This window comes from Vombatus ursinus, unplaced genomic scaffold (genome assembly GCF_900497805.2).
Source record: "Vombatus ursinus unplaced genomic scaffold, bare-nosed wombat genome assembly UNPS02014781.1, whole genome shotgun sequence".
NCBI classification, from domain to species: Eukaryota; Metazoa; Chordata; class Mammalia; order Diprotodontia; family Vombatidae; genus Vombatus; species Vombatus ursinus.
The window spans coordinates 17,736,142-17,863,835 of NW_020954559.1; the positions used below are offsets into that span (position 1 = coordinate 17,736,142).

General features: G+C 36.4%; 2 protein-coding genes across 6 annotated transcripts; both read right to left on the reverse strand.

The window, feature by feature from the left end:
• Positions 1-28,841: 28,841 nt before the first annotated feature.
• LOC114046352 (GRIP and coiled-coil domain-containing protein 2-like) lies at positions 28,842-77,458 on the reverse strand. The gene is made up of 23 exons (XM_027866662.1): positions 77,405-77,458; positions 76,840-76,893; positions 75,788-75,872; positions 74,736-74,803; positions 73,606-73,710; positions 69,331-71,790; positions 68,521-68,590; positions 62,979-63,079; positions 62,780-62,878; positions 57,068-57,187; positions 52,685-52,849; positions 50,591-50,695; positions 49,865-50,027; positions 48,053-48,153; positions 47,886-47,963; positions 45,969-46,106; positions 43,500-43,621; positions 38,708-38,884; positions 37,373-37,590; positions 35,798-35,992; positions 32,143-32,282; positions 30,906-31,107; positions 28,842-28,984 (listed from the first exon to the last, which is right to left on the reverse strand). The coding sequence occupies exons 1-23, from the start codon at positions 77,408-77,410 to the stop codon at positions 28,914-28,916; spliced, it is 5,043 nt and encodes a 1,680-aa protein (XP_027722463.1). The 5' UTR covers positions 77,411-77,458; the 3' UTR covers positions 28,842-28,913.
• A 27,704-nt stretch (positions 77,459-105,162) lies between these two features.
• LOC114046353 (sulfotransferase 1C4-like) lies at positions 105,163-126,359 on the reverse strand. 5 transcript variants are annotated; one of them, XM_027866664.1, is made up of 8 exons: positions 126,336-126,359; positions 125,913-126,128; positions 121,610-121,735; positions 111,541-111,638; positions 110,577-110,703; positions 110,294-110,388; positions 106,867-107,047; positions 105,163-105,817 (listed from the first exon to the last, which is right to left on the reverse strand). In XM_027866664.1, the coding sequence occupies exons 2-8, from the start codon at positions 126,079-126,081 to the stop codon at positions 105,705-105,707; spliced, it is 909 nt and encodes a 302-aa protein (XP_027722465.1). In that variant the 5' UTR covers positions 126,082-126,128; positions 126,336-126,359; the 3' UTR covers positions 105,163-105,704. The 5 variants fall into 5 exon arrangements, with proteins under 5 accessions (XP_027722465.1, XP_027722468.1, XP_027722467.1 ...); XM_027866667.1 differs by having other exon boundaries at positions 125,913-126,100; positions 126,336-126,350; XM_027866666.1 differs by lacking the exon at positions 126,336-126,359 and adding an exon at positions 126,259-126,295 and having other exon boundaries at positions 125,913-126,100.
• Between the last annotated feature and the right edge of the window lie 1,335 nt (positions 126,360-127,694).

Genomic DNA, 127,694 nt, shown 5'->3' on the forward strand with positions numbered 1-127,694 from the left:
TTTTCTTCATTGAGATTTTGTATCTCTTTTTACATTTGGCCAATTCTGCTTTTCAAGGAATTAAGTTCTCCAGTATTTTTTGTACCTCTTTTACCAAGGTGTTAGTTGTCTTTTCATAATGTTCTTGCATTGCTCTTATTTCTTTTCCCGATTTTTCCTCTATCACTCTTATTTGATTTTAAAGCTCATTTTTTTCCACTCTTTTAAAATCTTTTTTTTCTTTTTAGCTCTACTAGGAATTCTTGTTGGTCTTCTGTCTTGTTGGGTTTGTGTCCAATCTCAGGAAGGATCCTTGCTAACCTTGTGACTGCCGGCACTCCTCTCTGTCAACCTGTAACTGCAAACCTGAACTGGCTAATGGATGATGGAGTGGCCAAATGGTGCCTGGTCAAGGCTCCCCTGGGATCTCTTTCTGAACACTTCTTCAATTCCTTTACCATCTCCGGGTGTTAAGAGCTCCTGGTCCTACTGTGGCTAAACCTGCTGCTGTCATCACTACTGCCTCCGAAAGCCCACAGCTGGTGTCACTACCATACTGCACTCCATGTCTCATTTAGAGGGGAATGTTGAGAGAGTTTTGCTAGAATGTTCCCTTTACTCCACCATCTTGAATGTGGTTTGGGCAGCACTTGGAAATTTTGCTAGCCAGTGGCCAGTGGGCCATGAGTTTGGCATCTCTGATCTAAGCAACTTCTTGATTACATTTGTATTCCATAAGGCATGTTTTTCTTCCACAATGGCTCACTTCTAGTATGTTACATTTTGAGTAGTTCTGTCAACCTCAGGCTAAGAAATGTTAATCATTTTTGGTCTGTATGTTGTTATCTCATTATTTCCTATTGGAAGTTTTATATGCTAGGGCATTATACTTAGTCTAGTTGTCTATTTGTTGATCTGTCCTGTTTGGATGATATTGCTCTGATAATTGACATATCTATTATGTTAGCATATTTGAACCGTCCTAGTCTTCTGTCTGAATGCTACTTCAATTTAATATGGCTTTACTTTACACAAAATGAAAATTTCCTTAGGTAAAAACAAAAACAGTCTCTAATGAGGTCGTAACTCCAGCTCCAATTGTGCCTACTCTATTTCCAGAAAAGTGGAACTTGATGTTAGTAATTTTTAAGAAACGTTATTAATAATAGGTATTGTACTTCTGGGCAAGAATATGGAAACACTTTAATGGAAAATGTTTTTAAAGGTTATATGAATAATAGAAAAGATATTGAAGATCATTGCTGTACTGTAACTTTTTAGCTCTTTCAGCCAGGGGTTTCTAAAGTGAATGTTGAAGGTGAATTTGAAAAAGAGACAGTGAAAGAAATTCAGAGTACCTTAGAGCCTCCTCATTCAAAGCCCTATTTTATTTTATTGAGTAGCTACAAGAAAGTCAAAGTAGGCAAGTGTATGTAAAGCCTTGAACTTTGAATCAGAACACATGATAATGGCATTTCTTTCCTTTTATACCTGGCTCAGTCCCATGTGGTAGCTATACCTATCATGTCTCAACTCACCAGAACTTCTGGTATTATAGGAAAAATCAAAGCTAATAATTTTCTTAGCAATTTTTGTCAAATAGTGAGTGAGCCTCGGTAGTCAGGATCTTTGAATTTATAAAAAAACTAATTTACTGTGTTTGCTTCTGTATGTTGTATATTTAATATGTTCCATTGTTCAACTTCTGTTTTGTTTTGTTTTGTTTTCGTTGCTGTTGTTCAGTCATTTTAGCCATGCCTGACTCTACATGACCCCATTTGGGTTTTTCTTGGAAAAGATACTGACGTGGCTTCCAGCTCATTTTACTGATGAGGAAACTGAAGCAAACAGGGTTAAGTGACTTGCCCAAGGTCACACAGCAAGTGTCTAAGACTGGATTTGAACTCAGGTGTTGCTGTCTCCAGGAAGTGCTCTATCCACTAAGTCACCTAGCTGTCTTTTCTGTTTTTTAACCGTTACCAAATCATTTTTATGATTACTGTTTTGTAGTATACTTTGGAACTAGGCCCCTTTTCTTCCTACTTTAAAAAAAAATATTTCCTTTCAGATTTTGTTCCTCTAGATGAATTTTTTCCCCTAGCTCTTTAAGGCAATCCTTTGGTTGTCTGGTTGGAATGGTACTGAATAAGTAAATTGATTTAAATGGTATTGTCACTTCTATTATATTGGCTCAGTTCACCCGTGAGTAATTCATATTTCTTCAATTATTTATGTCCATCTTTATTTCCATTGAGAGTGTTTGTATTTAAATATTTGCATAGTTCCTGTGTATGTCTTGGTGGGTAAGCATCCAAATACTTTGTACATTCTGTAGTTTTTTAAAATGGAATTTCTCTTTTTATCTTCCTTTGCTGAGTTTTGTTGGCAATATGTACAAATGCAGTGATTTATGTGGATTTTTTTTATTCTGTAATCTTGCTTAAGTTTTTAATTATTTAAATAATTTTAGTTGATTTTCTAGAATTAAGTAAATCATCATATAATCTACAAAAGTGATAATGTTAAATCAAAGTTATTCTTTTGTATTGTCGTCAGTTATAGGTGTGTACATATGCATGTATAGGGGAGGTGATTAGCATAACTCTCCTTTCCCCCAAGTAGGCCTTTACAGTAGAATTATTCCAGAATCTCTACCACTTTGTTTTCCTTCCTAATTTACCTGTGCCCTTCAGAGATCCAGAAATGCAGAAACAATGAAGCAAAATTTCTCAGGGTTGTGCTTATGTAATTATTATTACTATGAGTCCAATATTATGCTAAGTATATGGAGAATACAAGAGAAGTATATGACTTTGGTTACTACCCCTTAAGAAACTTTACATATATTGGGGGAACTTAAGGGAAGTAGGGGAGAAAAGGAAGATATAATGCATTCTCTATCACTTTCAGTTCACTGCCTACTTGTGGAGATGTTGTCTGCTGTATAAAATTATTTATGAAACCCTGCCTGTCCTCATCTTATATTTTCATCAAGGACATTTTCCCTACATGCAGAGACTATTTATTCACACACTTTTTTTTTTTGAGCAGTCTAGCCATCACAGGGGCCGGCATCCATAATCAAACCCTGTCCTTTACTTGCTCTGGTAGTCTGCCCTGGATTCATTGCTCTGGGGTTCCCTGTTTCCCTCCCTGGGAGCAGAGGAGGAGATAAAAAAGTATCTAGAGTACAAACATGAAAGGGAATAGAATAGGCAGTTTTATTCCCACACAGAAAGAATAGTGATGAGTGATACAGAATGACAGATTAATTACAATCAATGGAGAGGCTAGTATTGAAATATAAGGCTGGGATTGAAATTACTCCCATTGGTTCTGGTGCCTTGGCTAGGTGAGAACAATTTTTTTTATTGAATCAGCCCATCAGAATTGAGTGTGGGGGCAGCTAGGTGGTGCAGTGGATAAAGCACCGGTCCTAAAGTCAGGAGGACCTGAGTTCAAATTTGGCCTCAGACCAAACACTCGACACTTACTAGCTATGTGACCCTGGGCAAGTCACTTAACCCCAATTGCCTAAAAAAAAAATTGAGTGTGAAATGGGCCTGTGCACAGTCCTTGAACCCTCAAAGCTATTGTGTGAGAGACTAGGTCAAAGCAATTTGTATAAAAGAGAAAGGCTATCTCAGAATTTGAGGGAAAAAAGATCCTGTAGGTCTGGAGTTAAGAGGCTGGAGCAAAGGGAGGATTGAGCTTTGTCAGAGAAGGGAGACATCGAGGGAGAGTCATTGGCTCTCAGGCATCTCAGAAAGGAGGATCCAAGCTGAGGGAAGTTTTAAGTTTCTGCACCTCCCCAACTTCCGTTGCAATACTTGACTATCCACTGACACAATAATATAATCTGCTGTTTTGTTTCCGAAATGTTTCCAGTAAATTGAATTTTACCTCAAACAAAAAAGAGGCAAGCTAAGTGGTACAGTGGATAGAGGCCAGGTCCAGACTCAGGAAGACCTGAATTCAAATCCAGCCTCAGATACTTATTAGCTGTGTAACATGGGCAAGTCACTTAACCGTCTTCCCCACAGTTTGCAAAATAGGGATAATAACAGTACCCCACCTCCCAGGATTATTGTGAAGATCAAATGATTTAAGAATTGTAAAGCACTTAGCACAGTGCCTAGCACATAGTAAATGCTATATAAATGGTAGCTATTATTACCTATTAATATTAGAGGCCAGAGATTAACTATAGATAGATTAATATAAGGTTCGGTAGAGAGCTCATCCTTTGCCTAGATATTAGGAATTTTCTTACTTGGGGGCTGAGAGGGATTATATTATGCCAAAATTAAAAACTTTTTCATCTAAAACCAAAGAAAAAATCAAATGACTTAGGGGGCCATTATACTCTTCCCTGGGTTTAAAACAAACTAATCATTGTAATAGGGTATTACACAAACCTCATGGGGACCTTTACTATAGAGATGCCGACTAATTATTTTACATTTTACTTCCTCTGAGTACAACCTGATGAATGATGGGTGGGCTCTTTTCTTTCTGGTGGTTTCCCTTTATGGGGGCTGCTCTGTCTTTTTTTTTGGCTGGTCTGTCATAGCCACTGTCATTACCACTGTTTCCACCGCTTTGATGCCCAAGAAAGGAAGAAGATGAAATTTTGGAAGGTTGTTCTCCAAAGAAAAGAACATAGATATACATAAAGATCTTAGCCACAGGCTTGCCTAGAAGGCAGTATACTTATTGTCTAGTCCCAGAGGAGAGAAAGTCATCCCTCTGGGAGAATTGAGAGAGTCATCCTTAAACCCAGTGGAATACAAGCTCAAGAGCCAATGAAGCATCATCATGATCAATGGGAAACAGAAGATATCAATGCATATGCTGAAGTAGGGGAAAGGCTCTTACATCATGCATCCTGCCTCAGCAGGAATGTAGGAATGTGGTTTAGTAATTCCCATCATCTTCTCAATCACCTTTTGGTAATGAATACCATCTGTGATCTTTCCCATTCTTTTGGAATATTCTTCTTGAGATGTCTTGAAAATTGATTGTGACTACCTTGAAAACTTGTCAGCTCCAGTATATTTGAAATAAAGTCTCCTGTACATATTTGATAAGGTACAGCCACCCTTTTGGACTTCATCTTTTTAAGAGTCGTTTCTATATGCTCATATCAAAATTTGCCTTCCAAATTAAAGTCATCTATAAGTCATATGAAAAAATGCTCTAAATCACTATTGATTAGAGAAATGCAAATCAAAACAACTCTGAGGTGCCACATCATACCTGTCAGATTGGCCAACATGACAAAACAGGAAAATAATAAATATTGGAGAGGATGTGGGAAAATTGGAACACTGATGCATTGTTGGTGGAGTTGTGAAGTGATCCAAACATTGTGGAGAGCAATTTGGAACTATGTCCAAAGGGCTATAAAAATATGCATACCCTTTGACCCAGCAATAGTACTTCTAGGGCTGTATCCCAAAGAGGTCATAAAAATGGGAAAAGGACCTACATGTACAAAAATATTTATAGCAACTCTTTTTGTGGTGACAAAGAATTGGAAATTGAAAGGATGCCCATCGATTGGGGAATAGCTGAACAAGCTGTGGTATATGAATGTAATGGAATACTATTGTGCTATAAGAAATGATGAGCAAGCAGACTTCAGAAAAACCTGGAAAGGCTTGTATGGACTGATGCTAAGTGAAGTGAGCAGAACCAGGAGAACGTTGTACACAGTAACAGCCACATAGTGCGATGACTAATTTTGATAAACTTAGCCCTTCTCAGCAATGCAAGGATCTAAGACATCTCCAAAAAATCTCATGATGGAAAATGCTAACCACATCCAAAGAAAGAACTGTGGAGTTTGAATGCAGATCGAAGCATACTATTTGCTCTTTTTTTTTTTTCTTGTTTTGTCATGTTTCCCCTTTCTTGTGGCTCCTCCTATTGGTTCTAATTCTTTCTTACAACATGACTAATGTGAAAATATGTTTAACAGGAATGTATATGTAGAGCCTATATCAGATTGCCCACCATCTTGGGGAGGGAGGTGGAGAGGGAGGGGAAGAAAAATTTAAAACTCAACAGTTTATGGAAGTGATTGTTGATAATTCAAAATAAATTAATAAAAAAATTTTTAAATTTCCTTCCTTTGGGCAGAACACCCTCAGTTCTAAGGGGAGAGGAGAGGAGAGGAAGAGAAGAGGAGATTAGAAGAGAGGGGAGGGGAGGGATGGGCGTTGCCTCACTCAAAGTGAGAACCTGAAAAGACCTCAGCTTAAAAGGGTCAGGGTCTTCCATCGCATCCTGAGCCTTCTCTGGTCATCCTGATGAATATCTGGCCACTGGACACAGATGGCTCTGGAGGAGAAAGTGAAGCTGGTGACCTTGCACAACCCTCCCTCACTCAAATCAAAGTCAATTGCAAGTCATGTCATCATCTCCCTGATGTCATGGTCCTCTTCAAGAATGAAGGACAAACACACAACAGCAACACAATATGCTCATATTGAGTGCTAAGGTGTTAGTACTAAATGTGGTGGTTCTACTGTCATCACCGATGAGAAGAGATTGCTTTAGAAATGCTGACCAATCTGTTTCACGTCAAACATGTTTGTTGGATATGCCCAATGCAGGGATTTATTTTTTGTTTGACTATGCATATTTCTTTGAAGGAATTTTTTTTATTTTTCCTTTTTCCCTAATGGAGGGGAGGTAGAAGGGAAAGAAAACAGATTTTTGTTAAATGAAAAAAATTAAATTTTAAAAAAGAGAAATGAAGGTAAAAAGATATCAATAAAAAGATGTTTTCAAAAAATCCGTTTGAACCAGAACATTGTACGTAGTAACAGCAACATTGTGCAATGATCAACTATGAATCAACTTCTCAGCAATATGATGATCCAAGACAGTTCCAAAGGACTCATGATGGAAAATGCTGTCTACCTCCAGAGAAAGAATGCAGATCAAAGCATACTATTTTCATTTTCTTTATTTTTTCATGGTTTTTTCTCTTTTGCTCTGTTTTTTCTTTCACAACATGACTGATCTGGAAATATGTTTTACCTGACTGAACACCTATATCAAATTGTTTGCTATCTTAGGGAGGAAGGAGGGGAGGGAAAGAGGGAGAAAATTTGGAACTCATTTTTTTTAAATGAATGTTAAAATCGTCTTTACATGTAATTGGAAAAAATAAAATACTATTAAAAAAATCTGCTTTGGTTGTCACCCTTCTCATCTATAAAAGCTTTCAGGATGTTCTGGCTTAATTGGGCTCATGCCAAACTTTCCACAGAACAGTTTCCTCTCCTCTGCTTTTCACTGTTTGTAAGGTAATGCTGTTTCTAATCTCCCACAATCATTCTCCATAATGTTTTGCAAATGAGCTTGTATTCTAAACCAGTGTTGCCCTTGGCTGCCATATCTGTCTTTTTGGCAAGAAATCAAATTTTTGTTGACTGAAGTGGTTTCTGGGTTCTTTCCGCCCTCTTTTAGTGGTGACAAAAATAATTTATTGATATCTTTTGCTTTTATGTCACCTTCATTCTAAATATATTTCTCTTCTGCCCCCTACCCAGGGAGCCATCCATTTGAACAAAGAATAAAAGAGAGAGAGAGAGAGAGAGAGAGAGAGAGAGAGAGAGAGAGAGAAGCAGCTTAGCAAAAATAACCAACACACCAGCCAAGGCTGACAGTATGTTCAATGTTTCACAAGTGATTACCTTTTTACGTAGGTTATATTTCTTTAAGCAGAGTCAATGTCTTTACTTTTAAACGTTTTCAGTTTTTAAGAGTCAGCTTCTTTGATACTTTGATGGCTCTGTGATTATATTGACATAGTTACTATCTTCAACAGAACACATCAAAACCCATCTAAACCTTCACACTCTATATGACTCTTAGCCATGTCCTCCTTAAATCCATCCCATCACAAAACATCTCTTCATGAGTCAGCACAGGCTTCCATTGTTCCCCTGGGAGCAGGGAGCTGTTAGGACCATTAAAAACATTGCACAATTTCTCCAATGTAATCCACTACATCTATTCGACCTATGGGCTCAGCTCCATTTCAGTGCCTGTCTGAGATATAGGTACCGATGTGCCAACTCTCTGGGTTGCCTATTTAGATGCACATCAATCTATGCAAGAGGTATTCTTCATCCACCTGTTTTCCCAGTGTGGATAGTTAGAATGAACTCTTTGGAGTCATTCTGGATCTCATTTAAGGAGTTTCTAAAGGTCCTAGGGTGTGATTCAATCAGTACAATGTCTTCTACAAAAGGAATATCTGGGATAACTCCTTAAGGATTATGGAGTAGTGAAAAAAATCCTGTCTCCAGAATCAGGTGGGTTCAAATCCCACCTCTGACACATGTGACTTGTGTGACCTTGAGCAAGTGATTTAAGCATCTCATCCTCAATTTCCTCACCTATAAAGTGAGGGGGTTGGGCTTAATGGCCTTCTGAGATTCCTTTTTTGCTAAGGATCTCTGAACCTGTGAGTTAAAGGAGATCCTTGTTCCATTTAGACACTGTGTAGGACATCAGCCAAGGTGGAAGTAAACGTGAAGGTGTTTATAATCTTCTGTTTTATGCCTTACTTCACACTGATGATTAGCCATTATTTTTTAAAAATTGTGTTATTAAATGTCAATTCGAATTTTATTTGACACCTACAGTGAGGCTTCATAGTCTGCTCCCTGGAAGCTTGTAAGCTTCTTAAAGATAGGTTTTGTTTTTTGATTCATATGCCTAGCATCTTGCACATAATAGATGTTTAATAAATGTTCTTTTGAATTGAAATTAATTATCTATCATCTGTCAAATATCTTTCATCTAGCTATGCATCATCTATCTGTCATCAATCATCTATTATCTACCTTTCTTATTCATTCATCTGTCTATAAATCATCTATTATTTATTCACTCATTCATTCATCTATTATCTATCACTTATTCATTCTACTTATCAATCATCTGTCCATACATCCATCTACCTATTCATCTATCTATCTATCCATCCATCCATCCATCTATCTATCTATCTATCCATCTATCTATCTATCTATCTGTCTGTCTGTCTGTCTGTCTGTCTATCTATCTATCTATCTATCTATCTATCTATCTATCTATCTATCTATCTATCTATCTTATGTATATGTATATATGTTTGGTCCAGACTTGTAGTTTCACTAGTATAAGGAAATTCCAGGAGAGGAAACCTCTACCAATGCAAATTAGCAACTGTACTGCATCAGATAGCCTTAGGGAATTGTCTGGGGCCATGAGAGTACATTTTACCAGGTCATACAACCTGTGTGTATTCAAGGCAGGACTCAGTCCTAAGTATTCCTGACTCTGAAATAGGATTTTTATCAACTGTGCCATCTCACATTTCTAAAGCACTTCATTGCTTACAAATGTTTTTTTGTCTTATTATTGTGAGGTAGAACACACAAGTGTTATTATCCCTCTTTTACAGCCCCAAACATTTATGGTCACACACTGTTAATAATTCTCAAAGCTGGCACCCAGGTCACCTGATTCTAAGGCTACTTACTATACCACAGCTGCTGCCTACAATATAGTCTACTGAAATACTCTCATCTGCATCCAACTTTAAAAGATTAGAGGAAATATGGCTAATCACATTTTTTTTGTCAATTCTGGTTTTAGATTATATGTTAAGTACCCTTGTAAATGTCATTTTAAAAAAAATATCCACCACAGTGCAAACTATTCATTTGCCATTTAATTCCCATTTTTTACTTTAGTAATTTTCCCAAGGGTGTGACTGCTCCATGGAATGCTGTCATGCCTAGCTAGCAACTAAGTTAAAATTAACTTTAGGGATAAGTTTACAAGTTTAGCAAAACCCAGTGACTTCACCTTGCATGTTTGTTTTGCTTAAGATCTATGAAACTTTAAGTGGCTTTGAAGCCTGACCCAGGACATCTATACTTAGAATACACAAGATTCAACATTAGTCTGTAATCCAGGAAGTCAGTTCACATTATATTCACTTCATGTCATTCAAAAACTGTATTCTTGTTCTCAAAAGACTTCCTCTCTGACCTCATATCGACATTTTGAGGCTTGCTCTATGCACAGCCTCCTCTTTTCTTCCCTTTTTCCATTTCATTCTTGCTCGATGCTTCTCTGTCGGAAGCACATCCCCTCCCTACACTCAAGGCCCTTCCTTTTGAAATATAATTTTTAAATGCCTCTTTTATTTGTGTTGCCTATTTTTATGCATTTTGTTCAGGGGTGATAAAGACTCAGACCAGATGAATTCTACAATGGAAACAGAATTCAGAGAATCACAGAATATTAAGGCTGAAAGAGAACTTAGAAGACCTCTTCTCCAACCCTTTTATCAACTTGTAGGAGATTTTAGAGGTGGAAAGCTGGATCAGTGCTTCTTAAACCCCATATGGGGTCTCTACCTACAGTTTAAAAAGTGCTAAAGGGGTAGAGAACAGAAAAAGTTTAAGAAGCCCTGATATTACTAGACCACTTCCATTATTTTAACTATTCATTATTATCAATCACTGAAGAAATGAAGGCCTAGAGAAGTTAAGTGATTTGCTCAATGTCACATACTAATAAGTGGCAAAGCCAGGACTCAAATCCAGGTTATCTGACTCCATGTCCAATGCCCTTTCTACTATAACACACTAATTGTGTTAGTTTCTACTCTGACACATTGTGTTTGCTAGTATGCAAAATCAAGATTACAAAGCTGGCAATTAAAAGTGATTATCAATAAAAATAAAAAGGTTATCAATTGAAAGTGATAATACTTTTTTAAAAAATTTTTTTTCCAATTTGCTAGGCTAGGGTTAATTGACTTGCCCAGGATCACACAGGTAGTTGTGTCAAGTGTCTCCGGCTGGATTTGAACTCAGGTCCTCCTGAATCCAGGGCCATTGCTCTATCCACTGCACCACCTACCTGCCCCCAAAAGTGGTAATATCTAATATAAGAGGTTAATTGGAGGAGTTCCCAGATTAAATTGATGCACTTATAAAGATAATAATAGTAATAACAATAGCCTTTGTTTGAGACTTTGATTTAATCTGCCTAAAAAGAAGTGTCCTTGCCCTTACTCAACTCAGTGAGGAGCTGTTGGGATTAGATTGGTTATCTTGAGTTGTTGCTTGAGAATCTACCTCTTTGTACTGGCCTCTAAAAGGGAACCTTCACCCTGATTTGTTTTTTTGTTTGTTTGTTTGTTTGTTTGTTTTTTGCCTATTTGTTCTTTTTTTCCTTATTCCTTTTCAGAGGACAGACCCTTAGCACAGAGCTTGGCACACAGAAGGTGCTTCATAAATGTTGATTGTTCAATAATTTTCTGTGAGTCTAAGTTGTTTTTTTTGTAGTTTCTCTGTAGTGAAATAAAGGCTGCTTGGTATTCAACTACCTTGAGTGTTTGTAGGGGAATTGGGATTCCTTTAAGCCAGAGATATCAAACAGGCTGCCTATGGGCCTTCAGAGTGCAGCTGAACCCAATTAAAATATAATTGGGAAACATTTAACAAAATACGCATAAAAATGCAATAAAATATAGATAACATTATATTTTAAAATGAAGTCAATATGCATTCCAGGGATCCTTGTGTACTCTAATGGCCCTTTTTTTCATCTGAGTTTGACAACACTGCTTTAAACCACATCTATAGAGAGCTAGAGTGGGGATAACATGAGCCACATTTTTATAATTTTGGAGGACCATCCCTAAGATCAGAATCAATCTGTGTAAGTTCAGAGTTTGGAGTGCTAGACACATCACTTGCATTTTGTTTTTTTTTTCTAAGGAACATGAGTAGCCTTAAATCAGACAATCACTAAAATAACACTAAAAAGTCATCCTCAAAAGTGTATTAAGTAGCTGTAAGTTCATAGCATTGTATTAGGAGCACCAAAGAGTTAAATGAGTCAAGAAAACAAGCTTTTATTATATGCTAAGCAGGTGCTAAGCACTGGGAGATACAAATATAAGTAGGAAAATAGTCCCTGTCCTCAAGGAGTTTACATTCTAATATTATTTATTTTAGTTACTCATTTGGGATTAAGTAAGTGACTTTCTAGTAAGTGTTATGTGTCCTAGGTCACATTTGAACTCAGGTCCTCCTGACTCCAAGGGCCCTGCTCTATTCACTGCGCCACCTAATTGCCCCTAGGCATTTACATTCTAATGGAGAAAGGAAAAACAGAAAAAGGAGCTGATGCAGGAGGAAGAAAGTGCCCTCAGAGGTGAATGGAGGCTACCTCACAAGGTAACTCACAGGGAGTTAGAACTGATACTGGGAAAGGAATGGAGGATTGGCTGGTCTAGGCAATTTCTTTAAAATGCAGATTCTGGGAGGAATCAACCAATCAGAGGAAGGGGCTCTGAGGGGGAGCAGACTTGCTTCATGAGAAGGGTAGGGGGGCAGGGTACTTTCAGGGTGAGAAAACTACTTTGGCATGGTGGATAAAGTCTGGAGAGTCAGGCTTCGACCCTGGAGAGGAGTTCCACAACTGACCTTTAGGGGCTCACAGTGGCTAAGGAAGGTTTTATCTCCTGGCGTACTAGTGACAAAATAAAGTACTATTCTGTGGCTGTGTATCCATATTCCTCCATGCAGTCCTCACCTAAGCCTTTCTTTTCCTCCAGTGTGCCACACTCCATTATTCTAATCTGCTTTCCCTCCACTCCATCAAACTTCCAATTATCATAATGCTGGTGAATCTCAGCTACGTGTCAGAAGAAAAGCAATCTGATTATTTCGATTAAAGTAATTCTTAGCAGGTTGTGAATGACAGGCAGGCTTCATCTTCCCAGGACAATTTGTTTATTAGCAGAGGCATTTACTAATCCAAATAAAACTAGTTGCTAGAGTGTGTGGGAGAAATTTTTTGAGAGGGAGAGGATGCTTCCTTGCCTCTTGCCGGCTCTCGGGCCACTGCCCCTTCCATTCCCAGAAGTACAGGGTAACTGTCAGTAACTTAGTATCACCCTTCTAAAAAATTTCTGAAGCCCATACTGAGATAACAAAAATAAAACCTCTATTGGTCCTACAAATTAGCAGAGTAGCTTTCTGGACCCCTTCTGTTTAACAGGACAAATGAGCTTCCTCTAAATTTTGTTTTCAAGCAGTCCTTTTCTGTGATTCGAAGGCTGATTTGGATGATTTATCCTGTTGCATTGAAGAGGAAACACCAGCAACGTTCAGTCATGTAATTAAGTTATCTGCATATTTTATGGGCCCCAAGATATATGCACATGATCAAGGAGAATGATCTCAGCAAGAAAGTCAGGATGAATCAAATGAAATGAAACATTAGACAGTGTCCAGCTGAGCAGCATAAGCTTATGGGTTACCATAAGAACACACTTCAGCACAAAACATTAAGCCTTCTGGTTGGTCTCCCTGCCTCAAGACTCTCTTCCCACTCCTGTCCATCCTCCACAGGGCTGTCAAATTAATCTTCCTTATGTGCAGTTCTGACCATAACACCTCCCTATTCAATAAATTCTAGTGATTTCCTGCCACTTCCAGGATCAAATATAAAATCCTCTGGTATTCAAAGGCTTTCTTAATATGGCTCCCTCCTACTTTTCCATTCTTATACCTGATTCCCTTACACATGCTCTGAGACAAAGGGACATAGGCCTCTCATACACACTACTTCATCTCCTGAGTGCTTTCACTAACTGACCCTCATGCTTGGAATTCTCTCCCTCCTTATCTCCACCCATTGGTGGAAGTCACAGCTAGTGCATCTTCTACAAGAAATCTTTCCCAATTCTCCTCTTGGCTTTTTTCCCCCTGTTCCTTAACCCCAGTATATTTTATCTGCATCTTATTTGTACAGAGCTTGTTGCTTATTGTTTTCCCATTAGACCATTAGCACCTTGATAGTAGGGACTGTGTTTTGCCTTTCTTTGTATCCCCAGTGCTTAGCACAGTTCTTGCTGACAGACTTTTGGGATTATACTTCCTACCCCATAAGAGTCAAGTATCCTCAGTGCTAGGTGGAATATTGGCAAATGGATAATTATTCAGAGACTACCTTTAGTGAAAAATGTTGTTATTCTTGTGAGATTATATATCCTACAATTATCTTTAACTGATACTTTAAAAAAAGGGAAAGAAATATATGATAAAGCTCAAGTTTCAAAGTACCTTAAACCTAGCCAGTAATTTGGTTCTATAGGGATAGGGCCTGGACCTGTGCTTTCATTTGTATAAGGAACTCCCAAGTGAGGAAACTCCCTCCACTAACGCAAATCATCTCCTTCTCTTGGACTTACGCAGTAGTCTTAGAGAGTTGCCTACAGCACGGAGAAGTTAAGTGATTTGCTGGGGGTCAAAAGCAGGATTGAACTCAGATCTTGGCTTTGAGGTCAACTCTGTTCACTACATCACACCATCTCTCAATTTAGTTGCAATAAGAAAAAAAAAGCCAGGTTTGTTTTCAGGAGCTCTTCAGATAAAGGTGGAAAAGGAAAAAGAACTGAACAGGTTGTTTGGCTCCTAGAGTCTACTCTTTGAAGACTCCAAGCCAACCAATTCATTTTGGGCAAATCTTCTTTCAGTGAAACCCATCCTCCTGGAGGTTCCAGGGGGCATCTGTACTATCCATAAGTAGATGGAACTAAATATTCTATATGTAGGTTCATTTCCCAGTAAAGTCATTAAATTGTTTAGGAAGCACTTTGATCAGTCCCTTCCATTGATTTCATAGAATTATAGACTGTTAGAGCTGGGACAAGAACAATTTTATTTTATAGGTGGAGAAATTGAAGGCCAAAGAAGCCAACAGACTTGTCCAAGCTAACACAACTTAGCAACTTTAAAAAAACCTTTTATATGTTTGCAAGTCTTCTTTAATTGCATAATCACTTATAATTCAGAGAGAAGATGAAAGATTTCTGAGCCTAAAACGTTTAACCTCTGACTTCCACTGGGGCTTCTCATGTTGCTTTGTAATGAATAGGGTATGTCTGCGATAGGAAGAGTATTCTTTTTAGGTGATAGATAACTGCATCCTTTAGATAATGTTTATCCCTCTTCCCTTCTTCAAAAGAAGGTGAGGAGGGCAGGCACTTAAGTGAGTTAATGATTAATAATGTAGTATAGTTCATGAGCGTGGCATCTGATCCCCTTCTCCCTTCTCTTTCTTGGGGGACACACTCATTCAATCTGCACTCACAATATTAGGTCCTAGGGGTAACCCTAGTACATTGATTGTAATTCTACTCCTTACAACTAATTTCTTGCACCCCTGCAAGTGTGCCCCCCATTTAACAAATCAACCAAGAAGATATCATTACTCTGAATCAGAAATATTTCCTAACAGAAGACAGAGCAAGAATAATTAAAAACAACACTCTATCCATAAACCTGGGACACATTCTCCCAACAATGCATAGAGTATCTTTCAGGGAGAGTTGGCAGAAACTTAAAAAGTTATAGTATTGAAGTACTTGAGTAGGGGACATATGTGCCTGGGATAACTCCTGATTCTGGACTCTGGGCCTTAATATTTTTGATATCTCTCAGGGATAATCTGTGGATCTTTTCTGGGCTTCTATGTTCTGATGAACTTTTCTGTTGGCTGCTACGCTCAAACTACTCCTCTATTGGTCTTACAGTGTAGAGGCAAGTTCTTTTAGCAAATCAGAGACCCTAAGCCTGGGATCCATGGAACTTTTCCAAGTTTGCTCTCTTGGCCGAGCTGTGATGCAGTAATATGTGTATTTTAACAAAAACAGCAGCCCTAAGCCTTGGACTTGCAGAGCTTTTCCAAGTCAAGCAAAGCATTTCCAAGTTTTGTTTGGCTTTAAGGCACTATTATACTCTTTTGGTAAAAATAGTTCCCCTAAAACTGGGATCTATGTAGCTTTTCTAGATCTATTCCCTTGACTGGGCTCTGAGGGTACTTCTAAGGCAGTAAATGCCAGTTCAGGGAAGGGTTAAGGTAGAACCTTTCTCTACAGTCAACTCTTCTAAGCAGCAGAACTCTTCCACTAAACTTTTCTAAATGTCAGGTGGCAGTGGAGACTGAGGTCTTTCTATGATCCAGCTCTGAGGACCCTTCTCAGATCTACTTAGAAGTGTGATCTTGTCCCTTAGAGATCTGGTCACAACCAAAATCTACTGCTCCAAAGAAGGGTGTCTTGTGAAATGACTCACTTCTACCTTATAGGGAGAAACCAAAATCTATATTTCTGTGAGTCAGTCTAACTTGAGAATGATGAAGCAGAAGGCCAGAGACAAAGTACTAGTAATCAGGTATCGGTTTAATTAATTAGTTTCATTATGAGGAACAGATTTGCATATCAGAAATTTTCCTGATCAGAATTCCACCTTGCTGAAGTAAAGACAGAGGGATTATATACATAAATCGCAAGTGGGAAGTGAGGGGGAAAGGTGGATTACAAATAATGTTTTCCTTGGGGTTGAAATCCACAAATGGAAGAAAATACAACAATTCTGGAGACCTGCGGGAGCAATATTGCTTCATACCACAAACAGACAATATAGAGTTGTCAATGTTCAATCCAACTCTTTGCTTTCCATCAGCAAAGCTTTACTTTATGGAAGGCAGAGATTTGAACTTTCTGGGTAACTCTCCAGTTTCCATTAGCAATTCTGCTTAGTTTGGACTCCACAGAACATCATGCCCTTGCACTGGTTACCCTGGTGAACCTTTTTCAGCTGCCTTTTGTGTGTTGTTTTCCCCCACTAGACTGTAAACTCCTTGAAGGCAGGGACTTTTTCTTATTTGTATCCCCAGCACTTAGCACAGTGCCTGATAAAGCAGACAATAAATGTATATTTGTCAAATATTTATAGCAGCTCTTTTTGTGGTGGCTAGGAATTGAACATTGAGGAGATGGCCATCAGTTGGGGAATGTCTCAACAAGTTGTGATATATAATTGGAATGGATTATTGTGCTATAAGAAATGATGAGCAGGTGGATTTCAGAAAAACTTGGAAAGACTTACTTGAATTGATGCAAAGTAAAGTGAGCAAAACTAGGAGAGCATTATACACAGTAAAGCAATATGTGATGAAAAATGGTGAATGACTTAGCTATTGTCAACAATACAATGATCCAAGACAATCCCAAAGGACTCATGATGAAAAATGCTATATCTCTAGAGAAAGAACTGATAGGATCTGAATACAGACTGAATCACACAATTTGTTCATTTTCTTCCTTTCATTTTTTTTTGGTTTGAGTTTTCTTCCATAAAATTACTAACAGGGAAATATGTTTTACATAATTGCATATGTATAACCTGTATCAGATTGCTTACTATCTTAAGAGAGGGAAGGGGAGGGGAGGGAAAGATAGAGTTTGGAACTCAAAACTTTAAAAAATGTTAAAACTGTTTTTATATGTAATTGGGGAAAACTATAATGTTATTAAAAATATTTATTTGTCTTGTCTTGTTCCAAAGTTGAGGATTTCCGAGCTTTCAATCTTACAGTGTTGATATGTCGTATGTAAAATATATGCTATGAAACAGGACATTTCAGCCATCTTTACTCTGAGTGTGTTTAGATAAAGGCTGCTTACTTAACATTTCTCACAATTTTTTTCTGCCCCTTTCAGTCAACAAAAATTTCAAATGGAAAGAAGCACTGTCTTACAGTATGTCCTTGGCTAGAATGTGTGGGCAACAGGACAAAAGTTCTCTAGAAAATTTTAAGGTTTTCTGTTTGGATGAGGTTTGGTGGGAATTTTGCAACTGACAAACTGACTCTGTTCAGGGCGCCAGGATGAGTGGATTGATGTGGGGGTAGGGTGACATGATGAAGGATAGGGAAAAAAGAAAGAAGGAAGAGATTCTTTGGAGAAAGGTGACTATTCTGGATCTAGGTGCTTATTGTGATTCTGGGACCTTGATAATTATGGCAAAATCATTGAGTAAGGATCTAAGCATTTGTCCTAATTGGGTTTATAGAGCCACCCAGTTTGACCTAGGTAGGTTCTTTTTTATACACTTTTAATTACCTTGGCATACTCCTAGAAACACCTAGAAAGAGCAAAATCTGGTGTCAAAAATGTGTGTAACAGGGAAAAAGAAAAGAAAGTATAGGTGGATCCTCAGTGACAAGCAGCTGTGTTTGGGAAGGTGATTTAGGTTTCAGGGCTGGGGATCAATGTAAGGGATAAACCCTCTTAATTCTAGCTTGTTCAATGGTTAAGTGAACAGAGGGTACAATGGTGCTGAGCTCAGGATTTCACTTATTTATAGATTATAGGAAGGAAAACAGTGTCTAGACTAAGTTTTCTCTGACTCAAGCAGGAGACAATCTACAAATGAGTTGGTTCCCAAAACTGATGTTATGCTTACACTAGCCTATGATTCTTCATAACCACATAGGCCACTCCACATGGTATTTATATTTATGTTGAGGAAGGAATAATCTAAAACTTCCCTTCCTTTTTCCTTTTACTCAAAATTGGTACAGGTTTTGTGAGAGCAAAACAGATTTTCCTAACAAGTTGTATTTCTTTGAGAGTTTAATAAAAATAAAGACTGACATTGAATTTGGAGTCTTACTTTTTGCTTTTTAAGAATCACAAGACTTTAATCACAAGACTTCATTAGGAAAATGTGGCAACTATAATGTGAAATATAAAGTGCAGTGTAGACTGAAAATGAGTGGAGGTTTAAAAGGGGGGCTAGAGAATTCCAGCTTTCTAAACAGGCAAGCATATCAACCATCAGCTAGAGCAACAACACATCAGGAGCAGTGAGAATTGGGTCTTTTAGGAGAGGAAAAAAAAAGATTTCTTTGCCTTTGACTTCAAGAAAGCACTCAACCAGAAATGCCAAAAATTCCAAATATAATGAATTCTTAATTACTTATGTTAAAGGAGAGAGGGTAGCAATCTCCCAAAGTCATTGTTGGTAAAGTCATGGAATCATATAATTGAGTACAATGTTAGAACTGAAAGAGACCTCAGATATGATCTAGTCTAACCCCTACTCCCTTTTTAAACAAATGTCACTTATACTTGGTTTTACATATATATATATATATGTATATGCAAATATGCTGAAAACATATTTAACATATTTGCCACTCTAATCATATTTTGCTTTTGTTAATATTAAAATTAGTCTTGTGTCTGAGTATGTGTTGGTGGTGGTAATGATAATTATTGACATCATGCAAGATGAGAAACAGACAGGATGAAGGGAAAAGTGGCCTATAATTAAACTTTTGCTTTAGGTAGTTCATAAATCAGCTTGGTTAGCCATTCCCCAGTTGTTGGGTATCTACATTAAAAGTAAATTTTATAAAAGCAAAGAATAGAAACAGCTGTAAAACCTCATTATTACAAATAGTTTAACACAGGACTGAACCAGGACCAAAGAAATGTGATTTAATGTCCAAAAAGTCACAATTATTAGAGGCAGCTGGGTGATGCAGTGGATACAGCCTTAGGCCTCAGAAAAATCTGAGTTCAAATTCCCCTTTAGACATTAGCTGTGTGACCCTGACCAAATTACTTAATTGCTCTTTGCCTCAGTTTCCTCAACTGCAAAATGAGAATAATAGCACCTACCTCCCAAGGTTGTTGTGAGCATCAAATGAGATAATTATAAAGTGCTTAGCACAGTGCCTGGCACAGAGTAAGTGCATTATGTTGTTATTGTTACTAATAGTAGTATTAGTAGCAGTAGTAGTAGGTCTATAGCATTTTTGTAGTATTCAACAAAAATATATTCTGTGCAATAATTTCTCCAACCTACAAATATTGTTTGGGAAAAAACAACTTAGCCCACAAAACCAAGTCTGATCATTCTTAATATTAGTAAACAATAATATCATTAGATGGGGGCATATCACAAAGGGCTAGCATGTTTCTAAGTTAAATTGGCTAATATCTTTAAAACGCATGAAGTGTATAAGGTGACCTTTAAGGTCCTCTTCATTTCTAATATTCTGTTTCTACTGTGTTTATATGGAAGTCTGGCTTTCTATGGAGGTCATTGCTCTTTCTTGTATGTACATAGTTGTTTGCATGTTGTCCCTCCCATTAGAATGTAAGCCCTGTGAGGTCAATGTCTCTTTTTGCCCTTCTTTGTATTTCCAGTGCTTAGCATAATACCCAGCACACAATAAGTCCTTCAAAAAAATTTGTTAATTGATTAACTCTGCCTACTGGGCTTTATTACTGGGGAATGAGAATCAGGAGGCTTGGATTCCAGTCCTTCCTCTACAACTAACTAGCTGAGTGATCCTGGGCAAGCCGCTATCCAGACTTCAGTTTTCTCACCTAGTAAAGGCCTAGGATTAGTCAATATGGAAGGTCTTTTATAATTATAAAGTTCTGAGAGTATCACATCTAGGATACAAAATATAATCAACAAATATATTTTTCTAAAAATTTAACTCAGTCATGGAAATTTTTTGGTAGGGATAGCTGTAAGACCTAAAAAGATGACAAAAGACATTAATAAAAAGTGTAAACAAAAGAAAACCTTGCATAGCATTTTTAAGAGTACTGGAAACCTGGTTCTCTTCCCAGCTGTAATCATTAACAGTATGTGTGATCTTAGAAAAATTCCCCAATGCCTTTATGTCTTGGCTTCTGCATCTATAAAGATGAGATAATATTTGCTCTATTTACTTCACAATGTTGGTGGGATGAAGTGAGATAATACAAATTAAAAATATACATATATACATACATATATATACATGTAGGATATGCTTATGATTCAGGCTTCTATCATCAAGCATGTGTCATGACCACCATTTTTCAAGATCTAGGGAAAATGTGGCAGTCTGATGAAAAAAAAATATTGCAGGCTGACAAGATTTCCTGAATGTCTTTCATTGATGACATATAATGAACATTCATGATTATTCTTCACAACACCCTGGGGATATATACATAAACATCCTGAAGAGGAAGAAATGTAAGATGTCTATACCATTTGTCTAAACTAGAACTGCCATGCTTGTAATTCAGAACTAAACTTGGTTTGCTGGTTCCTACAATCTTTCCAATGAAAAATAGATAACAAGAAAGAAAGGGAAGAAGGATGGAAGGGAGGGAGGGAGAGAGGGAAGAAGGAAGGAAGAAAGAGGGAAGAAAGGAGGAAGGAAGAAGAGGAGAAAGGAAAGAAGAAAGAGAGAAGAAGGAAGAGAAGGGGAAGGAAAGAGGAAGGATGGAAGAAAGGAAGAAAGAAAAAGGAGGGAGGAAGGAAGGAAAAGTGAAGAAAGGAAGACGGAGGAAGGATGAAAGGATGAGAGGGAGGAAGGAAGGAGGAAGAAAGGAAAAAAGAGAAAGGAAGAATAAAGGAAGAAAAAACATCAATACAGCATTAACAAAAAGAAGAAAAAAATTTAAAGAAATTCAGGAAACACAAGTGACAATTTTGTTACTACTGCATTACATTTAACATACACTTAAAAATCAAAGTTTGTAAGAGATGTCCAGTTTCATAGGTGATCCTTTTTTGTTCTCTCTGTATATTGAAATGTTTTTGTTTGTTGATGTTTAACTTAATGATAATTATGAAAATTAAAAAGAAAAATGGGTAACTCTTTGAAGGTACTTACTTATAAGACTTTCAGGCCAGAAAGTTTTCTCTCCTGGTTTGTTTTATGAGTATGTACAGTACACAAAATATTTTGACTTGCTTTGTAATACAGCTACAGCGGCTCCATTTTACTAATCCCTGTGGAGAAAGCTCAGCTGAAAGACATTAGTTGTGTGGAATTAAGTTCCGCTTCCTTGGTGTGAATTAAAAATTGATGCTGCAGCTGATTTTCAGTGGCTGATTTGTACTGGAATAGCCTTGGACCAAGCTTAGAGCACTGAGCATAATTTAGAAATGCTATGTCATCACAGTATCTGTGCCCTGCTGAGTTTTTATTTTAAAGAAATGTGTTTGGATCTCAAAAGTTAAACCGTATGTATTTTTTAAAAAGATACTTTCTTCTCCAACAATTAGCACATTCTCTTAGCATCTCTTAGTAGTAAGAGACTGTGAGCTTTTTAAAAACAAAACAAAACTCCATTTTCTCTGTTGTTTTTGCCAGCAAGCTCATAATAAAAAAGATGTCATCTTTATCCTAATCCAAGTATTTGGATCATTAGAAAAATCCTGTTTGAATAATAAAAGCACCCCCAAACAACACCCTGTCTCCCTCCCTCCACCTAGGCATGCTAAAAATATGTTTAAATTAAGACTGTTTGGATTTTTTTTTGTTTAAAATCCCATATTTATATATTCTTTCAAGGCTGAGCAGAGATGAAAAAAAAGAATTTGGGGCCTCTTTTCTTCTCATGTATAATTCATAAGCTTAAAAAAATTTAAACAGACTCAACTCTTTAGCAATCCAGTTAGAGAGAAGAGAGGGAAAAAGTAAGTCAAAAGTAGCTAGGATTATTGCTAAAGCTACAGCTATAATTTTAAATCATTTCCTCTAATGTTAACCAAGTGGCAGGCAAACTTTTACTTGACTTTCTTTACTCTCTTCTCTTGCTGTAGCACTCAGCTCTAGCAGCAAAGTAGGCTTTTTTTTTTTTTAAAGGTAGAGAAGAGGGAAAGGGAGGCACTCTTTCTTTTGTATATTGAGAGTCGCACTTAATTTGATCTTCATCAATTTGTAGTTTGTGTGTTAAAAAGGGCCCTTAAAACCATAAACCATACACTAATTTCTGATCTCACTCCTGGGAAAATTTTACAATCTTCGAACTTGTAACACTAACCAGTGAAGAAACCAAATGAAATGTTTGGCAGGTGCTATGTTGTATGACTTCTTAGTCAATTGTGTTGAAATCAACTTTTTCCTTCTTTCTTTTTTTTTTTTTTGTTAAGGCAATTGGGGTTAAGTGACTTGCCCAGGGTCACACAGCTAGTAAGTGTCTGAGGTCAGATTTGAACTCAGGTCCTCCTGAATCCAGGGCTGGTGCTCTATCCACTGCACCATCTAGCTGCCCCCTGGAATCAACATTTTCAATCAACATTTGAAAACTTGCTTTCGGGCAGTTAGGTGGCGCAGTAGATAGAGCACCGGCCCTGAAGTCAGGACGACCTGAGTTCAAATCCGGCCTCAGACCAAACACTTGACACATTCTAGCTGTGTGACCCTGGGCAAGTCACTTAACCCTAATTGCCTTAACAAAAATTAAAAAAACTTGCTTCTTCAAAGTACTAGGTGCCACCTATTTTGTGGGTTACAGCTTCCTCAACACCCAAGTGCTGAAAGCATGTCTAATCAATTTTGGCTCCAGTGTTATTTAGACCTGCATGTTAGATTACTGAAGCTTTAGGCATGTTGTCTTCTCATGGTGGTCTTGGCCAGGTGTTTGTACACAGAGGGTTGGTTTGCTGACAATGCTTTAGCTCCTCAACCAGCTGTCCCAATTAGAAACATCTCCGTATATAGCTGGAGTGAAGGAACCTTGGTGGAATCTTGTTTCTGGAATCCTTGACAATGTACACTAATCCATCAGAATATCAAAGTCTCATTTCTTTTTTTTTTAAATTAAAAAATTTTTTTTATCAGTCTCATTTCTAACTTTCAGAAGAAAAACCAAGAAGCAGTCTCCAAATGTTTATGGTTCAACATGTGACATCAGAGAATTTCTAGTTAAAACTTGTCAGCTTTTTTTTAAACTTTCAATTTTTTAACATTTTTATTTAAAGTTTTAGCTTCAAATCCTATCCCTCTCTCCCTTTCCCCCTCCCTGAAATGGTCAGCAATCAGATATGGGTTATATATGTGCAATCATGTAAAACATTTCCATATTAGTAATTTTGTACAAGAAGACTCAAATAAAAGAAAAAATGAAAGAAAGTGAAAAATAGCATATTTCAGTCTGTATTCAGTAGCAATATCAGTTCTTTCTCTGGAGGTGGATAGTATGCTTCATCGTCAGTCCTTTGGGATTGTCTTGGACCATTGCATTGCTGAGAATAGTTAAGTCATCCACAGCTCTTCATCAAACTGTTGTTACTATGTACAATATTCTCCTGGTTCTATTCACTTCACTATGCATCAGTTCATGTAAGTCTTTCCAGGTTTTTCTGAAATCATCCTGTTTGTCATTTCTTATAGCAGGCACAAAAACTCACTGAACAGAACTCCTTAAAAAGTAAAATGGGCCAAATGGAAGAGAAAACTTGGCATCTTATACTCCTTCCAGTGAGTATTACTGTAGAACAGGCTGCTTGTGGCCCGCCAAAAGATGCAGAGGATGCAAATGATGCAACAAGTACTTTGTCTGTGCCCACTTAACCCACAGTAGTCACTATTGTGCCCATCATATAACTTTGTGGGTGGGTTGCCACTGTGATGGCTCTCCTGTTTGTCACGTGACCTGTGGCAACCAACCATAGTCAGTCTGTCTCTAGTCTGAGAGGAGTGATTTCATAAGTAAAAATCTTAATAAGTGTAATTAATTGATATTAATTGAAATTTCCCTTTTTAAAAAAAATTGGTTTGTTTGCAAGATAGTTTAATCATTAATTATACCTTCGCTAGGAAAGTGAGCCACTAAAACCTATCTGCATCCTGAAGAAGTTTTGCCTATTTTATTTTTGGCCTCTAATTACCGCCAAGTTGTGCCAGTCTGCTGTAGAATAACTGCATAACAGCCTTTAAGGATCACTAGTATAGGAAGTGGGACTTATTGTTCCTTTTAGGTAAAATATTAATAGTAAGATTGGTTGAAAGCATGAGAAAAAAATTCTAAAAGCTTGTGTAAAGATTTTATTTCCACTATATTCATTAACAAAATCAGCTCACGTTAATTTCATTTCTAATAAAGGGGATAGAAAAAGCCTAAGCCATTTAAAAATAAATGCATTCTCCATCTGAAACCACATTTTATTGACCTACCACAAGTGTGTTGTGTTCCCAAAGATCTAACCTTGTTCCATGGAGACATATTTCATCACCTGTTGAATTTCTGCTTGACTTTTAAAGCTGAACTCAGAGGAACATCCTTCATGAAGCCTTCCCTGATCTCTTCCTTGACAACCTTCCCCTCCTCAAATTCACGTAACACTTTGCACCTCTTTATGCATTTTTCATGCAATTATGGAATATTGTAGGTTTCTGTGTATTTGTTTTATTCCCATTTGAGACTGTTAAGATCCACAGTGGGGGCCATATCTTATTTAAAAAGTTCCTATCTCTCCCAATGCCTAAAGAGTGCTCTTTACACAGGAACCACTTCATGTTTCTTAAATTAAATTGAATTCACCATCCCAGTTTATTCAGAGGAGCAGAAGGCATTGGTCAGAAAAGCCCATAATTATTTTTCTTGGTAAAAAAGTAGGTAGCTAACTCAGCTTGGAAAAAAAAAAGCTAACATTTATATAGCACATACAATGTGTTGGGCACTGTGCTAAGTGCTTTACAATTATTATCTTAGTTGATCCTCACAACAACCTTAGGAGGTAGGTGGTATTATTATCCCCATTTTACAGATGAGGAAACAGGTCAAAGTGAAGTGATTTGTCCAAAGTCAAACAGGGATTTGAACTCAGGTCTTCGAACTCAGGTCTTCCTGACCACAGGCCTAGTGGTCTACCCCACTGTGCCAACTCACCACCAAAAATGAAACAAAAACACAAAGCAAAATCATGGCCAACTAGCCATCTGGGTCACCACCCTCTTTAGCAACCTTTGGTAGAAAACATCTAGTTCCAAACTCAGGAACAGGTTTTCAGTATTGATGGTTTGGATGAAAATATATATCATGGAACCATAGTGGATAGACTCCCATGCTATTACACAAAAGCATATTTAAACCATGAGGTACTTGAAGAATATTATTAAGGAATCTAACCAAAATGTAATAACAGTGTTTCTCTGAAACTTAAAAACTTGGGATGCCAGAAACACCTTTATCATCAGAAACAAACCTTTCCCTAACACCCTCTAACAGCTGAGTCTGTCATTAGTAGAGAAGCCCATGGCATGAGGTAGAAGTGCCAGCAGAGGAAGGGGGATGGGCAGTGGGAGAGGACGGGGTTGTCCAGTGTAAATCTACAGGGATGCTGTGTGGTTAATTTACAGCGGGTTAGTTGGTTATTCCATTTTTCTGAGGGCTGTAGCTTGCTTCCTTCCTTTCCTTCACCAATACTCATTCCTTAGACCAGCATTTCTTTTCTTCTCCTGCCTACTGAAGAACAAAAGGCCAGAACCACATTGGGGCAAATTCTTTGAAGTCTTATTTTTTTAATGTTTTATTTTTCTTCATTCTTATATGTCTAGCATCTAGCTCAGTGCCTTGAACAGAATGTGCACTTAATATTTACTAAATTAAACTGCTCTATTTGGGGGACACCCAGGTTGGTGTTCTCTCTGCCTTATCATTATTTCTGAGGTCCCTTTAAGTACAAAATTCCTGTAAAGTCACAGCAGAACAGAATAATTTTACAAATTCTCTCCTGTCCCTGAAAGAGGCAATAGTTTTGAGATTTTTTCTCTTTAACATAAAGGGTTTTTTTTTCAACTGCTGGTAAAAAGGAGGGGAAAAGAGAAGGCATATTCTTCCCTATCCTGGTCTATTTTTTTTTTCCCCACTTAGACTGATTATAGAAAAGATGCAGGTTTATCATGCAACAATAATGGGAAATCTTTGGGCAAATCATAACTTCTCCCGGCCTCAATTTCTTCATTGTAAAATGGAGCTCATACTTGCACCATCTACCACACAGTGTTGTGGGGATTAAAGTACTTTATGTAATATAATTTATACCCATAAAGTATAATACAAATGCTAATATTTCTCCTAATTTCTAGTTTATATACCCTTTTTAGGTCTGCAAAACGTAATACATTATCTCAGTTCTCAACAATTCCATTAAGTAGGTGCCATTATTATTCTTGTTTTACAGATGAAGAAACTGAGTCTTGGAGCACAGTGCCCAACATGTAGTAGGCACCTAATAAATGTTTACTGATTTCAGTATTTTGAGTGTATATATATATATATATATATTCTAACACACTAGAGACATCACCTTGTATAATCCAATGCTATCAAAGGAACAATCATTGCTCTTTCCCAATATTCTAATATTGGAATTCCAATATACCTAAAATTCCAGCTCTTATTCAGTAAGGGCAGTAGTAGATGTAACCCATGAGTTGATTCAAAACTCCCAAAGAGATGATGTTAATAAAAGATTTATCCATAAAACTGTATTACACAGTGAAATGTTTAATAAGTGATTATTAAAATAATCATAAATTATGTTTTCATTACTGAAAGTCTCAAAGAACATTTCCCCCTGTAATTAAAAGTAACCATTTTGTATCATGCAAAAGTATTTTTATTACATTCATGAATACAGACTCAATATTTCAATACAAGTATGTATACGATTCACAAATCTGAGGGTCTGTGAGAAATTAAAATTTCTTTAAATACTATCAAAGTTTTACATCGTATGCTATTGGCATACTTATATTCACAGTTTTGGAAGTACGAAAAACAAATGTTTAATTTAACTTCAGTTCTAAGACAAATGCATATAATGTGACACATTCACTAGTTTTGGTCTGTTCTTCTAAAACATGACAAAAGTCACTTAGAGGAGAAATTTCTTAAAAGAACAAACTCAACAAGTCAGCAGCATATTTTCACTTAAACTTGTTTGGAAGTTAATGTTCTAGTAAACAAAGTGCAAAGTCAATTCTTCAGCTGAGATTTTTAAAGTTTAAAGTACAAATCAACAGGTTTAAAGATCTTCATCAAAATGGTTGTATGTTGACATCACTAAATAGTAAATGATTTTTAATCAGATTGCTCTCAAATTTTAAGATTTAATAACACAATGTTGATTTTACTAGCCAACTGTACGTACTCAAAAGTCAGAAGACAGTAACCCCTCTCTATACCACTCAGTTAGTCACAGAGATTGTGGATTATCCTCAGAATGGACAGACAGCCTCCAATAAGACACCCCTCCAAAACCAGTGTCTTTTTAATTCCTTGTTACTGGAAAGCCTTTGGGGCTACACACTCTGCATGAATACAGGAAGTTCCCTAGTGCTGATTCATTTAAATATAATGCTGAATTCTATGGCTCTGAGGATCCACATTCTCACTAACCTGGGGTGAGGTAGGGGTGTAAGTGGGAGAGGGAAGGGAAATGGAAAAGAGCTACAGAGAACAAGTTTGTAATAATTTAGCCAAACTTTGAACACACAATGAAAGCTTACAAATAGCTTAACAGAATGGAAAAGGTTATCATGCAATAAAAATAGTCTGTTTTGATTCAGTGTTCTATCATCTAACAGTATTCTTATTCCTGTAGCCATACAAAAAAGACTGAAAGCATGTCTATATTCTGAACACATTTTAAAACATTTGTGTGGAATTCGGTAACCTAGCCTCATAATTCATTTGTAGCATTTTTATCCAGTCACTTAAGTTCATGGACACCTTGCCAATTGTAAATTTTCCAATTGTACATTTTCTTTTTATCTTTAGATTCAAGTCCTATCAATTTTGCTGCCAATTAATTTCTAGCAACAACACTTCTGGCAAATCATATCTTGGTAAAATATAATTAACATTAAATGTTCTAAATTACAGTTCTGTTATGGGGCCAAAAGTTGGGTTCATGACTTAGAGTATTCCTAAGCAAGAAGAGGATTCAGAGGCACTAAAGAGTGAGAAGACAGGGACCCCATCCCATCCTCACTGGCAGCATAATGAAAAGCCCACAAAGAAGATGGTCTTGGCAGCATTCGATTTCTGAAGGACTGACATCTGACATCAACCCTTCAAGCTGCTGTTGATGTACTCTTTGCCTACATAAATCCTGTTTGTACACACACACACACAAATTCACAAAAGAAACAAAAGGATTTCATGTGTCTGGCTTATTTTTGTCACAAATATTCTATTTGGTTACAAGCTCAAGAAACATTCTCTTATCACCATGTTATCGAAGGCCTGACCAACTGTGTAGATAGGATGCCCATCCAGAGGGTCGAGATGTACTTTCTTCCTCACCTTTGTAGGGAAAAAAAAAATCTATTTAAACTCTTTAGTATCAAAGATATGCCCATATGAAATAAAAACCAAGCAACTGTAGTTTATATTCCACTCCAAGTCCATTAGCAAACAATGCTGTGGTGTCAAAATAAATATGACAATTTAAAAGGCCTAATCTAAAAATGTAGTTGTAGAAATTAAGAAGTCAAGTGCAGTCCAGAGGACCTGAGTTCAAGCTACTTACTAGCTGTGTGACCCTGGGCAAGTCACTTAAGCCTGATTATCTCCAAAAAAAAAAAAAAAAAAAATTGAGAACTGAGCCTTCTTTAAATATACATGGTAAATAGTACATGACTACAAGAACTATTATTCAGAAGAACAATTCTCTCGTATTATATATTTCTGTTTTCCCATAATCAACATATATTAACTTTGCCCTTGTGAAGATACAAAAAAAATGCATGAAGTGCTCAGTACATTTATGTCTAAAGTGAAAAGATTTTTTTTTTTTTGCTTTTTAGTGAGGCAATCGGGGTTAAGTGACTTGCTCAGGGTCACACAGCTAGTAAGTGTCAAGTGTCTGAGGCCAGACTTGAACTCAGTTCCTCTTACTTCAAGGCTCTATCCACTGTGTCACCTGGCTGCCCCAAAAAGAGATTTTTAAAAAACATTGTTATTTAAAGTTTTGAAATCCAAATCTTATTGCTCCCTCTCCTCCTCTCCCCATTCCCTCAGACAATAAGCAATCAGATACAGGCTATACATTTACAATTAAGTAAAACATTTTCATATTAGTCATTTCGTATAAGACGACCTGAATAAAATAAAAAAATGAAAAAAAAATAGCATGCTCAAGTGAATATCAGTTCTTTCTCTGGAGGTGGATAGCATACTTTATTCCGTTGGGATTGTCTTGGATCACTATATTGCTGAGAGTAGCTAAGTCATTCACAGTTCATTGAACAATATTGCTGCTGCTGTGTACAAAGTTCTCCTGGTTCTGTTCACTTCACTATGTCTCAGTTCATGGAAGTCCTTCTAGGTTTTTCTGAAATCATCTTGCTTGTCATTTCTTATAGCACAGTAATATTCCATTACAATCACATACCACAACTTATTTAGCCATTCCCCAATTGATGGGCATCTTTTTGATTTCCAGTTCTTAGCCACCACAAAAAGAACTGCAATAAATACTTTTGTACAAATAGGTCCTTTTCCCTTTTTTTGGATGTGTTTGTGATAGAGACCTAGCAGTGGTATTGCTAGGTCAAAGGGTATGCTGAGTTTTACAGCCCTTTGGCCATAGTTCCAAATTGCTCTGCAGAGATTTAAAAAAAAAATTCAAAACTGAAACACCTGCACTAATCTTTCTTCAAGAACAAAATTTTAGAAAGGATAATTCTATCCTTTAATTGAAAAACACAACTCTTTAGTTCTTCTGCACTGGGGAGTAACATTCATGCTTTAAGTAGTATAGTAAGTGCCCAAGAAACTGCTGAGGACTGTCTTCCTAATTTTTATGGGTATATGCTTAATTTTATAAAAAGTATAGGTTATTCAATTAAATTATATTTTTTGGTGGAATTTGGGATTAGGATCATCAACACAATTAGCTTTCAAGGAGCTGAAATATTAAATTTGGATTTTATTATGAACATATGGTGATTATATTGAAATATATAAAACTATTTTTGGTGTCCTAAAAACTAAGTTTGTCACTGAATAACACAAAATTTTTTTCATATCTACAACAGACTAAAAAATTTGAAAAGATAAATAACTTGAGTTTATACCTTGAAGAAATTTATGGAGATATATACAGAAATATGTGATATAAAGTATACGTGTGTATATTTGACATATGTCTACATACACACATGTATAATAAACAAATCACACTCTAAGTCTGACAATTAGGGAAAAATTTAATTTCACCAACCTTGAGCAATTGCAACAAGTTTTCCTTTCTCTTCAGGACTGAGCTGCAACATTGTGTCTATGACAGGAAGAAGCCTCTCTCTTTCACTCCCTGCTTTTAGAAATATAAACTGTAGCAGAACATTCTTCAAGTATTCTAGGTTAGCTACTGACTTCTCCCGCTCCTGGTTCCTTTCCAATCTTCTTACTTCACTTTTGAGAAGCTATAAAGAAAAACATTTGAAAACATGTATAAAGGCACCAATCTGGTCTTTTTTTCAGAGGTCTCAAATGGTCATTAGCGCAATTCCATAAATTTTAGCCACAACTGGCTCCACCATTTTGGGATTTGAGTTATGAAGAATAGAGGTGAAAATAGTTCCATACTTGCACAGTGCAAAAGTGTGCCTCATCCACAATTGCTCCTAAAGGTTTCAAGACTCACTGTGTGCAGGAGTACTGTTTTGTGCTGCTCCACCCCCCCCCCCCCCAACCCAACCTCTGGCAGTAAAGCCGCAATCTAAATGATTTCTTTTAGACTTAAACCTACTCAAGCCGTGTCATTCTGCTTAAAATCTTTCCATGCCTTTCTACTGGGTAAAGTTCAAACGCTCCCACCTGGCATTCAATGCTTTCCACAATTGGAGAGCATGCTCTCTTTCAGTTTTAACTGACCAGATATCTAACCAGGTTCACTACTCTCTGAAGTCACCGTGTTTCCTCTGTCCTTCCATCTCTTGGGTCATGATGTCACCTATGCCTAGAACCACCTCCCGTTTTTCTTCTTCTGTGTGAAAACTTTTACCCATGCTTTAAAACTTGACCCCAGTGCCATCTCATCCTTAAGCTTTCTCTGATCTGTGTGTGGATAAAAATACCCCACCTTGGATTTTACACAAGGGTACTTGGTTTTGGAGTTCTCTAATGAACATATCATATAATGTCATTATACCTATCCATGCTTTTGTCCCCCTTTTAGACTATAAGCATGATGGGGAAAGGGTTACATTTTATAGATTTCCTAAGGGTCTAGAAGAGTGTTCTGCACATTGCAGATGCCCAATCATTGCCTGATGAATGTTTCTTGAATTTCAAGTAGTTCATGCTTTATAGCTCTTTTATCCATAAAAACTACATACATACAGTATACATACAGTATAACTTTTTGTTGAAGATATGTTTAATGGGCATGTCATATAGAAAGAATGCTTACAAATATTGACACAGTTTCAATGGTGACTGGGTTTGGTTAGACTCACCTTAATTTGCTCCATGAGAATCGCATTGGTTGCTTCAGTCTCCCTAAGGAGGCCATTCAAGTGGTCGGCACTCTTTGTGGTGGAATTCAGCTTCTGAACCAATTCTTCTTTGCTGAGTTCTTCGTGCCACAAAGGAGGTTCTGAAATTTTATTTTCTGAAGATTATTTCCAAATGAAAAGACCCAGAGTCAGGAAACGGAGCATCTTATGTAAGGAACAGTAAGGAGGCCAGTGTCATTGGATCACAGATAGTGGGCAAGGGGGGAGGAAGGGAAGGTAAGAACATTGGAAAGGTAGATGAGGGTCAGGTTGTGAAGAGCTTTGAATGCCAAATGAGATTTTATATTTGATCTTGGGGGTGATAGGGGAACAGAGTTTAGGAAACAGAGGAGTGATATGGTCACATCTGCACCGAGCACTTGGTTAGCATCTGAAGTTTAGGGAAAAGACTCAAGCTGACTTAGTTGACAGCAAAAGACTAAAAGTTTTAGTAGCCATTCCAGACAAATCCCAGCCAATTAACATTTCTGAAGACCAGTTGTGCACAAAGTACCAAAGAGGGGTTACAAAATAAACACAGTGTCTTCAAGGAAATAAGAACATCAGACAACTGAAAGTGAAATAAATTTTCTAGTCCAATACTCTTACCATGGAAAAGGAAACTGAGGCCTAGAAAAGTGAAGCAACAGAGCCTCTCTGTGGCAGAACCTAGATCATGGGATTTAGAGCTAGACAGGTCCTTTGGGATCATCTTAAATATCAACGTCCTTATTTTGCAGATGAGTAAACTGAAGACCAGAGAGTTTCATTTTTCCAAGTTCAAAGAGCTAATGTGTTACAACGCCAGGATTTGATCCTCGATACTCTGACTCCAGTTTTCTTCCTATTATACTAAGTCTGGAATAGAACGCAGGTTCCCTTACTCAAAATCCTGGGGTAGGATCTCTAGGCTATCCGATATTCTCATAGGGTCTTCTAGGGCTACTCAGAAGGTTTCTCATACTATTTACCTAGCAGTTCCTCATTCAGGTCAAAGGAATTCTGGAAAAGGACAGGTTACATAAAAAGAAAGGATTGTTTTTAGAAAAGGGTACAGAGAAGAGGGGAAAATTCAGTTCCACCTCTGCTACAGAAATATGCCCAGGACCAATTTTAATGACCTTATGCAGTAAGGTCATCATGAAGGATGTGGATTGGATGCATTTCATTCTCTATGTAGTCCAAGCTCTAAGGAGTATGAAATGAGGAAAAGGATGGTGAAAAGTCAGAGGATAGAGGGTGGGTAAGGGCCTCCTAAGTACAGACAAGGGAGTAGGCTAGCCAATGGTCTTACACCATAATTTGAGAGCAAATTTATCAAATTAATTTTCTTGCCCTGGCTCCTTGGAGGATCTGAAAATTATCTCACCAGCAATCTAAAGTCTTATTTTAGGCAACAAGTTTTCCTTGACTCTTGGAGCAGTCCAAAATTGCCAAATGGTTTGACGGAATATTTCTATTTTTTTCTGGTTGTGCATTTCAATAAAAAGTGAAATGACTGGCTAAAGAAATGGGGAAGATTAGGGTAAAGGGGAATTAGGAGGAGGTAAAGAGTAAAGAAACCTAGAAAAAGCCCATGGGCTAGATGTACAAGTAAATTAACTAAACTAAGTTCACAGGAGGAAGGGACAACAGTTTGTACTTAAAATTCTTTTGTACTCCATAGCATTGTCCACTCAAGCCCATACTATCACATGAGTGATTTGTAATCTTACCAATTTGGGAGTTCCTTCTGATGACAAAGAAGCTCATCCTGTATGACTCTTGGTTATGTTCTCCCATATGTTCAACAGAGGGGGCTCATTCAACATGCTGGAGGCCTACTCTGCTGATGCTATAAGGGTACCAGGAAGGCACTCTGAATGTCTATCAACTTGTCATCACTTGCTTTGCTATGTGGCGGGCCATCTTTTCTTCCTATCATTTATCTCCTGGAGGACATCTGCTTTTTTTTTTTCTCCCCAGAAGTTCTTCCTTGCTTATATGCTGCAGGCTATTTCCATCCACTATATTATTTTCTTTTGCCTTGTGTATGAGATTTTTAATTCTAATAAATGTTTCTCTTGCCCCACTCTCTTTGATTTTTTTGGAGTCCATAAGTAACAATGGATTCAAAACACATTCTATGAGAGACTTGTACTCATGCTAAGTTCTTATTGATTAAAGAAAGATTAATTTCCAAAACAAAACTTTCCATTTGTCTTTGCTAAGTCACTTTACTTCTCTGGATATCATCTGTAAAATGTGGGTATATCTGAGGTCCCTTTAACTTTTTAAATGCTCACTTTAAATACAAGATTTTCTAATTGGGTTCACAAATCGAAGAACTGCTTTAGGAATTTCTAAATTTCTAAACTCCTCAATCCTATTCTTTTTTGTTCTTATTTCAAATATTCATGCATTAATTATGTACTAATTATGTACTTTCTCCTCTTTGCACCTTTAAACTAATGAATGTTCACAGTTTCATTATTAAAGAATCAAATGGTGGTTTAGGTCTACCATCCAATTATTCAAGGGGTCTTTAATTGAAAGATTACCCTGCACTGAAAAAAAAAATCAATGTAAGATAGGTTTCTGCCTTCAAGAAACTTAAGAGGCTTCCAGGTAATTATGGGTTGTATTAGTCTCTGATCTGTCATTTGGTAAACTTTCACCTTTACAACTATTTATCAAAACTGTCATTGATCTTCCGGTCATTTATCTGTCTTCCTGAGAACTGAAAGTATCATGTTATTTATAATCTACTAAGGGAGATTCAACAGGGCAACTGCATGGCCAGCAGCTATTGCCCACACCCTCCCAGTGGACCTTTTGACAAACCATCTTTGACTTCCTGCTTAATGAAAGCCCTGCGAAAACACCCCCAGTCTGTGTGATCCTGAGACCAGGAAGAAACCAAAACTGTACGCTCCTTTGGAAATATTTATGTAGTCTACTACAGAGCCAACATGGATTCAATTGTGAAGGCAAATATTTATTAAAATTTTTAAGGACAAAAGTTTACTGTTAAATAAAGGAAGTTAAGTCACTGATTCTGAATCCAGTAGGCAATTATGGAATCATATGAAAACAATAAAACTTTCAGTTTATAAACAGGGACAATGAAAAATTAATATTACTTTTTAATTTTTTTTGGACTAGAACTGTGATTTCAATGGTAGAGGGAATTCTAAGTGAGGAAAACTCCCTTAATCAATGCAGAGAAGACCCTGCCCAGGGCTCTAAGAGATTGTGACTTGACAGGGGTCACCCAGCCAGTGTCAGATAAGGGTTTATATGCAAATCTTAATAACCCCAAAGTCAGCTCTCTATCCAATAGGCCCTGCTGCCTTTTTAACACTTTTTTTAAAAAAAAATTGCCACTTTTTACTTTTTAATATTGCTACTGAATTCTGATGCATCCACCTGACTCAGATTTAGGAAAGAAGCTTATTTAAACAAAATCTCAAACCACACTCTAGGTAAGGCTTATCACTTGCAATTCAGGAAGGAGTACAATGGCATTCAAAAAAAATATCATCATGACTTAACAGGAGACCCTCATAATTTATAGTAGTAGTAATTCTACAGAATACCTAAATAAGGAAAATTATGTTTTAAAAAACGAACATACCAAGTTTAGTTTCAGGAGAATTAAGAAGCTGTTCCAGAGACGGTGTATGGATACTGGTAGAAGACACAGACTCAGTGTCAGCAGTTTCCATTCCCTCTCCCTCCTCCCTCGTTACAGCGTGCATTTCAAGGAGGGGCAGGTCTGTGTTTCTCCTATCACGAAGATTCTTCAGGGGTTGATGTGAAGAAGCTGAACCTAATTAGAAAAAATAAAACAAGAATGGTATGTCTTTGAATCCATAAATGGAAAAAAAAAAGATTAAAGATGAAAGCAATTCCAAATAAGCTGTACATGCCTAAGTCAAAGACCAACAATGAAAATGAACGGATAACTGGGACAAATTCAAAGGTGGGAAAATTATTTAACTTAAAGGGCCAAGTGGTACAAAGAAGGAATTCCTAGCTTACTTTTAAAAACCAGAAATGAATACATTTCCTAATAATATGGAATCTTTTATCATTTAATCCATTTCTACAGGGACTGAAAGTTACTGCTTTCTCAACAGCTGGATGAGGTAAAACGACCTTCACAAAATTCTTAGAATGGGCAGCTTCTAACACTCGCAAACTTTTTGGTAACTCAAGGTGGTTGGTAACTCAAGATATTACACCACTAAATACAAGCCGGGGTCTTAATTTCTCTACTCCTCTCTTCCTACCCCCAGGCAACACCTGTAAAAAGCAGTAGAGAAGAGGGTATGTGTGAAGGGATGGGAGAAGAACAAGGTGATAACTAAATTTCATATGATTGGTGTTGAAGGAAAATAAAACATTTTTAACAGTATGCTTTCTGCAGGGCAAACCGAGCCCCTAAGCGTGCTGCTTGCCTGCTTCCAAGATGCTGCAATAGTTTTTACTTGATTCAGAAGCTTTGTTAGAGTCCAGTCATCCCTTTTGGGCAGCAGGATCTAAATCTAACTAGTCATCTTGGTAGAGCTGAAGTCATATCAACCTTTTCTAGCCTATAGGGCTACGTTGAAACTAGTAGTAGCATTAAAAGCAAACCTGAAAACGTCTTTTAAAACTATCCTGAAGATGTCACTTCTATAATAGTTTAGGCTTTAACTTTCTATTAACCAAAGGAAAGTATCTGTGAAGCTAATGCTTTGGGAAATGAGGTGTTTTGTCTTTCTTCTGAACATAAAATATTTATATCAGTCTGTTTAATGAATAGCAATAAAGAATGCTGTATAGTCCCACAAAACACTAGGACGAAGCATCATTCTGTGGAGACTGATGGAGCAAGTTTAATGTCAAAGAAAAGGAAATATTACCTGACACAACACATAGTACATAAATGAGGATTTACTGCTCTAAAAGGTTATGATGGCTGAAAATATGAACTTAAAGATTTAGATATAGTAATGGATAATTTAGGATAAGTTAAAGATAATCATGGTATATTCTTAAAATTTCTGAGATTGATTTAATGAAGGGCAACCACTGCAAACATTTATGAATAGGAAGATTTCAGAGTGGCATTTCTTATGGTCAAATGGAAAGTGTTGTGAAAGTCTGAAAGTTTAAAAAAAATGACATCATCAGAAAGTTACTCCTTTCATGAATGCATACATACTTCTCGTAGTGGGGTCACTCTTAAGCTGGAAATACTGAGCTTCCACTTTGGAAAGCTGCTGCTGCAATGTCTCCATGGTCTTCCTGTGCTCTTCCTGCAAACGCCTCACCTGATCCCGGAAGTTACTGTGGAGGGTTTCATTCTGGGACGTTAGCTGACTCACAGTCTGTGCGTGCTCTGACTTCATCATCATGTTTTCTGACTGTACGGAACAGAGCCTGAAGGATGAATAAAATTTATTTTCTAAAACCGTTTAACTTTACTTCTTTAGGGACTAGGAGAGAGAACAAAAAATCTGTTCCTCTCTGGAAATTAGGTATATCCTCAGTGTGACAAAAGCCTTTCTACAATCTCAATTCTACATTTCTTTGAAATGTCATTGCCTCATGTTGCTGCTCCCAGTATGAAATGCTAGACACCTGCTTCTCTAAATCTTAAAATGTTTAAAAATATAGAAGATGTTTTAGTACCATTTTATTTCTTCTTTCTAGGGCATGGCTATATTACCAATCACTTTCCAATCTCACTTAAAAGAAAACTAAATTTCCAAACAAAGCATAACTCAAAAATACTGAGGGCAAGCTTTTTCATAGTTTTATAATCACATCAATAATTATGTAAGAGCATCAATGATATTTCCCCCCTCATTATTCATGTATTTTGCATTAACATTTCTAAAGGGAACTCTAAAGGTGACAATGCATAGAGCACTGAACTCAGAGTCGGGAAAACCTGAGTTCGAAACCTGTCTCAGATACTTTCAGCTGTATGACTTTAGGTGAATCACTTAACCTCTGTCTCAGTTCCCCATCTCTGAAATGGGGATGAAAATAGTACTTCCCTCACAGGGTTGTTGTGAAAATCAAATGAAATGACACATGTAAAGCTCTTTGATATATAACTTTCAAATTTATAAAAACGAAATACTAATGAGCTTCATTTATAGTGTCATGACAATTTCCAATACTAAATTATAATGGCAAAATTACCCCAAACTTGTTATAGTTCTTATTTCATATAATTTTCTTAGCTCTTTATTTGGACAGCTATGTGGTAAAGTAGGTAAAGCACTGGGCCTGGAGTCAGGAAGACTTATCTTTCCGAGTTCAAATCTGGCCTCAGACACTTAGTAGGTGTGTATCCCTGGGCAAGTCACTTAATCCTGTTGGCCTCAGTTTCCTCATCTATAAAACGAGCTGGAGAAGGAAATGGCAAACCACTCTGGCATCTTTGCCAAGAACACCCCAAATGGGGTTACGAAGAGTTGGACAAGACTGAAAATGACTGTATGACACATAAAGTCAAAACAACACATTAGTACTCCAAAAAATATACTTCTCTCGGAGTTCTGCCTCTTTTGTGACTGTCTCCTGCAGCATCTTATTGTGCCTTTCCAGTAGCGTATCGTGTTCAGACTGCAATACTTGAAGTTCAGATGCATTGGTCTGTAAATTATTCTGGGTGTCTTGCAATTTCATTTTCAGTTGGTCTATCATCATTTCTAGATGTTGTCTGGAGGGAAAAGGAAAGGAGAAAATCTGACTTTGAAAAATATATTTTAATTTCCATAATTCAACTCCTAATAGGTAAGCTGTTCAGTTCTATCATCAGGAGTCACAGAGAGATGTCACAATGGAGAAGTTATAACATTTTTAACATTTACTGACACTTCAATCTCCACATACTAGGCAATCTGAGACATAATAAATATCCCTGCACGTTAGAATGGAATGCAATAATTTAATAGCACCAAAGAACTTATTTGAAGCAACATGATTGTGTCATGAGCAAAATACGACATAGCTCTAAAGTTTTCGGAGGACAACCTGAGTTACTGTCCAACAGAAGAAAGAACGGTATGTTAAGATACAGTAAAAGTGAAAGAATAAGCAAAAACAGTTTCTGCTTTGTTGAATTCTACTTTCAGATAAGGCTAATGTATGAAAAAAAGAAACATAAATAAGAAAATGGGTCAGAAAGCAAGAAAAAAATTCAACACAACTATGGCTTATTATCTGACCTCAGAATTCAGAGATATTTAGGAATGAGACAAACAAAAAAACCCAAACCAAGCATTTTTAGAGCCAGGTGAAAACTCAATTAATTAAATTCTTAAAGTTATATTCCACAATTTTTACAAGTGACAGGTTAGTTGCCATCATTTATCAGCCTGCATTCTGTCAACAGATTTCAAAATAAGAAGCTTCAGATATACAAAAACATTCCAGGATATTTGATCTTTCTTAGAATAGTGAGATCCTGACGAGAAAATTCTTTTGAATGCTGAGTCTCTAGTTATAAAAACAAAAACATATGCATGAAAAGAACTTCTGAATCATCTTCTGCTCTAATTTTTTTTTATAATCCACAAAAAGTGATCTGGAAATATTTAAACCAAATATTATTTCAATATGGTCATTGAGATACACATAAAGAGTAATAGTTATATATGAAAACATTTCTTGACCAAAATTCAGTTTTCAGTTTTAAATGATTTCAAATATTTACAGAAACTAAACAATCATTTCTCAATCTGTATAAAAAATAATGTTTTTAAACATTCAAAATTTGAAAGTTTGAAAGATACCAGTCCCTGAGAAACTTCAATGTTAGTATTGTTAATAAAAACAGATGCAACAAGTTCAACATAAACTGCAGGCCTGCACAACTTGCACTTGCAGCAGGTCAAAGGATTTCCTCTACATTTATTGCAGGCTGCCTGGAATACTTTGATGCGCTGCAAGCAGCCCAAGCACAGCCTGCAGGCTGCAAGTTGTGCAGGCCTGACACAGCCATTTAACAAAGAATAGAGTATATCATATATTTACCAGAAAGACCTAAATGTTCACGCAGCCATCTTTTTTCTTTCTTCCCTGCCTGAAGTTTGATATAGTGACTTAACTGATCAAGTTTCTGCTATTGTCCTTGATAGGCAGTGAAACCAAAGCTACATTTTCTTACAGGTCTGGCCACGGGTTCCACTCTTCCCCCAAAGTTAGATTATGTGAAATTTGAGTATGGCCTAGACTTAGTGTTTACTTACATAAGATTTGTTAGTATTCCTTCAAAGAAATTTCATTTTAGGGATACAGCCTATATTTGGAGATATCCTAATACTTTATGTGTTTGATTTTTAAAAAGAAAAATAGTTATTATGAACTTAAAACACTAAAAAAAGGAACAAAAAGAGAATATACTCTACAAAGTATAACTCCTCATTTTGTATCCCTTTAAAACAAACACATACATATATTTAAAAAAAAATCTAGACATTAACTGCCAACACCCCTCCAATTAAAAACTGAGAGAAAAGACCCATACACGTAGTTAAGCTCCAAATGGTCATGAACTAGATATAAAAGGTCACATCATAAACAAATTAGCAGCAAGGAAGAAATAATCTTTCCGATGTATGAAAAGGGGAAGATTCATCACCAAAATAAGTGATAAAAAGGACTGCACAGGATAAAGTGAACAATTTTGGTTACATAAAATTTAAAACCTTTTGCACAAACATATCTAATGTAGTAAAAATTAGAGGAGAAACAAGTTAACTGAAAAAAAATTGCAACAAGGTCCTTTAATAAAGGTCTCATATTCAAGTTCTATGAAGAACTGGTTCAAATTTATAAGACAGCCATTCTCCAATAGATAATAGTCAAAGGATATAAGCAGGCAGTGTTCAGAGGAAGACATCCATGTTATTAGTGATCATTGTGAAAAAATACTCTAAATCATTAAAAATTAGAAAAATAAAAATTTGGATAACTTTGAGGTTCCACCCCATACCTATCAAAGATGATGATAAAATGAGGAACCTTATAAATGTTGGGGGTGCTGTGGGAAAACAGATAAATTAGTGCTCTGTTAGTGGAGCTAATAAATTGGTTCAGCCATTTTGGAAAGGAATTTGGAACTATGCCAAGAAAATTACCAAACTTTTGACCCAGTTACATCACAATTAGTAGGTCAGTGCCCCAAAGAAATAAAGAGGCAAAGTATCTCTACATACAAAAATATTTATAACAATTCTGTGCGTGGTAGCCACAAATTGGAAACAAAAGGGATCTCCTCTTACTAGGGAATGGCTCACCAAAAACAGTGTGCCAGAGGAAATGATGAAATGGACAATTTCAGAAAAAAAACTGGAAAGACCTTTATGAACACATGCAAAGTGAAGCGAACAGAACTTGGAAAAAAAAAATACACTGATAACCTTATAGAGAAAAACAAACTACGAAATATGAAAGACTTTAGAACTCTGATCAACACAATGATAAACCATGATTCTGAAGGAATGAATGTAGATCATTCCATTCACCTCGACACTGAGGTGATGAACTTAAAATGGAGAAAGAGAAGTGCATTTTTGGACATGGCTAATGTGGGAATTTGTTTTACCAGACTATGTAGACCTATGTTTAGAGGGATGTGTTGTTCTGGTTTTGTTTCTTTTTTAAAGTTTACTCAATGGGTGTAAAAGGGGAGGGGGGTAAGTAGGAGGGACAGATTAATTTTTAAAAACTTATAATTTGAAAATAAAAATAAAAACAATAAATGATTATTTTAAAAAGAAACTAGTTCACTGCGTGTGTGTGTGGGTGGCAACTGGGGAGAGGTGACTTGCCCAGAGTCACACAGCTAGTAAGTGTTATATGTCTGAAGCCAAATTTGAATTCAGGAGCTCCTGACTTCAGGGTCAGTGTTCTATCCTCTGTGCCACCTAGCTCCCCCAAGAAACTAGCTTCTTACTGGATTTTTGATCATTATTAAGTCCGGTGTGAACTTTAGGATTTTGCTGTAGTAGGTGTGTGTGAGTTGGGCACTCTGTTTCCCTTTCAGATAGCTATCTTGTAACACCACTCTCAAATACTCAAATATACCTGTGATCTCTTTGATTTCCTCCAAGGATGGAAACTGAAAACTATCCATGCCTATCTTGCTCTTATCTGTTTCTCCTAATAGGCAAGCCTGGGGGTGAGTGGGGGATGGAATCCATCCAACACACTGTAAGTTTTCTTGCTTTCTCCTGACACTGTGAACACACTAGTGGGCCACCATGGATGTCAATCTGTCAACTCTCGCTCTTGCTACTTCACCAGACTATCTTCTCTTTTTTTCTTGTCATACAATCCCCTGATGACATTCTTTACTTTTATTCTCCTTCAAAGTTTTTCACTGGTTCTATGCAGCAGCCTGCTCACACCCACCACACGCCTCTCTATTGCCCTCTGTGTGAAACTCATCTTTGGAGGTAGTGGTATTTCATGTCTCCTTGGCATACAGAAACATTAATAAAATATTATGGAGTCAGCAAAAATTCTTTGTAATTTCGGTAGACTCTGCAAAGTTTTGGGCTTTGAAGAAAATCATTACAATGTCATCTCTAACAAAGAACATCAATAAAACTTCATCATCCACAGGGAATCCCTCCTCAACCTGGACTTTGCTATGGATCTCTTCTATTGCAGTGGTGAATACCTCTGGTGAGCATACTGTTTTATACCTTGCCTGATGTTAATGATCAGAGGGTCACTGAAGAGGGTAATTTTTGTTTACATCATCCAACAACTTCTGAATGATCTCAATGTATGGACAGGAGGACATCTTATTGTAAGGATGCATTATGTCCTACCAATGACTCAATTTTTTTTCATTATCACAAAACAATGAACACAAAGGATTCTTATGTTTTCTATATTTTTCATTTAATTGTGAGCTGGTAAAAATGTGATTTTTTTTTAAAAAAAAAAAGTAAAAAAAAAAGTGATGAGGACCACTTGTGAACACCAGTTTGTTGCTTAGAAATACTCATTGAGGATGTATATATGTAAAACTTCAAAATGAAAATAAATGAATATATATTCAAAATGAAAATAAATGAATATACAAGAATCTTGTTCTTCTGAACATTTTAAAATAAAAATTTGAATATTTTAAATATTTAAAATTTTGAATATTTTAAAATAAAAGAATCCTTTTATTTTAGAATTTGACTTGCATACTTGGAAAGTAAGAGGAAATGGATTTTTTGTTAACTGTTCATTCATTTGGTCATACTTTCCTTATTTTGTTTGTCTTTGTTGATAGTAATTACTTTCATAGCAAAAATGAAAAAAAAAATTACCTTTCTTGTTTTGCTCCTTCTGTTTCACTCTGAGACAAAGATTTATTTTTTTGTTGTTTTAAAACATTATGAACTCGGACTTTGTAGCTTTCGAATTCAGAGGTAATGGTAGCTTGCTCTGCCTATAACATTTAAAATGAAAACAAAAGAAAAGAAACACATTTTAGTCTCAAATACAATATTTCAGCTCCTTTTGTATTGAAGGAATTTATGTACAGAGAGCAAAAACTTATATAAGGTAGGGGGTGTACGCAGGGAAAGAAATACTCATTCTCTGAATCAATTTTTAAGTTCTTTTGCAAGATTTATGTTGGGCTTTAGTTTTCTTCAGCTCATAAAAGACAAACGTCCTCTGAAAGAGGGGTTTGTATCTTATGATGCCCTTGACTCTGATGATCACTTCACCTCTTTGGGCTTCAGCTTCACCATCTACAAAATAAAGGGGTTGGGGAAGGTGATTTCTAAGGTTCCTTCCAGTGCCAACACTCTATGCTTCACATACTGGTAACTTAATTTAATATTTATAGGCTTAATACATTATTTTTTCAGTCTTCAGGATACATTCAAGTACATTGGACATGAAAAGAAAGGAAAAATTTCCTCAAGGATCTCACAATCTAATGAAGGAGACAACATGCAAAGGACTACATACAAATGAGATATAGAAATGTAAAATGGAGAAAATCTCAGAGAGAATGATGCACTAGTGTTAAAGACGACAGAGAAAGACTTCTTGCAGAAATTAGGAGATCAAGTATCTTGTGTAAGGGGGAGCATGGAGGCCAAAGTCACTGGACTGCAGAATACATGGAGGGGAATAAAGTGTAAGAAACTGAAAAGGTAGCAAAGGACCTAGTAATGAAGGAAGTTAAGAACCAAACAGAAGACTTTGTATTTGATCCTGGAAATAAGAGGTAACTATTGGAGTTTACTGTATGTTAGGGAGAGGTGATATAGTCAAATCTGTGCTTTAGGAAGATGACTCTGATAGCTGAGTGGAAGAATGGAATGGAAGGGTAGAGACTTGAGGAAAGGAATTAAGTCAGGAGGCTACTGCAACAGTGCCAGTTTAAGGTGATGAGGGCCTGCACCAGGGTGGCAGCAGTGTTAGAAGAGAGAAGACATGAAGGTAAATGAGAGATCTTATGAAGGTAGAATCGACAGGACCTGGCAATAGATATTAGTGGGGAATGAAGAGAGTGGATCCAAGGATCCAAGGAGAATCCTAGGTTGAAAGCCCAAGTGATTGGGAGGATGGTGGTACCTCTGACAGTAACAGGGAAATTAGGTAAAGGGGAGATTTTAAAGGAAAGATAATGAATTCAGTTTTGGATATGCTGAATTTAAGATGTCTCGGTGACATTCAGTTTGAGACGTTGGAATAGGCAGTTGAAGATGTGAGACTGGAGATCAGAAGAGAGGTTAGGGCTGGAAAAATAGGTCTGAGAATCATCTGCATAGAGATGATAAACTGAATACATGAGAGCTGATGACATTATCAAGTGAAATACTATAAAGGGAGAAAAGAAGAAGGCCCAGAACAGAGGCTTGGTAACAATATCCAATCAGTGGGTGTTATTTAGATGAGGGTGTTATTTAGATGAAGATCTAGCAAGAAATATGGAGGAGTAATCAGATAGATGGAAGAAGAATGAGGAGAAAGCAGGGACATGATAACCTGGGAGAATAAGAGTATCAAAGAAAAGAGGGTAATCAACAGTCAATGGTGCACATAGGTCAAAAATGAGAAAATGCCACCTGTCAATTTGTTAATTAAAAGATCACTAGTAACTTTGGAGAAAACAATTTCAGTTAAATGATGAGATCAGAAACAGACTGTGGTTAGAAAGTAAGAGGAAAGAAGTGTAGAGATGGACTGTAAATGGCCTTTAGTCACGAAAAGGAGGTGATATATAGGATAATAGCTACTGGGGATGGATAGATTAAGCGAGGCTTTTTTGAAGATGAGGGAGATATGACTGTGTTTGTTTGCATCAGGAAACCAGCCATTAGAGAGAGAATGAAGATAAGTGAGAGTGTGAATAATAGAGAGAGTGATTTGCTAAACAAAATGGAATGGATATAGAGGGGTTTGTCTTCGTAAGGAAAAGGACTATTTTTTTCATATGAGACAATAGTGAAGGAGAGTTAATCATCAAGTTACATCTTTGCAAGTTACTGAGTTACATCAAGGATACAATGAAGGATTCTCCTTTCATACATTTTTTGCTACAGAATGTTAACTGGTGTAACATTTAGAATAATAACTGTGATTATTAATAATAATAATAGAAAATAAGTTTTGAAGGACAAAAATTCATGTGTTTATAGGTTCCATTTAGGGTTATTCTAAAGTTTCTTTAGGCAACTTGGTTCCACACTAAAAGGTAAGGAAATTCATGTCAGTAATTATGAAACAATATACAACAAATATTGTGTAGTAAGTCAAATCTATTTTGTATAAAGTACCTTAGTTGTGTTGCATTCTTCTTGCAGAATTGTGATTTTTTGGTGGCAAGAACTCAGAGCACGCTGGTGTTGCTCTATAGAAGTCCTCAGATGTTCCTGGATTTTGTGTTTCTCTGATGTTATTTCAGCTAACTGAATCTGAAAAAAAATATTCTTGTTTCAAAATACTGGTGGTAAATAAATTTCTCATTGATTAAACTGATTCAATCACCAACACATTTGGAAAACTTTTTTTTAAAACAAGCTATAGTTACAAAAAAAGATACATCTTAAACTAGGTGACAACATTTAAATACTTCATTTAAAGAGTGAATAAAATGTATTTTTAAAATTAGCCATTCATTATTAATAAGGAACCTAGGTCAAGAAGAAATAAACTTCCCAGGAGAATAAGTACTAGTTATATAGAAAAAACTAGCTGCCTAGGCATGGATGTTACATTTTAATGCTTACCTCAAATGCTAAGAAACTGTCAGTTTGCTGTTTAAAACTTACGATTCTAAATTAAATTTTAGTCTATGGGGGCTCAGTCTCCAAGACTCCAGCAGCAAGCTGGAGGACTGGGTTCTATGGCGCCCTCTTGTGGTTTGTTACTGCTACCACCTCCCTCTTCTCTGAGCTGTAGTTCCTTCACATTCAAGTCTTAACTGTAATAAAGAATTTGATTTTCCTTTTCACTCCTGCTCTGCTACTGAAAACTATATACATCCCTTGCTTTAGGCATTTTAAAGGATTTTGTTACTAAGCACTAAAATAATGAATAAATGTTAAAGCTACACAGTTGCAGGTTTCCTAAATGCTAATCTTAGTCCTATCTATAAGCTCTGAAGGGATTAAAGCCTTGTTCATTCTTAGTTGCTCCCTCTCGCCTAGCAGAATTTTTTTTTGGAATAAGCTGACCCAATCCTGTTTATTGTTGATATATCAATATTTCTAAGCTGACACAGATCAGACTTGGCAATAATGACACATGTCACAGCTTTTTAAGAATCTTCTCCATATAGTGTCAGGTGTAGGAATTCCATGCCTATGGCAGAGATGCTCCCCTTCTATGCTCCCTTCTCCTTGAAAAGAGAACCCTTTTTTCTTGGGTTTCAGCCTTGTAAGGAACTAATGACTGTCTCCTCTCATCTTAGATCGTTTTGGCTACAGACCAACTTAAAGCCTGCCTATCCTTGGGCTCCCCAGACAATAAAAACCCCTTCAAGGTTTTATCTTAAAATTTGACCTTACTGCGATCTTTGGCAGTTCCCAACTATACCCTTGAGGAGATTTCAAAAGTCCTGACTAGACATGTACTCTAGCCTCTGACCCATCTTTCTCTCCTGGCTGATCTGTCTTACATAAACTTGCTAGCTACTTTTAATAGCTGTTTCTACTCTTATTGGTGAAATTTGTTTCTTCACCCATATTGCTCTAGATATGGATCTAGGAAACCTCTTCTCTGGAGATCAGTCATTGGGTCTAGGACCATGCAATTTAAGCCATCATCCATGTTACTCTCTATGGTTTCAAAACCTAATATTTTGTAAGGCTTCACAACGGGGGGTGGAGTTAGGGGAGAAGTTTGGTACATACAACTAATGAGAAAAAGATTCCCTCCATCAACAAAAGTCAGGTCGTATTATCATATAACCACAGAAAAAATATTAGTTTGGAAACATGTTTATTTAGTTTTATATAGGATATCATTGTAGCTTTTTAAATGTTTTCTTCAATGGAGATATCTCAATTCTCTGTAAGGTATATATCTACAACCTAACTGTATGCTAAGCAATTATTCACTAATACTATTTCAAGATATTTAAAAGAGTTTACAGATTGAAGACTCTTGCTTAATGAAATATGGCTATTTAGGAACATGCATAAGTCACCCTACTTTCCAATGAAAAAATTTATTATTTAAATGAACCTTACCTTATAGACTTCAACTTGCTGCTGGCTTGCTTCTAGTTCACCTTTTAAAGATGACTGCAGTATTAGTTGGTTGGTTTCCTAAAGAATAAATATTTTGGTTAATTAGCAAAGAGTTAACAAATGGGTTACGAAGACTATTAATATATAAAGTCAAGAAATTAACATACTGCTTGTTTTGAATCTGCTAGTTCTTTTTTGGTTTTTACTAGTAGTTGCTTTATTCTGGTGTTTTTATCCTCAGCTTGTTGCACTGAAGACTGAAGTGAAGCTGGTGTAAGAAAAACAAGTTTCAGAAATCAAAAATACAGAGCATTTTGTGTTACTTTAAGTTAAACAAATTTAGTTTAAAATTAAAGGGATAATTCACTACAAAATCAATTTTTCAAAGACAAATTTTTTTTTTATATTCCAAAATGCTAATAAGAACCATAGAAATTAAACTGTGACTAATGAGTTAAGCAGAGGTTACAACACTTAATTGATGTCTTTTTTTTGTAGCTTTTACATTTTATTGCTGTAATACTCTGTGAAAATATCTTTTGATATAATTAACTTTATGAAGACATGTTTACATGGTTAGAACAATATGTGAAAGGTATACAATGGCACTATATCTAATAAACATGAATTTATAAGTGTATATTCATTCCTCTGCTACATTCAGATTCTAGGTTATGTGTATGTAACTTAAGCTTTACTGTTACTGTTTCTAATCTTGCATCTTTCATCTCCTTTCTTTTCCAACTTCTACCACTTTAAGTATAGGACTTCATCATCTCACTTCTGATTTAGTGTAATCTAAATTTCTTTTCTGTCCTCACTACCTCTCTTTGCTTACTATCTGCCATCAGATAAATATTCCTAAAAGTAATTTTATTTCTGGACTAGATGATTTCTAAGGTCTCATTTCTCTCCAACTCTAGTACTAATTATGCCATTTTTTTTTGTGCTCAAAAGCTTCAAAGACTTGAAAAATCCCAATTACCTATGAAATGAAAACCAAATTCCTCATGCTGGCATTCAAGGCCCTCGACAGTCTGTCCTAACTAAACACACTTTTCCACTCTTTATTTCCCATATTTTTCTCATCTCATTTCCTGCTACTACTTCTTAGCAGGAACTCTATATATAGATTCCAGCCAAATCAGTCTTCTTCACAACGTCTTTCAAACACACTGTGTTCACTTCTTCCTCCAAATTTTTACTTACACCATACTCTTTTTACTTTCAAGATCCACCTTCTGTGCATGAAGGTCTCAAAGACCCTACTACATTCTGATCTCTCCAATTCTTTGGGCTCCTACATCACATATTTTCAGTATTCCTCAGTTTAGCTTTGATCACATTCTACTCTGCACTGCAACTGACTTTTTCACTAATGCCAGTCTCATGTCTCGAGCTGTACTGTAAGTTCCTTAAATTCACATGTATCATTTTTTGCATCTTTCATGGTATGTGTTATGCACATAGTAGGCAAACATTGATATATGAATACTCTTAATCTCCCATCCTTTAAACAAGCTGAAATTCTGAAAACTGAATGAATCAATTACTAATATCATAGAATTGCAGAGTTAAAAAGGAACTGAAGTAATTTATTTCAACTATTACCTTAAGAATGAATCTAATTTATAAAATCCTGATAGGCAGTCATCTAACCTCCACCTGATTCTAATGATGGGGGATCCCAAGGCAGCCCAATGCATTCTGGGGCAGGTCTAAGTATTAGGAAGCTTTGCCTTACAAAAGATAAAACTGATTTTATTTCTACCCACTGGCTACCAAGGACAAAACCTGGATCAACAGTTTAATACTTCTCCCACTTGACAGCCTTCAAGTATTTGAAGATAGCAGCCAAGTTCTCCTCAGGTCTTCTCCAGGTTTAACATGTCTTTCCAACTTCACCTGTTCCCTTCACCCAATTCCTGCATAATATTCTTTCAAATTATAAGAGAAAAGTGAGTTTACATTTTACTCACTCATTTCCTCCTGTAGGGTTTCTTGTTTTTGTTTATAAATTTTAATTTCTTGTTCTAAATCTTCAATTCTGCTGTTTTTATCAGTAATTTTCTGATTCAGTTCTTTCACTAAACGTTCATAATCAGCTATTTCCATGTCCATCAATGTAGTTTGCTGAGCATCCTGCATATTTTGTATACAAAAGATCCACACAAAATTCCAAATCAGTTCAAAATTGTTTTAATTATTAAAAAAAATTATCCATAGAGAATATAAAACCCCCTTAATAAAAGAGGAATTATTTTATATATTGATGTCTAAATCAAAGGCTAATTCTTATTCATCTAGTTTTAATTTACAATGCTTTTCTTAGATTTATTCTAGTTTTATATTACCTCTTTTGTTCTTTTACATGCACAAAATAATTCTCCCCTAAATATTTTTATTATTATTAAATTCTGTGACTCTTATTGGTTTTTCCATTGTCATTCACATTTTTTCATAGGTAAGTTAAATGTTTACATTCTGAAAACTGGTAAGTAATAAAAGTTTTTTTTTCACTATAACTGTTCACAAAAGAAAAAAAATTAATAAGATTTCTATGCATTCTAACAAATGTGTAAAGTTAAATAAGATCTCAAAATAGGCAAAATAGGGCTTCTAAAATGTTTCTTCTCAAACTATCGGAAGCAATTTGGTACTATGAGTATCTGGCTTACAAAATTTAACTAAATGGGCTTATTTACCTTCCTAACCATCTCTAACTCTTGCATGGTTTTCTGAAGATGTTTCTTCTCCTTCTGAAGTTGTACCTGAAGCTCTTCAAGTTCCTTTAAAGTATTAGTATGCTCCTAAAAATTACAACAAAATTATTAAAAAAGCATTTGCAACAAGGTTACCCAAATGAAGTTACCTCATGGTAGATAGGACCTGTGATTTCAGTGGTATAAAGGACTCCCAGATGAGGAAACTCCCTCTACCAACACAAGCTGGCACTTTTTCTGTAACTTACAGCCTTGGAGAGTTACTTAGGACACTAAGAGCTTAAGTGACTTGGACAAGAGCCACACAGCCAGTATGTCCTGGTTCCAAGGCTAGCTCTCTCTCCACTATACCACATGCTGCCTCTTTACCTTGTGACACTTGATACAAATCTTCTGATTTATATTTAAACTAATCTGGATTTGGTGAATATTATAGCCAGCTCCTTAATTTCTTATCTTCAATTATATAAAATCATATCCCTTATATGAAAATCAACAATTGGCAAATACTCAAGATTTAATGAGTGTCATTTTATATCTGCTGACCATTTTCTCAGAGAGCTTTTCTTTCACTTAAATAATACCATGAATAAACATTTAGCTCACAACACAGAATCAGAGAATCTTAAAACTAGAAGAGAACAAGCTCAGAAGTCATCTAGTTTAAAGCTTAATCTACACCTTATTCTCTTCAACAATATTACTGACAAATGGTCATTTGCCTCCATTTGAATGACTAATAATAGGGACCATAATATTTTAGGAAGCCCATTCCATTTTTGAATATCTCTAATCATTACCAAGTTCCTCCTTACAGTAAGCTGAAATCCGCAGCCCATTAACTTCTATATAGTTCTCTCATTCTGGAGCTTTAAAGAATGTAGACTGTCTCTTGGGGACATGACAGATCTTCAAATATTTAAAGAGACAACTATCAGGTCTAATCTCCCTTCTCCTGGACTCTATAATTTTATAGATCATATGAGATTTTATGGCTGACATTTTTACTACTGACTCAAATCTGTCTTGCAATTCACACTTTGTTTTTTGGTTTTTTTTGTTCATGAACTGTTATATTTCCAAATTTCCCCCAATCTTGTACTAGTGAAGCTAAGTTTTTGAACCTGAGTGGACTTTACATTTATTACTAATACTTCTTATTATTTGGTATAGTCAATTGTTCCAACTTGTCAAGACATTTGTTGGATTCCAGTTTTGTCATGTAAAAGGGCTTTTCTTCCACATTTCTGTGTCACTGTAACATTTTTTTGAAGATATATGCCAATTAAGGCCATCATTTAAAATCACTGCTAAAAAAAATGAACAAAAAGGGTCCAGGACAGGACCCTGTAGCATGCCACTACAGATTTCCAGGATAATATATGGTGATCCAAAATCACTATTACATGGGTAAGGTTGTTCAACCAATTATTAATCCAGTTAATAGTACGTCCCATATTTCTTCAACTTGTCCACAAGGATACAGTACATTACTTTATCTTTCTAGGCTTATTATACATTATTCTTCTTCATGAACAATAAGGCTAATCAACTAGCCTTATTGCTATTCCATTTCCCATCTCTGTGTTTTTGCACAGGCTGTCCCCTAGGTCTGGAATTCAATAATTCCCAGTTTCCTTCAAAGCTCAGATTAAGCATCACCTTCTACATGTGGACTTTCTTGAATCTACCCAGCTGCCAAAGCCTTCCATGGTCCCAAGATAACTTAGATCTATTCTCACATATACTTATATATATATATTTATCTTCCTCAATAAAAAATAAGCTCTTTGAGAGCTTATATTATATAAGTTCTCTGAGAGTAAGATGCATTTAATTATTGTCTTTGTATACTCAGTACTTGGCATATAGTAGGCATTTAATAAATGCTTGTTGATTAATTGCGCATCATAATTGTTAAGTGTTTGTTGAATTGAAAGGGATATAATAAGTCAAATATCTTACTGAAATACAAGGATACAGTGTCTACAGAATTCCCTTAATCTACCAATTAAGTAATGTAAAATGAGAATAACAAAATATAAATGCATAAATGGGACTTTACATCACAGTTACCTTTATCTTTTGCTCTTTGTGAAGTTTTTCAGTTTCTAATTCTTTGTCCACTATGACCTTGGCTCTCTGAACTTCCAAAATCTGGGCTTCTAACAACTTGGCATTAGACTGTAGAGTTTCAATACGAGCTAGGAGATCTTCATTATCAGAGCTCAGCCTGTCACACTAAAATGACAAATTATTTAGTACTGTGAATCAAGAAATCAGTATTTCTTTACAATGTGAAACTGCTTAAGAAAAGACAAAGTGGCCCAAGTTGGACATGGAGCAGGTCAAACCTTCTTTGCTGAAGAGCAGCAGGAACAGGTTCATGAATGACTGCTACACTTCAAGCTTGGGCAAGCTAGGGAGATGTAGTCCCCACCTCCACCCCCCTCCACCCAAAAAGTGACACCGAAAATAGGAGGAGGGAAATGATTAGATGTCAAATGATTAGAGGCTTGAAAAGTGAAACCACTACACTTGCTTTAAGGTCAAAATTTCATAATCAATTCTAAAGTATAAAATATAATAAAGTATAATTATAAAAATATCACTGCTAATATTGATATACTCTTTTTTTTTTACCTTATATCAGGAAGAGAGGGCAAAGGCTGCTACAAATCCTATAAGTGACCAAATATGCTAGAAGAGTTAGCATGGTACAGGGAAAAGAGAACTGGATCTGGAGTTAGAGGAACTAGGATCAAATCTGACCTTTGTCACTACCTGCCTGACTTTGGGAAAGTAAGTCACTTAACCTCTCTGGGCCTCAAGTTTCCTCATCTGCAAAATGAAGGGGAGGATTAGATGATTTTTTACATTTCCTTCCAGGCTTAATCTATGATCCTATGAAAATACAAAAAATGACAAAAAGAAAAAAGAAGGAAATAAGCATTACTTAGCACCTAATATGTGCTAGGCATTGTGCTAAGTGCTTTATAAATATTACTTCATTTGATCCTCACAGCAACCCTGAGAGGGAGGGAGGTGCCATATTATCCCCATTTTCCAGCAGAGGAAACTGAAGCAGGCAGAGGGTAAGTGACTTGCCCAGGGTCACACAGCTATTAAATGTTTCAGATCACATCCAAACTCAGGTCTTTCTGAATCCAGGCTCAGTGCTCTATCCACTGTGCCAATTTGGTGCCTCCTAAAAGGAAGAAAGAAGGGAATGAAGAAATTTAGAGTAAGAATAATGGTTCCTATAGAATTATTTTAGCTCTGTCTCCTGGCAATAAAAAAAAATCTCATTTTTAATTGAACCCTAGTCCTGCAATCTACTGTCTTGTTCATGCTGCTTCCTTCTGAGTCTGTTTCTTCATCTGTAATATGTACTTATCCTACTTCACAGGGTTGTCATGAGGAAAACAGAGGTAAAAGTACTCTGTAAACTGTAGTAAAGGATTAAATGATTAATTTAGAAAAATGACTCATTTATATAGTGCTTTAAAGTTTATAAAGAACTTTTTTCACAACAATCCCTTAGAGTTGAGTAGTGTAGTATCATTTCCCTCTCCTCTTTTTTAAACAGAGAAACAGACCCTGAAGTTTTGGCAAATTAAATGACTTGTCTAGAATCACACACAGCTGCCTTGAGCCCAGGTGGCTGTATTCCGAACCCTAGGTTCTTTCCATGCCACCAATATTCTGATGCACCTGTGATTTCAGGCATCTTTTCAACAGTGAACCCACTTTTGCTTTTTCATCCTACATGACTCCTATTCCTACCATAAATCATCCAAGAGGATGCCCACCCAACATTCTGGAAACTTCTGATCTCATCCCGGTGGAGCCAAAGGGGCTGCCCAATAGCTTGATTCTGGTATGTGACCAGCCCTCTTCCATTTCCAGTCATACATCTCTTTGATGACATTCCTTAGGCAGTTTCTCTTGTGTATCTGTTAGCTAAGTGTTGTCACCTACTTATGCCCACCATGCACTTATATGCCCTCTTGGTAATCAAAACCTTTAATTCTTCAGAGACTACATTATTCTGACTTGTAGCCACATAACATCACTGGAAAAAATATCGATGAAAAAAATCTGGGCCTTTGTTTTGAGATTACTTAAAGCACGTTATAATTTTCCAAACAAATTCAGCCTAGTCTTCCTCCTGTTCAATTCTGGGACCAAGTCATGGAATAGCTGACGTGTCTTTCTTAGCCACTTGTAGTGGTGGACCCGGTTGGGTTGTCTACTCAACAGGACAATAGTCTGAAAAGTAGGTACTCTTTATCTACCTAACTAAGGGTGAACTCTTGAGTATGTATCTTCTAGGAGACATTTGGACTTGATACAATCAACACAATATTATTTACAAACACTGTCAAGTGGAAGACCTCTTTTAGTGTCTGTGCTGGATAGGAAAATCTTACAAGAATATTGGCAAACACCTTTGGTAAGCCGAAGTCTTCCTCTTTTATGCCTCGTTTGATATAAATAATCAGAGGATCAAATAAAATTTTCTATTATTCATTTCAAGGAATCTTGTGTGATTTTGACACATGCACAGAAGAGATTTTGTTGAGAGTTTCTACGGAGGAAGTGTGTTCTAATTCAAGGCTTTTTATAGTCAACAAATAAGCACAGTGGGACCTTGTATTTTCTATGCCTTTTATCTAAGTTAAGTTTTTTGAAATGTAAAAATGCAGAATATTATTTGTGAAAGCTCACCTGTTTTCTTGTCACAGTTAAATCAAAGATACCTTTGATGTATGTGTAAAATCTTAATTTTCGTAGTAGAGATGGAAAAATGGCATTTAGGTTAATAGTTGATATTTTTTCTGGGTCACCTTCTTCAGGGCTCTAATTTTTTTCCCAAGTACTTGGTATATCTCCTCTCTTTGAGACTGAGAATTAATCTCTCAACAATTGTGTTTCCTCCAACATGGACCTCCTCTTCATGTCTGGTTTACTATAGCTGCTATTCTCATCTTTAGTGCCATTTGTACTTCATTATGTAGAACATAGAGGGCTGTGTTATCAGAATCTAAATGTGGCAGCTGCACTGTCATTGATAAGACTGTTACAAATATCTTTATAATCTTTTCTGTTGTCATCTTTCCAGAAATGCTTTTGGGATGACCCAACTCATTTGGTTATTTTGCCAAGAATCTTTTATTATTTTCTTCTACTAAATTTTACAAATAAGTTTATATTCTTCCTAACCATTGTTGCCCTTGGGCTGGCATCTCTCCTTGCTTGGAAAAAAGACAAAATGTTTACAATGACTGAGGTGGTTTCTGTGGTCTTTGGTTTTCCCCCTTGTGGCTACTGAATTACACTGTTAAACTTAGGAAACTATCATGGCTGTTTCAATGTCTATTCTTTAATCCATTTCCCATTTTTCAGCATCAACAGTTTTAAAAATAGGTCAAAATAGAGTTGCCTTAATTGTATTTCCTATCTTCTTATCTTTACTCTTTATTCTAATTTAGTAATGATGAAGTCACAGTTATATGTCCAAGTTTTACTTTTCAACTAGATTATAAACTCCTTAAAGGCATGGATTCTGTCTTATACTTCTTTGTATTCCACCTACCACCCTCATTTTCTTATTAGCACAGTGCCTGCACACAGCAGGAAATTAAAAAAAAGATTATTAACTAAAAATTTTATATTCTACTAGCATTTAATCTAATCTATATCTGATGAAAGAAGTTTTCTTGAAGAAAGAACTGAATACATTCTGCAGGATTAAGTACTGATAACTCAGAGCATTCAACACAGTGAAGGGACAAATAACTTGTATCTGTAATAGTATATATACTGAATGAAATTCAACATGACTGGTGGCCAACCTAGTGGACAATAATTAATAGGTTTTACAAAAGAAATCTTATTCAATGAACTATAATAATGTTTATTCAATTCCCTAAAGTGAACTTATCGCTCACCTATGCAGCTATTCACATTTGGGAGGCTTTGTTTAAAAATATTTACCAACTGTTGCTATGTTTCATACTCATTCCCCTCAATTAGAAAAAAAAATTACTAAAAAGAAATGATCTAATCCTTAATCTGTAACAAACAGAACAAACATAAACTAAAGACGCACAAAATCCATGATTATACATTCATTTCTTTTGGTTACTTGTCAATCAAAATGAAAGCATAGTGCTTTTCCTTATACAGCTGATTTCTGTTGGATGAAAAGGAAAAACAGATGCTCAATTTTACACCATGAATAACTGTTTCCAAGTATGGTATATTAAAAAACAACAACAACAACAACAAACAGACAATGGCAAAGAAATCTATCTTGTAAATAAGAGTTGCTGACATTCGAATAATTTAATAATTTTTTACAAGTTATACATTAATAGTTTTGTTAACATGTTTTCTTTATTAAAATCAATGAGCATGTGTTAGTTTACCCGCAAGCAATCAATTTTCAATTACCTGAGAACCTGAATTCTTTAATTGTCTTATAAGATCTTCTATCTGATGCTCAAAATTATTCGCACGCTCCTTTTCCATGTCTAATTGTTCTGCTTGTTTATCATATTCTAAAAAAAGATTCTTTAAGAAGAGACAAAACAATACCATAAGTAAAGCACATAAGAATATCACATGCTGAACCCTTAGGGCAATATTACTGTATTTAATATTTATAAATAACTACTGGATGTTAATTTTTTTTATCAGGGATAAATTGGAATACTTAATTTGCATGAAAACTAGGCAACGAAAAACACCTTTGCTACAATTAAATAATTTTTGCCATTAATATGGAAGATAGCTAAAATAATTAAAGGAAAAGAAATTTTTTAGTTTTAAAAATTTTCTACAAAGTGATGAAAAGAATTGTTATATATTTCACTCCAAACTGCTACTTTAAGCATAAGAGACTAAAGTTATCACTACTACAAATCCTACTTGGACTTACAATATAAATTTCCACACTAATTTCAAGTTAGTGATTGGCAACCTAGAGCCTATAAATATAAATATTCATTTAATAAGTCAAAACTAGCTCTTAGTTGGACCCTAGTGGTCCATAGGAACAATTATTTTTTCAGGCTACGATCATGTTCTTGATCCTGTGCCTTAACTTTTGGTTCGGTCACGCCCTAAAAGTCAGGGGACATGATAGCCACCATTATTACATACACATTTTTTAAAAGGAAGAATATAAACTATTTATTGACCATTGTTTACCAGTATTTAACATAAAATATAGTTGCATAACATTCCAATGACTATGAAGTTACTGGTTTTGTCTCTTTTGGAGGCAACTGACATGAATATGTATTTCACTGCAGAACCGTCGAAGATTTTGTGTCAAAAAGCGGGTATGACCATTATGTGAAGTTTAAACAACAGTAACAACAACAACAACAACACATTGTGCTGGTATTACTTATTTTTCAGTTTTTGCCAGTCTCTCACCAACTTTTTACTCACTGAAAACTGTCTTTCTGCAGCTGTTTCCATGCTGCTCAGTGAACACAACAACTTTCAACTTGAAGCCCACAGAATAGTTTTTATATTTATCCATAATCAGAAAGAAATGCTTTGCATGTTAATGTATGGCTGGCAGATGAACTGTACAGTCTGGCTAGCGCAAGAGGATGCAAGTCTTACCATATCATGTGACTCACTCACATCAGCTTCACTTGTCTGTCTGCTCCCCTTGTGTCTATGGCTCTTCATTGGGTTGAGTGACAATACTGTTAGAACTATAGCACTCCAAACTAATCGTGCAAATCGGTTTTCAGAAATATACTGACAATGCACGTGCACTGGTGGCTCAATGTGTGAGAGATAAACGCATATCTATATGCCAATGGTGAATACACTGCTGTTCTATTTACCTTTTAAATGACGTGACGAACAGAATTATACCATGTGATGATTATACAATGAAAGGTTATAAACAAATTTTTGGACTGAAGGGGAAAAAAAAAACAAAACACCAGGATGGTATGATTATGCGGTGGCGACGACTATGTGGTGAAATACAGTACTCAAAAGGTTGGTCCCACATGTTGAAGGTATGGGTTGGGATAAAGAAATCCTCTCAATTTTCAAATCTTTGCCACCGCAAAAAGAGCTGCTATAAATATTTTTGTACATATGAATCCTTTTTCTTTTTCTCTGAGATACACATAGTAGTGGTATTACTGGGTCAAAGGTTTTAATACAGTTTTATAGCCCTTTTGGTATAGTTCCAAACTGTTCTTCAGAATGGTTTGACCAGTTCACAGTTCCACCAATAATGCTTTAGTGTAGCTATTTTTTCCATATCCCCTCCTGCATTTCTCATTAACCATTTTCACCCTGTTAGTTAATCTTATGGATGTGGGGATACCTCAGAGTTGTTTTAATGTGAATTTCTCTAACTATTAGTGATTTGCAACATTTTTTCATGTAACTATAGATAGCTTTGATTTCTCATTCTGACAACTTCTTGTTCATATCCTTTGACCACTTATCAATTGGGGAATGGCTCATATTTTTATAAATCTGGCTCAGTTTCCTATATATCTGAAAAATGAGACCTTTATCAGAGAAACTTGCTGTAAATTTTTTCCTCAGTTTCCTGTAGTCTTTTTAATTGGTTGCATTGGTTTTGTTTGTGCAACTCCCTTTTAATTTCAAGTAATCAAAATTATCCATTATACTTCCTTGATCATCTCTATCTCTGGTTTGATCATAAAATTTTTCTTATCTATAGATTCAAAAGGTAATTTTTTCTATGCTCCTCTAATTTGTTTATATCACATCACCCTTTATGTCTAAATCATGTATGCATTTTAACCATATCATGGTATATGGTGTGAAAGTTTGCTCTATCTTAGTTTCTGCCAGACTGCTTTCCAATTTTCCCAACAGAATTTGTTAAACAGCAAGTTCTTGCCCCAATAGCTTGGCTCTTTGGGTTTATCAAATACGAGCCCACTGTGGTCATTTATTTCTGTATATTGTGTACCTAATCTATTCCACTGACCAATTGGCCTGTACCAGCTTGTTTTGATTACCCCTCTGTAGTATAGAGTCTGAGATCTGATACTGCTAGGCTGCTTTCCTTCACTTATTTTTTTTCACTAATTCCCTTGCCATTCTTGACCTTTTTTCCTCCAGATGATTTAGCTCTATAAAATAATTCTTTGATTAACTGTTTTGGCACTCAATAAGTAAATTAATTTAGGCAGTATTGTCATTTTTAATATATTGGCTCGGCCTACTCATAAGTAATTAATATTTCTCCAATTATTTAGATCTGTCTAAATAAGTATCCTGTAATTGTGTTCATATAGTTCCTGGCTGTGTCTTGGCAGGTAAATTCCCAAGTATTTTATGCTGTTTGCAGTTTTAAATGGAATTTCTCTAATACTTCCTGACAGGTTTTGTTGGTAATATGGAGAAATGCAGATAATTTATGTGGGTTTATTCTAAATCTTAGAATTTTGCTAAAGCTGTTAATTGTTTCAACTAGTTTTTTAGTTGATTCTCTAAGTATACCACCATATCATCTGCAAAAAGTGATTTTTCTCCTTATTCTCTATTCTTCATCTCTTAAATTTCTTTATCTTGTCTTACTGCTATAGCTAGCATTTCTAGTACAATATTAAACAATAATGGTGATGATAGATATCCTTGCTGCACCCCTAATTGTACTGGGAAGGCTTCTAGTTTATCCCCATTACAGATAATGCTTGGTCTTAGTTTAGACGTATATTAGTTATCATTTTAATATAAGCTCCACTGATTCCTATGCTTTGTAGTGTTTTTAACAGGGATGTTGTTTTAGAAGGAATTTGATATTTTTAAAAACCGTTTATATAGTAATTAAATTTATTTAAATATTTAATATTTAATTAATAATTAAAATTTAATAATAAATAAATAATTTAATGTTTAAATAAATGTCTTTAAATATTTGGTAGAATTCGCTTATAAATCCATCTGGTCTGTTTTTTTCCCCCCTTAGGGAGCTCATTTATAACTTATTCAGTTTCCTTTTATAAGATGGGCTATTCAAGTATTCTTTTTCCTCTTTTATTAATCTGGGCAATTTTAATTTTGTAAACATTTATCCATTTCATTTAGATCATTAATTTTATTGACATGTAATTGGGCAGAATAGTTCCTAATAATTTCTTTAATTTCATTTTCATTGGTTATGCATTTATCCTTTTAATTTTTGAACTTGTATTTTGCTTTTCTTCTTTCTTTTTAAAAGTCCAATCAACCAATGGTTTATCTACTTTATTTTGCTAGTTCTAAAACTAGCTTGTAGTTTTATTAGTTCAATGGTTTTTTTAACTTTAAGTTCTAATAATCTCTCCTTTGATTTTCAGGATTTCTATTTTGGTGTTTAACTGAGGATTTTTAATTTGTTCTTTTTTTTTTAGTTGCATAGCCAATTCATTCACCTGCTTTTCCTCTTTTACTGATGTTGGCTACATCCTACAAATTATGGTATGTTATCTCATTGTGGTCATTATCTTTAATGAAATTATTCACTGTTTCTATGATTTGTTCTTTTACTTAATTTCCAATTAATTTTTAACTTATGATTCAAAGGCCCTTTATTAAAAATAATTTTTATTGCCTTATGTCCAAAAAGGGTGCCTTTAACATTTCTGCTTCTTTGCATTTGTTTGGGAGGTTTTTATGTCCAAATACATGGTCATTTTTTGTGAAGGTGCCATTTATCATTGAGAAAACACATATACTTCTTTCTATTCCCATTCAATATTCTCCAGAGACCTACCATAGCTAACTTTTCTAAAGTTCTATTCCTCTTAACTCTTTTCTTGATTATTTTATAGTTAGATTTACCTAAGTCTGAGAGGAATAAATTGAGATCCTCACTGGTATAGTTTTACTTTCTCCTTTTGTAACTCACTTAACTTTTCCTTCAAGAATCTGGATTCTATAACAGCTGGTACATATATGTTCAGTATTGATATTACTTCATTCCTCCTTTTACCAAAATGCAGTTTCCCTTATTATCTCTTTTAATTAGGTCTATTTTTGGTTTTCCTTTGTCTGAGTTCATAAATGCTACCCCTGTCTTTTTTTTTTTTTTTTTAAATTTTACTTCAGCTGAAGTATAATAGATTCTGCTCCAGCCTCTTAATTTAGTGTACATCTTTCTGTTACAAGTGTGTCTCTTGTAAACAGCATATTGCTAGATTCCGGTTTCTAATCTATCCATCTCTAAAAACTTACAACAATAAAAAAAAGAAAATGCATATTAATAAATTGGGTATCAAACAAAAAAACTAGAAAAAGAACAAATTAAAACCACATATCTTGCTTGTTTTAGGAGTTATAAGCTCTCATAAAGTAAAAATAAATTTGGTTTACTTGTGTATATAATCTGCACTGCCTATCAAAGTGTCTTGAAAAATTACAGGTACTTAACAAGTTTTAGCTGGATTGGGATAAAAAAATGAAACCTTTGCGGATATTCCTTAGGAGATTTAAACTGAAATTTAAAAAACTGGCACCTTAAATGACAAAAAGAAGGGCCTAAATCCTCTATTAAAATTAAGCCTCCTACTTTTTCTGTTGGATTCCATTTCTCAAAACTTATTAACCAGATTAGCTGAACTGTACCATACTTGACGTTCCTCATGCAACATGTTTTCTCCCACTTCTAGGCTTTTGCATAAGATGTCATTCATAAGTTGAATGCTCTCCCTCCTCATCTCTGCTTTCTAGAATTCCTAGATGTCTTCTGAGACTCTGCTCAGATGCTACTTCCTCTATAAGGTCTTGTATTAGAGCTCTCCCCCCTCATCCCCAAATTATTCTCTAAGCATTTTGAACTTATTTATATGTGTACAATCTGTTATCTTCAATAGAAAATAAGTTCCTTGAAGACAGGAATTTTTTATTTTTTTTTGTCTTTATATCCCACCTAGCACAACGCCTTATATATAGTAGGTGTTTAATAAATGCTTGCTGAATTGAGGATAGGATATATGTAAATATGTATACGGTAAAAAAGATCGGTTTGAAATTTAGAGTATCATCTTAGTATAAGCAAAAATATATTTCTAGAAATAATTATCTTCACTTTGAAGCTATAAGTGAAATTTTAAAAAATTATAAAGAAAAAATAGAAAAAAACATAAAGACAATAATTATTTTTACCTTATAGCCTTCTGCTCCTTGAATAAGGTCTTTCATGGAAGTAGACAAATTATCTCTTTCAGATCGAACCAATTCAAGTTCTTCCCTCAGAGACTGTGCCTATTATACACACATATCAATATTATGAATTTTTTCAGCACAGAAAAATGCAGATTTGCTTAAACTGTGAAACTTGAGAGTCTGTTCAAAGATATCTTACCTCTTTTCTGCTGGAATCAAGTTCTTTCCTTGCTTTCAAGGCAACAACTTTTATCTTACTTAATTTCTCTTCTTTTTCTTTGGATTCTTTTTCTAAATTTACTGAATACAAGGATGAAAAGAATTATGTTTATTGAAATGAATTGAACCCACAAGGAGCTCTTTAGTAAAATGCTCTTAGGATCTGTTCACAGGCATATTCAATTCAATATTTTTATCAATGACCTGAATAAAGGCAGAGAGGGTATGTTCATCAGATCTGTGGAATATCTGAATCTAGGAGAAATAAGTAACATAGAGTATGACAGAAGTAGGATCCAAAAATGAGCAGGTTATTATTATAATCAAAATTTAGCAAGATAAAACAAGTATTTTGGTTCTGGGCAGAGTATTTTAGAGAAAATATTGATGAGGATGGTGATGAGACTAGAAAACCTGCTATATAAAAACTGAGAACAGAGAAAGTTTAATCTGGAGAAGAGAAGACACATTTCTGGGGGTTGTGGTGGTGGTGGTGGAGTGCAGAATAGTTGTGGGATACAGTAGAAAGAGTTCTGGATTTAGAGTCAAAAGTCCTGGGTTCTAACTCTGGCTCTGCTACTTACTGCCTACATATCTTTGGACAAGGCCTTTGAATCTCTCTGGGCTTCAATTTCCTCATCAACAGTGAAAGGGTTGGATTAGAGGTCCCATTCAACACTAAATCTTTTATCCTACAGTCCAAATGTTGTCTCCTGCTTGTGGGCTTTTATATACATTGTCACTCAAGAGTGTAATGCTCCCCCATCTCATCTCTGCCTTCCAATGGCAGAAGGACTAGATTGATTGACTAATTTATCAAAGGACAGAGCTAGGAACAATGAGTTTCAGAGGCAAATTTCAGTTTGATATAACGAAAAACTTCCTAATAATTAGAACAGTCCACAAAAAGGGTTGTCTTTCTAGGTAATGAGTTATCCATTACCTAAGTCTTCAGATGGAGATTCTGGAGAACTATTTGCCCGGGATGTTACAGAGAAGAAAACTATTCAAGTCCACCTTTGACTAGATGACATCTGAAATCCCTTCCAATGTTAAGACACTTGGCATAAACGTAATTAGAAATCATCAAGATGGAACTCAATAAACATATTGTTGGGCTGTTAAAGTGGGAAAGTAACATTAATCTTTTTAATCATTTAAGGTCTAACTGCTCCTGGTTAAGTTAGGTAAACAGAGTGCTTTCATGGCATTAGTATCCTTCAATTTCCCCAAATATCCTATATTTGGGTCCATTTTTGGATTGTCAAAGGTGATGGGGAAGCCATTACAACAGTACAATGGAGTAGGAAGGCAAGGACTATAGGGATTAATTTGTGAGTCAGGATCAGGTCAAACAGAATAAACCACTTGGCACAGTCCATTTCTAAAGGGCCTCAGGCATTCTCATCTTTGCTGGAGATGTATTTCTCATTTTCTAACCTACACCGTGGTGCTTCTGTTCTCGTTCTCTCTCCAACTTACCTATAGTGTTCCTGTTATTATCATGATGATGTCTAAGCCCCTGCATACTGAGTTTCTGATTTCAATTTTTTCATTAATTGGCTCTTGATTATTCCTTTGTTTGGAAGATGGCTCTGACACTGATCCTTGATTAAATTCTAATTAACCAAAAGAGAGAAGCTTAGGAGAAAAAAGCCTGACCTCTTGACAATTTTCTTCTTTTCTTCCTCATTTTAACACTACTACCAATTTAGTTTTTGATATTTGCTTCCTATCTTAAATATTTTTCACTTTCACTAAGAAGTTACATCAAGATGGTGGCTGATAATATTTAACAGATTTCTTATCTGGTATGTAGTTTTCACCTTGATGTTAAAAAAGCCTTCTTAAAAGGACAAAGAGGGAAAAGACTACTATGAGAACACAGATCTATTATTTGAGACATTTCTTGATCATAAATCTTGTATTTATAAATTAAATGTCAACTGAATTGATGTTTTGATTGGGAATCTCTAAAATTTAAATGGTAGGACTGAAGGATAGATTATATATTTTTTTTGCTTCACGTTTAGTAAACATAGTATTAAGTTGGGATTTCTATATATTTTCAAGTGAGAAATTTCCAAATGTTTTCTATTGCAGAAGATGTTTTTAATTAAAGAAACTGCTTCTTTTCATTAATTAACTGGATAGGCCATAGTTATATATAAGCACATTCTTACTGAAGGTATTTTTACATATCAATGCACTTCAGAGAGGAGGAACACAGAAAGGAAAATTGATAAAATTAGCACTAGGGAAAAAAAAAACCCATACCTTAGCCGAGCAGTTATTGAGAAGACCGATTTATATAACAAAATGCTAAATAAAACTTATCATGCTATTCTTTTTAAGCACTATATATTTTGTTATATTATGATTATTTTTTCAATTACAATTTTTTCAAGGCACTAATATAATGTGGTTTTGTTATGATCATTTAAAAAAATTGAGATTTAAGGAGCAACTAATATAAAAGTAAATTTCTCCTAAATTATTTATAAGTAGCCATAAAAGTCAGTAAATATGATCCAGGAGTACTTTAAAATTATCTTGTTTAAATCTGTTTAACCAGATTTTCTTTCCAGATAGCTTTAACTTACTATTCAAAAAGATAATGTTCAGAGAAAGTTGATTTGAAACTACCAAATATAAAATACATATTGTTCAAAATCTAATACTGCATGACGTTTCTGGATCCTCCTTCCCTTACAATCCTTGTAGCAAATCTGACCTCAAACCCTTACTAGCTGTATGACCCTGGGGAAGTTACTTAACTCTGCCTCAGTTTCCTCATCTATAAAACAAGGTGGAGAAAGAAATGGTAAACCGCTCTGGTATCTTTGCCAAGAAAACCCCAAATGGGGTCACAAAGTAGGACATGACTGAAAATGACTGAACACACAACTATACTGCTACCTTTTTGGTATCTGAATCTGTATATCCCAGGAGCCTAACACAGAGCCTCACAAAGAACAAGTATTTAATCAATTTTTGAAGTGAACAATGAAGGAAAACGCAATTAGTACATTCATCCACAAACACTGGTTTAAATTACAGCTAGACTTTTTTCACTAATGGTAAGGCTCACTGCATTTGAAGACCAAGCAAACTGCCAAATGAGCACGTAAAGATGGCAGAAGACAAAGTAAAAGTGGGTTTTTTCTTTTAGGCAGTACTATATGACTGCCTAAATGAGTGGAGAAAAACAATAACTAGTTAAGCACTAGTTAGTTTCCTAATTGGAAATCTAAAGTATCTTTTAGTTACCACTATCTTGGAGCTTGCTGCTGCACGGTTACCAATCTAATCCTTTGAAGTTCCATCTCATCTGGAAATATAAACTTGGTGACTGGACATGACACTGCTTAGTTTTCATGACAACTTTATCTATGCAAAACAATACAGAAGTTTATTTGCTCTTATTACTTTATTAACCCTTTCTACTAATCAGGAAATCACTATCAAGAAACTGGCTAAAGACAGATTCAATAATCAGAATAGGCAGAATGAATGTGTGTGGTTGTTTGCATAAATGTAAAGTACTCCTACTAAGAGTTCATAGGATCACTGACCTCAGAGATTATCTAATATAATCCCCTCATTTTACAAACGAGGACTGAGGCTCAGAAATGATGAGTGTTTTGTCTACAGTCACACAAGCGGCAGATTCAAAATCCAGTTCTCTGACTCTAAACCTAGTATTCTTTCAATTCTAACACATGCTCTGTACTTCCATGTTATGTTACTTCACAGTATTGCTAAATTGACTCTTTGAAATCTGTAGCTTGGATTTTTTTTTTTACTTAAATGATAATGACCTTTAACAACTGGTAGTTCATTAACTTTAAACTCTAAATCTTCCACTTTTTTCTCCTTAAGTAATTCACCTTTCATATTATACCAATTTAAATGTCACTTCTGATAAAATGCAACTATCTTTGAAAAATAAAAACAAACTTTTCAAAACAATTCTGCTATTAGACTAAGATTTCAACCTTTAACAAACTCTACATTGCCTTTCCATTTGCTTAGTCACCGACGCTCAAAACTTTGGTATCACCTGTTACTGTCCCACATCCGAACTGGCTGGCCAATCCTATTGATTGTGTCCCTGGTACACCTCTACTAATTCTGCTCACGACAACGTCTTCTCCTTCACATTCCCACTGCCATCACCCTAGTCCGAGCCTTCATGATTGCTTGGATTAGAGGGGTGGCTTCCTAACCAATCTCCCTGTGTACAGCTCTCCACCCAATAAATCCTCATGACATTGTCAAAGCAACCTTTTTAATTCAAGGTCTGACAATGAAACTTTACTATTCAAAGACCTCTGTGTCTTCTTATTATCTACCAAAAAAAAAAAGTTCAAACTTCAAAGACAAGGACTCAAGGTCCTCTATAGTCTGGCACCAAATTACCTTTTGCAGACTTCTCAATGTAATATTCATGTTCATATAACTGGCACTCAAGCCAAACTGGACTATTCATCATGTCATAAACAGACACCACACTTCCTTGCCTTGATGTCTTTGCTTATTCCATTTTTCTATGCCTGGAATTTCTTCATCTCTCCTCATTTCTACCTGCTGAAATCCTAATCATTCTTTAAGATTTAGCTGAAATGCCATGTCTTCTAAATTTTCCCTGACCTTCCTAGTTAGAAAACAATTTCTTTCTCTTCAGAACTTTCATTAACACTTTGTAACTATTTTATGTTTATATATTCTTCTATTCCTATACATCTTATACCCTTTATTAAAAGGTCCTTAAGAATTGAATATTGTATATTTTAGGTGCTCATTGTTTATTGAACAAATGTATGCAAATGCAGTATGTTTTAATTTAGAAAGTTACGTGCTAAGGCTGTCTTAAGGCTGATTTTATTTTTATCACAATCAATTCCAATTTCTATAGCATTATTCATGCTTTTCAATTAAAGATTAGCATCAATTCAAGTGACTAGTAAGTGACTGAGAAATAATCTTGTGGTAACTGTAATATTTCATGCTAATTATTAGTCGGTAATCTAAAAATGTTTTGGGAGATGATTTGTTAGTGAAGTTATTCAATGTAAAATATATAATTACTTAAATGATGTCACAATACTTAAAAAAACCTACAATAGTCAAATTAAAAATGGTACACAGAAAATACCAGAAAACAATAAATTTATAGAAATAAAGGGTTGAACCTCCTTCTGAACTCAAACCTTTTCAGATGAATTTAATTCTTTAAAATTTCCAAGACTTTATAACTTCCTTTGTATTACATGTTTAACTAAACCAAACTTGACACCCTAAGCCTTTAAATTCCCTTCCTCCCCACCAGATCAAACATCCTTCTCTACAGACAAATACTTGGAAAAAGAAGGCATAACTTAATAAATAGTAAAGGCACTGGGAAAAGAATATTTGCCATAAAAATCTAATAGCTGCATGAATTCTTATTCCATAACAATGTGATATTAAAAAAAAAACAATTATCTTTACAAAAAGATAGATTAAACAAAAATAATTACCAATTTTATCTTCTAGTTCCATTACTGAATGTTGATCACTTTTTACAGAGTGTGAGTTCTCTAAGGAATCCTACATTTTAAACAAAGGCAAAAAAAAAAAATGCAAAATGATGTAATTAGACCATTTTTTTTTGTAATGAGGAGTTAGTAAGAATATCATTGTCTTGAAAAAAGGGAAGCTAAAATCACAAGTGATTTACATAAAGATTTTTTTTTGGGGTAGCTTTTTCTAGACCAACAATGTAACTAATATTGAACTCATAATAGTATTATCAAAATTTATCAAATTATGAAAATAAATCAATAATACAAAGTTTAAATGTAGAAAAGCGTAGCATCCACGAATAAGGTACACAATCTGTAACATGGAGTCCTCATAATTAAATATAGACAAGATCAAATAGTTCTTCCTGCTTACCTACTACTATTAAATAATTTTTAGGTATGAGAATTCCACATTTTAATTAAAGGGAAGTATCCATACAGTTCTATTTTTGTTTTCAAACTGTTGCTTACTGTGTTACAAGTTTGTATGCAAAATTTTCTGGATCTTAGTGACCTGCTAATCTCACTATTCCTTTGCAAGATTAAGATAATTAAAATCTAAAAAATAAAATGTTTAGTGCTTGTAACCTTCAATATTTTTGAGAAAGCTTACCATTTAGAAATAAAATTAAAAAATGCTTAATTCTCTTCTGAATTTATCTAAGTTTATTCTTCCAAAGTCTTATGATTAAAAGCTAGTGTTTTGAACAGGCATACTCTATAATCAAGGATTAATTTTATTAATAAAATAAAATAATTTGCAACCTTTAAAGATGTCAGTTCTGCTTTCACATCACGTAGTTCTGCCTCTCTTTGTTTAAGCAACAGTCTTACATTTTCTTGTTCTTCTACAGAAGACTTTCCTTGATCCTGAATTTCATTTTTGTTACATAAAAGATTCTCAGAAAGTTCTGTTATCTGAGCTAAAAGATTTTGGTTTTCAAGCCTAGTCTTTTCATTTGCATTATTCATCTCTTGAAGGTCGAGTTGCAATGCTGCTTTTTCTGACAGACATCCTTCCAATTCTTCCTTTAGAAGAACTCTCTCTTTTTCATAGTCTTCAAGTAAAGATTTAAGTTCTTCACAATGAACCAAATTCTCTTCTTTGATATGTTCATTTTCTTTCTGCAACTGTAGCACTGTTTCATTATTCTGAAAAACCAAAGTCTGTTTTTCCTCCTTCATTCTACCTAAAGAGTCTCTTACAGCTTGTAGGATAATCATGATATCTTCTTCCTCCTTTATTTCTGAAACTCTGGATCCCATCTCTTTCAGAAAATCATACAGCTGAGACCTAACAACTGAGTTTTGTGTTTGTTCCTTTACAAATAACTTATCTAAATTATCTTTTTCTTCAATTGCCAATTGAAGTTTATTTTCCAATTCTGTAGCTTGCTCTTTAAAGCTAATGTCTCCTTTTTTTTCAGATATAAAAGTGTCCAAATCTTTACTCACTTGGTCTTTTTCCTTATTTAGTCTTTCATTTTCTTCCTGAAGGTTCTTAATTTGAGATGATAACTTTTCCTGTTCTTCAGACAGAACTTTAACTTGAATCTCAAGTTTTTCCATGTTTTGGTTGTTGTCCTTTTTTTCTTTTAAAGTTTCTTCCCATGCTTCTGTTAATGCTTTCACCTTTTGTTCCAGTTCATTGCTGTACTGAGTAATTTGATCTATTTTTTCCTTAAGTTCTACAATCTCTTCTTCTTTCCTTTTACATTCTTCACGGATGTTATCCAACTCTTCCTCGGCATTTTGTATTTTACTTAAGAAATCATCTTTTTCATCACTAAGAATACATATTTTTGCCTGTAGCTCTTGTATCGTTATATCTTTCTGATTAAGACTAATCATTATTTCTTCATTTTTCTCTTGAAGGCTCTTGATTACATTTTCATGTTCCTGTGCCTCATCCTGCTTAGATAACAGTATTTCTTTTTCTCCTTTGAGACGATTCACAGTTTCAATAAGACTATCTTTTTCATTAAAAGCAATTCTGAGTTTTTGCTGCAATTCATGAACATCAGAAGCTTGCTGTTGTTTCATGGATTCAAATTCCTGGCTGATCTTTCCAGCTGACTCACCCAATTCTCTCTGTAGAATTTCCATGGTTTCTCGCAAACCCTCATAATTTAAAACTGCTTCTTGCTTTTCTTGCTGTAAATTTTCATATTGTTCCCTAAGATCCTGCATTTCAAACATTATGGTTAATTTTTCTTTTTCTGAATTTGATAATAAAATTTGCTTTAGTTCTGATATTTCTTTTTGGTACTCTTCTTTAAGACTCTGTACTTCCATGTTATGTTGTTTCACAGTATTACTAAATTGATTTCTTGAAACTTCTAGCTCTGACTTTAATTTTTCAATTATACAACAATGATCTTCTTTAACAAGTAGTAGTTCATTAACTTTAAACTCTAAATCTTCCCGTTCATGAAAAAACTCATCCTTTATATTCTGGGCATCCATCTCCAGTTTTAACTTGAGATTATTCATATAGGTTACTTCATCTTTTAACATACTATGCTGTGACTCCAGTTCTTTCAAGGAATCTTCTAAGTGTTTAACTTTTTCATTAACTATTTGTTTTACAGCTGTATCCTCTTGGATCTCCCTGTCATATACTGGATTTTCTTTAACTGGATTCAGTGCTTCTTTAAGGTTTTCAAATTCATGCTTAGAGTTCTCTTGAACGTTTTCATCATTTGCCGTACTCTCCATTAGGTGTATAAATTTGTTTCTTTCTTCTTCATGTTCTTTACCAGAAGCTTCAAGCTGATGCATCAATGTTGCCATTTCTTCTTTGTGTGTAGTCTTTAGCTGAAAAAGCTCCTCTTGCAAGCTACTGATTTCACTTTGGTAATGTTGAGAATTAGCCTTGATAACGTTTTGGAGATCACTAATTTCTTGGTTCTTTTCCTCAGTAATGGCTTCCAATTGCTTTTTCAGATATAAAATTTGTTCTTCATAAGCTGGTTTAATTCTCTGAATCTCTTCCTGCAACTTTTTGACATCATCTTGGGATTCACTACTAAATTTAAGCTCTTCTGAAAGTCCTATTTGTTTTTTCACTGCTTCCTCCAACTCCTTCTCTAAGGCAGCTCTATCTTTACTGTACTTTGACTGTAACTGAGTCAATTCAGTTTTCCAATTTTCAATTTCCTTCAAGTAACTTCTATTTGAGTGTTCAAACTCCTTCTGTAGGTCTTCCATCTTAGTTATGGAATGCTGGTTTAAAAAAAAAATACATTAATCATTTGAAAAGATACGATTAATCTTAACTTCCAGTTTTCTTTGCATCTTTTTAATTGCAGTCTAACCAGATAGAAGAGGAACCAAGCAGAAGTGGTAGAGAATAATTATCCTAAGAAGGCTCAAAAATTTAGCTTAATTCCTGTCCCATCACAATAGGAAGAAGGACCACGAAAAAAGCTTTTTTTTTTTAATCTCTCCCATAAGGCTCAGCCTGAATGAAAAAGCAACATGTTTTAAACAATAGACCAAAAGTAACATTTAATGAACACTATTGTAAAAGATGCCATAAATACTACAGCCAATGGTTGGACAAAAAGCAGATAAAATCTATGAATCTGACTTTCCTTTAAAAAGCTCCTAAAAATTATTTTTTACTTTAAAAAGTAAACTTTCTCTTAATCAAATATGGTAAAGTATAATTGGACTTTGTTTAAAAGAAAAAGGAATTTCATAGCCAGAATTGTGACAGAAATGGATGACAGGATTAGCACTGTACTTTTTAAGAGCAGGGATACTTAGGATCATCAGATGTATTACAACTCCTATAATGGTAAATGAGGGAAGATTATTATAGTTTATGCTACTTATATATAGAAAAAAACATGAAGAAAACCAATTTATCACTATGGAATGAACTTGATGAGGGTACTTCTAGCTCAAAAATCTATGCTCCTATTAACTGTATTTAAATAGTTAATCATAACATTGAAATAATGTTATTCCAAGTCTTTATATAATAAACATTACTTATGTCTCTCTCATCTCATCCTGCACCTACATCTTCACTTTGGGTATTTAGGTTTTATTAAAGATGTCTATATTTCATATACTTGTAGCTGACCCAAGGAGAAAAAAATAGATCATTTAAACTCCCAGACATAGTTCCTGTCAACCTTGGAGAAGATGCATTTATAAGTAATTTTTGACCACTGTCCAATTGTTATTATTTGATGAGAGTTGAAAATAAAAATTGCTTGTCTGTGGTAAACATGGGAAGAAAACTTTCTATAGTGGCTTTAGCCTCCATTTTCTGTTTGTTTTTCCCCTCAATGGTATTCCTTTTTCTCTTCCTCTGACTCTCTTCCCCCATTAGCTGCTCATCACCTGGCTTTCTAACCCTTTCCTCAACACAATAAAAACTTTGGCTAAAACTCATTTACAACAGTGTTAACTATTTTGACTACTTACAAGTCTAAATTTTTTTCCATAAATGTCAAATGAAAGGCAGTTTAATCAGGTGAATCTTGGTGGAGAATTTATAGGGCAAGGGAACTCCCTCCCAGGGCCTTGTGAAATCATAAATCATTGAGATTAGCCTAGAAAGTAAAATTACTTTGACTGGTAAAGGTTGGTGGGTTGGGCTAGAACAAACAATGGGCAGCTCAGCTGGTCTTTCTTCTATCCTGTCCCTCAGTGACCCTCAACCTTTTCTTTCCATATCCCTGTACTTTGATTCACACTGGGGAATCCTGTCTGTTTCTAATTCTCACTGACTCATTGCCCCTCCTCCATGCCATCATCCCTAGACTAGATCTTGCTTTATTCCAAATAGCATTGTAATTATTACTTACTTTGATATTTTAAAAATATCAGAATACGTATATATGTAAAATAAAATCACTTTAGAATCATATAAACAATAAATACATAAATAAAAATAAATAAAATTACTTTTTTCTCTCCAAAATGATTTTTCTCAATACTGCCAACATGATTAAACAATGCAACAATAAGCTAGAGATACTAATTGAGAATATATAAAAAAAAGAGAAGACTATATTTCCATACTTCAGTTTCTTGCTTCATTTGAACATTTTCTTTCTTCAAAGCTAAACAGTGTTGCTCAACCTCTGCTTTTTCCAGAAGAATAGCATCCAGCCGTTCTGTGAGAGCCTATTTTTGAACAAGACAATGTGTTTGTAAAGTACTAATCAAAAAACAGATTATAGTTCAACTACAGAACATTAATATAGTTTTGAAACATTTTCTGCTTTTTATCAGGGAAATGGACGACCAGACACTTATTTTTAAGAACTCTCTATGGCCTGCTATCTAGAAATGGTATAATAAAACTCTGAGGATAATCCGATGGTGGAACAGCTAATATTTCACAAGAATTATTTTCAATTTGATTTAACTCTCACAAAGGCTAAAAGACTAGAGGGAAGGTAACAGCTTTGAGAGAACTAAGGTAATTGGAAAAGGAAGCTGGGTTGGGAAAAGGCAGGGTTGAAGGGAAAAGGAAAGAATATTTGGATTTGGTCTTGTTGGGTTTCAGGGGATGGAAAGACATTAAAAAACAATTTTTAGATGGGCATTATAATGTAAAGAAAACAATACTGAAAGACTTTGGAACTCTGATAAATGAAGTGATAAATCATGATTTCAGAAGACGGAAGGCAAAGCATAACCCCTTTTTCTTGGCAGAGATGTGGTGGACTATGAGTGCAGAATGAGGCATACTATGCTTTAATAATTGGCCACATATTATTTGCTTTGCTTGATTTTATTTACACGGAATGGGTCGAAGGTAGGGAGGAAAAGTCTGTGGGCAGTGGTAGTGATATTTCAAAAAAAAGAATATGAAGACAAAACAAACACTCAAATGTAGAAGCAAGACCAATTATATGGGCCAAAGAGTCCAAGATACAAAAAGGTCAAGAATTCCTGATTTTAGAGTCCACTCTTGTTTTACAGATGAGAAATTGAGGTGTTAAAAGTCTAAGTGACTTTCCCTAGGTCAGAGAGATAGAAGAGCCAGTATTAGAACTCAAATCTCCTGATTTATCGTAGTGTTTTTTCCAATGCGCTAAGCTGCCAACCTGCAAGGAGACATGACTTATCAGATATTTCCCATGAAAGTAAATGCATATAAAAACAACCAATCCCACTAGTACTACTCAGAAATGTGCTATTACCTGAATTACATCATTAGTTTCCCCAGCAAGAGGTTTTGATCTGAATTCTTCAATCTCCTTCTCTAATTCTAAAAAAAAGTTTAAAAAAAATCTGTCATTACATTTTGAACGACTCAGAAATCAGTAAAATAATTGCATAAAGATTCTACAAAAGAGTTTTGTAAAACGTATAGTTATATCTTTAATTTACAATGTGGCAAAGCAACACTTCCACTCCTCCTTTCTCTCTCAACAATGTATTAAGTACCAAGGTAAAACCTATCATACCCTCTAAGATCAGCACACAACAGGTTATGTGTAGACCTAAATATAACTACAAATACCCTCGTCTGGAGCAGGATTTCTTTCTAACTAAAATATCGTCCCTTTTCACCTTGATCTAAATATTACTGAAACCAGAACTGGCAATTTTTCTAGTAAGAATTTAAGTTTTAGGGTGACATTTTTAAATCATTAAAAATTCAGGAAATTCAAAGGTAACACATGTAAATATTCACATTAAAGAAAGATAACAGAGTTTTCTTTTTTTAAGAGGAAAAGATAAACTGAAGATAGCAGTCAATGAATATTAATAACAACAATAACTACTAACATTTATACAGTGATTACTATTGCCAGGCACTGTGCTAAGTGCTTTACTATTATCTCATTTGATCCTCACTCTCTAATTTCTTTGATACTTTCTGAAACAGTTCTAAAAACTGATAGTTTTAAATTATTTCATTAGAACCATCTCTTTTTCCACCCTTCATCTTCTAATTCCACTCACCTCAAACAAGCTTTGTTCTATCCTTCTAATATTCCCTTCAGCTCAATAAGACAAAGGCAACTGCTCTTTAGTGTGGTAAGATAATGAAAACATCAAAGGCTAGAGTGGGTGGAATCTTAAATAGCCTTAGGATCCATAAGACAGTCTGGAAAGAATTATATGTTTTGCATGCTATCATCAAGGACCAAAGCTAAGTCAGTGTAATATTAGCAATTATATAATTTTTCTAAAAAGAAAATGAAGATTTGGGCAGTTAAAGTGAACATTTTATCAATCCAATTACCTGTGCATCTTGATTTAACTTTCTGCATCAACATCATCTGCCTCTTGGCAAACTTGATGAGATCTTCCTTGGGTAATGTTTCCAACTGAAATGTATTTAGATGTATTTAAATGTATTTAGATAACTATTCCTAATTCCATGTTTACTTTTTAAGCAATCAATTATAAAAAGAATCTTTAAGCTTTTTTTTTAAAGACCATTTTTGTGGGCTTCTTAAGAAACTGGAAGTTTGACTAAATGAAAATTCAAGAACTGTTTCTAAGACAGAAAGAAGAGACAAGTTAGGCTACCAACAACGTAATGTTTTCATAGACTTTTCAGGAGAAATTATTGACCTCTTAGATACACAGAGACCTTAGAGATCAAGTGATTCAATACCCTAATTTACAGAAGAAGAATCTGAGATCTCTTAGGTACAAGTCATAACTAAGGGTCACACCACTAGTTAGTAGAAGAACTTTGACTATCCCAAGTCTTTTGACTCCTACTTAGTTTACTTTTTTGTTTGTTTGTTTCACTACAGAAATATGCACAAAGTGCTTAACTTTTGGATTGTGGGTTCTTTCAGTAGTTATAACATCTCTGCCAATTAGGAAATAAAAATGTATTCGTTAAATTTATTGAGGTGTCCCTAATAAGTACCCTCTAAAGGGCTTTCCTACTGTTTTCAAGCTATAAAATAATGGAGATTGGCCTCTAAGGTTCTTTCGGTTCTCAATTTTTGGGTTGTATTAAAATTTCAGGTAATCAATAAGCATTTGCTACATTCAATACACTGTGTTAGGTCCTGGAAATACAACGACAAAAAACAAGCTTCTCATGAAATTTACTGGAGGGAAAACAAAATAATAAGAAAAACAAATATATGGGAAATAAAAGCAAAGTTATTTGGGTAGGGGAGGGCCCTAGACGCAGACAAGGAAAGGCTTCCAACAACACTGGAGTTAAGCTGTAAAGGAAGTTATGGATTCTAAGAGGCAGAGGCAAGGAACTCTTCATAGAATTTGCTAAGTAACCCCGTACGCAGCCCTAATTAGGATTTTTTTTTTTACCTTAGATTTGCCAGTTCCAGATGTGGCTGGTGAGGCCACATCTTGCCCGGGATCCTGCAAGAAAAGCAGACTCAAACCTGTGAGTTGTCAGAATTGCGTTCTTTTAAAGGGGCTACATCGATAAACACACCCACTCACACCCACCTCTCTCCTGGAACCAGGTGAGCAAAATATAGGGTGTCCCACAAAGTCTTAAGCTTTAATAATTTAAAGACTTTGGGGACACCTTGTACTCCTTTAAGGGCAATGAGAAGGGCTTGGGGATGTAGCGGGGAGGCGGGAGGGCGAAAGGTGGGATGCTTCAGGCAGGTATGAGGAGACATTAGAAAGGGAGAGGTTGTCACTCCCGGGGAACTTCCTGCATCGGGGCTGGGGGGCAGGAAAGACACGGGCCCGGCGCGGGGATGGGGGGGCGGGGTACAGGCAGCCACCGAGGGGGTCCAGGGGCGGCTGAGGAGGCCTCCGACGCCAGGAAGACATCGTGAGGGCAGGGGTAAGGGGAGGGGCGTCTACGCCGCAGGCACCTCAGTTTCTCCCCAACCCTACATCCCCGGAAGCGCCTTACCTCCATGTCCACGCCGGCATCACACACACCCACACACAAGCACACCCCCCCCCCCCCCCCCCCCCCCCCCCCCCCCCCCCCCGGCCCGGACTAGCCGGTCGCTGCCGCCGCCGCCGCCGCTGCCGCCCCCGCCGCAGTCCCTTCACTTCCGTCTCCAGCAGCTGCTGGGGCAGGAGCCACTGTTGACGTAGGCTCCATCCGCGGGTCAAGGGTGACGTTTCACCGCAGCCCCGCCCAGCCCCGCCCCCACTGTTACGTCGGTAACCGCGGCACCGCCTCTGTGGCTCTTCCCCCAGCTTGCTCAGCCCCACCCCCACTCCTCGCCCCACGGCCTGTCGGTTGAGCTGGCGCTTCCTGCTTCCGCCTTCCAGATCCGGGAGGAGGCCGCGGGGCCTAGTAACGCTGTTTTTCCTCCTTTCCTCCTTGTTCTGTGAATCCGGGGGAGGGGGAAGGGGAAGAAAAGGGGAAGGGGAGGCCAAGGGAGGTGGACGAAATATCGGGCTCACCCCCACGGAGACACACACACACGCACACTCACACACTCTGTCTCTCTGGGTCTCTGTCGCTCGCTCTGTCTCCCTCTCTCTCTCTGTCTCTTTGTATCTGTTTGTCTGTATCTCTGTATCTGTCTGTCTCTGTCACTCTCTGTCTCTGTATCTTCCTGTCTCTGTCCTTCTCTCCCTCTCTCAAGCATACACCTAAAACTATGTTGCCAGAGGCACTTAGAGTCACCTAATAGAAAGAAAAGAAAGGCAGTATTAATGCCAGAGTCTTAAAATGACCCACAAAGGTTAGTCTAGGGTTAATCAGGTGCAACCTGTTAAAGGATTCCAAAATGAAAAAACACACATTTGACACACATTTGGCACACATTTGGTGACATTAAGTGTAAATAAATGATTGACCAAAGCAAAACTTTGTGTAGGTCTGCTCTGTTCATGGCCCTGTGCCCTTTGAAGGGATAATGGAAGGTGGGTCATGTTATAGATGTCACCCCCCAAAAAAAGAAGATTAATTTTCAAAACTGCCAACATATCTCAGCATAAACTTCATTCCCATAAGCACTTGAGGGGAAAATTAGCAGTGCTGTGCTCCTAGTGAAGGAGATTTGAAATTGGAGATAGAACAAGGTGCATCAAACTGGGAAGAAGAATCAGAAAAAATAGGAAGAGTTGGCTGCAATATTTATATCTGGATAATGGGCCAACTGGTGATCACCCATCAATCTGGACACCTTGTAAGGTTTGTGACTTTCCTGTGGAATTAGGTTAATAAACCTGGATACCCCTTTGAAACTTAGATAGTTGTCACCTGGTGAAAAGAAAGATTGCTGGATTTTGAGTCTCTACCACTACCCCTTCCAGCTCTAAATCTATGATCCTATCATCCTAAGAATGATAATGTTGCTATGAAAAAACACTCCAAGAGCCAGCTAGGTGGTGCAGTGGATAGAGTACGGGCCCTGGAGTCAGGAGGACCTGAGTTCAAATGTGACCTGGGCACATAACATTCACTAGCTGTGTGACCCTGGGCAAGTCACCTAACCCCATTGTCTAGGAAAAACAAACAAACAAAAAAAACCACTCCAACAGACCTTTGATTTCATCAATTTGTATTCCTCCTCCAATGATACACTGCAAGCTATCCATGCTTGCCCATCCTATGTGACTGTTGTTGTCTATGTTCCTCTGGTAAGTTCACCACAGGAGGTCTGTGCAATGTGCTGTGAAGGTGGTTAAGCCTCGTTCTTGCTTTCTAACCAGTCTATCTTTTCTTCCAGCTCTACATTTCTCTGATATTTAAGCAAATAGGTGGTTAACGAGTAGATGCTGCTGTGCCACATTAAACTGTTCCTATTTAACAGGAATGATCAGAATCTGGGCAAGTTTCGTACTCAGTCTGGCTGTCATGGCACTTCATTGTTCTGGTCAAAAGTACCGGGTTCTTTTAGTCTTTCTCTGGGTGGCCTTGCCAACTCATCAGAAAAGGAAATGTGGTTAAGGTGGATCTACCCAATTAAAACAGCTCTCAAACTCCTATCCTAATGGCAAAATTTGACCTCTTATTTGGACTTGTTATATTGTACTGATCCCAAGTCACACTATTGTGGCATAATGGAAGCCTTCCCATTTAGGAAGAGATAGAACATACCCATCTATAAGTAGTTTCTTATTCTTGGCAAAAGCACATGTATATATGTATATGTATATGTATATGTATATATAATATATGTATATATAATACATACACATACATACCCCATAATTATATAGATATACTCCATACACATAGGTATTTCATTTCCATTTCATTTCTCTTTCATTTCATGTATATTATATATGAAATGAAATTTTCATTTCTGTTTCAATTCGACATATGTACATATAAATAAGTGAGTTTTGTTTTATGTGTATATGAAATGAAACAAATTTGAAATGAAATACATATGTGTATTGTATATGCATATGTAAATATGAATATACCTATATATGTTTATGTATGGGTATATGCCTATATAAGTGTATGTGCACACACACATATATATACATGGTATATATGTGCATATATGTATATGTATGTGTATACCACAAAGCTGTAGACCTATAGCTTCTCCTAGGTCCATGCAGCCCCTTCCCTGCCCATACTACCCAGTCCAATTTGAATCTTGGAATTCTTTGAAAGTCACTTTTTGGTTTGTTTAGTTTCCCTAGTTGCTCCTGTGAGGAGGTAAAGGAAGAGACTAGAGACTGTGAAACACCATTCCCAGATGATATTTTACTCTTGCCTTGTAGTAGTGCCAGCTATTAAATGAAGTCTTGGTTACTCTGGACTTGAGACTCAGCCCCTCATCCTTGAGCACAGACCATGGACTTGAGATTGGATAAAAATAGGCTCTTATTGTTGGTGCATTTTCCAAACATACTTTGTCCTTGGCAGAGATTTATGACTTTTTTTTTAATGGTAGCTGTATTATCGTTTATTGTAGAGCAGGGGCATACGTAAGGACTGGGCTGACCGACAACATGGAGAACTTGGAACTTCTGCCTGATCTAGTGAAGTGCCATGATAGCCAGTTGGAATGTGGAGAGAGAAACTTGCCCCCTCTGAGGAACCTCCCTAACTTGGCACAGACAGGTTTGTAGGTTGAATCCCAACTGGTTCAAGGACTCTCACAGGTTCAAAGGATAGCCTGGGCTCTAGACCTCCCAAATTATAGTTCATGATTGCCCATTAATTTATCTCTGGTAGGAAGGCAACAAGACACAGTTCAATTCAATGATGTTTACTAAGATGACACAGTAAGAACAATAGGTACAAAACATTCCATTCAGATATCTGAGGGGCATATATATACATTGTCTGTACCAAGACTGAGCACATGCTTATAGTACAATGCTAATGAGGCACACATTCAGGGAATATGTGCTGCAGGGAAACCCATATCTGGGTACTATAGGACTTTAACTCTCTCCCTGTAGAGTCTTCATGCTGGCCCCCATCCCCTTCTCCCATAGCATCTCTGCTGGGTGGGATGCTCAGCTAGGTTCCCAGGGCTTGATCCTCTTCACAGCTCATCTCTTATTTGCCAGGTTTCGTTTTCTCTTGAGTCTATAGTAGGTTCTCTTCTTTGCTGCCAGAGATCCTGATCCTTGAAGCTGCTTCCTCCCTCAAGTGATTGCCTTTCTATTTCTAGTGTGTGCCTCTGCTCCCTGTTGAATGAAGAATCTTCTACTGGTCCATTAGCTCCACAAGGAAGCACCATGGGTAACTGGGGGTGGAGAGTAGGAAGAGAGGATTCTTTTTCTTCTCCCCCAGCCTCCTAAAAGGTGGAGTGATTCTTCCTCAGAGATTGAATTTTTGTTTGCCTGATGGCTTCTTTCTGAACTAACCATAGAGCTGGTGAGCTCAGACCTTCTAAGCGTCTTCAGGCTAATCTTTACCTATCAGAAGGCCAGACTCAACTTCCAGTTCAATCAAGGAAAACTTCTTAACATTTCCAAAGGATTACAGGGTGTTAATATATCTTTGCATCATATCAATGCTTCATTATTTTCTGTGATTACATCAAATGATGGGGAAAGGAACCAAATCACCCCCTCCCTTACCTCTTTATCCCAGACATTGTGCCCTTCAGTTCCAGTTTTCAGTGTCTGAGAAGCATATTATGTCTTTTCTCAGTCTTTAAGTCCTTGACCTTTTTAATGATACCCTCTTTACCTGAAGCCTCCTCCCATCGTTGTTACTTACACACTCTCCCCGCCCCCCCAGGCAGTTGGTGTTAAGTGACTTGCCTAAGGTCACAGCTACTAAGCGTCTGAGGCCAAATTTGAACTCAGGTTCTCCTAACTCCAGACCAGTGCTCTATCTACTGTGCCACCTCTCTGCTCCTTACTGACACACTTCTTTTGCTCCTCTGTGAATAGCCAAAACTTTGCTACTTAGCAGTGAGGATCAAGCAGATCAAGAAGAATGCTACAGATCACAGCTTTTATACTATTTCTGTGTAATTCACTGTTTCTAACACATTGCAGAGAGTTCACAAGTACTATGTATCTCTCCATTGCCTTTTGGGTGATCCTTGATTTCAGTTCTGTAGCAATTAGAACATTCCATAATTCAACCTTACAAAATCTGCAGAAGACCATTTGTGTTAAGAAAAAAGAGATGTGTTTTTATTTCAGGGAGATGCTTGGAGGTCATTAAAAGAATTTTTCAATTTCCCGAAGGCTATTCAGTTCACTTTCCTATTCCATCGTGGGCCTAGTTCAGTGTTCATTTGCAGTGCATTTATTAAGCACCTGCTGTGTATCGAAGGACTGTGATAGACCTTGGGGATACAAAGACAAACATGAAACCATCTCTTCCCTCAAGCATCTTATATTCTATATTATACAATTATGTGAACTCTATATGTTGGCCATCCACCTATGTGTCATATTCTGAATAGCAGGGATTCTTCAACAGCTTGTTTTTTCCTGGGTAGATTGTCATTTTAGTTTTTTTGTTATTCAAATCTAAATTAGAAATTTCATAGTTGTCTGACAAGTTTTGAAAGCCAGTTTGCTAGACTGAGAGATATAATGAGAATAATAATAGTTCACATTTGTTTAGTGCTTTAAGATCTTTAAGCAGACAGCTTTACATGTGTTATCTCATTTGATCCTAACAACAATCAAATGAGGTTGGTGTTAGTCTTATCCCCATTTTACAGAAGAAGAAACTGAAGCTGAAAGACATTAAGAGACTTACCTGGGTCATGTAGCTCAGGTCTTTCTGATTGCAAGTCTGGCATCCGTTGTGCTACCTATGTAAGTAGTAGGTAAAGCTAATGGCTAGTCAGTTAAGTATAATATGGTAGGCAGCATAATGAGGTGCAAAGAACACTGGATTTGGGGTAAGGAGAACTGTGTTCCAGTGCCACCTCAGCCATAAACATTGTTTGACTTTAGGCATTTTGCTTTAACCTAACTAGACTTTGGTTTCCTTCATCTATAAAGTGAGATTAGATGAGATGATCTGTACATTTTATGATTCTCTGAATAATAGAATAAATCAACAAGAACTTGAAAGCCGCATTTGTAATGATTAAGACAAATGACTATAAATGGCTTTATTTTTTTTTCCTCTTTTTAGGAAGGCCTCATAATAATAAGCTGGAACTCATATTCCAAAGAGAATACTCTGTTTAGTGCAGTAAATTGCATTATGCTAATGCTGCAGCAAAGAAATGCTTATTTTAAAGAGCTTATAATCATGCTATAGATCTCTATCAGTTTATAGCTTGGAAGAAAATAGTTTTTGAAATAATAATCTTATCAAAATAATAATGAGATTAAATAGATGTTATGATCATCCTAGCCTTCTAAAAGTTTCCCCGGAAAAGACATTGGGAAAGAGGGTTGCTTTAGAATATTTATTATTTCCAAAGGAGAGGACAGATTTTTTTTATCTACCGTAAATAAAATAGAACTGTGCTAAGCATGGGATACAAAGAGAGTTATGCCAGCCCTCTTTCCTGTTTTTACTTATAACAGACTAGCTCAGTTCCTCTGTTACATTTAGGTTTGGCTAATATATGTTTCCAAACCTGCAGTTCCAAGAATAGATAAGGGAAGGGTTGGAGTAACAGGTGGAACAGATAGGTGGGAGTATGGGGTCCCTCCTTACTTCCTGGAGCTACCTAGGAAATTCTTTTACTACTTGTTTTCTAGATATTTTCCTTTGCCAATTTTGTTAGCAATGTCTGGAAGAATTATCCCTTTAAGAAAATGGAAGCAGTCAGGCTGATCTTACCCTTTTGTAAGATTTGAGAAATTTTTTTTCATTTCTGAATCTAACTAGAAACCTTAAAAAAATGCCATTTCATTCAATGAAGAAAATGCTGGCAAGTAGGGTTTTAATATCCCTAATAATAATTATAACATATTCTTCACACCAACCAGTCTTTTGTTTAATAGTCTTAAGCAAACTTAAGGAAGTTTGTGAATTGATATATAAATATTCTAGCAGAAGCCTTCAAAACTTCAAATAACCCAGATTGCAATATTTATATTTTGTCTTGTTCACATTAAAAAAAATTGCAAAATCACAAACTTATTAAGAACCAACAAAAACAAACAACTTGGCAAAACCACAAACTTAATAAGAATCAACAAAAACAAAAAACTTGCAAAATCTTACACAAACCTCAAGGCTTTAACAAGATAGAATCAAACAAATGAACACACAAAATATATCATTCTTTTTGTTGTTGTTACATTTTCAGTTCTGAGCTGTTTCTCTCTCTCTCCTGCCCAATTCTGCACCAGGCAAGACCAATATATGTATGTATATATCTATGTCTATGTCTATGTCTGTACCTATAACTGTGAGCATTTTCCTTCCTAAATCCTTTGTAGTTGATTTGAATATTTGTATTACTCAGAATAGCTTAGTCATTCACAGTTGCTCTTCAAACAACATTGCTGTTTGTTGTATACAATGTTCTCTTGATTCTGTTCATTTTACTCTTCATTATTTTATTCAGGTCTTTCCATGTTTTTCTAAAGTCAACCTGTTTGTCATTTCTTACAGCACAGTAGTATTCCATCACAGTTCCATCATAGACCACAACTTATTTAGCCATTCCCCAAATGATGGACATCCTTTCAATTTCCAGGTCTTTGCCACCACAAAAAGAGCTGCTTAAATATTTTAGAACATATATCTAAATAAATCAAGCTTAACAACATAAAAAAAAAGCCCCCAAACTCATCAGTGCACTGTGAAAGATCAGTGTAAAGAGAATCGAAAAGGCACCATCTGGGTATACAAGGAGTAGGCAATGTGGAAAGAGATAGAATAGTTGCTTGGCCAACCACAGGGTAAAAATCCATTACTATTCCTCTGCTGTGGTTGCCAGTGCCTCAAGTGCCTGCTGTGGACCTTTGATCTTCTAGAACTCTCTCTTCTCTGTCTTCACTCATCTCCAAGTGCCCCCAAACTTCATGCAGAGACAACACATTGTACAGTCTCATCTCAAACTCCAACATAACTGTGATCCTAATTCTCCCCCTCAAGGAAGTTAGCTCAATAGTTCTGGGAAACTTGCTGAAAGGGATATACCTATAGATGGTGAGGTCCTTCATATGCTATTTGCTAATGGAACTGCAAGTTTCAAAATGACCTGGAACACTAAAGAGCCTTTTAGATCATAACCATTCTATTTTTAAAAATTTTTATTTATTTTATCCTGAACTTAAGAAATAAAACAAGCATTTCCATAACTTAGTAAAATAACAACAAAAAAGGTGATTGTACTTGAAACCTCAAATCTAATATGTACAACTTGCTATTTTTTAAAGTATATAATCAAGTATATAATAAAGATTTTTCCCCTTTTTTCTCCCCCCCAAAGATGGCTACCATTACATTTTTTATATATATATGTATATATGTATGTTTGTAAAGTCATTCTATACATGATTCTATTTAACAGTTCTTTTTTATTAATTAATTTTTAGTTCTTAGTTTTTTTGTTTTTTTTTGGCTAGGCAATGGGGTTAAGTGACTTGCCCAGGGTCACACAGCTCTTAAGTGTTATGTGTCTGAGGCCAGATTTGAACTCAGGTCCTCCTGAATCCAGGACTGGTGCTCTATTATTTTCAGTTTTCAACATTCACTTCCACAAGATTTTGAGTTCCAAATTTTCTCCCCATCTGTCCCTTCCCCTACCCCAAGATGGCTTGCATTCTGAATATCCCTTACCCCAATCTTCCCTCCCTTCTATCACCCCCTTGCCTTCTATTATCCCCCTCCCTTTTTTTTTTTTTTTTTTTGGTCTAGGCAATGGGGTTAAGTGACTTGCCCAGCTAGTAAATGTTATTTGTCTGAGGCCAGATTTGAACTCAGGTCCTCCTGAATCCAGGGCTGGTCCTCTATCTACTGTACCACCTAGCTGCCCCCCCCCCTTTCTATTTTCCTGTAGGGCGGGATAGATTTTTATACCCCATTGCCTCTATATCTTATTTCCCAGTTGCATGTAAAAACAATTTTTAACATTCGTTTTTAAAACTTTAAGTTCCAAATTCTCTCCCTTTCTCCTTCCCTACCCACCCCCATTGAGAAGGCAAGCAATTTGATATAGGTTATACATGTGTAGTCATATAAAACACTTCCATAATAGTCATGTTGTGAAAGACTAACTATATTTTCCTCCATCCTATCTCACAGCCCCTGCTGTTTATTCTATTCTCTCCTTTGACCTTGTCCTTCCTCAAAAGTGTTTGCTTCTGATTACACCCTCCTCCAATCTGCCCTCTCTTCTATCATTCCCCTCTCCCCCATCTCTTATTCCATTCCCCCCTCTATTTTCCTATAGGGTAAGATAGATTTCTATACCCAATTGAGCATGTATGTCACTCCCTCCTTAAGCCAAATCCGATGAGAGTAAGATTCACTCATTCCCTCTCACCTCTCCCTTCTTCCCTCCACTGTAAAAACTTTTTCTTGACTCTTTTATGTGAGATAATTTACTCCATTCTACCTCTCCCTTTCTCCTCCCAATACAATCCTCTCTCACCATTTAATTTTATTTTTTAGATATCATTCCTTCATATTCAACTCACCCTGTGCCCTCTGTCTATATATATATATTCTCTCCAACTCCCCTAATACTGGGATGTCATGAGTTACAGATATCATCTTCCCATGTAGGAATGTAAACAGTTTGACTTTAATAAGTCCCTTATGATTTCTCTTTCCTGTTTACCTTTTCATGCTTCTCTTGAGTCTTGTATTTGAAAGTCAAATTTTCTATTCAGTTCTGGTCTTTTCATCAAGAATGCTTGAAAGTCCTCTATTTCATTGAATGTCTATTTTTTTCCCCTGAAGGATTATACTCAGTTTTGCTAGGTAGGTGATTCTTGATTTTAATCCTAGCTTCTTTGGCCTCTGGAATATCATATTCCAAGATCTCTTATCCCTTAATGTAGAAGCTGCTACATCTTATGTTATCCTGATTGTGTTTCCACAATAGTTGAATTGTTTCTTTCTGACTGCTTGCAATATTTTCTCCTTGATCTGGGAACTCTGGAATTTAGCTATAATAAGATGATGTCTAGGTTTTTTTTTTGATTATGGTTTTCAGGTAGTCCAATAATTTTAAAATTATCTCTCCTAGATCTATTTTCTAGGTCAGTTGTTTTTCCAGTGCGATATTTCATATTGTCTTCTATTTCTTCATTCTTTTGGTTTTGTTTTATAATGTCTTGATTTCTCATAGAGTCATTAGCTTCTGTTTGCTCCATTCTAATTTTTAAGGAGTTATTTTCTTTAGTGAGCTTTTGGATATCCTTTTCCATTTGTCCAATTCTGCTTTTTAAGGCATTCTTCTCCTCATTGGCTTTTTGGACCTCTTTTGCCGTTTGGGTTAGGCTATTTTTTAAGGTGTTATTTTCTTCAGTATTTTTTGGGTCTCTTTTAGCAAGCTGTTGACCCTTTTTCATGATTTTCTTGCATCACTCTAATTTCTCTTCCCAATTTTTCCTCTATTTCTCTTACTTGTTTTTCAAAATCCTTTTTGAGCTCTTCCATGGCCTGAGACCAATTCATATTTTTCTTAGAGGCTTTGGATGTAGGAGCTTTGACTTGGTTGTCTTCTTGTGGTTGTATGTTTTGATCTTCTTCGTCACTAAAGTAAGGTTCTATAGTCTAATTTTTTCCCCCTTTGTTTGCTCATGTTCCCAGCCAGTTACTTGACTTTTTAACTCTTTGTTAAGGTAGGGCTCTGGTTGTAGTGTGGAGGGTATACTGTCCCAAGCTTCAGGGGTTTTGTGCAGCTGTTTTCAGAGATACTTCTAGGGACCTGTAAATTTTCAGTTCTTCCAAGGTGGCATGATCAAAAGAGAGGTGTTTACTCCTTTCCTGACTTGTGCTCTGGTCTGTGAGTGACTACAAGCATTCTTTTCTGCTTTGGAACTGAGAGGAGCATTCCCTCTCTACCAGTACCACAAGTTCTGCTACGCCAGCATTCCTTCTTGCCCCAGGACTGCCATCCAGGACTGTGACCCAAATCCAAGCATGGGCAAAGCAAGAGAATCCTGCCTCAAAGCCAGCAAAGAGATCCCTGCAATCCCCCTCCGATCAGCTGTTTGATCCCCCCACCATTTGTGTGCCGAAAGCTCTGGAAGCAGCTGCTACCACCTCAGGGCTGTGCCAGGTCTGAGGCTGGACCATGCTTCTCTCTCACCCAGGTCCAACAGACCTTTCCTACTGATCTAAGTTGTCTTTGGTGTTTGTGGGTTGGGAAGTCTGGAAACTGCTACAGCTGCCAGTGATTCAATACCCTGAGGCCTGTTCCAGCTTTACTGGGGCCTTGTCTTTGCCTGTGGCCCATGTTGAACTATGCCCCTCTCCCAGCTTGGTGCAACAGACCTTTCCCATCAACCATCCAGGTTGTCTTGGGCTAGAAATTTGTTTCACTCTGTCTTTTTTGTGGGTTCTGCTGCTCTAGAATTTGTTCAGAGTAATTTTTTACAGGTATTTGGAGGGGTTTGGGGGAGAACTCAAGCAAGGCACTGCTTTTGTTCTATCATCTTAGCTCCACCCCCTATTTATCAGTTCTTTCTCTGGATGCAGGTAGCATATTCCTTTGTAGCTCCTTTTCTAGTTAATTTGGGTATTTATAATAGTCAAAATGACTTTGTCATTCAGAATTGTTCTTAAAACAATATTGTTGGGTGGGAAGGGAGAAAGGGAGAAAATTTGGAACCCGAAGTTTTAAAAACAAATGTTAAAAAATTGTTTTCATATGCAACTGGGAAATAAGCTATACAGGAAATGGAGTATAGAAATCTATCCTGCCCTACAGGAAAATTGAAGGGGAAGAGGGTAAGAGAAGGGGGGAGAGATAGAAGGGAGGGCAAATTAGGGGAAGGGATAGTCAGAATGCATGCCATCTTGTGGTGAGGGTAGGGACGAGATGGGGAGAAAATTTGGAACTCAAAATCTTGTGGAAGTGAATGTTGAAAACTAAAAATAAATAAATTAATAAAAAAATTGTTACTGTAGAACTTTCTCTTGGTTCTGCTCATTTTGTTTATTATTTCATCCAAGTCTATCCATGTTTTTCTAAGATCATTGAGCTCATTTCTTATAGCACAGTAGTATTCCATCACAATCATATACCACAACTTGTTCAGTTGTTTTAAAAAGTTTGGCCTTACCATCCACATGGAAAAACCATGTAGATGGCAAATGTGTACTGTTCAGACTATGAAATATAGTTAAAGGGGTACTAGAGTTTATCCATCAGTACACTACAGGACAGACACAGCAAAGGAATGAATTGATAGTAGTTGTTCACTTTTTTAGTTATAAATAAAGCCCAAGATTTTTCTTACACCTTTAGTATCTTTCCTTCCTTCTGATATTTTGTGAATCACACCCCTCAACACATTCACAAACTTGTTACCTTGAGCACAGTTCTCCTCTGTATATAGTTGGTCTAATACAGGGATGGGGAACCTGTAGCCTCAAGGTCACAAGTGGCCCTCTAGGTTCTCAAGTGCAGTCCTTTGACTGAATCCAAACTTCACAGAACAAATCTCCTTAATAAAAGAATTTGTTCCATAAAACTTGGACTCAGTCAAAAGGCTGTACTCAAGAACCTAGAAAGCCACATGTGGCCTCAAAGCCATAGGTTTCCCACCTCTGGATCTAATTGCTTTTCCCATCTTTTTTTTTTTAATGCCATTTCTACCTTTTTTTTTTTTTAAGTGAGGCAATCGGGGTTAAGTGACTTGCCCAAGGTCACATAGCTAGTACATGTCAAGTGTTTGGTCTGAGGCCGGATTTGAACTCAGATCCTCCTGACTTCAGGGCTGGTGCTCTATCCACTGCACCACCTAGCTGCCCTGATTTCTACCTTTTCTGTAAATACATCCTGAACTGTGATATTAGAATCCAAGTAGGATGGCTGTACTGTCCTTAAGATGAAATGGATTTGTTTTTAAAATATTTGTAGAGCTTTCCTTTATTTCATCAGTTTATTGTCCTTTTTTCTAACTTCATCCTTATGTACCCTTTGGATGACTTTGCTTTAATTCAGTCTCTCACAAAACTTATTCTAAACTGGTTTTATCCTACATTGTTTCTATTTTATGAAGAAATACCGCTAATAATCTTCCCATCATTCTTTTCTGTAACATTTCACAAATGAATGTATATTCTGAAGCAGTATTGCCTTTGACTGCCATATATTTTCACTTGGCAAGTCATGTGTTTGCTGATTGTGGTACATTTTAGACTCTTAATCCCCTTATTATGGGAACTGACTTATATTGGTTGAATTTTAGTATGAAATTATTGTAATTGATGTTTTCATCATTTCTTTTGACTGTATCCCATTTTTCATCATCAAGAACTAGTTGCCTCTTTACTGTATATGCTGTCTAAGCTTTAGCCTATTTTTCCTGGACTCTGCATACAATTAGGCTACTATTTTGGATGAAAGATCTAAATTAGTACAAAGGTAAAATAAAGAATAGAAACTGATGATAAGATATGGCGTGCAAATAAGGCAATAAAAACCTGACACATATTTTATTTTTCCAATTAACAAAGATCTATTTTCTCTCCCTATTATCTCCCGTCTCCACATTGAAAAAGAAAGGAAAACAAATTCTTTAAAATAAATATGCATAGTCAAGCAAAACAAATTTCTTCATTGGCCATGTACCCCTCTCAAAAAAAAAAGTGTTAGTTTGCACCCTGACTTCATTACTTTTCTGTCAGAAGGGGTTTGCTGAGCAGCAGAGACCCTTATTTTGCTTTTTTACCTGAGTTGATGATTTTGCTGTGAATCTCTTGTAGGCATGGCTTTACTAGGCTGTAATACACACTGTGGAGGTACTATGCCAACTCCACTTTATATAAGGAGCTGGGCTCTCAGGGCTTGGCTACTAAATCCTTTCAGAGATCACAGGTATCCCTGAGGTACTGAAGAATGTCTTTCTAGGACTTTAGATCATGAGCCTGCATTAATGTTTCCTGCCATGATTATCAGTTGATATCATTTAGTTAGCCAGAGTTAAGTAGCTTTTAGAAAGGAGAATTTACTAAGGTGGTATAGTTGGTACAATTATCCTCCCCAAAAGACTGATGTTCTGTTTCACCAGCATATGCAGCGTCTAGGCAAAAATGGGCTAAAGCTTAGACAGCATGTATGGTAAAGAGACAACTCACAGATCCTAGTTCTTGAAAGTTATTTTCTCCCTTTTTGGAAGTGCTCAAAAGGTCTACTTAGGCTGTGGCTTTTTTTTTTCAGGGATCTTTGTAGATTTGTGGATATTTGTATAATCTGTCCTTGGTGTCTGATGTGGACATGACTGTCAGCTGTTCTAGGGATGCTATTAGGAGACTGATGGGAAGGCCTCTGGCCATCAGAGGACATTCACATGGTTCTCTATTAGTTGGTGGGTGATAGGAGAGATCAAAGCCGGGATAAAGTAATCTGTTTTTCCCCAAGCAAATCCTTCTTGGGGGGTGGGGGTTAGTTGGAACTCTTTCTCCTCATTCTCTGCTCACTGGAGTCTGTATCTCTGCCAGTTGCTCAAATAATTTGGATTCTGAACTGGTCTTCTATTATCTATGACTCTTGGCTCATCTAAATTTCTTCAACCAATCTGAATTCCCTTCCTATTAATGTCACTCCAGGTCATGGAAGGACATTTTCCACTTAATCTAAATTGTTTGATTAAGACTTGTAAGGTATCTCGGCATCTTATCACTTACTTTAAGTGAGAAGAGATAACTTGATTGATTTACTCTATCAATCTCAAGCTTAGAAGGCTCTGCTGATAGATGAAGTTTCCTTTCTGGTTGCTCATTTAGTTCAACCTTTCCTGATCTTGATCTTCCTTTTGCCTGTCTCTCTGAGAAATCTAATTTTTTTAAAAATTTTACTTAAGAAGTAAGTTTCTCAGTCCAGGTAGAGCCCCCTTTCCCAGTTCTCTTGGACACTGAAGAAAGATGCTCCTTTATGTTTGATAAATAACTTGATTTCTTTCTCTCTGTATATACCTGAAGTGTCTTTCTAAGACTCATTTTTTTTTTGTACATTTTTCTACTTTTTCCTTACTCTCTTGGACTTCCTCTCACGGTTAGTTCCATTTGTCTTTTATTTTTTATTCACCACTACTTAGTTCAGTGTCCAGCCCCTAGTCTAGCCTACTTTGCAAATAGGTATTTAATGAGTGCAGCACCCCTTTAATGATACACGAATAATGTGTCCACTCCCACACCCTGCTTCAGAACAGATATAAATATCCTCAACTATTTCCTGTTAGCTATAGGAATCATTTAAATTGTTTGCTGTGCTGGAACACCATAGATATAGTAAAATGATAATCTTTGCCTTTCAATCCTAAGGACTACTCTCTGAGCTAGTCTCCATTGCCTCATGCAAACCATGAGTTTACTACCTTGTAGGTAAGTCTGAGGGCAGTTAGGTGGCACAGTGAATAGAGTGCTGGGCCTGGAGTCAGGAAGACCTGGGTTCAAATCTGTCCTCGGACACTTCCTAGCTGTGTGACCCTGGGCAAGTCATTTAACCATGTTTGCCTCAGTTCCTTATCTATAAAATGAGCTGGAGAAGGAAATGGCAAACCACTCCAATAAAACCCCAGATGGGGTCATGAAGAGTTGGACATGATTGAACAACGGCAACAAAATAAAACTTGTGTCAAGGAGAGGGCTGTCTCATATTTGTGTTTTCTTTCCATTGGTACAGAGCCATGTGTGGTGTCAAAAAGCAGCTGGTATCTTCCTTAGGACACCTGAACAGTAGGGTATTATCTATCCAAATAGTTTCAATGGCAACAGCTACTATTACACATCTGCTTGGGGGAGTTACCTACACAGAGAAAAACCACAGAAAGAAAGAAAGCTTGTTTGGTGTTAATTGTTCTGTACTTAGTGGATGTGAAATGCAAAAGTCCTAATAAGCAGCTCTCACCAGCAAGTTTGCAAATGTTTCAGTGAAGCTTGAATATCAGCCTCTTAACCTGATCACAATTATTTGTATTTTTTAAAAAATTGCCTTTTTTTTTGCCCCTTTCTGTGTGTGGAGATATAACTGATTCATATTGATAATCTGGGTACCTTTTTACTTCCTTTTCACCTGCTGGGAAGGACTTCTTAGACTGGAGTCCAAAATAAAATTGTTTCTTAGAAATCTTGGGTGGGGGAAGAATTGAAGTACTAGTAACCTGTTAGGAGAAGGTAACTCCAGAGTATGAATCTATGGCAATCTGTGAAAGAAAGGACAGGGATTGGTCTCCAGCCCCCGTAGCTTCAGTTTTGGGGTGTCCGGTTACCTGCTCTACTATGGAGATATTTATTGAATTTATTGGTGTCTATTTTAAAATCTCTTGACCAAACATCTCTTGACCATTATGGATTTCCATTTACACACTTAAGCTACATTAAATTTGCAGGGTTATTACTAGCCACACTAGCATGGTACATGGAAAATTTCAGGAATGGAAGATGTATAAAAGGTAGGGAAGTTGTAATTATGTCTAGATTACAGGTAGCCTCCTGTGGTGGAGACTGGACCCCCCCAGAACAGAGAGGTAAATTGAACTATTAGGCCCAGGGGTGAGTGCAAAATACAACAGACATTTGGAGTGTTGTACTAGTTTTTATATTTAATACAAAATATTAAAAGACCTAAAGTAGGTCTCTGGAAGGATGTGGATGGCAATCTCAGAAGATAAGAAGGCATGGACTGATTGTGACCTCTACTACCCACCTTGATGAAATCATCAGTTCATCTAAGTATTAAAGTGTTAGAGCATTTGCTGATTAAAGTGAAGTGTATGTAATGATGATAGACAGGTAGTATTTATATAGCACTTTAAGATTTGCAAATCACTTTATTATCTCATGTTATCCTCACAAAAACCCTGGGAGGTAGGTGATATTATCATTTCCATTTTACCAGTAAGGAAACTGAAGCTAAGAAGTTTAAGTTCCTTACCCTTGGTCACACAGCTTTTAAGTGTCTGAGGCCAGATTTGAACTCAGATTTGCTTGCCTCCAGGTCCATGGAGGGAAAAAATGATTGACACTTGCTTTGCATATGCTTTGCATATAGGGAAAGGGACCAGTCCTATAATTTCTTTGGTGCAGAGGTCTCCCAGGTCAGAGAACTTTGATCAATTGAGGTCAACACCTTCTTTTACAATTTAGAGTCTTGGGGAGTTGCCCAGAACACTGAGAATTTAAGTGATATTTTAAAGATCACACAGCCAATGTGTGTCAAAGACAATACTTAAACCCTCTAGGAACACACCTGTTCTTGGCTTCAAAGCTATCAGCTAACTATGCTGTACTACCTCTTGTAAATAGTGATGAGGATGGGATCTAGACCCCAAAAAGGAAAAACCCTTTCCCACATGTCCAAATCTCTGGCATTCCCCTGAGGCTATATTCCCATCCACAGGCCTTTCATTGTAGCTACACCCAATCTTCCAATTACCCTTAACCTAGTCTAGCCCTCTCTGTTACCTCCCTATGGCCCCTGGAAATGGCCATTTCCCACTCTTAATCCTAGCTGGGCTCCATTCTCCCTTGGCCACAAGATTCAGGTGCCAGGTGGTCTGTTCATCCCAGCTTACTGGCTACTCCCATCCAGATCCTCATTAGACCCTTCCTACAGTCACCCCAAACTACTTAGCCACTCCTAGATTCCTCCCACAATCTTTCTGTATATAAAGTCCATTTTGTCTCCATTAAGGTGCTTAGATTCTTACAATCTAGCCAATAGCTCACTGATGTTAAGACTCCTTAAGAGTCTGCCCAAATGACTGATGTTCTAATAAACCTTGTCTTTGGGTGAAAGAAGGCTTGGGTTGAATTCTTTTGGGCAGGACCCGATGTGATTTTGGGGTCCCAGTACCTCTAAACCCCTAAACCTCATCAAATAGTATATGCTTAAAAAATGAATGAAAATATATGACATTCCTGGTTGTTAACACTTTGGTACTGCCTATATCCACTTTGCCTTAAAATATGTAGAGCTGATAGAATCATACATTATGTTTGAGTGAAACAAATCCAGAGTTGTAGATCAGGCTTTGATGTAAACTCAAGCTGTACCTAAAACTTTCAGACAGTATGGAAGATTAGTAAAAAGACTGACTGGAGACCAAGGACTTGTATTTAAATTCCTATCTATGTAAATCACTTAACCTATCTAGGCCTTAGTTTCTTCATCAACAAAATACAGAGGTCAAATTACATGGCCTCTGAGGTCCCTTCCAGATCTAAAACTTATCATTATCATTATTATTATTATTATATAATTTTACAATCTCAGTGTAATTCCATGTCACTATGCAGATGGGGCCTAAGTAATGTTATTAATTCTTCATGAGAAAAAGAAGTTCACCAAGTAGATGATAGTTACATTATATATTTCTAAAAAGACTGGCAATAATGTGACACTTCTGTTTTAAATCCCATACTCACACCTAAGCAAGACATACAGATATTACATATGAACTTTTGGTACAAGGATTTTGAGTTAAAATCTGTTTAAAAAATCATTTGTTGGGTTATGATGTGGGAAATAGTTAAACTGCTACTTTGTTAGTCAAAACAAAAACAAAAAACAAACTTATGTCATGTTGAATTTAGGTAATTATTCTAAAAGAATCTTTTGTGATTGTAAGCAGTGGACAGGCAGCTGGCTACATCTCTCTTTCACTGTTGCAAAGGATTAGGGACTGGAGGGCTCTCTCGGGACTTACAAAAGTAGCTTTTCCTGATCATCTGTATCTTTCCTTATATTACATTGTTACATCAATAGCATTTACTAAAACTAGTCTTCCTGAGTGTAATGAAAATAATTTTTACTGAAAGCAATGAGGACAATGCAGAAACAGACTATTGACAAGTTACACAATCACAGGTCAATAGAATAAGACATAGCCTGGATTTACAATCACTTATTGATTGCTTTGAATCCCTTGACTCTCTTTATCATCACTTCCTGAAACTAGCCTATTCTCACACTGGGACCCATGCCCAGTTATCTAAAAAGTTCTCTCACAGTGTCTTGGTCTGAGCCTACTATTTAGGCTGCTTTCTAGTCTAGATTTTCATTTGCTCAAACTAAAACTCTCCTGTCTTTTCTTACATTTCCAGTTTGTGTTTCTAACCCAGTATACTTAATGCTTCTCAAAAGCCTGTGAGGCAGATTCCCATTGTTCTCCATACCAAGCAAGACATTCTTCAAAAAGAAGACTAAGAGATGATCCTGTTTATCAAAATCAAAATCAACTACTAATGATATGTAACCCATTTATACACAATGCAGTGCAATTCACCTCATGGCTAAAAGGCCCATTTTGGCGGCTTCTAAAAAAACATTATATTACAGGATTAAGAAATACCAGTTCTTTTTTGTCCACTTTGATAAGGTTTACATTGGAGCTGCCCTTTTTTGAATATCTACCAAGCATGGAGTAGTTCACTGTTTAAGGAAAAAGTATTTCACCATTCAAAATATATGCTTGTCAAAGTAACAGGGTCTTGCTGTTGGCATAACAAAGGAAGGCATATTGTCTAGGTGAGTGGAGACCAATGACCTTGCCTTCTAAGTTTGACAGATTGTGTAGGTGGTATTAGGTATATAATTAATGGTGCTGCCAGAGCTACCCAACTGACTCATTCCCCAGCTTTCTGTAATATAGAGAGCAATGGGCTCATGTAGATGTAGAGGTTCTAGTGGGAGGGGGATAAGTAGATGACTGCAGTGTTGGTGGCATAGTTTGAAATCATGTATTTAATGAATCAATTGAGTAATTCATTAAGCAGTTTGAGTGAATTATACACACACATACACACACACACATATGATAGATGTAAATACACGTACAAACACATATGTATGACCAACAGGTGGCAGCATCCTTGGGCCATGCAGTGGTTACTGTCATAGGAAAGGGCTTTATTGCCTTTCCAAATAGCTTCAGTTTCTCTTAGTGTTCTGACTATACAAGAATATCCTTCTGCACTTTCCTACCATTCTAGCTTTCCCAAGACAATGGACAGTTGGTTCTGAGTTCTGTGTAAATATAGGACATGGATTGTGCACAGAAATTACACATATTATAATCAATAATGTCTTGAAACTGTATCAGACATTAAGATGACTAGCTTAAAAAAAAGTTTGGCTATATCATGGTGTGCTTCTACTATTTCATATATACATGGACAATATTACCCATTTAATTTGTATACTGTTTACGTAATAGATAACTGGGCTCTCATTGGCCAGTCCTCCATCACTTTCACATTATATTTTTAGAGATTCTGATGTCATGTAATAATCTAGGCTCCAGGCATACAAAGACAGTCCTGCCCTCAAGGAATTTACATTCTATAGGGAGAAACAACTTGTTTATATATACACACACATATGTAAATGCAAAGTACATACAAAGTACATACAAGAGAATTTTTGGGTAAAGACACTAGCAGTTGAAGGAAATCTGGAAAGACCTTGTGTGGAACATTAAGTTAAGAGCTTGGCATTAGAAGACTGGGGTGATGAAGAGAAGCCTGGATGTGAAGTTGGAAGACCTGGGTTTGAATCCTACTTCTGCCTCTTAATACCTTGTGAACAAGTTATAACCTCTCTAGACCTGGGCTTCCTCAACTGTAAAACAAGATCAAATGAGAACCTTGCTGTCAAGTCAGCAAGCATTTATTAAGCACCTCCCCTGTGCTAAGGCAGATCAGAAATTGCCTGCTTGTAATCAATTGTTGTAATCAATTGTAGTTGTATCAGCTGTTACAATCAGTTGTAATGGTTGTAATCAATTTTCTGTTAATAGTTTACCTTCTTGGAATAGGTCAAAAAACATGCTTGGCTCCTTGGGGTCCCTACTTTCATGGAATCTTCCAGTATTGTTTAGACCTTTTATCTTACTCCAGCTCATTTTGAACCACTCTTGCTGGATTTAATCTTTCTAAGATTATAAAAATGTTCTGCCTTGCTCAGCCACGCAGAAGAGTTTTTTGTGACACTAATCACATACATTTGTATTTGAATGCTCTTTTCTTAATTGCCAAATTCAATGGTCTTTTTCACTCCTTAACCTTTTTGATATCTCTGCTGCATTTAACACTGGGCCTGCTTCTCTTGTTTAGCACTGTTATCTCCTGGTTCTCTTTCTGCCTATCTGAATGTACCTTCTCATTCTCATTTGCTAGTTCATCATCCATAGCATGTTCCATAACTATGGGTATTCCCAAAGGCTGTCTTGGGCCCCTTAGCTCTTCTATCTCTACACCCTTTCTCTTGGTGTGACCTCCTCAGATTCTTCAGGTTTAATTAAATCTTTTCTCTGTAGATGACTCACAGACCTATATATCCCATACTAGTCTTTCTCCTGAGCCTCAGACCCACAATCGCCAACTGTCTTGGACATTTCAAACTGCATGTCTAAGAGGCATCTTAAATTCAATATATTCAAAACTGAATTCATTATCTTTGTCCTCTAGACCTACTGTCTTCCAATATTCCATTTCTGTTGAAAACACCATCAATCTTTCAGTCTCCCAGGTTCATAACCTCAGCATTTTCCTCCATTGTCATTTTTCTTTGCCATATATATATATATTATATATATGTATAATCAACTGCCAAATTGTACAGTTTCTATCTCCATCACTCGCACCTGACCATTTTCTACTCATATAGTCAACACTTATTTTTCTTTTCTTTTCTTTTTTTTTTGTTTGTTTTTGGCTAGGCAGTGGGGTTAAGTGACTTGCCCAGGGTCACACAGCTAGTGAGTGTTATGTGTCTGAGGCCAGATTTGAACTTGGGTCCTCCTGACTCAAGGGTTGGTGCCCCAACACTTAGTTTTCTTTTCTTTTTCTTTCTTTCTTTCTTTTTTTTTTTGGTAAGGCAATCGGGGTTAAGTGACTTGCCAGGGTCACATGGCTAGTAAGTGTCATGTGTCTGAGGCCAGATTTGAACTCAGGTCCTCCTGACTCCAAGTCTGGAGCTCTATCCTCTGCACCACCTAGCTGCCCCATAGTTTTTTTTTAATTATTCTCCCTGCCTGAAGTTCCTTCCCACTTGTGAATAAGGCACTGGATTTGAAGTCAGGAAGACTTGGGTTCATGTTCTACCTCAGATACTAGCACTGGTTCTGGGCAGGTCTCTGTCCCTCTGTTCCTTTAGTTCCTCAATGAGGCTTAGGTTTAGCCTCTGAAGCCCCTTTCAACTCTAAATCTATGATCCATCTTGCACAGAGATGCCAGATTTTTCTTAGGTACAGATCTGACCATGTTGCTCCCCAATTCACTAAACTACAGGGGCTCCCTGTTGCCTTAGAATAAAATAAAAATTCCTCTGTATGACATTTAAAGCTCTTTGTGCTTGAGTCCTAATCTATCCTCCCAGACTCATTATACATCACTTCCAACAATCCTGCCAAACTGGTCTTTCTGTTCCTCACACATGGCACTCCATCTTCTGTCTTTGTATCTTTGTTTTGTCTGTCTCTCTCCCTGGAGTGTATTTCCTACTTACTTCTACCTCTCAGGATTTCTCTCTCTCTTTCTCTCTCTCTCTCTCTCTCTCTTTCTCTCTTTCTCTCTTTCTTTCTTTTTTGGTGAGGCAATCAGGGTTAAGTGACTTGCCCAGGGTCAGACAGCTAGAAAGTATCAAGTATCTGAGGCCAGATTTGAACTCAGGTCCTCTTGACTCTAGGGCTGGTGCTCTATCTACTGTGCCACCTAGCTGCCCCCCTTTCTTGCTTTAAGATACAACACATATACCACTTATTTTTTAAAAATTCTGATCTTAAACCAATAAAATAATATAAAAGAAAAAAGATTATATGTGAAATGATGAATCTTTATTATGTACTAATTGATTTTTTTTGAAATTATATGATGAATTCAATTTGTAACTTTCAACAAGCTGTCTGTGCATTTCTAATAAAAATTTCAGCGATCTTTTCTTTTTCTTTTTTCTACTCATTTTCAAATTGAGGGAAAAAAAGAAAAAAAAACTCATAACAAATCCTACCTTCCACCTTCCACCTGAAGCCTTACTGAACTCCCAGGTATTAGTAGCCTCCCTTCTTCACTCCTTTGTTTTGTGTTGTAGGTGTTTGTCTGTGTGTGTACTTATGTAGGTACAAATCACATCATTCCATGGAATGGAAGCTCCTTGAGAGCAGGGATCATTTCATTCTTTGTATTTGAATCCCAAAGGTCTAGCATGCTACCTGGCTCATGCAGTAATAGACTTAATAAATACCTGTTGGTATATTAACCAATTAGTATTAACCACTGCTTGTTGCTAGGTGGAGCACTGATGGAGTGTTGGAAATGTTGTTAGGAATACTCATCTTCCTGAGTTCAAATCTGACCTCAAACACTCACTAGCTGTATGACCCTGGGCAAGTTACTTAGCTCTGTTTGCCTCAGTTTCCTTATCTCTAAAATGTGCTGGAGAAGGAAATGGCAAACCACTTTCGTTTCTTTGCCAAGAAAATCCAAAATAGGGTTACAAAGAGTGGGACATGGCTGAACAACAACAAATACTTAGTTGTTTCTTAAAGGTTAGTTGAAAGGTGGAATCTGAAACCATATAAATGGACTTTTTGTACTCTGTTACATTAAAATCCATTGGTCTATCTATAGTACGTTGGTTAAAACACTAAGCCTGGAGTCTGGAATGCCAGAATTCAAACTTCGCCTCAGGTTCTTACTAGTATGACTAGTCTCTTAACCTCTATTTGCCTCAGTTTCCTCATCTATAAAATGGGAATAATAATAGCACCTATCTTCCAGGGTGATTTTGAGGATTATTTAAAGTCCTTAGCATAAGTATATGATACATATTAAGCACTATATACTAGATATAAACATATGGTAAGCATATATAGTTGTTTTTGAGAAGACATTTAAGCACATTCTTATTTAAGGAAATTTAGTATAACATTTATATTAGTTATATTTTTATGTAAATTTCATAATTTTCTAAATTAATCCATATAAGCAAAATAAGCTGATTAAATGTTAATAGATGCAGTCAATTTAAGATACTATGAATGAGAAAAATGGTGACTAAATTCCATATCTTCTAATTTTAATCACTATAAATACTAGTTAGTATGCTTTTTTTTTTAAAGCATGACTGATGTAGAACTGTCGTCTAATGAATCCAACTACTCTAAATGATTATATTTGATCTAAAGGGGTCAATGATACATATAATACTAATGTTGCCCAATTGTAATGCTTTATAAGCATCATTGACCATCCCCTTACTTAACTTGTGGGTTCAAGATATTCTGCTACTCTTGGCCCTTGTAGAGACCTCCTGAATTATGTCCCATATTTCTGAAGCTCTCTGTTCTGTGTGTGTGTGTGTGTGTGTGTGTGTGGCATGTCTTTTGTGGGCATTTCTAAAATATCAGAATAGCACATGAATGTCATTTGCAGACTTCGATTTTGTTGTTAAGGCAGCTTTGTAATTAACCATAGTGAAGTGCAACATGGATGTTCTGATCCCACTCTCTGAGGGCTGGGTCCCTTGTTTCACCCTGACAGGGTTTTCTGGTGCCCTGAGATGACTGGGGAGTCTCTCTCCTGTGTCACTGGTGAGAGCTTCCCAATTTTGGGGGCCCAGTGACTAGCACTCCATTTCCATTTACCCACTTAATATCAGATTAGCTTTTATAAAGAGATATTTATTTCAGTGATAGCAGGAACAAGTATCCAAACATTTCCTTTAGAACTTCAGAGGTAGAATGCCCTTCTCCCCATACCACCTACATCTTGGGGGAAAGGATGGGGATTAGGCTCACAGTTTAACTCAAAATAGCATTAACGCCAGCAAATTCAAGTCCAAACCCCTGTTAGGTCCTTGACCTAGATGTCCACTCCTTAGAGCTCTTTTGCTAGGCTGATTGCAATATCTGACCTGAATTGCTGTTCTACCAGATCCCCATGACTGTACAACCTTTACCTTTCACAAAAAACATGAATAAGAAGGCCAAAACCCCAGGGCCATTTTTTGAGGTTACATGGCCTAAGGTGGAGGATAGGGAGAAGGAGGTGGCTTTCAGGCCCTCCCCCTGCTGTGAGTCAAGGAGTTCATGCTCAGACAGGAATGCAAGAAAAAGCCCTGAACAGTACTAAGCCAGGCACCTTTAGAGACGCAGACAGTTTTGGCTATGCAGCCAGTGGAAAAAGTTGACAGGCCAACAGTAGAATGTCCACAGATCTCAGCTATCCAGTGTCTGAGAAGCAGATCCCCTAATATCTAGGAGGGTAAAAACCTGCTTAGGTCTAGGTATATGCTAAACCGCTGTTACAGAAGTACGAAAATGTGTGTGGACCAACTATAATTTGGATGTTTAAATTTATATTCAAATTTATGTTGTTATTTAGATTACTTATCATGTCTTAGAAATCCTTTTATGATATATGCTTTTGGGGAATAATTAATGGGATTAGAATTTGAGCACTTTTTAATTTTATTGTACCACAGTCAACTCTAATTCAGGATTTCCACCCTAGAGGGAGCTCTTTATCACTGTTTAATAAGCCCTCCATTTCAATTACACAAGCATATGTAATCACCTTTTGCACACTATATTAACTATATTTTAATAGAATCATAGGACTTTCAAAGTGGAGGAGGTCTTAGGGCTCACATAATTCAACATCTTCATTTTATAAATGAGAAATTTCAGCTCAGTTAAAATTAAGCAGTTTGCCCAAAGGTTATGCACTGGACTAAAATTGAGATGGCCTGACACTCAGAACGGTATTCTTTTAATGTACCATTAAACCACAGTCTCATTTAACAATGGGACCTGAAAGATATGGAAATTATTACAATGATGTACTGCACTGAGTGTTGTCAAGACAGAGTCCTGTATCACTTATTGTAAAAGATCATATAGAAGAATATAGCAAGTCTATAGCAAGGTACCATATGAATTGTGTATTATTATCAGGTTTTATTTTTTTCTTTTGCTGAGAGACAGCTTTTGGTAGCTTTTTTCTTATTGATGGCTTCCTTGGGGTGTAAGCCTAGTGATGAGGTCTCTGATTCAAAGGATATGGACATTTTAGTCACTTGCTTTGCATAATTCCAAATTGCTTTCCAAAATGGTTATGTAATTTCACAGTTCTACCAACAATGTATTTGTATATTTATCTTTCCACAACCCCTCCAACATTGCCATTTTTTGGGTCATTTTTACCAATTTGCAGGGTATGAGGTGAAATTCGGAGTGGGGGGCTGATTTGTAATTGAATCTCTACAGGTATTTTGTGTACTTTGGGATGTTGATAACTAGATATTTTATGTACTTGATAGTTATTTGGAATAGAATTTCCCTTTCTATTATTGTTTCTTGTTTTTTGTTACCATATAGAAATGTTGTCAATATTTGAGGATTTATTTTGTAGCCTGCAACTTTGTTGAAGGTAATAATTGTTTCAGTTAGCATGTTTGTTGATTTCCTAGTGTTTTCCAAGTAAACCATCACATCATCAGCAATCAAGGATAGTTTTATTTTCTCTTTACCTATCTTTATGCCTTTAATTCTTTTTGCCATTAGTAGCATTTCTAGAACTATATTAAAAAATACTGAGGAGAATGGGCATCTTTGCTTCTTGTATTCATTGGGAAAGGTTCTAGTACATCTCCATTGCATATGATGCTTGTTTTAGATAGATGCTTTTTATGATAGTAAAAAAAGGTCCCTCTGCCTATATTTTGTAGGTTTTTTTTTTTAAGCAGAAAAAGAGCATTGAACTTTCTCAAAGGCTTTTTCTGTATCTGTTGAGGTGCTCATGTGGTTTTAGGATCTCTTTCAGGCTGAGATTGGTGGATTTTTTCAATTTCTAAGGCTTATAGTGGTAAAATTGAGGTGGCTGCAAGTGTCAACTTGCCCCTCTGCCCTGAAACTGAAATAGGGATCTCTGTTCTCCTGTGAGTGACCACAACCAGCAGGGCCTCTCCCCTCTATGATTTACATATTTTTGTGTGCTCACTCCTTGGTCTGTATCCCTGGGCCCTGCATTCAGTGCCAGTAGAGGGCTTCCACAATCTTTCCTTGATTAGCCACCCAACTCCCACATCATCCATGGAGTGAAAATTCCTGGAAGCCAAGCCTACCTGTGACATAGCTGCCCCCAGGGCTTATTTGTTGATTCAGTGGTATTTGCTTAGAGGCAACTAGCTTCAGTTAGATCAGACTACCACTCCTAGAGGTCAGGTTTTTCCTAATGTCCTCCCAAGTTGTCTTGGGCTGGATGACTGCTTTATCCCAACTTTTGATTATTTCTGCCACTCTAAAATTTACTTTGAGGCATTATTTTACATTATTTGTGGGGGAAGTTGGGAGAGCCAGGTAATTTCCTGCCTTATTCTTCCATCTTCCACTTCCAAACTTATTTCAACTTTTTAATTTATATGAAGATAGACTCTTGATTAGTTTGTAACAAACATGGTTTATAGAAGGTTTAGCTATGATGCTAATACAAAATTCAATTCAATAAACATTTGATAAACACGTACTATGTGCCAGACATTGTGTTAAGCTCTGGAGATACAAAAAGAGGTAAAAGACAGTCCCTCTTCTCAAGGAGTTTACAATCTAATAGGGAGACAATATATAAACAAATGCATACAAAGTAAGCTATGTTCAGGATAAATAGAAAATAATTTTTTAAAAGGAAAAGCACTAGAATTAGTAAAGGTTAGGGAAGTCTTCCTATAGACAGGAAGATCTTAGTTGGGACTCATAGAAAGCCAGGGAGGTCAGTAGTCTGAGTGGAGTAGGAAAAGCACTCCAGGCATGGGGGGCAGTAAGAAAAAGAGCCTAGAGCTGAGAAATGAGTATCTTGTTCATGGAAGAGCCAGGAGGCCAGTGTTACTAGATTGAAGAACATGTGTTAGGGAGTAGGGTGTAAGAAGACTAAGGTAGGAGGGGGCTAGGTTTTGAAAGGCTTTGAATGCCAAATAGAGCATTTTGTATTTACTCCTGGGGGAGACAGGAAGCCATTGGAGTTTATTAAGGGGTGGGGAGGGGGGAGGTGTTGGTGATATGATAAGGCCTGTATTTCAAGAAAATCACTTTAGTGACTGAATGGAGAATGGATTGGAGTGGGGAGAGACTTGAGGCAGGCAAACCCACCAGCAGGCTATGGCAGTTGTACAGGCATGAGGTGATGAGGGCCTATACTGGAGTGGTGGCAGTGTCAGAGGAATATAAGAGAGATGTTGCAAAGATAAAATCGGCAGTCCTTGGCAACTGCTTGGATATGGAAGTGGGAGCTGGGGGGTTAAAGATAGGAGGAGTCCAGGATGACTCTTGGGTTGTGAGCCTGAGAGACTGGGAGGGTGATGTTTCCATCTACAATAATATGGAAGGTAGGAAGCTGGAAAGGTTCAGGGTGAAAGAAAATGAGTTCTGTTTTGGACATATAATATTAAGTCCATTTAACCATGGAATTTCTAGCTTCTTGAGAAGGGAATAAATAAAAAGAAAATACAATCCTTTTAATTAGCAGAATGATGATGACTAAACATAATAATAACAATAACAATGGCTAGCACTTATATACCACTTTAAGGGTTACAAAGCACTTTATAAATATCCTTAAAACAATGCTGTAAGATAGTGCCAGTATAAATGATAGGACAATTCATGAGTATTTGCAGATAAAGTCTTCATACATTTGGGTTCCTTCTCATTTCTGCTTAGAGACTGGAGCAGAAAGTCAGAGTGGTACCCATCATTTTCTTCTTGTAGTCTTTATCAAATCTCTCATTCTGGGCCACAGTGAAGTAGCTCTTCCAGTCTCCTACAGATCCTGCATCACAGATGGGGAGATTTAGTGGCCATTTTAAGTATTTTCTTTCCTTCTTTCCCCCCTCCCAGTTTTATTAAAAGTTTAATGTTAAACATAAATACAACCAGCTAAACTTGCGTAGTAGTTATTTATATTTCAGTTAGTTAATTTAAATACATAAAATATTACAACAATTTTGTAGTCACTTCCTCTACATCCTCACCAGTATTCTATGTTCATTCTTTCTCATTCACTTTACCTCACATATGGTCACAGTATATTCTCCATTCATCTGGTTTTGCTTTTTTTTTTTATATAACTTTGCATTATTTCATAAGGCTTCTCAGATGTCCTTGTCTTTTTTTTTCCTTATTGGTCTCAGTTACTTTATAGTATTCCATTACATGAATATACAATAATTTATTTAACTATACCTTTTTGTTGCTGTTATAAGTAAAGGATAGAGCTCTAGTCTAGTAGCCAAAAAGACTTGGGTTCAATTCCCACCTTTGACCCATATTTGCTATGTGATCCTGGGCAAATCACTTAACCTCTTAGTGCTCTAGGCAGCTCTCTAGGTCTTTAAGTTGTAGAGAAGTGCTGATCTCCCTTGACAGATGAAGTCTTCTCACCTGGGAGTTCCTGTATCAGTGAAATCACAGGTCTGGTCCTTATATTCCTATCCCTGTTATTTTTAACTACATATAATTTTATTATGAAAATCTTTCAACAGATGGTTCTTTTTTGTTCATTTGTTTTTCTTTTTAAATAGTCCTTTCAAAGTAATGGAATTACTGAGTTGAGGATATTATTTTTTTGTTATGATTTTTTTGTAACTTCTAATGGGTACTTTCAGATTACTCTTCTAAATACAAGATTATTGTCATTTTATCAGCCACCCCTTAAAACAATCATTTTATTCTGACAAGTATTTCCATTCTTGAAAGATCTATATTTATACCTATCTATACCCATGATTCTGAGCTAGAGAAGGGTAAATGAAATTTCCATATGACTTGAAATATAAGAAGAGAATATTCTTAAGAAAGTAATAGAAAAAATATAGACACCTTTTCTCATGAATGGGGAAACAGAGTGGTCCATAATTTCACCAGGAATTGATGTATAATTTGCCATCGGATTCTTTTTCATTATGTCAAAAGAGGTATGATAGACGATTTTATCTAAAGCATCTTCATCTAGGTTCTTCCCCATGAATTCCATTATCTTTCTAATTTCATGCTTTGGGTTCTATGTGTGAGTGGAAAGAGAAAGAATTCATTGTCAACAAAGAGTAAGGCTAAAAACCACAAATACTGAAATTGATTCATCAGTGTTAAAAACTGATCATATGACTACTTATATTGGGAAAGGCTTAAGTAATTATTCTAAATTTAGAAATTTACTGGTTCAAGAGAGTTTGCTCCTGGAAATGCACAGTTAGTAATCATAATTGAGAATGTGAATGGGATAAGCTTACCCCCCAAATCGAAGTGAATTAGAAACCAGAATCCAACAATATGTTGTTTAATGTAGTGTTTGGTAAACCCAAAGATAGAGGCTTTGGGGGCAAGTACTCACTATTTGACAAAAATTGCTGGGAAAACTGGAAAGCAGTTTGGCAGAAACAACATAGACCAACTTCTCCCACCATATAACAAGATAAAGTCAAAATGGGTATATGATTCAGACATAAAGGGTGATATCATAAGCAAGTTAGGAGAGCATGGAAAAATTTACCTGTCAGATCTATGGATGTGAGAATTTGTGACCAAATAAGAAGTAGAGAGAATTACAGGAAATAAAATTTTGATTACATGAAATTAAAAAGGTTTTGCACAAACAAAACCAATGTAGCCAAAATTGGAATGAAAACAAGAAACTGGGAAAAAGTTTTACAGGAATTTTCTCTGATAAATGCCTCATTTCTTAAATATACAAGGAACTGAGCCAAATTTATAAAAATAAGAGCCATTCCTCAACTGATAAATAGTCAAAGGATATGAACAGGCAGCTTTCAGAAGAAGAAATCAGAGCTATAGTTGCATGAAAAACATGCTCTAAATCACTACTGATTAGAAAAATGCAAATTAAAAGAAGATTCCACCTCACACCTATCAGATTGGCTAACATGACTGAAAAGAAAAATAACAAATGCTAGAGGAGATGTGGAAAAATAGGGACACTGATACACCTTTGATGGAGTTGTGAACTGGTTTAGCCATTTTGGAGAACAATTTGGAACTACATCCAAAGGGCTATAAAACTGTGCATACTCTTTGACCCAGCAATACCACTTCTAGGTCTATATCCCAAGGAGATTATAAAAATGGGAAAAGAACCCACATGTTCAAAAATATTTATAGCAGCTCTTTTTGTGGTGGCAAAGAATTGGAAATTGAAGGGATGCCCATCAATTGGGGAATGGCTGAATAAGTTGTGGTATATAATTGTAATGGAATATTATTTTGCTCTAAGAAATGACCAGGGGGATGGTTTCAGAAAAACCTGGAAAGATTTACATGAACTGATGCAAAGTGAAGTGAGCAGAACCAGGAGAACATTATATAGAATAACAGCAATATTGTAAGGATGATCCACTGTGAAAGACTTAGTTATTCTCTTCAATAAAATGATACATAACAATTTCAAAGGGCTCCTGTTGAAAAATGTTGTATACTTCTGGAGAGAAAACTAATGAATTCTGAGTGCAGATTTCTGGAGAGAAAACTAATGAATTCTGAGTACAGATTGAAGTATAATTTTTTCACTTCATTTTTCTTGCTTTTTTTTGTAATATGGTTAATATGGAAGTATGTTTTGCATAACTTCACACATATAATTAACAATCATATTGCTTGCCTTCTCAATAGGAGGAGAGAATTTGAACTTAAAATTAAAAAAAAAGAATGTGAAAAAGAAACAATAATAATCTAAAAAAATCCTTTCCATGTTAAATCGAAAATTGAGGCCCTACCTCTACAGAAAAGTATCCTAGGATTCTTTTTCTACTTCTGATGTTTTTTCTCTTTCTTCCTGGAAATACTCTCTAGCTTGACACATTTGCTTATGACATAGAACCTTCATAGTGTATTATAGTGTGTTACATAGTACTTATGACAGTGAAAACCTTCAACCCAGTGTAACACATAGTACAATATAGTAGAAAGTGCATTAGATTTTTTTTTTAGTTTCCCACTAGTTTTTTCATTATTAAATTTAGTTTTTAATTTATAGAATAAAATAAGCATATCCATAACATAGTACAATAAAAAAGATGATTGCACATGCAACTGCAAATCTACCAGGCACAACTTGGTGTTCCTTTCAAATTTACAACAAAATTATCATGTAAATTTTTTCTCTCTTCCCTTCTGCCCTCACCCTAGGGATGGTTACCATTAGACACACACACACACACACACACACACACACACACACACACACACTGTACATATATGTATAATTATTCTATACATATTTCTATTTATCAATTCATTTTTTGGATGCAGAGAGTGACTTCACATGTCCTTTAGAATTAATTTGGATTTTTAGAATAGTCAAAATAACTTAATTCATTCAAAGTCATTCTTAAAACAATGTTGCTGTTACTATATATGATGTTCTCTTGGTTCTGCTCATTTTGCTCAAGTCTTTCCATGTCTTTCTAAAATCATTGAGCTCATCATTTCTTATAGCACAACAGTATTCCATCAAAATCATATACCACAATTTGTTTAGCTCTTCTCTAATTGATGGGCATCCCTGCAGTTTCCAATTCTTTGCCACCACAAAGACAGCTGCTATAAACATTTTAGAACATATAGATTATTTTCCCTTTTCCCTAATTATCTTCAGAAATAGACTAAGTAGTGGTATTGCTGGGTCAAAGGGTATAGATAGTTTAATAACTCTTTGGACATAATAATCTTAATTATCATTATCTTCCTCCAGGTAAGCTCCTTGAGGGTACTGTATTTCTTCTTGTTTTTGCATCCCCAGTGCTTAGCACAATGCCTGGTACAAAGTAAACACTTAATAAATGCTTGTTGACTTGACTTGATGATTAGGAAGTAGTAACAGAGTAAGAGGCCTAGAGCATCACTCTGGGGAAGGACAAATTTTTCTTATCATTGTATCCCCAGTACTTAGCACAGTGCCTCTTACATAGTGCTTGTTGTTGACTTTAGGGCTAGATTGTAATACCAGAGAAAAAGGTACAGAGCATTGCTCTGGGGAAAGTTTATAAAGATGCCACCTTCACTGGGCAAAATATCCAGAGCTTCTGTGATTAGTTCTTAGAATCATTACAAGAGAATCGATTTCCTACTTTGGTAAAGCAGTATTTAAAATACAGCATCTGTTGAACATGGTAAGGTTCTTATCAGGGCAGTTTTCCACTTCCTTCTAAATTATCTTAAGTGCCTAGTATAGTTATGTGCACCTAGTGGACCCTTAGTAAATACTATTGATTGACAGACTGGATCTATCCCTCACCTTCTTCATGTCCTCATAGAAGAGGTAGAGAATGGGATATTTATCTTTTGCATCCCACCATCCTTTCACATGATCATGCCAGGAACCCCAGCACACTGAAAGACAGGTAAAAAATGTGTAAATTCATTTGAATGGAAGATGCATTCAGGAGAGAGTGTGGGTCACCCTACCAATTCCTTGATATTAAAAACAAAAGAGGGTTGAGCTCCTCATGAAAGGGTCAAAGATTTCTTTATAATTTCAAAGTTTTGTTGGCAACAACCATATAGTTGGATTCTGTCACCTTTTCCTTCCAGGAAATCTTCAAAATACTCCTCCCAGGTTCCTGGATCAGGAAGTGCTGCGTTCATCTTTTGGAAATGGTAATAGGACACCAAATTGTCCTTGGCATTTCTTGCCACGTAGATTATCTGAAATTGGTCATGAGGGAGGGGAAAAAAAAAGAGGTGTGAGGTGTATAGAGAAAAAAATTACAATTGCAGTTAGCTATCATTGATTCATTTGCCAACTATTTATTCCTGGGGTCTCAGTTTTCTTATCTTTGGACAAATTGACTTTTAGTTAGTCATCTAGTGCTAATATTGACTAGGTGCTGTGGTGGCATAAACATATATACGAGTCTGTAAGTCTGCTGATTTGGGTATTTACAATAGTCAAAATAACTTATTCATTCAAAGTCATTCTTAAAACAATATTGCTGTTGCTGTATACAGTGTTCTCTTGTTTCTACTTATCTCTTTAGGCCTTATTTTAGGTTTGGTAACTATGATCTCAATGCTGTCCCATAATTACATTTAGAGGTTGCTTTCTTGTGAGTGATTTGTTATTTTTGTGAGTGAGTGATAGAAAGGATTCCAAAGTAATCATGATAAGGAAATGTTACTGGACACAGCAAGGCATAGTTGGTAGAGAGTTAATCTCAGAGTCACAAAGATGTAGGTTCAAGTCCTTCCTTGAATATATATTGATTATGTGACCCTAAGTAAGTCGCTGTAGCTCTCATTGGTCTAGGCAATTCCTTAAGACCGTAAGTTGGAGATTGTGCCCAACTGTATTGATAGGAGTTTCCTATCTGGTAATTCCCCATGGCAATGAAATCATAGGTTCATCCCTCTTCTACTCCCATAAAAAACAAATTACTGGACTTAGTAGTATATTAGGGCCTTTGAGACCAGGAGAAATTTGTTTCTAGAAGACTGACTGAAGCCTGCTTTAAGAGGTTCCAAGGTATGTCTCTTGCTCCTTACCTTACAGCTATTCTCCAAGAAGGATGGTGGCAACAGCTGGATAGGAAGGTGAGTTTTTAGTATGCGTGGTGATGGCATTGCATCAGCTTGAGCCAAACCTGCAAAATAGTTTTTGTCCATTCATCATCATTCTTATATTGTGACTCTAGAATCTTTTTTCTTTCATTGCTTCAACTTTGGGAACAATTCAGTGCAGCTGCCAGAGCATTGTAGCTGTCTCTAGATCTCCATGGCCATCTCCACACCATGCTGCCATTATCCTCATCCCCCTCCCACTGGAACTGGAACATTGGACTCTGCCCCTGGGACACTTGGCTTTGATAGATAAGCCTTTGTCTTATCTTCCCTCTTCTTCTTGGCCATGTCTATGCCATACTTATGTTCAGCATCTGCTAATTCAGTCCCCCTTTATATGTATTTTGCCATTAGAATGTATAGTCTTTTTTTAAAATAAATTTATGTATTTTTAGTTTTCAACATTTACTTCCACAAGATTTTGAATTCCAAATTTTCACCCCATCTCGCTCCTCCCCCCACCCCAAGATGGCATGTATTCTGAATACCCCTTCCCCTAGTCTGCTTTCCCTGCTATCTCTCCCCCCCTCCCCTTCTATTTTCCTATAGGGCAGGATGGATTTCTGTACCCCATTTCCTATATTTCTTATTTCCCAGTTGCATGTGAAAACATTTTTTCAAACATGTGTTTTTTAAACTTTGGGTTCCAAATTTTCTCCCTTCCTCCCTCCCCACCCACCCTTATAGAAAAGGCAAGCAACTCAATATAGGTTATACATGTGCAGTTATGCAAAACACTTCCATAGTAGACATGCTGTGAAAAACTAACTCTATTTCTCTTAATCTTATCCTGCCCCCCCATTCATTCTATTCTTTCTTTTGACCCTGTCCCTCCTCAGAAGTATTTGCTTCTGATTACCCTCTTTCCTAATCTGCCCTCCTCTCTATCATCCCCCTACTCTCTTGTCCCCTTCCCCTCCCCCCCATTTGTAGGGTAAGACAGATTTCCATACCCAATTGAGTGTGTATGTTATTCCCTCCTTAAGTCAAATCCTATGAGAATAAGATTCACTCATTCCCTCTCACCTTCCCCCATTTCCCCACTGTAAGAACCTTTTCTTTTCTGTTTATTTTTTTTGTGTGTGTGTGAGATAATTTACTAGAATGTATACTCTTTGAGGGCAGGTAAGAATCTTTTTGGTTGTTTCAACAGTGTTTGATGCTTTGTGACCCCATTTAGGGTTTTTTTTTTTTGGGCAAAGATACTGTAGGGGTTTGCCATTTCTGTCTCCAGCAATGAAAAAATATGTTATAAAAATGGTTCAAGATTAAGAAACAAGAAGAGTTTGTGGATGACTCAGTGGATGACCCCACTTTCAGGAACACTTTCTTTATAAAGAGAGTTAGAAAATTTTGGACTTAGGGGGGGCAGCTAGGTGGCAGCTAGGTAGCTCTATCTAGTGGATAGAGCTCCGGCCTTGGAGTCAAGAGGACCTGAGTTCAAATGTGGCCTCAAACATATGACACTTACTAGCTGTGTGACTCCGGGCAAGTCACTTAACTCCAATTGCCTCACCGAAAAGGCAAAAAAAAAAAAAAAAAAAAAAAAGAATAAGGACTGTTAGGGGCAGCTAGGTGGTGCAGTGATAGAGCACTGGCCCTGGATTCAGGAGGACCTGAGTTCAAATCTGGTCCCAGACCAGACACTTGACACTTACTAGCTGTGTGACCCTGGACAAGTCACTTAACCCCAACTGCCTTGCAAAAAAAAATGTTGGACTTAGAAAGTTCAACATTATCACAAAAAATGAAATGGACTATATCTTAAAAGATTGGAAATAACTTGTTACTGATGTGAGTTACTTCTAAATTAGTTGTTTGTAGTCAGTGAGACCATGTTAGAAAAAAAAAGATAAATTCAACACCAAAGTAGAAAAAGAGGAAAAGATAAGTAACTGTGTGCAATTACAATGGTTTCAATATGTTCTAGTCAAATGAACTATTGATGCTGAAAAATAAGATATAGATAAGAACAGTCATTAACAAAGAACAAGTTGACTCCTGTATAAGTTCATACAAGTCATAAAACAATTACCACAAAAATAATGCTGAAAGAACCCAGAAAATGAGTGAGCCAGCAAACATTTGATCTTGACAAATGGAATGACATGATAGCCAAGGGCAATAGGTGAGACAGCTGGGTGGCATAGTGGATAGAGTGCTGTATTGGGAGTCAAGAATATCTGAGTTTGAATCCTGTATTAGATTCCTATTAGCAATGTGATCCAGGGCAAGGCACTCTTAGATTCAGTTTTCTAATCTATAAAATGGGGAGAATAATAGCACCTGACTTACGGTGTTGCTGTAGAATCAAACAAGATAATATATGTAAAGTGTTTTGTAAACTTTAACATACATAATAAATGCTAGCTCTTATTATTTAGACTATCCATGTGTTTTAAAACATTACCAAGGAAAATGATAGAAAATTATGAGAAGAATCATTCATAACACAGCAAAGAATAGAGGCAGCATGAGATTGAACCAAGTCAAATCATTCCAAGGACATTTATAGATGAAAGTGAAGGAAGAAAAAAAAAAGACAGAATTAGAATAACAATTCTATAACAAATTATTTTCATCATCAATGTCAGTGGAACTACTATATTTGGACTACACACATCAATCTCATAGGTGGTATACAAAAAAGTGGAAAAGGCACTGAGGAAGTGGAAGATGGAAAAAGCAGTGGGACAAGACCAAATGCACAAAGAATAAATCACTGGTGGAGGTGAAACAGTTTTTAAAAAATCTCTTAATGTAGGTATTTCCCAAGGTATTCTCATTAGTCCTCTTATCTTTTCTCTATTATCTCTTTTTCTTGAAATCTCACCCATTTCCAGGGCTTTCCTTTTATGTGGATGATTCCTAAATTGTTATCTCTAGTGCTCTGCTTTCTACTAAGTCCCAGACTCACATTTTCAACTGACTACTGGATATTTTTAAATAGAAAATTGGTACTGATAACTGGATGTCCCCACTGGTATTTAAAACTCACTTTGCTAAAATCTGGTACTCCTTCTTGCTTTTCTATTTTTATCAATTCAGTCAGTTTTTTGAGTTTGAAATCTTGCTGTTGTCTTTGACTTTTCCCTCTCAAACCCCTCCTACATTCAATTGTCAAGTCCTAGAGATTCTGTTTTCATATATGGTATATCTCATCTCTGTTCATTCTTTTATATTCCCATTGCTTCCTTTCTCCTATAAGCCCTCATCACTTGCCTGGGTTTCTACCATAGCCCCTGGACTGGTCTTCATGTCTTCATTCTCTGCCTTCTTCAATATGTCCTTTATATTACTACCAGATTAATTTATCTTTTGGACAAGTGTAATCATTTCATTCTACTGTTCAAAAATCCTTCATAGCTCCAAACTCCTTAGTTTGGCATCCAAGGTTCCACAGTATGTCATCACTTTAACTTTCCAGTCTTATTTCAACTTACAACATTTTGGACAATATTGACTACTCACTGTCTCTCATATGTACAATGCTTTCCCAACTTTGCTCAAACATTTCTTCCTCTGTAATGTACTTTTCTCTACCTTTGCCTGTTGAATTTATTTCAGTTCAAATGTCCCCCTTTCCATGAAACTTCCTTAGATGCCCCTAGTCAGTAGTGACCTTTCCTTCCTGAGATCTTGAAAAGTACTTTGTATGAAGTATTAAAGGCATTCATCTTGTCATATTTTCTATCATAGTTATTTTAAAAATACTACATTCTTCTACTAGATTGTAAACTCCATGAAGTTGGTGACAGTGTCTTATTTAATTTTTAAATATCCCTCAGTGCCTAACACTGTGCTTTCTTCACATAATATGTGCTTAATAAGTATTTGTGGAATGGAACTGGATCTCCAGTTGGTTAAGAAGTAACTGACTTCTACAGTGATTTACATAGCCACACGGAAAGTTTCTGTCTTGTAGATCTATTCTGATTTTATCAAGGTATAGACATTGCAGAGACTTTAAAAAAGTATAATCACACAAGAATTTACCCTATCCATATAGGAAAAACTGAGGATACAAAAATGTCTGTGGTCTACAAAATGATATTTAGTTGGTTGAACAACTGGTGCATTATCACACATATCCTGGTCAGATAATGCAGATGGACAATGACTTTGGCCCTGTACTAAATATGAAGAAGAGTGGGCTGGATTGCATTTGGGAAACTGTTAAAGGCTTTTAGTAAGCACAAAGACCTTCCTCAAAATTCCATTTTTAATGTGAATATGTTTCTAATGATGCTATACAGGTACAAATCATAATTTCTGAGGAATTAAAATTGCTGGCTAAAATGAGTAATTCAGAGATGCATGAAAAATTACATACACAAAACTTTGCATACATTACCAAATAATGTAAAAGATATCAAATACTTTCCTGATTAAAAAAGTGGTAGATTGGCCAGGTAGTAAAAATAAGGAATAGTCCACATAATATATTGGTTCAATAATGTCTGTGTAATAATGTCTAGAGATCTAGAGGAAATCAAATTGATAGGAATTTATCAAGTATTTACTTTGTGACAGGCAGTGTGCTAAGTCCTGGGGATACAGAAAAGGGCAAAAACAGTTGATGTGTTCAAGGATATCACAGTCTAATGGGTGAATAGTGTGAATAGTGAGATAGATGGAAAGTTCTATCAGCCAGGGAGACTGGGCAAGGTCTGCAGAATGTGGGATGTGAACTGAGTCTTAAAGGAAATCAGGGAAACTAAAAGGTAGAGAGGAGGAAGGAGAGCATTCCAGGTATGGGGAAAGCCAGAGGATTCTAGCCAAGGGGGAAAAGGCAGAGAGGCAAGAAATGCAGTGTTGTGTCTAAGGAACGATAAGTCATCTAGTATTGCTGGATTTAAAGTGCATTGAGGGGAATAAATAACACTGGAATGCTAAGTAGTGGCCAGATTATGAAAAGTATTAAATGAAAAAAAAACCCAGAGTACTTTATATTTGATTCTAGAGATAATAAGGAGCCACTGGGGCTTATTGAATTTTGTGGGGGAGGGTAACAGTGTCAGATCTACACATTAGAAAAATCGCTTGTCAACTGAATGGAAGATGAATCAGATTGGAGAAACATGAGATAAGGAGACCAATTAGAGGGCCCCCAGAAAATTGGATGGACTTTTTTTGGAGGATTTAATGGGGAATATGGACAAGAGTATGTATTGGAGGAGAAAGTGTGGATGGGTTATGATCTCTACTTTTGGGGAGAATGCCAACACTGATGAGATCATAGGTCCATTAAAGTGTAATGTACTTTATCCCTTTAAGTTAAATGGAACCATTTAGTGATGAAAAGAACAGAAAAATATTTTTACACAAAAGAAGAGATTTATATTGATTATTAAATTATGTAATCTTACATAATACATTGCTGCTGTTATGCATGAACATTTTAATGACTAACAGAAGTAGAAAAAGAACTTTGTTTTAAGAGCTTTCAGATGGAATTTGGACAGTTTTGGAGAGAAAATTATCTGTGATATAGACATAAGGACCTGGATCTTTTTCAACAAAGTAGAGTGATGTTTAATGTCATAAAGAAGCAGAGGAAGACTTTTTATTTATTAAAAACTAGAGAAATATGATGGTCAAGAAACAAAGATTCAAAGTTGAAAACTTTGGAACATGATAGATACCTTGGATAATTTGCATATGCACATTTTATGAGAAATGATATAAACATTTGGAGACTGAGGTGTGATTAAAAAAGGACTGCCAGTTTAATAGAGGAAATTTGTGGGATTGAGACTTTTTAAACAACAAATGAGTCACTGAGAGTCAGGAAGTTCTCGTTTCAGCCATTGAATTGAGCAGCGAAGAGGAAGAGGAAGAAGAACAACTAGGAACCAGAAGAAAAATCTGAGGAGAAGCAGAGAAATAGTAGGAGGATTGAAACATTGCTTTATTGGAGCTGTGGCAGTTAGAAGCAGTCAGTTAAGAGAAGGCCTCGACTGAGTGATCCTCTGTTGGTTGGAGAGAAAATTGACTTCATGGGCCAAGAGCTCTAGTGACATTTATTGCCTTTCAACATCACCCATAATTAGCAAAAGGTGAAGCTTTTCGTGAGGGCTTTTTGGTCTCTGCTGCCACCTCTGGCTTGAGAAAGCAAAGCAAAGGGGGCTTTGTAGCTGCTTCGGTATCCTGGTGAGCTGGAGCTGTGTTGGTGAGCTCTGTTCTCATTGGTTATTTGGGTCAGTAAATAACTGGCTGGGCCAGTTTGTATAACAGAGAGAGCTAGTTTGATGAGCACTGCATTTCCCTAGCTTAAAGACAACTGTGATTTACATTAAAAGTTAACATATTCTAAATACCCTTTTAATGGTAATGGTTAATTGAAAGAGCCTGTAAAGGCTAACTATATGTAAGGTGGATTTTGTTATTCTTTTTTAGATAATAATTCCCAGGATCATGGCCATAAACAATTTCTACTGCGACTACACATTATTATATAACCTTGCATAATTTAAACATTTGTGCTTAAAGTTGTAAATACCTATTGCGCATGCGCTGTACTAAGTCATCATGATATTGCTAAAGTCAATCTAAACTTGTGATGTTATTGCTAGCAAATTGCCTTCTTTGTGTGCTCCTCTGTAAATCAAGTGAGCACTGCTTGGTAAGTGGAGAATGCACAAGCTGGAATGCTGTGCGTGTCTCAACTGGCACCCATCTGGAGTTAGGGGATACGGTAGGAGTTGGAGCTCCTACTCTGTATATTCTCATCTGCCCCTTCGAGAAGAGTAATTAGGGGATGCTGTAGGAGCTGGTGCTCCCATTATCATTAATTCCATTGAGAAGAATAAAGTATTAAATATCCCCTCATTATGTCTCTGTTTCTGTCCTTCTGGCTGCCCAGAACAAGAGTGAACCTGTTAGAGGCCGGAGCCCAAAAGCTCCTGTGTTACACTAACATTCAGGTAGAGAAGAGAATAGTATTTCTTTAACTGAAAAGTAGTAAAGATCAACAGTCAAATAGTGAGTCTCAGCTTGTTTCATATAGTGCAGATGTTCCTGAATGGGCAATAACATTGAGGCCTATAGCCCACATAACTGTGGAATATATATATATATATATATATATATATACACATATATACACATGTGAGTTATCCCCTTAGGTGCTTCCTTTTCAGGTTCCAATGTGTATGTTCCCATTGTTCACCATAGATACTGAGTATATTATGGAAAAGCATTATCCAGGTTTATGTACATATCATGATGTGTTTTATTATTTATGTACTTTATTTGATATATTATTTTCTTTTTTGCCTTGTAGTTAAGTACATGGTTATATTTAGAATTTAAAAATTGTATATCTAACTATTATAAGTGGTTATATATAAATGTTATATATTGTGTGGATTCATTGTCTTATTGGTTCCTGCTTGTGTAGATAGGAAGCACATTAGAGAGGGTGGTTAACCCTAGCACCCTGAGAAAAAGTGGAAACTTAGACATAATAGGTTGAGGGCAGGTTGGAATGAGTGAACCAAACTTAGAAAGAAGTAGGGTGTTTCTATATATCTATATCTATAAATACTATATAGATGTATCTATACATATACACTATATATACATATATACTATATAGATATAGCTATGCACCTCTACTATATCTACATATACCCATATAATATCTATGTATCTGTGTATCTGTGTAACTATGTATCTGTATATGTATCCATGTCTCCAGAAACACATTGTTAGGGTCCACATTAAGAAATATTTCCCACCCCAAGCAAGCACACTTTGTTTCCATGTTGCAAAAATGTAAGGTTTGAATAAATATTACATTTCAAAAATCAAAGGCCAGAAAAGAGCTTAATTCAATTAATTATCAACCAAGTATTTTAGTGTTCTAAATCTTGAATGAGAGTCATTATGGCTCAAGGATATACACTAAAAGTCAAAAGATCAGTGTTGGAGGGCCAGCTCCAACACTTACTATCTTTGTGACTTTGGGTAAATCATTTAATACCGCTAAGTCTCAGTTTCCTCATTTATGAAATAGGATCACTGATAATTACGTTACAAGGAATGCTATGAAGAAAACGGTTTGTAAACTTAAAAGTTCTATATAAATATGTTATTTTATATATCTGTATAGATAATATAGAAAGGCAGAGAGAAACAGAGACAGAGAAAGGATAGCAGCATGTCATAATGCTAGTCTTAGAGACAAGAAAACTTGGGTTCAAATTCTGTCTCAGATACTTACAAATTGTGCAATCTCAGGTTATTTAATCTCTCTTGGCTTCATCTGTAAATTGTGGGGGTTGGACTTGACCTCTAAAGCAGAGGTGTCCAACTCAGGGGCCAATGGATCAACCTGGAAAACTGTTACATAGTGTGGCCAAACCAGATTAAAATACAATAGAGACATGTTTAACAAAATAAATAAAAATACAATACCACCTAGATAATGTTATTTTGTGGTTTTCCAAGTTGATGTGTGGTGAGAGGGATCCATTTCTATTTGAGTTTGACCACTGCCCTTCCAGCTCTAAATCTGTCTTCTTATGATCTAAGAAATATTATACCATGCTGAATAAAATAGATAAACGATCTTGAGCTTAGGAATAGGCTATGTTTGTGAAGTTCATTTGTAAATAAATTGTTTAGAACTTAAAACACTTAATTTTTTTTAAACCACAGATACAATGTTATTTGTGGTATTTAAATTGTCAAGCTAATTCATAAAAGTTCATAGTGTAACTAAAGCACATAGTATCTAAGCAACATCAGAAACAAATTTTTTGAAGGTGAGGATGATGTATCAGGGAGTCCTCTTCTTTTCCCGCACCAACCTGGTGGCAATAAGAATGAGAACTTTTTCAGTCCCAAGCCAAACATGGAGAATCCTGTGACCTGGGGGCAGGAGTTAAAGTGCAAGCACAGGGGCTTGTGATAGGAGATTGTTAAAAGAACTGTGGGCAACTGTGGGCACTGTGGGATTGTTAAAAGACACAGGAGCACTTTTTAATTAGGCTTGTCATTCTTTTTTTTCTACCTTTATCGAGTCCACTCCCCAGTCATCTCCTTTCTTTTATTTCTTAGGCCAGATCTCCCCAAGTTCCCTCTTTCTTATACCTAGATTCACTCATGCTTTCTCTTCTTCAGTTGTGTTTCTGAGCCTTTCAAAAGGATTTTGCTTGGGAGTCTGTACAAAAAGAACTGAAGTAAGTAAGAATTGTTTACATTTCAGAGGGAAATCAGTGATTTAGGCTATTCTACACATATTGTCCCAGAATCTGGTGGGGTGGGAGAGAGGTTGTGGGAGAGGAGTGGTTTTAGGGGACAGGTTCTTAATCTTTTTTTGTGCCGTTGAACCCTCTGGCAGTCCAGTAAAGCCTGTAAGACCCTTTCTTAGAATAATATATTTTTTTTAATAATTGAAGGAAATGCTAAATTTCAATTAGAGGTTAGTGAAAATAAAGATGTAGGTTTTTCCCTCCCATACAAATTCATGGACCCTCTGAACTCTATCCATGGACCCTTTACGTCTGTGGATCCCAGGTAAAGGTGTTATACATAGAAAAGAGAGTCTGGATTATGGCTTGTATGAACAGATAGAATGAGACTAGAGCCCTTTCTCAAGAGATGGTGCTGGAACTTGGGAATCTATTGGCAATAATATGAGAATAAGGGATGTTTGGGGGTGGGTGGGGGATTCCTCTCTTCCCTCTCCTTCCTCTGGCTACTACTAGTCCTACTATTGTTTGTATTGTTATAAAAGACTATGCATTGGACTGATCCTGGGAAACTGTGAGAAGACAGGGTAGAGTATTGTCACTTTTGGTCTTAGCTGCCAGGAGTTGAGGGGAAAGTAAAGGTAGAAAGGTAAAAGGTAAAGATTAATTATGAGCAGAGAAAAAAAAAACAAATACAGAATTTCTCTGGCCATTGTTCATTTGTTGTTAGGCTGTAATATAATCCAGACATTGTTTATAGTCAAGTGTGGTTGGGTGACCATACTGTCACTTACCGGAGTCCATTGGTGGAATTATCCATTCAATGAAAGGAAATCGAAGGTGAGTAGGAGCTCGTTTACATTTCTCAATATTTCCATCATTTTGTATCATGTCTACTATTTCCTGGGTCCAAGTTGTTCCTTATTTCATAGAAAGAAGTGAGAAGAATAGACGTTTGAGAGGGTTCTTAATTTTTTTAAAATATGGAGTCATATCAAATCCATAAAGCAATACAGAATAAAATTCTATATTGTCCTGTAAAAACCTCACTATTATTAACAAAGATAAAAAGCATTACATAATGGCACTCTATAAAGGAATGAAGATCTGAGTCCTCATGTGAGTTTTGCATTCTCTCTGGGAATGGAGCATTTGATATCTCACCATTGATCCCAGGTTCAAGTTTAAAGAAGCCATTTGGAAAATAGCTGTCTCCTTTTTGAAGCAGCAGAGTCTAGTGGAAAGAAGACTGGATTTGGAATCAAAGGACCTGGCTTGAAATTTTAACTCAGCCATTTTATTTCCTTTTTGATCACCCAGTCATACGGAATTAATATAAGCACAGTTTGGAAAATATCAAAGGAGTTGTGATATTAGGGGGAAGGAGGAAACTTCAGTGACCAAAATGTCAATTGATGTTTGATCTTTGTCAAAAAGCAGACCAAGTATTCAATTCCTGATTTTCCTTACTGATTATTTCATTCTTTAAAAGGTAGAGTGTATTCTCATTCAGATACAGGTGATTTTTAAAGTCTCCTCCAGTTATAAGATTCTGTGATTTTATGACTTTGGGTAAATCACTCAGTCTCTTTGGGCTGTAGTTTCAGCATCTGTAAAATGAGAGGTTGGACCATGTGACCTCTAAAATCCACTGAAATCTATGATGTATGACTTAGGCAGATGAACCAGAGGAATAATACAATTTCTTCCTGTCTATTGGCTCATTCTTTGCCACTTAGAGTTATTCAAAAGAAGAATCATCTTCCTTGAGAGACTGTGAATTCCCCTTTCATTAGAGGTCTTTAAGTAGAGACTGGATGACCATTTGTTGGATATGTAATCTCAACTGGGCCCTTACTGTGGCAAGGAAATCCTTTTACTTCTCTCTAATTAATTCTCTATTTCACTCCCTGCAGTGACTATTCAAAAACTTCTCAAATCTCTTCCACTACCCTATCCCCCTATCATCTCATCTCATACTTTTCTAAGAAAAGAGTCCATTTACTGTGAGCTCCTTCTTATTTTATAAAATAAGTATACTTAGTATACTTATTAGTATACTAGTAAGTATACTTAGTATTTCAGAACTTTTCAACATCGTCTTCCATTCTCTGCTCCTTTTCTCCAGACTGATGAAAAGGTGGCAATTCTCTTTGCCAAGGTCAATCCCTGTACTTGACCCCTTTATTCCATCTCCTTATTTATTAATTTATTGGCTTATTCCTTACTGCTTACAAATATACTCAGGCCTCCCCTCATCCTTAAAAAGACCCTCACCTCACCATTTCCTTAAGCTCGAGTCATATATTTCTCCTCCCATTCACAGCCAAACTCCAAGAAAAAACTGTCTATAATCATTGTTGCCACTTTCCCTTTTTGTTGTCACTTCTTAACCCTTGGCAATCAAGTTTCCAACCCTATCAGTCTGTTGAAATGGCTCTCTCTGAAGTTAACACTGATCTCTTAATGGCCATATGTGATGGTGTTTTCACAGTGTTCAGATTTTTTGACTTTTCTGCAGAATTTAACACTGTTGTCCACTCCTGGTTACTTTATTCTTGTTGAGTTTTTATGGTACCCCTCTTTCTTGATTTTCCTCCTATTTATCTGACCACTGCTTATCAGTCTCTTTTGATGGCTCATCATCCATATCTTGCTCCTAAACTGTGAGTGTTCCCTATAGCTTGGTTCTGGTCTCTCTCCACACTCTTGGTGACATCATCAGCTTCCATGGATCTGATTGTCACTTCTATTTAGATAACTTTCAGATAACAGTACTAGTCTGCTGAATTTTAGGTCCATTTTATCAACTGCTTATTGGAAATGTTGACCTAGATATCTTGTAGACAACTCAAATGCAACACATCCCAAAGAGAACTTATCATCTTTCCTTCAAACCTACCTCCCTTCATAACTTCCCTGTTTCTGTGGAGGGTTGCACCATTCTGCTAGTCACCTAGGTTTGCAACTTTGGAGACAACCTCAATTCCCCAATTTTTCTCAGCAAGTCCAGTCTTATTGATTCTACTCCATACCATCTCTCCCATGTGTCCCTTTTCACTCACATGGCAACCTCCCTAGTTCAGGCCCTTATAATCTCTTGCCTGGATTATTGCAATAGTTTCCGTTGTCTCCAATCCATTCTCCAATCAGCTGATAAAGTGATATTTCAAAAACAAAAGTCTGACCATGTTATTCATCTGTCCAATAAACTTTGGTGATTACCGATTACCTCTAGGATCAAATACATTTTTCTCTGTTTAGAATCTAAAGCTTTTTGCAATCTAGCTCTAACCTACCTTTTCTAATTTGTTATTATATATTATTCCCCTTCCCAAATTGTGCTATCTAGCCAAATAGACCTTTTTATTGTTTCTCTCACATGGCACTCCATCTCTTCTCTCTGTGCCTTTTGCATTGGCTGTCCTGTATATTTAGAATTTAGTTCCTTTTCACTTTTAGAATCTCTAATTTCCTTCACAACTTTGGTTCAGATACCACAGGCTACATGAAACCTTTCTTCATTCATTCAGCTGTGGATGTGCTTCAGTTTGCCTCCCTCTATTGCCTTTTATTTACTTTGTGTACATTTGTAAATGCAAATGTTTTCCTTTCATATACAATGTAAGCTCCTAGAAGGTAAGGATTGCTTTACTTTTGTCCTTATATCTCCAGAACCTAGAACTGTACCAAGTACATAGTAGGTACTTAATACATATTTCTTGATTGATTATTGTGTTGAGAAAGTTTTGTTTATGTATGAATTAGACTAGATAGCCTGTCAGACCTCTTTCAACTCTAAAATTCTAGCTTTTTTTGAATTTCAAAAATTATATTTGGTATAGTGAATTTTTATGAGTATAATAATTAAAAAAAAACTTTAGGTAACTAGGCAGATAGAGAATATAGGCTTTGGAGTCAGGAATATCTGAGTTTGAATCTAATCTCAGATAGTTACTAGCTGTGTGACACCTTCCATAAGTTACTTAACTGCTCTGTGCCTTGGTGTTCTCATCTGTAAAATGGTGATAATAATGATACCTACCTCACAAGGTTGTTAGGAGGATCAAATGAGATAATATGTGTAAAGTGCTTTGCAAATCTTAAACTGTTACATAAATTATTTATTATTATTATTAGAAAAATTTTATTCTTTGACTCTACTTGTAAATTAAAAAAAAATTTAAATGAAAAACACTTTAGTTTTTTTTTTTAATAAAGTTTAAGGCACTCAGAAGTCATCAGGACCAACAGAAATTTTGATTGGTTAAATTACATTGGGGAGAAAGTTATCACAACCTTTATATTAATTGCTGAGAGTATGAAATTGATTAGAGTAAACATTCACTCACTATGACAAAGATTGATCTTTGTCCTCTCTCTTTACCTGCCTTTTCCCCTAACTCTCTCTCCTTCTTCATAAGAGGATTATAAACACAGCATACATAAAATCATTTGTTTCTTTGGTGAAATAGGTAAAAGGGAAGGGATTAGGATTATCCAAGCCCACACTTTTTACAGATTTTTCCTGACATTTTGAAAGGATAATTCATGTGTCTATATACATATACATATACACATATGCCTATATATGTATACAGGTATACATGTACATACATACAAACTGATGCATCTACCTTTCTCTCAAACATTTATGTATATTGTTAGAACTCTCCTCTACAGAGATCTTTGTAAACTGATTTGACAAATAAAGCATGTTTTGTCATACTCCAAAAAGGAAAGCAGAGCTTATACTTGAGTAAACTGCCTCTTTACCTTTTCATCAGGTCTATCATACAAATATTCTTTAATCTATTTAGTGACACCTTTTTCCCACTTCAGTACACTGAGAAATTGATCAAATCTTTAAAATTGTAGTCCATGTTTATGCAACATCTCTCATTAATGTCACACTAACTTTCTCTAGAAACATTCATCTTAATCATGTACGCAAACACCCTCCCTCACAAATTTAGTGCAGATTTTTATCCACTCAGGCATTCTATTTCTGTCTTTCAACTGAGGAAATGTTTTTTCAGGGTCCACAATGTGCAAGGTCCCTCCCTCCAAGTTCCCTCATGCCCCTTTCCCCCACACCTGCTTTGGGATAGGTAGAAATAAGCAGATCGTCGGGCTTGGCTTGAAAGTTCCAGATTTCGTCCCAGATAGCACAAGTGGGTGTAGGCTGAAGAATCCCTTTTATGTAGTCAACATCTATTCGTTCATTTCTCTTTAGATCCAACGACTTCGTCTCGCTTAAGGCCATTAGGGTCAGGATTCAAAGTCTGTTAATCAGAGAGAATGCCTGTTTATCTGCAAAGAATCACAAACCCCGTAGATTAACAAATAGAGATTTTAAATTTGGAATAACAGTCACCATTTGAATTTAGATTTCAGTCTGGAATAAAGAAGGAAGAAAGAAAGAATGAAAAGAGACTTTTACCCAATCAGCTTTGAGTTAAAGCACATAACTTGAAATGTCCCGGATTCTCACGTGAAAGAATGAAAAGAGACTTTTACCCAATCAGCTTTGAGTTAAAGCACATAACTTGAAATGTCCCGGATTCTCACGTGATCAGTTTTGTTTTCACCCTCAAAGCCTAGTTTACTAATAAAATTCTTGTTATCTACTTGAGTTTGTAAAATAACTCAATGATATTTTCATTGGTTTCATCCTTAAGACAGAGGAGGGGTTAAATTAAATGCTTCTGTCATCTAATCCCTTTTAGCTCTACAAGTTCTAATCGAACTTCCTGAAAAGCAGGAGGAAATTGCTTTAGGAATTACATGCTTGCTGAGAAAAGGAAAGCTCCTTGCAGAGGGAGATTCTTTTTTTTATAAGTTTTTAAACAATGATCAAGTTAAGAGCAAGAAGTTGAGAAAGGATTCTTTTACCATTTAAAGTACAACGTGAAGAGATTTTTGGTTATGTTCCCAATGTTCTTTTAAAAAGAAAGGCACATTCTGGGTGGGAGGGAGGGGGATCAGTCAAGAGTGGAGGCTGAGGACAGCTCTGAGAAATATGAGCTCTGGAAGTTGAGAAGAGAATCAGCATTGAAGAATCCAGAAGAATCCATTCCTTACTTTTCAGGAGGAGGGAAAGAAGGGGATTTTTCTTTCTTCCTCCCACACCATTGACTATAGAGTCTTATGGTGGAGTTAAATGACCATTAGGAGCTGCCACACCAGGTAGGAAGCCAGTGGAGCTATTTGCCCAGCAGAGACACTGAACTCAGGGGGAGCAATGTGAAGAAGCCATGAAAAGGGTAAAGATTTTGTGACCATGCAACATCCGAGGGAGGCATTAGTTGACTTGGCTCCATGTGTTTCTCAAGTGTGTGTGTCTCTACTAGCGTACTCTACTTCCGTTTCTGCTCTTCCCACTGGTGCTGTGTATATTTGTGGGAGAGTAGTCTCAGGTTTGGGGGAGGTGGGGATCTTTTGTAACTATGCCATTTTAGTAAATTCCTTTGTTTTGAGCTAATTGTATCAACCATTTGACTAATAAAGGTAAACACATTGATGGGGACTCTTAAATTATAGTTTTAAGAGCATAGATGCGCAGAGTACATTGAACCTGAGGTAGTTGTACCTTGGGGGTCCAATTTTCAAATGCAAATTGGGGGGAAGTCCACATGGAGAGTTGTTGTTTGTTGTTTGTTCTGGTAGAGGACCACGACATCAGGAAGGTATGCATGACTTGCAAGTGAATTAGATTTAAGTGAGGCAGGGCTGCAAAGTCACCTGCCTCACTCTCTCTTCCCGAGCCACCAGGGTCCAGTGGCAAGATTTGGATCAGGACGACTAGAGATTCCCCTCGGTGTCCCCCCCCCCCCCAACTCCCCCACTCCAGGCCAGGCGATGAAGTGGGAGACCTTG

Bases quoted from the DNA above. Each gene is read 5' to 3' on its own strand.
- LOC114046352 (XM_027866662.1), bottom strand. The intron at 74,804-75,787 runs GTAATTGGATTG...ACTTTTTTTTAG, and splicing joins AGTTAAATCAAGATGCACAG to AATTAGAGAAGGAGATTGAA. The intron at 63,080-68,520 runs GTAATTATTTTT...CCTTGTATTCAG, and splicing joins GGAACTAGAAGATAAAATTG to TAAATTTAGAAAAAGAATCC.
- LOC114046353 (XM_027866664.1), bottom strand. From the start codon at position 126,081: ATGGCCTTAAGCGAGACGAAGTCGTTGGATCTAAAGAGAAATGAACGA. The intron at 121,736-125,912 runs GTGTGGGGGAAA...CTATGAAATAAG, and splicing joins TTCTACCTATCCCAAAGCAG to GAACAACTTGGACCCAGGAA. The intron at 110,704-111,540 runs GTAAGGAGCAAG...GACCAATTTCAG, and splicing joins TCTTGGAGAATAGCTGTAAG to ATAATCTACGTGGCAAGAAA.